This window comes from Chenopodium quinoa, unplaced genomic scaffold, assembly GCF_001683475.1.
Source record: "Chenopodium quinoa cultivar QQ74 unplaced genomic scaffold, ASM168347v1, whole genome shotgun sequence".
Lineage (NCBI taxonomy): Eukaryota > Viridiplantae > Streptophyta > Magnoliopsida > Caryophyllales > Amaranthaceae > Chenopodium > Chenopodium quinoa.
This window is the reverse complement of record NW_018743014.1, coordinates 852,255-955,980: the sequence shown is the minus strand read 5'-3', so window position 1 is coordinate 955,980 and position 103,726 is coordinate 852,255. Positions and strand designations below refer to the sequence as shown.

General features: G+C 39.6%; 8 protein-coding genes and 1 long non-coding RNA gene across 12 annotated transcripts; 4 read left to right on the top strand and 5 right to left on the bottom strand.

The window, feature by feature from the left end:
- Positions 1-12,136: 12,136 nt before the first annotated feature.
- Positions 12,137-12,803, bottom strand: LOC110729814. Its single transcript, XM_021909590.1, has 2 exons — positions 12,444-12,803; positions 12,137-12,296 (listed from the first exon to the last, which is right to left on the bottom strand). Exons 1-2 carry the CDS (start codon positions 12,772-12,774, stop codon positions 12,151-12,153), a joined length of 477 nt encoding a protein of 158 aa, XP_021765282.1. The 5' UTR covers positions 12,775-12,803; the 3' UTR covers positions 12,137-12,150.
- A 5,491-nt stretch (positions 12,804-18,294) lies between these two features.
- LOC110729934 (disease resistance protein RGA2-like) lies at positions 18,295-21,679 on the top strand. The gene is made up of 2 exons (XM_021909726.1): positions 18,295-21,036; positions 21,122-21,679. The coding sequence occupies exons 1-2, from the start codon at positions 18,295-18,297 to the stop codon at positions 21,677-21,679; spliced, it is 3,300 nt and encodes a 1,099-aa protein (XP_021765418.1).
- Positions 21,680-33,511: 11,832 nt separating this feature from the next.
- LOC110729858 (protein SAWADEE HOMEODOMAIN HOMOLOG 1-like) lies at positions 33,512-41,458 on the top strand. The gene is made up of 9 exons (XM_021909646.1): positions 33,512-33,705; positions 35,644-35,729; positions 35,858-35,903; positions 36,019-36,124; positions 36,263-36,326; positions 38,141-38,192; positions 40,218-40,361; positions 40,962-41,081; positions 41,179-41,458. The coding sequence occupies exons 1-9, from the start codon at positions 33,640-33,642 to the stop codon at positions 41,218-41,220; spliced, it is 726 nt and encodes a 241-aa protein (XP_021765338.1). The 5' UTR covers positions 33,512-33,639; the 3' UTR covers positions 41,221-41,458.
- A 1,798-nt stretch (positions 41,459-43,256) lies between these two features.
- Positions 43,257-50,886, bottom strand: LOC110729857 (casein kinase 1-like protein HD16). Of its 3 annotated transcripts, none has more exons than XM_021909643.1 (16): positions 49,629-50,886; positions 48,868-48,996; positions 48,714-48,787; positions 48,551-48,620; positions 48,390-48,445; positions 48,232-48,303; positions 47,652-47,746; positions 47,457-47,520; positions 46,041-46,170; positions 45,749-45,967; positions 45,499-45,656; positions 44,932-45,106; positions 44,332-44,422; positions 44,087-44,244; positions 43,809-43,997; positions 43,257-43,704 (listed from the first exon to the last, which is right to left on the bottom strand). In XM_021909643.1, the coding sequence occupies exons 1-16, from the start codon at positions 49,692-49,694 to the stop codon at positions 43,645-43,647; spliced, it is 1,806 nt and encodes a 601-aa protein (XP_021765335.1). In that variant the 5' UTR covers positions 49,695-50,886; the 3' UTR covers positions 43,257-43,644. The 3 variants fall into 3 exon arrangements, with proteins under 3 accessions (XP_021765335.1, XP_021765336.1, XP_021765337.1); XM_021909644.1 differs by having other exon boundaries at positions 44,120-44,244; XM_021909645.1 differs by lacking the exon at positions 49,629-50,886 and having other exon boundaries at positions 48,722-48,787; positions 48,868-48,982.
- Positions 50,887-51,994: 1,108 nt separating this feature from the next.
- Positions 51,995-53,360, top strand: LOC110729933 (protein FAR-RED ELONGATED HYPOCOTYL 3-like). The gene is made up of 4 exons (XM_021909725.1): positions 51,995-52,015; positions 52,131-52,328; positions 52,567-52,887; positions 52,953-53,360. Exons 1-4 carry the CDS (start codon positions 51,995-51,997, stop codon positions 53,358-53,360), a joined length of 948 nt encoding a protein of 315 aa, XP_021765417.1.
- Positions 53,361-70,694: 17,334 nt separating this feature from the next.
- Positions 70,695-74,554, top strand: LOC110729856. Of its 2 annotated transcripts, none has more exons than XR_002512964.1 (3): positions 70,695-71,171; positions 72,128-72,650; positions 73,718-74,554. It is a non-coding gene; the product is annotated as an uncharacterized LOC110729856 (long non-coding RNA). The 2 variants fall into 2 exon arrangements; XR_002512963.1 differs by having other exon boundaries at positions 73,707-74,554.
- A 9,768-nt stretch (positions 74,555-84,322) lies between these two features.
- Positions 84,323-84,794, bottom strand: LOC110729932. Its single transcript, XM_021909724.1, has 2 exons — positions 84,565-84,794; positions 84,323-84,476 (listed from the first exon to the last, which is right to left on the bottom strand). The coding sequence occupies exons 1-2, from the start codon at positions 84,792-84,794 to the stop codon at positions 84,323-84,325; spliced, it is 384 nt and encodes a 127-aa protein (XP_021765416.1).
- Positions 84,795-84,980: 186 nt separating this feature from the next.
- On the bottom strand, positions 84,981-85,849 carry LOC110729931. Its single transcript, XM_021909723.1, has 3 exons — positions 85,519-85,849; positions 85,189-85,368; positions 84,981-85,093 (listed from the first exon to the last, which is right to left on the bottom strand). The coding sequence occupies exons 1-3, from the start codon at positions 85,847-85,849 to the stop codon at positions 84,981-84,983; spliced, it is 624 nt and encodes a 207-aa protein (XP_021765415.1).
- Positions 85,850-86,397: 548 nt separating this feature from the next.
- Positions 86,398-87,438, bottom strand: LOC110729930. Its single transcript, XM_021909722.1, has one exon. It carries the CDS (start codon positions 87,436-87,438, stop codon positions 86,398-86,400), a length of 1,041 nt encoding a protein of 346 aa, XP_021765414.1.
- Positions 87,439-103,726: the final 16,288 nt, after the last annotated feature.

Here is a 103,726-nt window from a genome sequence, read left to right as displayed (position 1 = left end):
CTTACCATAGCTTAAAAAAAAAGTTAATATTTCTTTTTGAAATTGGGGGACAGCTGTCCCCCTTGTTCCTTTGGTTAAGAATTAGGTACTTCGTATATAAGGTTTTAATTATGTTATTCCATCAAATAAATTAGAACAATTATTCATCTTCTCTACCAAAATCAAATTAAACGGTGGAAAATCATCATATTCCTCTGTTTTTATTCGTTCTATTATGACTTTTATACTATTGACATATATTAACTTGACCAATATTTATGCTTTATAAGAGTAAACATATTCATTTTGTTACTAGTTAGAATCATCTCAATCTATATTTTTCAAATAACAACTTTTTATAATTTATATACATTGATAATTAAAGATATATCTGTTGAATTTAGCTTTTGCAAATGTGCCAGCCAAATATTTAAATAAAAATAGAGGGTACTAATTATTATGTCTTTCTCTTTCACACGCCACTAAATAGTTACAAAACTGTTCTTCAATTTTAGTGGATTTATATGAGACAGGATGATAAGAACTACTAAGAAGGACATCAATGAAAAACCAAATGGATTAAAGAAATTGAATTAGGGGGACAGATGTTCCCCTTGTTCCTTAGTGGCTCTGCCAGCTCTTAATTATGTTATTTTATCAAATAAATTTGAACAATTATTCATCTTCTCTACCAAAAGCAAATAAAATGGTGGAAAATCATCATATTCCTCTGTTTTTGTCCCATTTTGACTTTTACACTATTTACATACACTAATTTGACCGACATTTGTGCTTTATAAAAGTAAACGTATTCATTTTTGTTACTGGTTAGAATCATCTCAGTACATATATTTTTTCGTATATCAACTTTTTATAATTTATATACATTAATAATTAAAGATATCATCTGTCAAAGTTTAACTTTTGCAAATATACCGGCCAAAATTTTAAATAAAACTAGAGGGTACTAATTATTTTGTTATTCTCTTTCACACGCCACTATATATGTAGTTACAAAATTGTTCTAAGGACATCAATGAAAAACCAAATGGATGTAGTGGAAGTGAAGATGAAATATTAAGTAACACGTTATTCAATAATACATTCTTTTTACTTTTTAATTGTAATTTTATTTTACTACTTTACCTAGTCAACTAAATAAGTGGCCTAAAGTTAACATTAAACTAGTTTTTAGGCATGAGTGATGCCTGAGGCTATATATCTCTTAAATGTTAATTATTAATATTTTACTTTAACAAAATAACATCAATTACTAAATAGTCTAGTTGATAAAACTTTTTTTATGGTATCCATTAGGGATGGCAACGGGTCGGATCCGGAACGAATCCGACTGAATCCGGATCTAGATTCGTTCAGACCCTGGATCCAAATCTAGACCTGCCGGATCCTAAAAATCACAGATTTTCCAGATTTTTCAATAAACAAATTTCAGCAAAACATAGAGTCAATAACCGAAACTTAATATCACACCTACATTGACCAACGTTACTGTCTCGCTGATACAACTTACAATCATAAAAAAAAAAAAAGCTTAGACTAGTTTCCCAATACTGAAATACAGCGTTGCCAAAGCAATATTGGATGCAATTGAAACATTTTAAACAGAAGTTGCTTCAACTTAAGTAACAAAACATCTGAAGAGTTCCTAAGAGATAATCCCGAAATCTGTGAAAACTTCTCATTACAATTTACAAATTACAAAACTTCTCATTACACCCAAGATTACTGTTTTACTTGTTTCAAATTACAAAACTTCTCATTACACCCAAGAATACTGTTTTACTTGTTTCAAATTACAACTTGTAATACTAATGATGTCTTGACATAGTTGTTACAGTTGAGACATTGTACACCATAGGTCACAATTTTCACAATTTCAAATCCTCCCTCCCCCATTTGTAATTTATATTGCTCAATTACACTTTTTTTTAAGTTTTGTAATTTCTTTAAATAATCAAATTATTGTTATTATTTTGATTTTTTTTTTTTGCATAGTAGGTAAAAAGAAGGCATCCTATTATTAAAGTCTTTCACAACTTGATTGACTCGAATCAAAAACTCCTTTTACAACTACCAAAAAAAAAAAAAACATAAGGAAATTCCATCTCACCAAGTTGCTCCTAAGGGATTGATGCCACAATTTAGAAGATTACTACCTCACTTTCATAATAATCTTAGCATTTTTTGTGCCATGTTTTTAAAATTTCTTAAAACTTTTACTTCGGTCTCTTGATAGTATAAAATTAATGTTATGGTTTAAATCATCAGTCAATTTAATTTTATTTTTAAAGAATTTAAACCATCAATCTTGGTTAAATTTTATGATATGACATCATCAAGTGTGAGAGTGACAAGAAGCAAAAATTCATCTAGGTTGAAAAGAGCTCTTCAATTATATGGTTGTACTCCCCCCCCCTCCCTTTTTAAATGCTTCGTTTGCTATTTTTAGGTTTTTTTTAAATACAACACTTCTATATTTGGTAAATTTATATAATAATTCCTCCATTCTTTTTTAAATGTAATACTTTGACTTTTACATTATTCATATATTCCACTTTGTCTAAGTTTGTTAATTTATAGTTAAGGAAATATAGTCATGTGAGATCTTGTTAGATTTGTCTCGGTTTATAGTTTAAAAATATCAAATTTTTATAATTTTGCCATATTAGTAATAAATCATAGGTATTAATGATTGAAATGACACATTGGTAAGCGTGTAATGAGAAGTAGCATTTAGGTGTCTACAAATATACAAAATGCCTTTACACGAGGATCTTAATGAGGAGGTGTACATAAAATATCCGCCTGGCTTTGAATCATGTCACCCAAATAAGGTATGTCGCCTCCGTAAATTCTTTTATGGCCTAAAACAAGCACCTAGATGTTGGTTTGCCAAACTTGTGTCTGCTTTGAAAGAGTATTGTTTTTTGCAACCGTATTCCAATAGATTATGCTCTATTCACTTTTACTAGTAGAGCTATACAGATAAATGTACTTGTTTATATTAATGATCTCATTATTTCTGGAAATAATTCCGCTGCATTAAGGGTATTTAAAGCATATCTTAGTTTTTCTTATGAAAGATTTTGGGTCTCTGAAATATTTTTTGAAGTTGCTCGTAGCTTTGCTAGTTTATTTTTGTGTTAATGGAAGTACACTCTTGATATTATTTCTGAAGTTGGATTGCTAGGCGCTAAACTTGTTGGTTATCCTATCGAACAAAACCACAAGCTTGGGTTAGCTAGTTGTGATGTTATTCCTGATCCCAAAATCAATCGAAGGCTTGTTGGTAGGCTCATTTAACTCGCAGTCACTCAACTGGATCTTGCTTATTTGGTTCATATCTTATCTCAATTTATGAAAGAACCCCGAACTAAACACTAGGAAGCGGTGCTAAGGGTCGTACGATATTAGAGGGATTTCCCGAACAAGGAATTCTTTTACGAGTTGATAGTGGTTTAACCCTGCAAAGTTGGTGTGATTCTAATTCGGTCGTGTGCCCCATTACGCGCAGATCATTAACTGGTTGGCTTGTGTTTCTTGATTGGTCATTCCCCCATCTCATGGAAGACTAAGAAACAAAACATTGTTTCTCGCTCTTCAGTAGAGGCAAAATATCGCTCTATGGCTGCAGTCACTTGTGAATTAAAGTGGTCGAAGGGTCTTTTATCAAGTTTGGGTGTGCATCATCCAAAGGCTCTTACTGTTTTGTGGCAGTCAATCAGCTATCCATATTGCTAAGAATCCTGTTTTCAGGAACGAACAAAACATATACAAGTTGACTGTTGATTAGGGTAAAAAATACCCTAGCCACGTGGCCCAATCAGGGAGTGCCACGTGTCATTCCCAGAAAGGGCAAGTGGGAGCCAATCCCAGGATGACACGTGGCAGGCTCCCATTGGTAGGGACACAGTTCCCCTGCTCTATAAATAGAGGAACATACCTCATTAATGGGGCATCCTGAAAATTAAACACAAAAAACACAAAAGCAAACAAAATTTATTCTCTCTAAATCAGAGAGAAACCATCTACTTTTCCGCACTATTCACTTCGAATGTATTCTAATTAGATCGTCGAAGGTGGAACTCCACCCAACCGGAGTTTCGTTATTTTGCAGGTACAGCCGGTCAGCAAGCCAGTCTCGGAATTGTAGCTCTCCCGCAGGACACAGAAAAAACCCCGAAACATTTGGCGCTGTCTGTGGGGAGAGTACTTCCAAGATGACTTCTGACTACGTACCGCCTGCTGAAGGCAAACGGCCTATGGTCAAAGCCGAGGTCCACACGGACCCTGGCAGTGGTGACGATAACGAGGTCGACACCTATATGGCCCCAGACGGGTCATTTAGGTCGCGACGCACCCGTTCCCGAGAAATAAGGGAACGGGGATTGGATGCAGTCCATGACCCCCAGCCGGCCAGCCTGCTGGGGTACCCCAGGCGGCGGAGGGCTCAGCCCCCGTCACCCGAGACGAGCTCATGAAATTCATGACTAGTTTCAAGGGGGAAATCACGGATATCATCAAGAAGTCTACTGGCTCTAATAGGGGTCAGGCGGCTAAGAAGCCTTCTCCCTCAAAGAGGGGGCAGGCAGCGAAGAAGGCTTCTCCTTCCGGGAAGAAGCAAGTAAAGGATCGGGTGCCTACTCCACACCCTAAGCCAAAGGGGGCGGATGGGCCCCTGATCGACCTTTCAAGGCTTTGTTTCCCTGAATCAGGGCAACGAAAAGCCATCCGGCAACTACAGCCGGATGGGTCCAAGAAGACTTACTCCGACGCCCGGATGTTACTCCAGGAAAGGAGAAGTCAGCAGATGTCTGAGTCGGTTTCCACGTCGACCATCCCAGACAGTTTCCGCAATACTTCAATGAAGCATTCGGAGACAAATCGAGGAAGTCAGTCGCTCGGCGTGTCCGCGCGTACTAGCCCTCAAATGATCCAGCCGGCACCGTATGCGCCCCAGCCGCCATACATGCCCTATGGATCCCCTTACATGCAGTCGGGTCTCTTCGAAGGTCAGGCGGCACCCATCCAGCCAGCCAACTGGCAGCTACGGCTGCTCAACCTTGGTGAGCAGCCGTCAGCCTTCTCAAGAGAGATAGCCGAGGCGGCCCAGCCGACCAAGGTTAAAAATGTGTTGGTTGGTACCTTCGATGGTACCACCAACCCAGAAGATCACCTCATGGCGTACACCAACCTCATGTACCTTCAGGGGTTGGATGACGCCATTTGGTGCAAGTGCTTCCCGGCTACCCTCAAGGGTATAGCCCAGAGGTGGTTTGGCAACCTCCTAGCCGGGTGCATCAACAATTTCAGAACGTTGGCGTATCTCTTTACGTCCAACTTCTCCATGAATATCCCTGCCAAAAAGACAAGCCTCGATCTAGGGGCAATACAACAGGGGGAAAAGGAAGGACTTCGGTCCTACGTCAGGCGGTTTAATCTGACAAGAATTCAGATAGCCGGTCTGACGGATGAGGTTGCCTATACAGACTTCTTCAAGGGTCTGAAGGACGGGTCAGTTTTCAAGTTTGACCTCGTAAGGAAGAGGGTTGCTACCCTTCAAGAAGCCCTGATGGAGGCTGAAGCCTATATACAGGCGACAGAGCTGTGCTCCATCAGGCAGCCATCGGACTTTAAAAAGTCCGACAGAAAAGACAGCCGGCCTGCCCAGCTGGTTGCTGCAAAAGACAAGGGCAAAAGAAAAGAAGTATGGGCAGCCGACCGTTCTGGTCAGCCGTCCCAGAAGAAAGCAAGAGAGTTGAAGACGTACGTCCCAAAGTACGAGTTCAACAAGGACCCATCCTCCATCCTCGTGGAGATTAGGAACCGGATGACCCTTGAGAGGCCGGCTCCAATGAAAATTCCCGTCAGCAGCCGGGACAAGAGCAAGTATTGCCAATTCCATGAGGACATTGGCCATGACACCAGTGACTGATATACCCTTAGGCGGCAACTGGACCGTCTGGCTGATAAGGGGGCCCTGAGGTCCTATGTAGTGAAGCCCAAGGGCGGAGCCAAGCAAAGCAAAGGGCATCCGTCCAAGAAGCCGGCTGCCATCTCTGATACGGATGAAGAGCACATCTTCACCATAGCAGGCGGCTTCGCCGAAGGGGGTCCAATCATCCGCGGGGCTAAAGACAACATCCAGCGTCTGGTCAACTCAGTGGATGAGGGCCAGGCGTTGCCGGATACCTTCCCCGAAGTCCTCGTTTCTGAGAGGGACCGGGGCAAGGTCAGGCGGCCACATGACGATCCTCTGGTCGTAGAATGCAAGGTCGCCAATCAGCGAGTGGGCCATATTCTTATAGATACCGGGAGCTCGTCTGATCTCATCAGCTACCAGTGCCTAGCAAAGCTGAAATACAAGCCTGGTAGCATGCAGCCGGCTCCTCACCCCTTGATTGGCTTTGGGGGAGGAGTTGTGCATCCGGTGGTGAGGATTGACCTACCCATCCGGATGGGCGAGAAGGGGGAAGGACGACATTTGGTGGTCAGGTTCCTTGTTGTCGAGGAACTGACCGCCTACAACATAATCTTGGGTCGTCCAACCCTCAACGAGACCAAGGCAGTCATCATCCCCTCCCTCATGTTGATCAAATTTGAGAGGGATGATGGCACGGTGGGTTCCATGAGCGGTGACCAAAAGACGGCGAGGGTGTGCTACCTCACAGCCGTCAAGCCGACTGTGCACTCAGCCGGCATTAATGAGGAACCCACCCTCGTTGGTGACAGCATGGAAGCCGGGCTTGCTCCTTTGGCAGCCGGCCAGAAAAGAAAGGCGGACCATCCTTTGGCCGCCAAAAAAGGCAAAAAATAGCAATCACTGATTGGGGAGTGATCAGATGAGTTCCGTCCCCAGCTGGCTGGTGAAAACACTGATCTCATCCTGGATGACAGCCGTCCAGAGAGAACCGTCAAGATGGGGACGGTTGCCTTAGGGAAGTTGGGCATAGAGCTGCACCAACTTCTCAGAGAATTCAAAGACATCTTTGCCTTTGAAGTGGACGAGATGCCAGGTATACATCCGGATCTATCTTGCTGTTCACAAGCTCGCCGTGGATCCAAAGAAAAAGCCGGTTAGGCAAAAGAAGAGGAACCACGGCGAGGGAAGATCTCAAGCGGCAGTCGCCGAGGTCAAGAAGCTCCTGGATGCCCGGTTCATTCGGCAATGCTACTACCCGGATTGGGTAGCAAACGTTGTCCTTGTCAAAAAGCCGAATGGTACCTGGGGGATGTGTGTAGATTACACAGATCTGAACAAGGCATGTCCGAAGGATAGCTATCCGCTTCCTAAGATTGTTAGTCTGGTTGACTCTACAGCCGGCCATGCCTTGATGAGCTTCATGGATGCCTACTCCGGCTTCCATCAGATACCCTTGTGGAAAAAAGATCAAGAAAAGACGGCTTTCGTCACTGATCAAGGGTTGTTCTGTTATACGGTGATGTCGTTTGGGTTGAAGAATACGCCTGCTACCTTCCAACGGATGATTAATACGGTCTTCGTTAATCAGATTGGGAGGAGCGTAGAAGCGTACATTGATGACATGATAGTCAAATCCAAGCAGCAGGCGGATCACCTTGCTGACCTCCGAGAGACTTTCTCAACACTCAGGCGGCACAAAGTAATGCTTAATCCCAAAAAATGCGTCTTTGGTGTTGACTCTAGAAAGTTTTCGGCTTCTTGATTGATCAAAGGGAAATAGAGGCTAATCCGGTCAAGGTACAGGCGGTGATTGACATGAAGTCTCCCCGTACTGTCAAAGAGGTCCAAAAGCTCACCGGTTGCCTGGCCGCCTTGGGTAGATTTCTAAGCCGGTCAGGTGACAAGTGCCTCTACTTCTTCCAAGCAATCAAGAAGAAGACCAGATTCGAATGGGGGGAAAACGCTGAAGCGGCATTCCAGAAGTTAAAAGAGCACCTTCACTCGTTACCGCGGCTGGTTAGCCCCTTAACCGGTGAAGTGTTGTATATGTACTTAGCCGCCTCGGATCATGCCCTCAGTGCCGTTCTTCTTGCTGAGCGAGATTGCACGCAGCTCCCGGTCTACTTCATAAGCTACGTTCTCCGGAATGCAGAGCTCCGGTACCCAATGGTTGAGAAATTTGGTCTTGCTCTATTCATGGCCGTCAAGAAGCTAAAACCATACTTCTTGGCGCATCCGGTGGTGGTCTATACCGACCAACCCCTCAAGCAGCCAATGACAACCTTGGACTCATCCGACATGCTTCTAAAATGGGCTATTGCCCTTCAAAGCTTAGAAATCACCTTCGAGCCTAGAAAGGCAGTGAAGGGTCAGGCGTTCGCCGACTTCATTGTCGAAATGACCAGGCCACCCCAGCCGGATAATATAGATCAGGTCTGGAAGGTGCATGTAGACGGGAGCTCTACAATGAACGGCTGTGGTGCAGGCGTAATCCTGAAATCCCCGGAAGGGGACACTTATGAATATGCACTACGGTTCAAATTTCAGGCCTCGAATAACGAGGCAGAGTACGAGGCCCTGCTAGCCGGTATCCGCATGTGTAAGGCAGCAGGGGCAAGAAAGGTTGATGCCTGCTCAGACTCTCAGCTGATCGTTAGCCAATACAATGGTGACTATGAGGCCACCCATCCGGCAATGATCAAATACTTGCAGGCAGTCAAAGAGGAGGCCGGGACTCTTGATGAATTTAATTTAAGTCAAGTGCCCCAGTCAGAAAACAATCAGGCGGATGTATTGTCCAAACTGGCATCTTCCGCCACCTGTGATGCGCCTAGGTCAGTCTTCTGGGAAGTCATGGAAAAAAGAAGCATTGGGCATGATCCCATTGGAGTTCTTGACCGAAGCTCTACCTGGATGGATGCCATCCGGGATTATCTTGCACACGACACTCTGCCAGGTGCCCCTGCTGAGGCGGCTGCGCTGAAAAAACGGGCCGCTAGTTTTGAAATATTCCAAGGGGAACTCTTCCGGAAAGGTTATCTCCAGCCGCTCTTGAAATGTGTGACTCCTGAAAAGGGGAAAGAAGTCTTGGAAGATCTGCACTCAGGCTTCTGTGCATCGCACATAGGCAGCAGATCCTTAGCCAAGAGAGCCAGGCGGCAGGGATATTTCTAGCCGACTCTTGAGTCAGACGCCATGGAATTGGTGAAGAGGTGTGACAAGTGCCAGAAATTTGGCCGGCTCATACACCGTCCGGCAACAGACCTGACGGCTATCTACAGCCCGGTTCCATTTGCAAAATGGGGCATGGACATCTTAGGTCCATATACGCCTGCTACAGGCGGCCGGAGATACATTCTAGTGGCTGTAGGCTACTTCACCAAATGGGTAGAAGCAGAGGCGTTCAAGGGCATTAAGACAAAGGATGTTATCTCCTTTATCTGGAGAAACATCATCACCCGGTTTGGGGTGCCTCTGTCCATGGTCTTTGACAACGGTCCTCAGTTCGAAACTCCTATGCTCAAGAGCTGGCTAGGGGATCAAGGGATCACCCACTGTTTTGCATCCGTAGGCCGTCCCCAAGCAAACGGCCAAGTTGAAGCTTTCAACAAGCTCATCTCAGACGGTATAAAGAAGAAAATAGAAAGGGCTGGTGGTCTTTGGGCAGACGAATTACCTCACGTCCTATGGTCCATCAGAACAACTGCAAAGGGGTCAACCGGTGAAACCCCATTTCTCATGACATACGGCACTGAAGCCGTCCTGCCAATTGAATTATATGAACCAACACTCAGAATCATGCTCTATGATGAAGAGGCAAATTGGGAGGCCATGCGGCTAGCATTGGACTCACTCCCGGAGCGCAGGGGCAATGCTGCCTTGCGTCATGAGATATACCGTTTGAGAATGACGAGAGCCTACAACAAGCGAGTGCACAAGCGGCCTCTAAAAGTAGGTGACTTTGTTTTGAGAAAAATGGAGGCAACCGGTAGGGCAAATGAACAAGGGAAACTAACCCCAAATTGGGAAGGCCCCTACCGGATTACCGAGGAAGTCAGAGGCGGCACCTACCGGCTGGAAACTCCAGACGGTAGGCAGTTAGCCAGAACTTGGAACGTAGACAACTTGAAAAAGTACTACTTCTAAGGTTTTGTAATAGAGTATATTAATAAAGATGCTTAATTTTCAGATATTTTTGTTAAGAACCAGCCGTGCAATGCTCAGCCGGCGCTTATTTGTCTTATTTTATTGTATTTATCCCGTGTGATACACACATCCGGATCCTTGTCTGAAATTGTGCAATGCACGAGGACATAAATCCCTTTCACAATATAGTCCCATGCGTAATACGCATCCGAGCACCCATCTAAGTACAACTTAGGTTTATAAAATTCAGTCGTCTGTCCAAAAAGGCAGACATCCGACGATTTGAATTTAGCTTCAGTCGTCGAAGAGAACATCTCCCTTCCGGGTGGTACATTGTTCTAGGGATCACAACTCAACGCCAGTTGAATGATCTCTTGAATTCAAGATACAGGCGCCTATTACCCAAAGGTAATACAGCCGACGTTTAAAATCTTGAAGCCCCAATAGTAGTCGGTTCTACGAGGGCAAGCGCATAATTTGCCCAAACTATTTCAAACTGTCTGCCCAAAAAGGCAGACATCCGGCGATTTGAATTTAGCTTCAGTCGCCGAAGAGAGCATCTCCCTCCCGGGTGGCACATTGTTCTAACAATCAACTTAACAGTTGCACGATCCTTCGAATTTAAGATACAGGCGCCTATTACCCAAAAGTGGTACAGGCGGCCTCCAAAATCTTTGCGGCTATCAATGAAAGCCCTAAGTGCAATAAATCATTACAACTGAGATAGACATCCGGCTCTCAAAGAGGCCTAAAATTTGTACACCTAATTGGTGCCCAAAGGCACCACAATCGGTGGTTTATTTCAAGCCCAAGTAGCCGGTCTTTATTTACAGACCCTACAAGCGGCGCTTTATTTCAAGCCCAAGTAGCCGGTCTTTATTTAAAGACCCTACAAGCGGCGCTTTACTTTAAGCCTATATAGCCGGTCTTTATCTAAAGACCCTACAGGCGGTTTCTAGCTAAGGCCTACGTAGCCGGTCTTTATTTAAAGACCCTACAGACGGTCTTTTGCTATGTTCAAATGGCACCTCATCCGGCTCAAGCTATGTGATAGTCGGATGGCAGTATGGACGGCTGCTTACTTCAAGTTAGATTTAACTTGAAGCAAGCACCCGTCCAGGGGCAGACGTACCCAACACTTGTAAAATTATTGCAAAAATTGAAACAATTGAAAGCAAAAATATTGCAATGATCTTGAGAAAATCGGTACAAACCGGTTAATATATATATATATAATGTTACCCGGACCCACGTCCGGTAAAAAAGATGAAAGAATTTAGTACACGGCACGCAGGCCGGAAGATGAAACAAAATAAGCAAAAAAAAAAACTAATGCTGCTGCTGCGGAGGTTGAGGTTGTGGCTGATCAAGAGACGGCTGGCCCTCGCCGGCTCGAGGAGTTTCATTAGCTTGGCCTTGGGTTTCAACACCCTCAGCCGGCACTTCTTCTTCCTGCTCCATTTCAGCTAGCGCCCACTCTTCAAAGGGCGCCGGCTTGTCCAGCCCGAGAATTTGAGCGTCGTATACTTCACTTGCGTACCTATAACGCAGGTCGAAGCACGCGTACTCTGTCTCCAGGTGGAGCAAAGCCCACGCCATCTTCATCCGGGCTTCACAGCCCCGCTCATTTTCGTTGATCAGGCGGGTCTGCTCAGCCGTCATCTTGCCCTTGAAGTCCTTTTGAGCTTGAGCAAGCTCACCCTTCACTCTAGCAACCTCCGCCTTGAGCTCATCATTCTCCTTCTGAGCATCCGTCAATTTTTGGACGTCTGCCTGAAGGGACTGTACTTTCTGCTCAAACTCAGCTGCTTTCTTGTTAGCAGCCTCAGCAGCAGCCGTAGTTTTCCGGAGAAGTTCCTCCTATTTCATCTCCCGGGCTTTAGTTTCAATCTCATACATAAGCGAATTATACTGATGGACGTCAACTAAGTCGACTGCCCTTCTTTGGGCATCCCTTACCTCCTCCTGCTTTCTACGGAGAGAGCCCCGGAGTCCATCCACCCGTAACATCACCTGCAATGCAGCCGGCAAAAGAGAAGTTAGAAGGCATCCGTTGAAATTAAAATTTGCATCAAAGTAACTCAGCCGGTACATACCTCAGCAAGAAGTGATTGTACTCGGTCAATATTGACTTGCCCAACACCCGGGACCGCTTCCCTTTCAGAACGGGTAAGGGTCCGGACCATTCTATTGGCATAATTTTGTAAATCTGGCCAACAAGAAGTTTCTGCATCAACAGATTGACCGGTTAAGTACATGGCATAAGCACCGCCTATATTTTTCCGGTTGGCTGCAGAATCGCCCGACTGAGAAGCCTAGGACTTGACTCTGGCAGGTCCAAGCGGCCAGGGGTGTTCAAAGGGGGAAGCCATACCTTGAGCTTGTGGCTGAGGGGTTGAGCCACCCCCAGCCGCATTTGAGCCGGATGCTACAGCAAGCACCCGGCCAGAAGGAGCCTCCGGCTCCTCAGTTTCAGTTTCTCCCGTCTGGGAGCTAGGAATGAAGCCTCGAAGGCTCTTTCCACCAGAGGTCGACCACTCTTGTTGAGCAGGCGGCCTGGCACCTGAGACGGGAGGAGGAAGAGGAATGGTTCTTTGGCGTGTAGAGGTCGGCTGGGAAAGTTCCTCGTCGGGTCTCTTTGTCATTTGCCGAATGGAGCGAGGCATAGTCCTGCTCCCCGACTGCAAAGAAAAAGTTAAAAGCATCAGTATAAGTTAATAGGCATCCGGTGTAAAGAGTATGAGCTACAACTCATACACTCGGTATCAAGTGTATGAGCTACAACTCATACATCCGCGTTTTAGAGTATTAGTTGCAACTCATACATCCGGTAAAAACTAGAGAGAGGCATCCATTTCTTACCCCTTCATTCCGGGCCGCAACTTGAGCTCGCTTCTTCTCAAGCTGCTCTTTGCGGATCTCAGCCGCTGATTTTGCCGGGGTCATATCCGGTGAAACCATTTCTTTCCCTTTCTCTGCAAAACAAAAGAAAACAATTAGATATTGTCCAAGCACAATACAGGCGGATAGAAAGGCCGGTTAACTTGGACGTACGTTTGGAGAACATTGTACTCAAACCACAGGCGGAAAGGAACGCCTCGTCTCTAAACCAATCCGGATGCGGGACCCAAAATTTGGGGACAATAATGTGTGTCCCGTCATCCAGGGGCATGGTTATCTTTTTAAAGAGCCCCGACTCCATAATTTGATCCCAGGCCTCTCCAGGTATCTTTGGAAGGGCACATTATTTGCCAAGGAGCAACGGCTGCGTGTTGTAGTTACGCAGCCTCCGGTTCAGTTGGAGAGATGGTGATGACAGCATGTAAAACTTACTCTTCCAACTTGACCACTTGGACGGCTTGTCCAGGGTCATCATGAACTCCGGATGCGTGGTTAGGGTGTACCACGCATTCCAACCGCCTGGGGCACGGCTTAGATAATGTATGTGCGCAAACGCCTCCCAGCTTGGGGTCACGTCCTGCATCTCACAGGCGGCAATATATCCTAGAATGTTCACCCAAGAGTTGGGTGTAAGTTGCCAGATGTCAAGGTCATACCCCCTTAGTATGGCCCTGATTGTTCGATGTAGGGGGAACCGGAGACCTGCTTTAAAGGCCGCCTCGTAGCAGCCAAAATAGTTGTCTGCATGGTCCTGGTTGTCGTCCCAAACAACCGTTGCGTCAGCCGACGGCACCGCTAAGTCCCAGCCGTCCCCTACCGGCTTCTTTGCCAAAAAAGCTGGCAAAGTGGCGTTGAGGGTCACAATGTCCCGAGCGCTCATTGACGCCTCGGTGGGGTTGTTTACTGCCGGCCAGTTATATGCTTCCTGGTCCGTTTCAGGGGCAACCGGCTCCCTAGTAGTTGTGGCAGAAGAGGAGGAGGCGGATCCTTGAATGCTCTCGCCTCCTGATTCGGACGCCTCGTCCAAAATTCTATCGCTAGGTGTACTGGGTACACCTGGTTGGTCATAAAGGGCATCTTCAACCGGAGGTCCGGCTGAGCCCTCGAACTCGTAGTCAGGATCAACCGCCGTCCATCTTGTACGGGCCATTCTGTCCTGCACATGAGCATAGACGGTCAGATTTATGGCATAAGAGTGGACCAAACACTCCCAGGCGGCATCCCCAGTCCTAGATTCAGCCGTCCTTGGTGACCGGTTGACATCAGTTTTAGGTTGTGCCAAGTGTGTGTTGGGTGAGTCCATTTCTAACTACCTATTCAGCCGGAAAATTGATAAAGAGTTGTAAGAAGTAAAGGCGGTACCTTAGTACTGAAAGCTGAAAGTTGAAGTTGATTGGTACAAGTGCAGACGGTCACTACAAATATCTGCAAAAATAAACATCAATTAATCAGAAATCAGAAACTTACCCAAAAACACCCCACCCGGTATTGGTCAAACTTACCCAAAAACACCCCATCCGATATTAGTCAAAGTTTTTGGTCAAACTTACCCAAAAACACCCCATCCGGTATTAGTCAAAGTTTTTGGTCAAACTTACCCAAAAACACCCCATCCGGTATTAGTCAAAGTTTTTGGTCAAACTTACCCAAAAACACCTCATCTGGTATTGGTCAAAGTTTTTGGTCAAACTTATCCAAAAACACCCCATCCGGTATTAGTCAAAGTTTTTGGTCAAACTTACCCAAAAACACCCCATCCGGTATTGGTCAAAGTTTTTGGTCAAACTTACCCAAAAACACCCCATCCGGTATTGGTCAAAGTTTTTTGTCAAACTTACCCAAAAACACCCCACCGGTATTGGTCAAAGTTTTTGGTCAAACTTACCCAAAAACACCTCATCCGGTATTGGTCAAAGTTTTTGGTCAAACTTACCCAAAAACACCCCATCCGATATTGGTCAAAGCTTTTGGTCAAAGTGACTCAAAAGCCCCCCAGACGGTTAAAACCGGATGGGGGTCTATTGAAAGCTTTTGGGAAAAATTATAAAGTTTACCCAAAAGTTCACCCAAAAGCACCCAGACGGTAAAACCGGATCACTACACGAATTAAGCTCATTTCCGACGGAAAATTCCCGTCGGAAAATTGTGAAATCGTCATTTCTGTCGGAAATCCGTCGGAACATGTCTGTCGGAAAACCTGTTGTTGGAAAAAAGGTAGTTTCCGACGGATTTCCGACGGAAATGTTGATTTTGTCGGAATGATTTCCGTCATAGCAGGATCTAACTTTCAAAGGTATAGTCCGTCGGAATTTTCCGACGGAATATTCCGTCGGAAAATTTATTAAAAAAAAAATAAAAAAAAAAGCCCCACCCAGCCAGCCACCCAGCCCCACCCACCCAGACAACCCAGCCCCCACCCACCCAGCCCCACCCAGACACCCAGCCCCACCCACCACCCACCCAGCCCCACCCAGACACCCACCCACCAAACGCACCCCACCCTTACCCAAACGCCCCCCACCCAGCCAACCCCTGACCAAACGCCCCCCACCCAACCCCTGACCAGACCCAGGCCACCCAACCCCACCACCAACACGACCCACCCAGCCACCCCCTTACCCAACAAAAATCGAAATTAAAAACAAAATTAAAAAATCAACAAAAAAATCAGAAATTAAGGAAAAAATCAACAAAAACAAAGTTAAGGAAAAAAAATCAGAAAATCAATCCATCAACAAATATTACAAATTCAACAAAAATTAAAAAGTTAAGGAAATCAACAAAAAATCAGAAAATCAATCCAACAATTACAAAAATTTACAAAATCTACAAAAATTACAAATGTTGTTGTTGTTGTTGCGTTGTTGTTGATGTTGCTATGCGTTTGTTGATGTTGTTATGGTTGTTGACGTTGTTATGCGTTGTTGATGTTGTTGCCTTCGTTGTTGTTGTTGTTGAGGTCGTCGAAGGAGAGGAAGGAGGAAGGAAGGAGAGGAAGGAGGAAGGAAGGAGAGGAGGACGTACAGGAGAAAGAGGGGAAAGAGGAGATAGAAAGAGAAGGGGAAAAAGGAGAGAGAAAGAGGCGGAGGCAGTGAGGGAGAGAAGGGGAATTAGGGTTAGGTTTTTATAAAAATAAAGTTTCCGACGGAATATTCCGTCAGAAAATTCCGACGGATTAAGTTCTGTCGGAATATACCGACGGAATATTCCGTCGGAAACTCTATTTTTTTTTATAAAAAAAAATTCTCTTAAATTTTTATATAAAGATTTTCTGAGGGAATTTCCGACGGACCGACATCCTTTAATAATTTTTTTTTGTTTTTCCTGTTTTATTTACAGGTTCCGACGGAATTTTCCGTCGGAAATTTTTTTTTTTTGTTTTTCCTGTTTTATTCACAGCTTTCGACGGAATTTTCCGTCGGAAGCTGTAATTTCCGAGGGAATAAATTCCGTCGGAAAATTTCCGACGGATTTTCCGACGGAAATTTCCTTTTGCCGACGGAATTTTCCGACAGGTCGTAATTCCGTCGGAAATGTCGAATTTTCCGACGGAATATACGTCCGTCGGAACGTTTTCGTCGGAATTTGGCCTATTCAAAATTTGGCGGGAGAAAGACGAACCATCACCTCTCCTTCACCAAAAAAAAAATGGAGGGAAGGAGACCAACCGTCCCCTTCCCAGAATTGTGACAACTGTCACATTGCATGTTACGTGGCATGCCATGTCACAGATGCCACATGGCACGCCACGTGTCATCTGTGAGGGGCAAATGATTAGGGTAAAAAATACCCTAGCCACGTGGCCTAATCAGGGAGTGCCACGTGTCAGTCCCAGAGAGGGCAAGTGGGAGCCAATCCCAGGCTGACACGTGGCAGGCCCCCCATTGGTAGGGATACAGTTCCCCTGCCCTATAAATAGAGGAACAGACCTCATTAATGGGGCATCTAGAAAATTAAACACAAAAAACACAAAGGCAAACAGCATTTATTCTCTCTGAATTAGAAAGAAACCATCTACTTTTCCGCACTATTCACTTCGAACGTATTCTAATTAGATCGTTGGCGGCGGAACTCCACCCAACCGGAGTTTCGTTATTTTGCAGGTACAGCCGGTCAGCAAGCCAGTCTCGGAATTGTAACTCTCCCGCAGGACACAGAAAAAAACCCCGAAACAACTGTCATTTGGTTCGTGATACTATAACTGATGGTTTGATTGATCCCTCCTATGTTCCTACAAATGCACAATTGGCCGATGTATTCACCAAAGCTCTCGACATGTCGCAGTTTGACCATTTACTTCACAAGTTGGGCATTTTCACTCCTCATTCTCCAACTTGAGGGGGGTGTTAGGATTATTACGAAGAGTTAGAGAATATTTGGGAAGATACATCTTTGAGATTAATTACTTAATTATAGGAGTTTAATAAGTTGTGAGATTATTGTGTAAATCCTTTGATTCTATCATATTTTTAGATATTATCTTGTGTTATATATTGACTCAATCAATGAAAGAAGGCAAGCTTGTATGCCCTTTTATCAATACTTTACCGTTCCTCTGTCTCCAACTTGGAGTACTTTAGTATATTAATTTCATTAAATTAAGACCAAGTTTTACAGATTAGTATGTCATTAACTTTTATTCTACCAACTCCAACTTGGAGTACTATAGTATATTAATTTCATTAAATCAAGACCAAGACTTACAGATTAGTATGTCATTAACTTTTATTCTACCAACTCCAACTTGGAGTACTTTAGTATATTAATTTCATTAAATCAAGACCAAGACTTACAGATTAGTATGTCATTAGCTTTTATACTATCAATAAGATGTACCCATTTAATTATAGTATTCATTAGATTGTGACTTATGTAGTACTCTATACTCCATACTTTGTTGAATATAAAATCAAATTTAGAGAAGAAAGTGGTGATTGATTGGTAGGAGAAAGAGAAAGGGTACATGAGACCAACGGATAATTTTGAAAACATTAAAATAATGACAAATGTAGCCGAGAATAATAATTGAGATTTTTTTTTTTTTCTTTTTTGAGACAGATGAATATTTGAAAATGAACCAAAATTAATAAAGTAATACGCAATAAACAAAGGTAGATTTACTAACAGTAGCTGGTTGAGCTCATTATATATACACTGGTAGATCTGAGTTGTAGTTTTACCAAAAACTGAAAGTTTAAACTTCATTCTCTGCTTTTTCTTCAAAGCTTTACTAAAAATTGAAAGTTTAAACCTCATTCTCTGCTTCAGACATGTCAACTTTACGTAACGTAGCAGAAACTCTGTTAACTGCAGTGGGAAGTTCCATGGTGAAAGAGGTGTTCTCCAAATGGGGATTTGAATCTGAACTGAATGACCTGATTAACACTGTCTCGGAAGTAGGGAGTGTGTTTCGTGATGTGGGTGCTAAGCACGAGCTTTCTGTCGAAACACGAGAGTGGGTTCAGAAGCTCAAGGATGCTGTTTGTGATGCTGATGATTTGTTTGATGAAATACTTACAGTGGCTGCTCAGACTAAGGGCCGCTTCCAACGTAACAATAAACTTCCTGATAAGGTACGCGATTTCTTTTCTGATAGCAGAATGTCTCAGTGTGTTAAGAGTATAAGGAATCAGTTGGGTAACAGTAGTTGTACTTGTATTTGTCATGGTAATACTGGGTTTGAAGTTGATTATCAGCTTATTATGGGGGGTGAGTGTGACATTCGTTCTCGTATAAATGTCAGAAATAATGAGATTGTTGGGAGGAAGGATGACATGAATGCTGTAATAGATTTGCTGTTGTTGGATACTAATAATTTGAAAGATGATGTTTCTTTCATTACAATTGAGGGAGTTCGGGGAATGGGGAAAACCGCTCTTGCTCAACTTGTATATAATGATCAAAGGGTAAGAGATGAGTTTTCGTTGAGATTGTGGGTTCAAGTCTCAAATGGAGATGGAGGTAAACTCAACGCGAATGAGATTCTTGGGAAAATTTTAGAGGCTGCAGGACGGTTTTATACAGATACTGATGATTTATTGAGCATAGAACTTACAGAAGAGCTTAGAGGGAAGAAATACTTGATTGTTCTAGATGATGTTAGTGGTAAGGATCAAGAAGAGTGGGTTGCTTTAAGAAAGTTTTTAATGTTCAGTGTAGGGGGGAGTCGGATTATAGTTACTACATGCTCGAATGATACTACGAGGGCTATAAGGAGCGAACATACATATGAGTTGAAAGGTTTGTCCAAGGAGAATTCATGGCTTTTGTTAGAGATGACTTCTTTTGGGAAAGGGCAAAAACATGTAATCCACCCTGAATTAGCTGAAATAGTTGAAAAGTGTGAGGGGTTTCCTCCTGCTATAAAAGAGCTAGGTATTGTTATATTTAGTCAGGATATTAACAAATTGGGTTTGTCTGAAGAGCACGCATTAGCCACAAATGATGAAGATAATAGGACTCCATTGACACATAATCTTATCCCTAATAATCTAGAAACTCGATTGAAGAGTTGCTTGAGTTATTGTGCAATGTTCCCTAAGGATTTTATCATTGATAAAAAGATGTTGCTCGAGCTGTGGATGGCGCAAGGATATGTTGTGCCACTTGATGGTCAGAGCATGGTGGATGCTGCTGAAGAATACTTCTCAATATTGTTAATCAGATGTTTGCTGCAACCTGTGAAATTGGATGAATATGGCGAGGTTGTGTCTTGTAAAGTCCATAGTCTTTTAGATGTTGGAGCACAGGAGATATGTGTAGTGGATTCTACTGCAGATAATAACATGGTCGAGAATAATGTCCTACATTTACATCATATTGGAAGTGAATGTCGTGAAAGCTCTTTTCCTAAGAGTAGAATTCGTTCTTTTATTCATGGCATTTTTGATCGCTCATTTCCACCACTAGAAAATCTTGTATCAAGTTGGATGTGTCTAAGGGCAGTAGACTTGCATGAGTTAAACATTGATAGTTTGCCAGAATCGATAAGTAAATTATTGCATTTAAGGTATCTTGATCTCTCTCATAATCATCTTAGAAGACTTCCAAATTCAATCACTAAACTACACAACCTGCAAACTCTGAATCTAGATGGTTGCACTAATTTAGAACAGCTGCCATGGGATATATATAAACTGGTGAACCTTAGGAGCTTAAATATTAATTCCTGTGCGGTGTGGTCTATGCCTTTAGGCATGGATAAATTGACATGTCTTCATGTTCTCACTCACTTTCAAGTAGCAGAAGAGAGCGTAAGTGATGAGGAGGAAAGTTCGAGTGAAGATGACAGTTCAAATAGCGGTGAGCAAAATGTGGGCACGTTAAGAGATCTGAAAGCTCTCTCAAATCTAAGAGGCTCGATTAGCATCTCGATCCCTGCAGAGTATAAAGATGTCAACGACAATCAAATCCTTAAAGGAAGAGGAGGATATTTAGCGAGCATGGAACATCTTAAGGAAGTATCTATAAAGTTTCGAGGCCATGAGTATGGTGATGAACAAGCAATCAATCATGAAGATTTGCTAGAAAAATTACAGCCACATTCTAATCTCAAAGGGGTAGGATTGTGGTATTATCAAGGTACGAGTTTTACAAGGTGGATATCCAGTCTCCCAAACCTTATCAAGATAGAGATCGAATCTGCCATGGGGTTGCAACATCTCTCGTTGCTCAGCAAGCTGCAGTACCTGAAGTTGCTGAGAGTATCAAGTATGTACAATTTAGTTTATATGGAGGAAACAAATGGCAGAAGCAGCAGCAGTGATTTCACTTTCTTTCCCTCCCTCGAAGAGCTCAGCATAAGCTATAGTTCCATGCTGAAAGGGTGGTGGGAAGGTGATCAACATCAACAGCTTATTGCTGCGGATGGTAGCTGTTGGCAACCATCATTTAAGCGCCTTTTCAAATTGTCAATCTTGGAGTGCTCTAAACTAGAGTCATTTCCTCCATGTCCGGGGGTGAAAACACTGAGCTTGGGCAATCTTGATGAAAACTTCAAAATAATGGAGTTTAGGGATGTCGTCGATGATTACAATAATCATAATCGCCCTTCAGCACTGAGAAAGGTAAATGTTTTCGAGAATATTGGCTATCCTAAAGTCACTGTCAATGAGCTCTGTCACAAGCCTCAGCATAACATGGGATCATAAGGTGGAGAGATTATCCCAAGCTAAGGAGGCATTTAGAAGCTGCTCCTCTTCTTTGCGTAGGCTTACAATCCAAGGTTGTGAGAACTTGAGGAGTGTTTCTCAAGGGTTAGAGTACCTCACTGTCCTAGAGTCTCTTTCAGTAATTCAATGTCCAGTTTTAACCTTCTCCGAGGAGGATGACAGCAATGAAGACGATGGCATGCCTTGGAGAGCCCTTCATCAGAGCCTCCGTTCCTTAGAGCTTTGGGGAGTTGAAAGCATGAGCCTTCTTCCTAGTGGGATGCAGTACTTGTCCGCCCTTCAGGACCTCACCATTGAACGTTCTCAGGAATTTAAGGCTTTACCAGAATGGATAGGCTGTTTATCATCTCTCAAGTCCCTTCGGGTTAAGTGTTGTTTGGAGTTCGATTCATTGCCAGAAACAATGAGGAGCCTCACCAATCTGAAGCTACTTGATCTGAGTTATTGTAAGCAAGGCTTGAAGGAAAAATGTCAAAATCCAACTGGAAATGATTGGCCGAAGATTCAACACATATCCTCCATTATCATTTCTGAATGATCACCAAGAAAATAAATTCTCATTAGATTACATTCCTTGAGCACTAAACTGCAAATATATGGACTATGTCACATAGTAATGTTTCATTTTAAATTATTGCTTATTGTAATATTTCATATTCTAATTTGAAATAGCTCATGCTGTATTTGTCAATGTTGATGGTGCTCTTTCATGTACACAAAATTAATGGTTTTTATTGTATCTGTCTTCTGTAATGGCAATTAAGAGTGGCTTACTGACACTTTTATTACATAAAGTAGTTAAAATATCATACGTCCTAGATTTTTAGTAAAAAAAAAAAAACAGAATGTGTTTCTGTTTCATGATAATACAGGGGTTTGGTCAATTGATATCAAAACAAAGTAAATTTACTACTATATATTAGGCAGAACTTCTATACGGTATTTACCTTAATCCCAGGCCCGAGGCTACTTGGTGTAAGTACTTCCCAACTACTCTCAAAGGTGTTGCACAAGCGTAGATCACCAAGGGAATAAAATAAGGCTCAATAACTGGTTGGAAAGATCTTTCAAACAAATTCAAGAGCAAGTTTTCTACGGCAAATCGCCGAGAGAAAACAACTGCAAAACTGATGGGTCTGCAGCAAGGGGAGGACGAAAGCCTCCGAGACTATCTGACTCGCTTCAACAACGAGTCGTCCAGAATCACAAGTCTATACCAAGGGCTAGCCGTTTTTGCATTACGGAATGGCCTACAAGCTGGAAGGTTCCTGGACTTCATGGTCATACATCCACCGCAGACCTTGGAAGAAGCTATAGATGCCTCGGATAAATATATCCGGGCCGAGGAATGGAACAAAACAAAGTCTCAGTCCCAATTCGGGGCTGAGAAGGCAAAAGGACAATTGTCCGAAGGCCAGGGTCGGAGGAAAGGGAAGGCGAAAGCCTCAGAACCATCCTCGGCACCCGAGCAAAAGACAGAAAAGACCCCCCATATGGGGAGATATGATTCTTACACTCCTCTCGCTGTTCCCCGTGCTAAAATTTATAACATAACTAAGGATGAGGGGAGGTGTAAGAAGCCAAGACCACTCCCACCGTGGCATCAACAAAAAGGCAAGGATCGATGGTGTGAGTTTTATGAATCACTTGGACATCACACCGAAGACTGCCTTCAGCTGAAGGATCAAGTCGAGGACATGGTCCGAAAGGGCTACTTGAAAAAATATCTCACGGATCGCCGCGAAGAGAAAAGAGCCGAAAAGGATCCTCGGCAAGATCTAGATTTCCTCCGAAAAAAGGACAAGCCGCAAGGCAAAGAAACTCTTGATATCCTTGTCATTTCCGGAGGAACCTCTCGGAATGCATTAAAACGCCACTTGAGGGGCCTGACCCATCAAGTGAATCATGCTGACATCCGAGCACCCTGGTCTCCGGTGCCGAACATTCTCTTCACAACCAAAAACTGCCGGGGGGTGGTGTACCCCATGATGACCCATTGGTAATTGTGACGGGCATTTCAAACCACAACATCTGGCAAACTCTCGTCGACGGTGGTAGTGGTGCGAATATCCTCTTTCGGGGAGCGTTCGACCAGCTGAAGTTGGAGACCAAGCATCTGACCCCAGTACCCTTCCCGGTATCTGGATTCAATGGTTCTTCATTATATCCTGACGGGAAGATCTCTCTTCCTGTCACCATCGGCAAGGGTCGAGCAGCCTGGAACATCATGGCCAAGTTCTTGGTCGTGGACGTTCTGTCTGTGTACAACGTGATCATGGGGAGACCCCTCATTCACGAAATTCAACGAGTTGTCTCAACGTACCATCAGACAATGATCTATGTTTCGGATGAGGGACACTCCGAAAAAATTCAGGGCAGCCAAAAGGAGGCCCGAAGATGCAACCACCTCAAACCATCCAAAAGTTGTTGCGACGACCGGGATGGCGAGGAGGAAAAAGAAAAGGACCGAGGCAAAAAAGGCCTAAAGGCTTAAGTGCTTCGGCCCAGGGAACCCCAACAAAAGAAAAATCTTTGGGGAAGGAAAAGGCTGGTTCATCATCTGAGCTAAAAGACTCAGAATATCAGCCAAAGTCTGGGAAGCCTACTGATACTGACAGTAGGCCCGATCGAGAAGAGTCCAATGCCAAAGCTATGAAACTGGACAATCAGACTGAATTAATAGAGTAGGCCGAAGGGGATTCTGAAAGATGTGTCAGCATTGTGCTAGGACTTAATCCGAGCGTCCGTGTTGAACATATCCAACTTCTTCAGGATAACAAAGATGTGTTCGCTTTCTTGGCAGCAGACATGCCCGGGATTGACCCGAACCTCATCTCTCACAAGCTTAATGTCGACCCCACGTGTCGACCAGTTAAGCAAAAGAGGCGGTATTACTCCGCCCAAAAGAATCAAGAGATTGCAGCCAAGGTCAAAAAGATTCTGGATGTAGGTTTCATTGAACCTTGTCAGTATCCAAAATGGTTGGCCAATGTGGTAATGGTTCAAAAGGCAAATGGCAGCTGGAGAATGTGCGTTGACATCACAAATCTAAATAAGGCCTATCCGAAGGACTTTTATCCCTTGCCAAGGATCGATCAATTAGTCAACTCGACAAGTGGGCATGCCCTGCTTAGTTTTATGAACGCATTCTCGGGGTATCATCAGATCTTTATGCATCCCGATGACCGAGCAAAAACGGCCTTCGTTACAAGCGCCGGGGTGTAACTATAAAATGATGCCCTTTCGGATTGAAGAATGCGGGGGCAACATATCAAAGGCTGGTTGATCAGGTTTCCGCCGAGCAAAAAGGTCGTAACATGGAAGTCTATGTTGATGATTCTATCGTCAAAAGCAAAGAAGACAAACGACCATGTTATGAACCTGATCGAAACCTTCACCACCCTTAAAAAGCATCAAATGAAGCTGAGAATCCGAAGAAGTGTGTCTTCGGCGTGAAGTCAGGTAAGTTCCTCGGCTTCATGGTCAGCAAAAGGGGGATTGATGCCTATCCCGCCAAAGTTCAGGTAGCTCTGGATCTTCCCGAGCCAAAAACAAAGAGGGACGTTCAGCGCCTCACTAGCAGAATGGTTACCCTATCCAGGTTCATCTCTAGAGCCTCGGACAAAGGGTTACCCTTCTTCAAAGCACTAAAACTCCCGAAAATCAAAAGAGCTCATCTGGGAAGACGAGCAAAAAGAAGACTTCAAGCAACTCCGTGAGCATCTGTCTCAACTCCCAACATAGGCACGCCCGATTAAAGGAGAATCTCTGTACTTATACGTGGCGGTTAGCCTAGCCATTATAAGCGCGGTGTTGCTAAGGGAAGAAGAAAAAGTTCAGCAGCCGATGTACTTCGTCAGTCACACTCTGACGGATGTCGAGATGCACTACCCCCTACTCAAAAAAGTTGTATACGCAGTAGTGGTAGCTGCTCGGAAGTTGAGGCCTTATTTTGATTGCCATCAAATAGTGGTCTTAATTGATCAGCCGCTAGAAAATATTCTCGGCAAAGTAGAGAAATCTGGTAGACTAGCAAAGTGGGCCTTCGAGCTCACTGAGTTCAGTATCAGCTACCAACCGAGAGCAGCAATCCAGGCTCAGGCCTTAGCAGACTTCCTTGCCGAGTGTTCTTATCAAGAGACACTTGACGAGGAAAAGAAAATGTAGACCGTTTTCACGGATGGATCCTCCACGTGAATGGTTCGGGGGCAGGGGTAGTCATAACCTCGCCTGAAGGCAAGTCTTTTGAATATGCACTGAATTTCTCATTCAGAGCTTCGAGCGAATATGAAGCAACAGTCTGCATTGGAAGCTGAACATGTCTGTTTAAAGACAGACTCTCAGATTGTCGCAAATCAGATCTGAGGTGAATATAAGGCCAAAGAGCCCTCAATGATAGTTTACCTCGCAAAGATCAAAACAGTCATTGCGAAGCTAAGATCTTTTTGAAGTCGAGCTGATCCCAAGGGGTCAGAACGCACAAGCCGACGCACTCTCCAAGCTTGCAAGTTCAACTCTAACTGGGCTGAACCGATCTGTATATGTGGAAGTGCGCCGAGAAAGAAGTGTGGACCAAGAACCTGGGGTTTGCTGCGTCACATACAAGCCGAGTTGGATGGACCCCATCCTAGCTTACAAACTTCGGGGAGAGATTCCGAAGACAAGAGCTTAGCCTCTAAGATGAAGAGAATATGCTCAAGGTTCATCGTCTTTAGAGGAGAGCTTCTGAAAAAGTCCTTTTCAACCCCACTACTGAAATGCGTGGGTCCAACAGATGCTGACAACATCCTTCGGGAGATCCATCTCGGTATCTGCAGAAATCACATACGGGGAAGAGCCTTAGCCCATAGGGCATTAAGAGCTGGGTACTATTGGCCCACCATGATCCTAGATGCTAAGGAGTTGGTCAGAAAATGCGAAAAATATGTCAAAAATTCGCACTAGTCATCCATCAGCCATCGCGAGATCTTCAGCCAATCCTGAATCCTCTTCCATTTGCTCAATGGGGACTGGATATTTTGGGACTGTTTCCTGATGCTCCGTACCAAAAAAAGACGGCTAATAATCAGCATAGACTATTTCAGCAAGTGGATCAAAGCCGAAGCAGCTTCGAACATTACAGAGCAAACAGTTAGGAAATTCATCTGGCAAAACATTATCACTCGCTTCGGGATTCCGAAGGTCTTTGTCTTAAATCATGGGAAGCAGTTTGATAATTTGCCGCTAAAGCGGTACACTGATCAGTTCGGCATTAAATTGGCATATTCTGCAGTTTGTCACCCGTAGAGTAATGGTTAAGCCAAAGCTGCAAATAAGCAGATCCTCAACGCTCTCAAGAAGAGAGTTGAAGATCAAAAGTCCAGTGGATAAAGGAACTTCCAGTAACTCTCTAGTCACTTCGGACAACAGAAAAAGAGGCAACGGGGCATTCACCTTTTGAGTTGGTGTATGGATTCGAAACCGTTATTCTAGTGGAAATTGGCTTTAGAAAGTCTACGAGTGAATCTCTTCTCAGCCGAAGAAAATGAACAGCTCATGAAAGTGTCCCTTGACTTCTTAGACGAGAACAGAGATTCTGTTTGAGAAAAATGGCTGCATACAAGCAAAGAATCAGCAAATTTTACAACTGAAAAGTCCTTGCAAGATTTCTCAAAATTGGGGATCTTGTTCTTCGGAATGCTGCTGTTGTGCAAAAATGCCGCATTCATGGGAAACTCTCGGCCACTTGGTAGGGACCTTATGAAATATATGACGAGCTTCAGTCAGGAACATACGGACTTCGGCAGTTGGATGGTACTGAGTTGAAAAATCACTGGAATGCCGATGTACTTAAGAAATATCATGTGTAAAGCCCTTCGGGAAAGAACAATCTATGTAAGTACATCTTTCTTATTAATGAAAGGCCTTTGAGCCACCATTTATTCAAATTCAGCAAGTTTCTATTTTTTCTGTCTTCAGTGGTTTTTGAAAAAGTTCAAGGTTTCCTGCGGTGCTGCCCAAAGTATTGCCTAATGAGGCATCGTACTTCGGCAAGCCGTAGAACCTGACGACAAAATAAATGATAAATACCTGAAGTATTGCCTAATAAAGCATTGTACTTCGGATGAATCAGTTCCTTCGGGCAAAGAGGCCATTGCGCGCATCCGAAACATTCCCTAAAAAATAGGAACTGATAAACCCCCGAAGTATTGCCTAATGAAGCATTGTACTTCGGATAGATCATTGCCCTAGCATTGTGTTTCGGATAGTCGTTCCCTCGGATGATTTGCAAGGATCAAGATATATTGTTCTCGAAGCCTAAGGCTTCTAAACAACGAAATCAGATCTCTCAAAACAAAATAGAAGAGAAAAGAAAAATGAGCAGAAACTTCAAAGTCTAAATTATTACATAAATTTTGCCAAGGCAAAAGCCTCGGCTGTACCAAAAAGTCGAAGCAATCACCTCAAAAACCTGAAGATTTCATCTTCAGATTTCTAAGAGGGGCAAGAGGCACTCAACTAACCAGCTAGCCAGTTCCGAGCCGAAGCTTAGTACTTAGAAATTTTTTGAAAAAATTTAAAGAAAAATCTAAGTAGAAGGAGCAAGGAAAAAGGAATGAAAGAAAAACAGTTCAGTCATAGCAAATCAAGAAGTTCTCAGCTAAGAATATCTCCAAGCCGAGGCTCAACACTTAGTAAAATTTTGAAGAAATTCAAAGAAAGCAACTAAGTAAGGAAAACGAGGTAATGGAAGAGGAAAACTGAGAAAAACTTCATATATATTCAAATTGAGGATTTCAAAGTCAAGTACTATGAAATCTTAAATCGGTAGCTGCCCACAAGCGGAAAACACAGCTGCCGAACCTAGTACAAAGACTTAAAGCAAACAAAATTAAGTTTGTACAATTCATGGCAAGCTGAAGCAAAAGAAAGGCAAAAAGCAGATGCGGCGATAATATCACTTAAGCACATGTTGATCTGCAAGATTTTGCAGACGACTGCCCAAGTTCCTATGCTTCGGCATTGGCTGAATCAGCACTAGGAGCCTTGGAGGTCTCGGCACCAGCAGAGGATGAGGCAGGCTGAGTAGCATCTTTTTCCTTCATTGCAGCCTCTTCCTCTTCTCGCGCTTCAGCCTCGGCCATCCGAGCAAGAAAAGCAACTTCAGCTGGGTGAGAATTGAGCGGATTCGGATGGTCAGGATCCATTGACCATTCTTCGGCTGCATCCTAGTTGATGCTCAGATCAGCATGGAAAGCGAGGCGCCGAGCCACTTTAAAGCCATTAACGAAACCCTCATCATACTGATCTTAGGTGTAGATTCTGACTTGCAGCAACTTTTGGGCAGCCTCGAGATCAGCCTTACCCTTAGTAGCTTCATCAGTTTGGACTTCAAGCTGGGTCTGGATTCCCTTTACCTTAGTTTTGGCATTATAGAGCTTTGAATCCTTGGCTTCCAGCTGATCGCCTTGCCGCTGAATCTCAGCCTCAAGCTTAGATTGCTTTTTCTTCGCTTCAGCCTCGGCTTGGGCAGCCTTCACATTGAACTCCTTGGCCATCATCTGCCGAACTTCAGCTTCCTACTTCATTTTTTTATCAATCCGAGCCTTGAAGCTGGGAATATCAGTAGCCCCATACTCTTATATCAAGGCTTGACCTTCGTCAATCCAGGGAAAAATGGACTGCTCGATTTCACGGCAGAAGTTGCGAAAGCTGTCCGCCATTTCGCCCATTTGAGTTCGGCTCGCATTAGATTCTTCTTCAGCCTTTTTGCTCTTAAGTTCTGCAAGCCGAGCTCAGCACTCTGCTTCTTCAGCCTTACTCTTCAACTCCTCGTTCATTCTCACAACCATGACGTGGTTATGAATGGCCTACAAGTTTCAAGAGTGAATTAGCCGAAAAAAATGACTTAAGCGAAAAACTTGAGTAAAATAACTAAAGTAAAAAAGCTTAAATGAAAAAGAAGCAAGGTACTTATTAAGGAAAAAAGTTTAAGTCAAAGCAAGCTACCTGCATTAGCAGCTTGTGATTCTCAACAAAAGGGTCTGGTACTCTAACAAAGGGCTTAGAAACCCCAGCAGCAGCTCGAAGGGCCCAGACCTTCGCCTTTTCCAATTCGGAAAGGCCAGACAGATCACCAAAGAACTTGATAGGCGAGGTTCGGTGAGATAGAATATTGTTCCTGACAGCTTCCGGAACAATTGATAGCGGGGCAGTCTCAAACCCTATCTCTGAAGACCGGAAGGTCCGGAAAGAGTTTCCAGCAGAAGTCGAAGGAACATCAAAATTCTTCGGCTCTTTAACTCTTTCCTCGGCCTCCTTGAAATCTTCAGGCCTCCCATCAAGAATCTGAACGTCATAGTCCTCGGGCTGCACGATCAGCGCATCAGCCTCTCTCCGAACCTCATCGGCAAAAGGTTCGGTAGTGTGCCGAGGAGATTAAAGGGAACTTTGGATGGGAGGAGTCCTCTGCTGAACTTCCTCATCCGAATCTCGGGAGGAGGAAAAGGAGGGGTCTTCTCTTTTGCCGCCTCAGCTTGGTCCTCATCCAGCCGAGGTCTCTTCGCGAGGGGCTCAACGTCGGGGAATTGCCCCGGATTTATTATAGCTCTTCTTCTTCCTTGTCCAGCCATTTCCTCGGCTAAAGACTCATCTGAAGAGGATGGTTTGTTAGATGGTTATCCTCTGTCCTCTCCTTCTTCGTCAGACTGCAGCATAAGAGACGGGGGGCAAAGAGCAATGTCAGCAAAAAAAAAAAACAAAAACAAAAACAAAACTCTCCAAGCCGAAGCATACTAGTGATATATAATACCTCATCAAACAAATTTTCAGCAAGCATCCATCATAAAGAGGAAAAACATAACACAGGAATTCATTTAAGTGGCTGAAAAAGATAAGGATGCAACTTGGAAGACAAGAGTAGGTGAAGTGCAAACCTAGGAATCACTAAGCAAGGAAGGAAGCGAAAGTAGTAGGCTGCAGTCTCATTATTTACCAGTGTGGTGAGTTGAGAAAACAGCTACGTTATGTTTGGATGATGTTTGATTTGATTTTATCAACAGAACCAACAAATGAAAAAAAGAGTTCAAAGGGAACCAAATGAACACAAGATACTTACATGGTTCAATCAGCAAATGTAACTTACACTAGGAAAGAAGGTCAAGAGCTATTATATTAGTTTCAATTAGCACTAGATCTTAAATAATCTCAAGATTCTCAACTAAAATTTTCTGAATGCTTATCAATTATCACACTGCAAGAATCCCCAAGTCTCCACCACCACTCAAATGAGCAAAGTTTCCAGCTTAAAAAGGCTACAGGGACAGATTTATAGGAGCCCACACCCTCCCCCCTCTCTTTGTGGTGCGAGGCATCCTCAAAGCAGAGTTGAAATAAATCTTTACATGGAGGTGCACAACCCCCCGCCCCCAGGGCAGTAGGAGGCCAGGCTTTGTAATCAACTCTCCAAATCAATACTTCATTTCATATTCTAACATGTTATGTCCTTTATTTAGGAATGGTACCAATAGTTGCAAAGTCCTAGAGCCCACCGCTAGTCGTAACATGACCAAGATGGACAGAACAACACATCAAATGCCCCTTGAACAAACTGTTGGACACAAGCTAGGAGTCCTGGGACATGTCCATTAGAGTGAGCAAGATACTAGCAAATCTCAGGTGGAATGACAGAGTCATACGAGTTCAGAATTAACCAAGAAAAAAACTTTTTGGTTGCACTATTGACATGATTAGAATCAGATTCGTTTTACCCCAGAAATACTTTGTATAAACAGATTAGAACCTGTCTAAACCCAATTTTACAATAGAAAATCTAAACACTACTGAAAATGGGATTGTGGATTTGATGGATTGTCATATGGATCAGACTGAATCACATATTGTAAAATTTCATAACTTTGAATCAAGAATGGCATAACATAAAAAAAGGTCACGACTTCAAATCTCAGACACCTCTTATTTAAAGTAACACCAAAAGGATAATATATCTAAAGAAAGTTCATATAGTCTTGTCCAAAATATTAATTGCTCGTTTGGTACAATTTCTTGAAGTTAACATAAAAGAAGGGGTAATAAATTCGTGTTTGATTCTACATTTCTACATGTAAATGCCCATGACTTCCATAAGAGTGTTCAGAGTACTGCATTTTCATTCACTAACAAAGATGACTTATTCCATGATTTTCACTGCCACTCGTTGTAAATCTACAAAACCTTGTTGCAAACCAGTTGAAAAACCAGTGTAACTGTTGCTAAATGACCAATAAACCAATGCATATATAGAAACACCTGATTAAACTCAGCCTAATCTCACAACAGAAAACATGATTTCCTCCTAAGTTCACAACCCGGTCAACGCCAATAATACTTACATAATCAATACTAACAGTTGCAAAATCAATACAATTTACAATCATCACTAAACAAAAGCATTAATCAACCATGAAAAAAAAGTCAACCCAATGTTAATCATCAATTAAAAGCCATAAAACCTAACCAAAATCCATCAAAGAAATAGCCATAACAAAGTTGAAAATGTAGAAAATTACCTTCCAAGTCAAAGAATAGCCAAGATAATTAGCAGAAGCAGAAGCTCCAAGCCAACAAAGGAAGCAGAGAAGAGCAGCCAAAGAGCCAGCTTTTTTATCCAAACCCACATAAAATACAGCATATATTATAGTGAAAAATGATGCAAAATTGGGTAAATAAAAAATGGGTACATAGTAAAATAGCATTAGGGCTGTGAAGAATAGTGGCCAAACAAATAACATATGAATCAAAATATTAATTGGGTTGCTGTGATATGCGCCATAAAATGCAAAGTTTTTCTCAAGATCAAACAACCCCATTTTTCTATGCTAGAATTTTGCCCTGATTTTGGGATTTTTTATCTTTCAAAGATGGAAACTTTAGGATGAAAACTTGAAGTTTCGTGAGATAGAAAGCAGTTGGATAGAAATGGGAAATGGAAAATTAGAAAGAGGTTTACAAATTAATCTCCTTGATTAACGATCAAAAGATATGTAAAATTTTGTTTATCAATTTTGAATGGATATTTAACACTTTCAAATTGAATTTAATCAAGTTTTTAGTAAAATATACAGTACGATGCAGTATAGTCAAAGCATATTCAATCCCTTTGACCATTTTTTTTTTAAGATTTAATTACATAATTGATTTTTTTTTTTCGTGTTTATTAAGGAGATAAACTAGAAATTCCGCAGGTAATGGTTTTTAACAAATGAACTTATTTTCGGTTCATTACTCAACTAGAAATTAAAACACGAAAACAAGTGAATTTGGTTATCCAAACCTCCAAAATTCATTAGATTATGATCAATTTAAGTTCGACGAGACTAGCATTAATCGAAGGAAACTCACCCAACAATTGATGTTAAAGTTGACCACCTAACTCGATTGAAAAAAAAAATTGGTGACCCAAAACCGACTCGAAAAAACTTAAAATCAACTACCCTCTAAGTGATTGAACATGAATTTAACCTATTAAATGCATGATAAACATATGGCAAGATACATGGTGTTGTTGACAGCTATTAAACGACCTTGTAAATTGAATATCTTGTAGTTTGAAAATCCGATCCACATGATGGGGAATGTCCAAATTCATCCCAATATATTTACAAGGCGTTTGTTACGAAAGATAAAGATAAGAGGGATAAGGAGGGAAGATAAAAACAGGAAATTAGAGAAGGATTAATAATTGTTAATTTGTCATTTCATGTTTGGTATATACAGAGTACAAGAAATAAGTTAGGGAAAAGTGATAGAATTATTAAATTACTCTGATTACTTCCTTCTCTCCTTAGTCCCCACTCTTCAATTTTCATTTAGGATAATTTGATTTTTTTCAACCCATTTTCTATCCCTTTTCCTTTTACAGTAATACTAACCCTAGTTATAGAGATGAAGGGATAAGGAGGGTGTTTAATCTTTATCCCTAACCTCTTTCTAATCCCATTCTCTTAAACAAACACTACTTACATTTCTTTTATTCCTAACATCTTATTCTTATCTCTACGTTTCCCCCTAACCAAACCCGCACAAAATCATGATAAAATTAATTTTCACATACTATATATGTTATGTTTTGCATTGTAAAGGATACACCAAACAAAAAATATATATTATTCTGTCTAAGCTAATTAGCATATGCAAATTAATCAGTATTTTCATTCTCTCTCCAAATTTTACAACATTATGATAATTTTGACAAATCAATCTACAATTTTTACAATACCAAGTTATATATGTTGATTTGTAAAAAAAAAAATGTCCTCCCTCATATTACTCTTAAATCCCCAAAACACCCTCATTATTACTAGTAATGTGAAATTGGGCATTTGATTCCATAATAAAGAGTTATTCTTTCTCTCTCAAGTCCCAAAGAAATACAAGAATAAAACAGTAGTGGACTACTGGTGTTTCAATTCTCCAGTCCACTACTGAGAGACTGAAATTGGAAGAAGCTTATTGTTGATTATGGCTATGGAGGCACCTTGGCTGCAGGAATTATTGGCGACTACTTCTGTTTTCTCTGAATCTGAGGTTTATTTCTCCCTAACGCTCTCTTTATTCCATCATTAGCAATTCTCTTTCACTCCTGTTTGTTTTTCATCAATTTTTGTCTATTTTCATCATCTTGGTTAATTTGTCGAATTACTTTCTGGGTTGATCAAACCCATTTCATGTTGCTACTTTTGGGATGATTTCATGTTTAATCTGTGAAGTTAGCATGTTTTTTTGTAACTTTTTTGCTAATTTGCTATCTGTTAATAGCTATTTTTTTTGTGGGTATTGACTGTTGAGAGTCATTTGATGCAATGATGAATTATGTTAATAAATGCCGTGAAAAAAAATATTTCTGCCTTAATTTTCTTTTTGGATGAAACTTTGGAAATTCCCATATTTTTGCTTGTTTGTAAGGAATACCACATATAATGAAGTAATGAACTGATTAGGAAGGTAAGACAAATATGGTGTAGCAACTTAAACTTCCTCTGTTTCAATTTAATTGCAACATAGGGAAAGGCACGAGATTTTAGGACATTATGTGATGAGGAGAAAGATAAAAACTTCCTTATAAAGGGAATGTTGCAATTAATATGGAATGGCAGAAGTATGTTATAGCTAGGGTGTTGCCTATTATTACTTTGAGCATCTTCTCTAATTCACTCTTATGCAAAATTTGGCATTTGCATGGCAAGATTTCAAACAGAAACAGAAAACGCCTACCTATTGCAACTGTTAGCCTTAGAGTTTGGCATATGTGATGTGTACATGAGAGAATGATGGATATTTAAGTATGATTTGGTGGCACGTAGAGTTATGATGTGGGAACTTTCGCAAAACTCCAGCGTCATGATTATGATAATTATAGTATTACACGAGTTTATAAAGAAAATGTAAAGAAACCAGAGTAATTCCTGTAGTGTTGGCCTTTCTACAGCCAGCCATTGAGCTAAGAAGTGGAATAAACTTGCATTATTGAACTTTAGCAGTATCTTGCTGGTGCTAGAAGCCTAAATCTGTTGTATGGATCTCTAATCATCTTGGCTATCCCATCTATTGCATAATAGTTGTCTTTCTGTAGATATGACGAAAAGTTGGCTAATAGGTTCAATAACATAGGCAAAATTAGATCTAGATAAAGGTCAAATTCATTAGGTAAAACCCAACATGGAAAGTGAGACCATTAAACATATCATGTTTTAGCTTTAATTAATTAGGGTGGTTTAAGATTTTCTCTCTGTCCACTGCCTGCAGTTTTTTGCATCCGTTGCTCATGTGTCTATAGCACTTCTGCAACTGTAGGCCAATGTGCTTTATCGGTAAGACTGTAATTTATTTGGTTTTCTAATCAGTCTGCCTTGTTGCGTGGAAATTTGATATGATTTTAGTCTTGAAATCCCACTATAATTATTGTTTTTACATCACCTTCAACGTAACCTGCTAATCACTGCATGAACTGCTTCACAAAATTGAACCTGGAAAATCAGCACAGGACTCTCACTGGATCATTACATGAAACCTTTTATGGTGAATTACTCAGCATTTTGTTACAAAAGATACCGATGCATTCAATGTCTTTGAGCTCTCTTGGATCCTTTGACAACAAGTTGTATATCGTCAATAAAATGAATAGGTAAAAACAGCATGAAAATGGGTCAAATCAGCATTGAGCTGTTCATGCAAATTGATTTTGCATATTTTTTGTTATTCAATATTCAACTACTGCCTCCATCCCAAGGTGTTGTCCATGATTTCACAAGTACTTGGAGTGTATAAGATTAATCAATAATGTTTAAGTATAAGAAATGATGAAAGTTGATTAGATGATATATATTTGTTAACCAGAGGTTGTGATCACTAATTTGGTGCCGATAGTAATATTTGTCTGTTTGGCCTCCTGTAATGCATCTCTCCTTGCGTTTCAATGTTTGTGGAAGCTTAGGGGCTGAACAGATCATTGCTATCACTTTGCAGATTGCAGAGATGGAGAATTTATTCAGGCAAGTAAGAAAAGAGGCGTTGACTCAAGAATTTTATCAAGACCTTGCAACAAGTTTCAGGTAATTGGGCAAAAGCTTCAATCTTGTATTGCGCTTTCAACTCAGCATAGAAGCTGTAATAAAACTTTTCCTTATAGGGGCTATTAATATGAATTGATTATCTTCTTGTTTGTTCTTTACATCTGCAGTTCCTCTACTTGTCGCATCGGAAAACCATCCATAAGTTGGCAACAGGCAGAATTCCAACTAATTTTCTTATTTTCTTTATTCCTTTATTAACTTAATGCATATTTCAATCTTATGAATTTGCCTTGTTCTATGCTAAACCGCTACCATGACACTTTTGCAGGTGCATAATTGGTTCCAAGATAAACAGAAGGGTACATTTTCGGTTATAAATACACCTATGTCAACATTGTCAAGTAAAGCACCTGAGACTTCAATGGTACTTAAAGGTAAAATAACTGTATTTAACATAAAACAGGATAATAGATGTAAATAACTATAAGTACTATAAATTGTGTGCAATCAATATCTAGGCTTAGTATTGTCAATTCATTAATATCTTTCAAATAATCATGAATTTCACACAGGTGGAACAGCATCAGAACTTGCAGACTTGGCTTTTGAGGCTAAATCTTCAAGAGATAATGCATGGTGAGCAGCGAACATTCACATAACCCTTAAAAATATTTTTATTTTTCTTTTATGTTAGACTCAATACATTTGACTTCTTTAGTCTTTACTTGAGCACCTTAGGTTTGGTTTAACTAAACTCTGCAAAATACATGTTGATGCTTGCTTTCTGAGCACTTAAATGATCTCAGGGTCTACTAAAGTTTGCAGATTACCTGTATAGTGTGTCTTTATGACATCCTTACAAATATTCTTACTAAATACTACTCTCTCCGTTCCTGAAAAACGGTTACGTTGGCCATTTTGGGTGTTTTTTTTTTTTTTGTAAAGATTTTCCCTCATAACTACCTACTCCCAAAGCAACTATTACCATTTACTAAAATATTTACCTACTCCTAAAGCAACTATTCTTATTTACAAAAATATTTACCTACTCCCAATGTAAATATTCTTATTTCCAACGTTGACTTAATGCCTTAATACTTTATTTATGTGACATCTAATCATTGTTTTTCACTATCTTATTTTCCTTAATAACCGCGTAAAATCACCTACGTAACAATCTTTTAGGAATAGAGGGAGTATTGCTAATTCATGGCGGAACCCTAATGCTGTTTTGCCGAGTAAAAACCTGTTTGAAATCCATTAATTGTAACATTATCTTATTAATTGATTAAGTTTTTCATTTATTTGAGAATGTTTACTTTTTACTGTTTCCTGGTGATTTGAGATTGAATGAGCATAGTGGTGGGATGATATTGGAAAAATGTTTATTTTCTAGTTCCAGATATAGTGTATGTCTACTTATAGAAGCTGTTCAAGTGTCAATATCAAAATATGAAATATTTCTTGATTATATGCATAGCTGAAGCTTTCATTGTTGGTTGATTGTAATTGTTGAATTTGAATGAACTGAGCATGCAAAATTTTGCGGTAGCCAAACACTGTTATTGATGCATCATCTCCTCAAGCCTGATCAAGTTTTATTACAATGCAATCCTTCTTCTTTGTAGACAAAGCTATCGAGCATTTACCATAAGTTAATAGATACATAACAAAAAGGCACAATACAGAAACCCAAAAAACAAAAACAAAAACAAAAAAAAACAAAAAAAAAAAAAAAAAGGGAAAAAAAGGAAAAGAAATTTAACATAAGTTAATGAATTTAATCAATTTATCACAAATCTAATTGTGCAATTTTCATGTCCTGCTCACAGGCACTATCTCTATTCTCCTAATTTCCAAATGCTTCAAACCTTCTCTCTCTTCCCTGTTCTCTAACAGGCCCTTAAGTAGTTAGCCTGGGTTCCTGTTTTAAAATTCAAAGTAAGAATTGAAAGACCTATGTACTCATAAATTCATATAAGGAGTACAAATTTTGACTTTTGAAGTTATTTTTGGTTAATTGCTCTTTTTCATTATTTTATTTTCTGTCCCTTCTTTCCTGTTTAACAATTTCAGCGTCTAAGCAGCTACGCGCTGCTTGTAAATAAATCAAATATTTCTTGTTAGAGCTTCACAGCCAACTTTATCTGATACTGCACAACTTAGATCTTCAAAAATATTTTTAGAGAGAGAGGGGGAAAGAGCCAACATACTAATCAGTTATCACCCTTCACTATATTGTTTCTAAGCCTTAGTTTTATTTATTTTATGTGAGAATAAAATTGTATTTTTGGCTATCCTTTAAAGGTTTTTTCAAATTAGCTTTTTGGGTAAAAAAGCTTGTCATTCTTTTGTTATATGATGATTAACCAAACTGGTAAAATCTGTTATGGAAAAAAGAAAGAAATAAAAACACATGCTAATCAGTTCATTACATGCCACTATGCCAGGTATGATGTTGGTACATTTCTCAACTACAGAGTTCTATGTTCTGGCGAACTTGTAAGCTCCTAGTGTACTGCTTCTCTCATTTGGATTATAAACATGCCCTTTGCATGGATTTTTTTTATTATTGTTTTTTTCCCTCTCTTCCCCTCTTCATTTATTTTTCGCTTTTTTCCTTTAAATTTGGCTCAATGTGTTTCTTTTGCTAAGATATGCTCTACGTCATTAGAGGGAAACACAAGACCATCTGGATGATGTTTACATATCATAGGAGAAACATGGGATAAAGTGAAAGCTTTTTCATGAACCTTTAAATCTTTAATGGAAAAATGTGAATTAATTGCTCTGTTCTAATGCTTTTACATTTTATACCATATAGGTATACAATGTTCATTGTCTCTCTTTAATTGTTTCTTCATAAAGGAGCTTCAAACTTTAAGTCTTTTTAACTTCCAAAACATAGTAACCAGTGTATGCGTCCATGGTCCATCTACTGGTATAAGATTGAGAGACTGCCTATGCTTATTCTTTTCTTCCTGGCTGATTCTTTTTTCGTTTGTTTTTTAAAATTTTAAATGCAAAAAAAGAAAGATACCAGGTAGGTATTCCCTACTCTCAAGGGTTGATCCTAATGCATCCTGGCTCATCTTATATAGCCTGCCTAAACTTCTTTTCTTTTTCCACACTGGCTCTTCTTTTTTATCAATTTGGATGCATACTTGTGCAGTGCTATTTGTTATTGGCTTCTGAAATGAAGTGTCTGATTTACAGTATGCTGATTGTCTGATGTATCTTTCTCATCTTGGCCCTGGCCCCTGGGTGCTATTGAATGTGAGATGCGATAGCTTGTATGTCAACTTGTCAAGAAATAAGGAATAAATGAAACTGTCTGATTAGCCTTTAATTGCGGAATGGAAATTTGTACTCTATTTCTTAAGACTCTTTAGCTTTTCAACATTGCCCATCGAGAACAGTTTTTTCATTTCTTCCTTAATTGTCCCTTCCTTGAGAGGTCAGGTATTATTCCCAGTTACTGTTTCAAGTGTTAAAACTGTCTGTGTGAGGTTGCTGTAAGAGTTTCCTTCTGACCTTTTATTATCGTCACCATGAAAAAATATTAATATGCTTTATATGATTGCAGTAACTCTTATTACTGCGAAACATAACAAACATATTAATAGTTGCGCCAAAACATAGTATTACTACTTGCTCTATGTGAGTTGAAGCTTCATATGTAAATTCCTGAAGAGCTGTATAGACGTATAGTAATATCAATATTAGGTAGAAAATAAAATGAACATGGTCTTTTTGTTTATGTAGCAGAGGATATGGTATCTTAATTAATGTTTTGTTTATATGAATAATCAACTGATGCTGATGGATGCATAGATTGTGTTCATCATACAAAAGATTAGATGCAGGCCACAGGGTAGTTTGACCAAATGTAAAGATATGATATTGTTTGTTTGGTGCTGATGATACAATTGTGGCTGGTAAATCGAATGAACTTCAGTCAATTTTCCCTTGTTAACTAGCAGATTAATTTTGGAGGACAACTCATGAAATGTAGGTTATAGTGTAGTAGGGAACATTTGATTGATGAGGTGCTGAAACCAAACTCTGTTTTGTTTGTTCTATGTTCTATCCATTTTACATTTTAGTGCGTTAATATTTAATCTATTCACTTTGCTTTTTTCTATTGGCCTTCCCTCTCTACCAAGTTAACCCTTGAACCTCACAATAATTACACCTTTTCCATACATTCTGTCTTGCTTTATTCGCCTTTTTTTCTTACACCCAAATTTTTTACATTCTCTCTCTTACTTTATCCTACTTTATCTAACACCCACTCCCTTCTTCAATATTTTCTTCAAATTTGTACCTACAATAATTGAGGAGAACATAAAATAATGGAGGGAGTAAATTGCTGATATTTCTTCTATTTGGAATGAATTGAAAATGTGACTTGTACTTCGTATTATGTTTATTTTCCCTGCCCATCTCTTGTTTACTCATTATTCATCTATGCAAGTGAAATTTTTTTCAGCAGCACAGACACTAATGTTTTATCATCTAAAACAGGAGGCTCGTGTCAGATTCGCTGGTTTTGGGGTCTCCCATGATGAATGGGTGAATGTAAAAATTGGAGTGCGTGAACGTTCAATCCCTCTAGAACCTTCAGAGTGCCATAAAATTAAGGTTGGCGACCTTGTGCTGTGCTATCAGGTATTAGGGTTGTCCCTACTTTCTCATCCCCTTGACAGAGGAAATTTTTAACCATTTTTACATGTTTGGAAATAATTCTTTATAAGATATTTGAGGATCATCTGCTGTAGTATAGTCCTTCCATTATAAGATAAGTTATTCACAAAGTAATATTGCATTAGTTACTTGAAACTAACAAAAGATTGTGAGTGATAATTAATTATAGAGGGTATTCATTTAAGAGTTTATTTTATTCATTAGATCTTCTTTAGAGTGATAGAGGTTCTTTGTCAACGACCACTGGAGATTAAACCATTGGTTCATGCAGTCAATCCAATCACATTGGTTTAAGGTTTTGACGTTATTGTATTAGATGCTCATAGTGCGGCTTAATCAACCAGTAATTCTTAGGATTTAAAATTATTTTCATAGTAATTACAAATGTGGACTTGGTTAGAATCTTAGCTTACAACTGTAATTTCAAACTTGAAAGTCAAACTTTTTTTTGATAAATAATACTCCATTTCTGCGCACTAAGATCGCGTGAGGACTTCAAGTACTCTGCAATGTGTTCATTTATCAATAACTTTTTTCATCTTTTATCCTAATAATTTCTTCCAGGAAAGACTGGATTATGCTGTATATGTTGATGCACATGTCATGGAAATCCAAAGGATGCTGCATGACATAAAGGGATGTCGATGCATCTTTGTGGTTCGATTTGATGATGATAAGACTGAGGTAAGAGAATGCCTCAACAGCATAATATTGAATTCTTTCTGTGGCAAACATAATACTCGGATGTATTAAGTATTAAGTTCCGTCTCTCTTATGGCAGGAAAAAGTCCAGCTGAGCAAGATATGTTGCAGGCCAAAGTAAATGTCTGCATTGAAATTAGCTGTGCCAGAACTAGAAATTACAAGTGAGACATCAACATTTCTCATGTAACAATAGGGGCAGGTTGCTATTTGGTGCATCAACCGGTAACATTAATCAAACTGGAAAACAAGCGTAATGCTTTTAATCTTATGGAGAATGCTTACTGTTTAAAATCAATCAGGTGGTTCAATTAATGGCTATTTGGAAGGAATTGGAACGCCTATACTTGAACGCTTTAGCACCATCAAAAATTATAATTTATTATTTAGTCCTTTCATGGGGCATCCATGAAGTTATTAAAGGCGAGGATCAAGGAGCGGAGGGACAGGGACGGTTTGTCCCTCTATCTCCCCTAGGAGTGACCTGGGTTTAGGGGTGGTCATTTCTGATATCCGATCCGAAATTTCGAATCGGAAAAATTACGATCCGAATTCAATCCGAAAAAAATCGGATATCCGAAATTTCAGATCGGATCAACGGATATCCGATCTGCATACTAATATTGAAATTTTGGTATTTTTTTTTTGGTAAAATGCCCTTAATTTGAGTTGTTTAAAATCTTATATTTTATGAACTTTCGTAATAATATAAAAAATTTAAATAAACGCAACAAATTCAAGTACAATGATGCAATAAGGTTCACTTGATTATTAAGGCAACTAAAAAATACTTGTAAAAATAAAAAAAATATCACTTCCTTAAAATCCAAGATACAAATACTCTATTATATTATAATTAGAGCTAACATTCTAAGTGGAAGTTTGTTGCAAATTAGTTAATTTTTTTTTTATAATTTTATTTTATATTGAAAAATCGGATCGGATCGGATATTTGATTTTTCTAGATTCATGATCCGAATCCGATCCGAAAATTTTCAAATATCCGATCCGAAATATTCAAAATTGAAAAAACCAGATCGGATATACAATTTTTTGGATTGTATCAACCGGATTACGGATCCAATTGTTCGGATCGGATTTTTTGCCCACCCCTATTTGGGTTCGATTCTCACCCCACTCCTCCTGTGACAAAAGGCCCCCCTCCCCCCGGTATCTTAGCGTGTTAAAAAAAAAAAAAAAAAAAAAAAACCGAAGCTGAATTCCACAAAGACACTCCTAATTCGTCACTCCTTTCCTTCTTTTTCTCATGAATTATGGCTGCCTCTAATCCACAGCATTATGGCAGCCACCATCAAAGCGTGAGGTCAAACAGAAGCCCATGAAAACATAACGGTGTAAGAGTAGAATTTATTTGCAATTCCAGATGAAGATTTTATTTACGGTGGTAATTGGATTGCGTTAACAAGGACAACCGGTAGAGTGGTTTATGAAGAATCCCTAAATAGAAGTACTCTTATTCATTTTCTTTTTTCCTTTTGGAAATTAGTTCGAAATTCTAGGGATATCAAAAGGTACTTTTCAAACTGTATGAAACCTTTCATGGATGCTTTGTCTCCATTGATCCTTTAACGATCCATTGGTAGCTATCAATAATTGTTGTAATATAAATGAATTTTAAGAATAATTCAGTACGAAGTATGAAAAACAACCTATAGGCTATAAACTCCATGGAAACACAATCTCATCTCCCAAGCTTGTGTTTTCTTCATGTTTTTCCCTCAAGATGGTATTAGGTAAGAATGAAAAGTATACAGAAAAATAGACAATTTGAGGATCATCTTTAGTAATAATAAGAAATAAATGAACATTAGTTTTTTCCCTCAAGTTGACATACAAATTCATTTTAATTACCACTGCTTACACCCAATTACTAAATAGGCCGTAAGGATAGATATTGGATTGGACTTGGTCACTTGGTGGATGCAATGTACAAAACTACAAGTGTGAATTACCATGCACCAAAATATACAGAAGGCCTGAAAACTGTGACTCAAGACTCGAGAGAACAAGCAATAGCCACTGGATATACCATCACCTTTTGCAAAAAGACAGAACAGCCCACGACAACTTCACCAATTTGCTCTATGGTACAAATGTACAATGTAGTCTTACAGATAACTAGCTACTGCGAGGCCGTACAAAATGAGAACCCTTTCAAGGGCTCACAAGCATTTATATACTCTTGAATAACACTTGATTGAAGTGCATAATAAGCAATTAAGCATGTCATGAACAATTTTAGGGACCAATAGAACATGCAATGGATACTAATATACAATCACCTTTTGCAAAAAGATGGAGAACGGCCTACAAAAGGATAGCTTTACCAATTTGCTGTTTCATACATACAGATAAATAGCTACTTGGAGAACCTGTACAAAATGAGAACCCTTCCAAGGGCTCGCGAGAATCTCTATATTCTTGAATTAACTTGATTGTGACTGTGTTACCCATCAAAATGTCTACTCTTAATTGATTAGTTAGGCGGTTAGCATCAATTTAGTAAGGATCCTTTTACTGCAGCTCACGAAACTGTCCTACCATAACAAATGGAAGAGATGTACATGTTTTTATCCCACTTTTCCTGCCAAAATCCGAAGAAAAAAAGAGGATTCAATTTTCCATGGCCTGAATAAGTTGACGAGGTCAAAGGTGTCGGAAAATTGTTAGAAATTCAAATAACCTTACCTTAACATGTGTGGAAGGGAAAGTGGATGTTCGAAGAGTCTCTTGAGATTGATCCCTCCTTATTTTTCTAGGAATACTAAGAGCAAAAGCAGACTGGTCTGGAGTTCCTGCAGCAGCCGTGATACGATACCCTTCTTCCCATCTCTTGTGTATACCTTCACTAGGATAGAGAAAATCTAATTCGACAACCTGGATAAAATACAAAGTCTAAGGATAACACCACAAGAGATGGTACTCAAACTACTAACACATAAAGAACATAGCTGAAATACGAAAACCTGTCTTGAATATAATGAACAACGAGACATTACAATTCCCGATTTACTTCCAGCTGTTGCCATGGAGGTAATATAGAAGCCTTCCCTCCACTTCTTAGAAATCCACTTGTATGGAAATGAGTCGCTGACTTTATAAGATTGCTGTGAGTATTGGGTTCCTAGATTCCGCAATTACCCACAGATAACATCAGAGGCACAAACAAACAAACAAGCATATTCTAGATATAAGAGAAGTACGCCTAAACCTTTTGACATAACAATCAATGACTGTCCAGTTCTCGTTCCTGCAGCTGCAGAAATATAATAATTCTTCTCCCACATTTCCATTATCCAATCCTTTGAAGGGGGTAAAAACAGATCCATCAGCAACACAGAAGTCGCAAAATATTAAAGAGTAGCTAGAAGATACCAATATAAGTTAATGCGAGCCATATCTTCTATGGCAGATTCAGATAAATTACTTTAATAACTATGCAGATACCCTACAAGGTAAATACCAAAATGAAATGCATTCAAATAGGTTCAATGACTGAGTAAAAGGTACATAGCATGATGCAGGAATATGAATACATGGAGATATGTTCTTGCACCATGAAGTATCAATGTATTCATAGTAGAAATTTGTCCACAGTCAAGGTTCATATAAAGGATTTTTTTTCCCAGGGGAAATAAAGAAGTAGAGTTGGTACATAATAAAGCACCACTATACTATACAATGTAATGTCACAACCAATTTTATACATCCTTTCAATGATATAGCAACAGCAATTCAGTTATAGATCCTTCCATCTAGCATTCTAGTAGGTCCTTTTAAAGATCAGCACAGGCAATAATTATGCACGTACCTTGTTGAAGAAATATGGAGAGCGTGAATAAACTTGAGCGCTAAATCCACTACCAGAATCCATGATAATGGCCCACAGATTATCACTTGATGCTAAACTAGTGATAAACATACCATCATTATATCCTTTCTCAATATGTGAGTCGACCCTCACATCTGCAACATTATAGTGATACCTACAATATAATATGACAATGAAAAGCTCACCCTTTAAAAAGACACATAAATAAACATGCACAAGAGAAGGGACAAACAAAAATTATGAGAGTGTATGTGTCCAAGTTAGCATGTGTGCACGAATTAGATTCATATTGTATACAAAAATGACAAAACATAAAAATAGCTACAGAAAATTGCAGTAGTCACAGAAAACAAAATGCTATTGTACGTGAAATAAATAAGGTCCAATGAAGACAAACAAAATATCAGTCTTCTAAAATAACATCTGAATCCATGTAAACAAACTGATAGTGTCAATTCAATGACTGAGGCAGAAAAGCAATAATAGCGTATGATTTCAACATTCTTCAAATGAAAAGAACAACACATGGAAAGTGCTACACCATACCTTTGCTTCAGAGGGCGTCGAGCATCATAAACGCTGATCCACTGCACTGCATGCACCCCCAACCGAACTTTCTTTTTGACCTGTTCATCTTCATCTTTATCCTCATCTTTATCCTCATTGTCAATAGTAAGCCGACCTCTTTTTTGACCAGCCAGACACTGAAACCACAAAATAAAAATTACAATATAACTTAAACAATGTGATCACGCCGTTGGATGCCAAACTCAAAGCCAAGGGTAAAAAAAGATACCTTTTGTGCACCATCAATATTTATTGGCCTCGCATCAGGATTTGAATCAACAATCTTGTCAAAGAGAGATATATATTTTGCATAATTGGGGTCCTCATCAAACTTCAAATTCACTACATGCTCAAGAAATTCTTGGAATGGCTTTGGACATGAAGAACAAATCCCATCTAGAGATGTTGCCATTTTCTTCTTGCAGACAAGAAACCCCTTATTGTCTCCCTGAGATGAAATTAACTGATTAAGTACTGCCTAGGAATAACTAAATATATCATATTCCTCTGACAATCCAGACCTGGAAACCTTGCCATGGGAGAGAACCGCGGATGAGGAAAATGAGGGTATAAGCCAGAGATTCTAGATCATCTCTTCTGCTGCTAGTTCTCCCCAAATGAGCATGGACACTAGCATATCGGACAGTTCCCCTGTAAGAATTTAAACAGGACAATGAAATTGCAGAGAGTGGAAATTGAGTGAGCTATTAACTTGGATACAGAAATTAAAAAAAAAATTTAAAAAAATAAAAGGGTTTTTCTACATAGTAACCTCGTTTTTTTCACTTTTCTACGTTGTGCCCTAACATATATGACTTTCTACGCTGTAACCCTAAAACACGAAAAGTGACTATATTGTGCCCTCTCCGTTAACTTGCCGTTAGTGCTTCCGTTAAAACCCAAAAATTAAACTATTTTTTTTTTTTTCATTTCCCCTTCCTCTTCATCTTCTTCCTCCCTTTCAATTCCACACCTCCATGAATGGCATTTCCGGCCAGACCTCCGCCCACCACACCTCCACCTCCGGCAACAAGGAACTTTAAAGTAACAAAGATCTGATTCTAAAAATGGAAAAAAGCAAAAACCAACAAATTCAATGAGCTAATAAATTCATTAAACAAGCAATTCAACAAAAACAGCATCATAAATCATAAAATCAATAACAAAAATCAAAAAAAGGCATCAAAATACAAGAGTAAAGAAAAAATACAGGATCTAAAGAAGATGGATAAGAAGGAGAAGTGAAGAGAAGCTTAAGAGCAGCAAGGAAGAGGAGAGAGAAAATGACGGAAACGAAGATCGGGTATGACATTATGCTTCGTATACCCATCAAACCCGACCCGGACCCACCTCTTCCTCCTCTCCCGGCAACCGCCATTGTTGTACTTCTTCAGAGATCTCAATATACCCTATTCAATGGATGATCCGAACCCGAAATTCAGAATCTGGGTTTTTGCAATTGATCAGAGAAAAGGTGTATTTGAGTGTAAAATGAGAGTGAGAGTGAAGAAGATGATGAAGATTTTGGGTTTGGGTCGGTGGTTTTACAGAGGATTTTTCTTTTATATTTTTTAGGGAATTTTCTTTTATATTTTTTAGGGAATTTTAGAGAAAGGGTGGGGGAAAGGGATGGGGTTCCTTGTTGCCGGAGGTGGAGGTGTGGTGGGCGGAGGTCTGGCCGGAAATGCCATTCATGGAGGTGTGGAATTGAAAGGGAGGAAGAAGATGAAGAGGAAGAGGAAATGAAAAAAAAAAAAAAAAAAGTTTAATTTTTGGGTTTTAACGGAAGCACTAACGGCAAGGGCACAATATAGTCACTTTTCGTGTTTTAGGGTTACAGCGTAGAAAGTCATATATGTTAGGGCACAACGTAGAAAAGTGAAAAAAACGAGGTTACTACGTAGAAAAACCCAAAATAAAAAATCAAGTTTTCCAACCTAAATGCATCTGGCCTCTGGTCATACCCAACATGTAGACCTCTAGAATCTTGCCATTTTGTTGCTACAACAGATAGAACTCCCAAGTGTCAACATAAGCAAAATGAAAAAAAAAAAAAAAAAAAAAAAAAAAAAAAAAAAAAAAAAAGAAAGAAGATGAACATTGATCCACATGATTCATAACTAATAGCAAACCTAATCCAAGATCTGCAAGAAATAACTTCTTCTCATCAGGTGTCCCTGGAGGACCCAGCAGAAAATTCTCAGGCTTCACATCTCCATGGACATAACTGCCAGTCAAAGAAGATGAAAGCTTAGAACAAAGCACCATGGTCACCTTGAAAATCATTACTTAATCAAGCCGCCAAGGAATATCATTAAGACGATTTCCAAGACTGAAATATGACGCAGCCTGTATACTGTAATGAAGAACCACATACTTAAATCCAATTTGAACTTTCACCATTTATGGTGCATATTAGAGTATGCAAAAGAAATAGGCTTCCACAAATTCTTATTAGTTTAATACCCATAAAATCAAAATCAATGCGTGGAAAAAACACAGAAACAAATAAGAAAGAGGGGGTATTTATGAGCAAGAAACATATGCAAGATTGAGAAAAAGAAGGTATATATAAATAACAAATTAGAATGATCGAACTTCATCCACTATATTGAGAAATAAAACTCTTATCATACCACGGTTTAACAGAGAAGTAAAAACATTGTCTATGAAGCACATAAACCCAAATAAATAAGTTGCTAAAATTCTCACCCTTTACTGTGGATGTTTTTCAATATAGAAATTGCTTCAACTGCAATGCATGCAGCCATAGAAGTTGACACTCTGATCCAACACAGCTAGTCAACATATATTTTAACAAACACAAGTTATTACGTAGTATAAATGAAACAACGATAGTAAGGTCTCACGTTTGGCTCTTATTCTTCCAAGTATCCCATAGATTAGGTCCAAGCATATCCATGACCTGATAATACCATAAAAAATAAAAAATAAAATGAAACCATCACTAACCTTGAAAGTACAATGCAAACACAAGATGTAACCTTGCAAGTAGAAGTAAAATACACACCATGATGTAGTAGTCACCTTGAGATCCCTTGTAATGTACTCGTGGTACACCATGGCTTCCACTCAGTTTACTGTTAAACAAATAAATCATAATAAATTCAGATGCTAAAAAAAGAACAAATATTAAACTACAAAAGAAAACAACAGGAAGATACAATGCATACTTGTACACCTGCCACTCAAACGGAGGACCATTAATACATCCTTTGCTGTATTTGCGTTCAAACTTCAAGGCTACCTACAACCCAACTTTAGTATTACTGTAACAAGTTGATGACACATAAAGAAGAACATAATGTAACAAAATAGACAGCATACCTCCACAGCATCAGAGCCTTTCTTCATATTTGCAACAGAAGACACCCGGCAACCAACATAAACTTGACCAAATCCCCCCTTTCCCAGCTTTTTTGCAACCTTGTATAACGGGGAGCCACCAACCTGAACCTGTACAGAATGCAGAAACCACATCAAGATAATTTAAATTTCGAAACCAACAGTTATAATCTTTTCAACATAGGGCAACCCTCAAAATCAACTGAAAATAGTCTTATACTCCTGTACTTGCAGTAGTTTACATATATTGCCAAAATCCACAAACTAAATATGGCCTATCAAACCAGAATATGCTGCCTGAAATTCCAATTAGTGATAAGAAACCTACTTCAATTACCAAGCACCTATATGTCACTAAAATAATAATTTTCGCCTTTAATTACTTCGAATTCTTACTAAAATCATAACAGATACTCCATATATCATTATCATCCATGCTTTAAAACACACAAAATGTTAATCATACCCCCGTAATCATTTGCAACATTCTAAACTCCATTCAACCACCCCTCCTTCAATCTAAGAAGTATCAATCGACCAAACCATTTCATAGATATACACAAAACAAATTTAGCTTCAAATTACGCCACAACAACAACAAGCCTTAAACAAAAAATGACTTGAGGTCGGCTAACATGAATAATCATATGGAACCGTCCAAAAATAATAATCGCCAATTAGAAAAATACTAAAAAATAAAAAAATAAATAAAAAAAAAGAACAAGAAGACGGGAAATTTATACCTCTTTAGGCACAATATCCATACAATCATCATATTCAAAAGCATCACTTCCCTCACTATCAAACATTCTCTCTCCTAAGTCCTAACCCTGAACTACCACCAACTAGAACAACGATAACCACCGCAACTGACACCTGTCCTTCAACCACCGCCGCAACTGAAACCTGTACTTCGACCACCGCCGCAACTACCTCCGGCGATGGAATCACCGCCGCAGATAGCACCGGTGCTTCAATCACCGCCGGGTTTCTTCCACAAATTGTCGCCGGAAAAACTTCAACTTACAAGTTAAGTTGAAATATGACAACCAAAACCCGCCGGAAAACAAAAAACTCCGATGATCCGCCGTCGTGACGCCGGCGAAACAATCGGTAAAATGAAATGCCGGCGAAAAATCCGACGTTACTAGCCGAAATCACCGTTAATTAGGAATTTGAGTAGCAAGTTGGCGAATTTAGAAGCTGAAATTGAAGAAAAAAGTTAGGGTTTTAGAAAAAATTGGGGATTTTTTTTAGAGAAGTATAAGAGAGAATAAAGGTTGGTGCAGATAATAAATAAAAAAGTAGCGGTAAATTATAAAGACGAATTATTTGGTAAAATGTAGCGGTGAATATGGACCGTTGATGAAGAGCGGGATTTAGATTAAGGCGGGAAAAATAAAATGTTTGGAGGAAAGTGTATAAAGGAAGGAATATAAAAGTGTTCCGGGGAGGGAAATGCAAAGTAATTGTGGAGGATTGGAGGGAAGATGGTAAGTTTTCAATTCTTGTGTTGTGCTTGTGACTGATGGTTGGACTTGTTTTGATTTGTCATTTTTTTTTTTTTTCGGAAAATTCTCCCACCTTATCACATAAATAGGGATTACGGGGAATCAAACCCCTACACTTAGGGGGAAATGGAGGGACTAACCATCCCTCCATCCCCTCATTCATCTTCTAGATTTTTTTTATGGAGTACAAAAAAAAGGTTACAAATAGTCAAATACTTTGTAGGTTTGAAAGTTCTTTTTTTTATTTTTTTATTTTTTTATTTTACACTATTTATTTTTAATTTTTATGATGATTTGGACTTTTAGATTCTCCTATCTTAAATGAATATTCTTGAATAAGGGTCGTCATAAGCGATTTGAAGGACCTATCCTAAGTTCTGAACTTAGCTAATAAAATTTTTTTTATTAAGAATCATTTTGAACATGAGAAAATTATTACGTTATGACTATATTGTATTAATTGTAGAGTTGATACTTCTATTTAATACAATAGAACATAATCTCAATGAAACATTAAACATTAACTTTCATTTTTTAATATAATCTCAATGGAACATTAAACATTGACTTTCATTTAAGAAAAAAAAAATGTGTCTTCCTAACATTATTTGAAGCAAAATAACAAAATGACAAGCTCATAAATCATAATCCAAATTAAAAGTAAGATGGAAATAATTTAATTGGTGAATTATCATATTGAATAGTCATCACTAGAAAAAAGGAGAACTCCTGTCGCATAGAGCCTATTTACGAGCAACGTAAATAGGATGGCACTGTTGTAATATGGTTGAAGTTGTGGTGGGGACGTAGTGGGGTCAACATGCCAGGTGGTACAAAGAAATAACGGGCAATGAAAGTGAAAACGGGGAAACGAAAATGTAAGGGGGAATACTAATCTTTTTTTCAGAAAGCTACTTTCCTCTTTTATCCCAAAGTAGTAAGTACTTTTGTGGAGGTACTCTTCAATGGCGAATAGGGAAAACTAATATTCAAGGCATTGAATTCCTTTCAATTGATGCACGAGTGGTTGACATAAAGCAATTAAATTACGTAAATTTTAGCTTGGAATTTGAGGATGAGAACGAGGTTAGCTAAGATTCTTGGCGTGGATTTAGCTGAAGCACTAAGTGGAGAAGACGGGCATGGCTGCGCTAGGGAGTTGCGATTCGATTGTGAAAATGTAAGATTCGTACATGCCTTACAGTAATTATACATTTTGAAGTTTGATTTGGATATAATTTTTAGGGTTTAAACGTTTAATTGGAATTAATTTAGGTAATTGAAAAGAGTGATGTAGTTGTTTAGGGATGTTAAGTTTGATGTTGATGAATAAATACTTGGTTTGGCCTAGATTTCTCGTCAAATTGAAAGAACGGTGGTTAAATTTTGGAGATGTTGGGGGTAATTGGGGGATTTTGAAGTAAGTTGAATTGTACAATGTTGCTATTTGCTGAGCTTGTTTGATGTTGAAAGTTGTTGGTGGTATTCTGCAATTTGGTGCTATAATGTAATTTGTTGGCATGACTAGGTTATTATGATGTAATTCTTAGTATAAGTTTGCTTGTATTGTTGTATAATGTTGCTATGACTTTGTGATAATGTTGATGTTGTTCTATGACGTAATTTGAGGTTGTTTGTAATGGGTTGATTTTATCATGAACTTGTTAACTGATGGTGTTAGGTGTTAATAGATTGTACTTGGTTTGTTATAAATGATATGTATATTCTGTGTAGGATGGTCTGATTGATGATAATGTAAATGATAGTGAGGATGATGTATGTATGTATGAGGAACCAGGTATAGGAGAGGATGTGAATGAAAATGTAGAAGTGGAAGAAGAGGAGGGATTAGAAGTTGATACAAAAGGATATGGGTCAGATGGTGAGGAAGTACAAGAAGTAGCAAGAGATGATGTTGTTAGGGATGTGGAGGTGGGGGGGGTCTAGGGTAACGACGACCCCAAGGAAAAAGGTTATTGTGAACACTGTTTTTAGTGAGGAAGAGGAAGTACCACCCCCTGTTGTGGGAATAGTTTTTGGCAGTTGGGATGATGTTGATAGTTATTTTTGGAGGTATGGTAGGCAGAGGGGATTTGGTATTGTTCGTGCTGCGTCTGGGTGGATAAAGGCGAAGACAGAATTATGAGATGGAAAGTGTTGTAAACAAAAGAGGAATGCGACATGGATTTGTGAATGCCATAGACAACCATCTAGGAAGCGTAAAGTTGATCCTCTCAGGGAAGGATTGGAGCAAGATGAGGACATGGTTGTGAAAAGGAAAACAAAAAAGTGTGGATGTGGTGTAGAGTTGTATGCTAGTGTTAACGAGCAAGGGAATTGGGTGGTTCGGAGGGTGAAGTTGGAACATCATGGACACATTGTGACACCAAGAAAGTCCAAGGATGTGTCTATGCATTGCAAACATGAGTTGATGGTTAAAAATAAACACTTGGTTAATCAGACATGTGCTGCCAGGAAGTCTAGGGTGAAGGTATCCCAAATGGATAACTCATTACACGAGAATGTAATGGAGTTGAGGAATTGACATTAACCCAGAAAGACTTGGAGAATGCAGTTGTTGACCATAAGAAGCTCGAGCTGACAGAGAGTGATGCAAATGGTATGATCGAATATTTTAACAAAATGAGTGCGGAAAACCAGAACTTTTTCCACCTCTGTAGGTTTGGGAAGGATGGTGCATTACAGGATGTTGTGTGGGTTGATACTAGGAGTAGAGCTGCGTATAAGGAGTTTGGTGATGTTGTTTATTTCAACAGCACGTACCTTACAAATAAATTTCACCTCCCCTTTGCTGTATTCATTGGGGTCAATCATCATGGCCAGAGTATATTGCTTGGATATGCATTGATCTCTCCGAAGACTGCTGAGACTTATGAGTGGGTCATGTGGACATGGCTGCATTATATGGGTGGTAAAGCTCCCATATCGATCCTTACCGATTAAGATGCTTTGATTAGGAAAGCTATGTATGTGACTATGCAAGGCACGTGCCACAGGTGGTGCATATGGCACATTCTTCAGAAGTTTGGCAAGTACCTCGGTAAGATGAAGTTGTACGATGCTATAAAGGATGAGTTTGAAAATATCATATACGGTATTTTAGAGGCGGAGGAATTTGATGCTCGGTGGTTAGAAGCTATAAGGTTTTATAATCTGGAAGAGAATATTTGGCTGGAAGGTATGGTTACTTCAATTTATAATTTTGATATTCAATGTTTTTCATAGATTAAATTAAAAATCGGGAAATTATTAAGTATGTATATGTACCTGTTTTGGGATATGCCGGTGTTTGGTTTTAAATAATCATTAATTCACCTGGGGCTGTAGTATCGGTTGGTTACATGGTTTGATATGCTATGTCATGTGTGGTCTGGTTGTTTATTTCTGAAGTTTTGAGCTGTACTGCTAGTTTGTTGTGAGCTTGTGCCCTGGTGGTTATTAATTTTGTTACAAGTTTGGTTTGATTTTTGTTACAGTACCCCTTGCAAACTGTCCTATTACTTAATATGTTTGATAATTGAAAGTTTGAGTGATACACACTAATACAAAGTGTGTAGCTTTGTTGTTGTTTGACTGTTGTGATGTTGTTAATTGGTAAAAATAGGGCTTTATGCTGAGAGACACATGTGGATCCTAGCATATTTAAAGCACTTGTTCTAGGCGGGAATGAAAATCACACAACGCTCGGAGAGTTTTCAATCATCTCTTTAAAGGCTATGTTGACAAGAACACAACTTTGTTGGAGTTAGTGCTTCATTACTGCGATGCTATGCAGATATGGGCTGAAGCTGAAAGAATTGCAAATGTGAATACACTCTAGTATGTCAGACATTTGGCAACTGACTTTCCTGCAAAAGAGTTATTCTAAAAGTTCTACACCGATTCGAAATTCAAAGAAGTGCAACGTGAATGTACCAAGTCTTTATATGTGCATTGCTTGGATCAAATAGAACATTGTGAGAAGAATATTGAGTTCATTCTTGAAGATCGTGTATGGATCAAGCCTAAAGGAGCAAGGAACTTTGCAACGTGAATGTACCAAGTCTTTAATAGCAAGGAGATGCTATAGGGTTCTTTACAATGCTCAATCTTATGAGGCGTGTTGTGATTGTAAACATTTTGAGTGTCATGGCATCATTTACCGACATATGATCCACGTGTACGACCTTCAAGGTGTAGGTATTGTTCCGGAGAAATATGTTCTTAGACGTTGGAGGAAGGATGTTCAAAGGAAACATACAAGAGTCAAAGTTGCTTACCATGACCCTTTAAAGACAAATGAAGTGCGACAGTACCAGAAGCTTATGGTGTCATATGAACCAATATGATCAAAGGCTTCTGTTTGCCAAGAGAGTGTTGAAACTGTGATCGAGATGCTGCAATTGATGGATATAAGAGTTGATGAGGTACTAGCAATGGTGGAGAAAAAACGGCATGAGAAACTGACAAACAATGATAATGAACAGGAAAATGTCGACGAAGGTCTGGTTCGAATGCCTTCGTCTGTGGAACAAAACAAGGGACCTGTTGGTATTACTACTCCAGCTGCTCATGGTCCTGTCCAAGGCATCCCAAACACATCTACTACTCCTAGTTATGCTTTTCAAGGGAGCTGTGATGGTTGTGCCCCAGGGATCATTAGAGATCCACCCTTGCCAAAGAAGAAGGCACATAGGACTACCAATGTTAGACACCCATCATGCATAGAAAAAAAAAGGAAAAGAGAAAGTCACAAGAGCAAAAAACGCTGCAAAGAACGTAGCTGCTGTGAAAAACACCTTTGTGTCACTGTCGACTAATGAATATATCCGTTTTGCTGGGGGATTCAATTGAGGGATCTTGATGGTTCCATAGCATATTTTACTTCTTTAGGTACAAGACCATCTTCTAATGTGGCAACTAATTTAAGTTGCATGACTCCTATGTTGTGACTGTAGAAAACATTTTGCTCCTATGTTGTGACTCCTATATCCGTTTTGTCAGATCTGATTTTTATGCAGTATAGCCGCCTGATATGACAGCCACGAACCCTGAGTCTGTGCTATTTCCATAATCACCTTTTTCTTTTTATTTTTTCTTCTCGGATTTGTTGTCTGTCCGAGAGTAGGTGAACTTGGATTCTGAACATATGAGTTGAGCATGCTCTTCTCGGCAAGTTTATCAAGCAACCTCTTCAAGTTGTTGCAATCATTCATGTCATGCCCCACATCCTTGTAGTAATGATAGTACTTGTTCTTGTTTCTATACAGGGTCAGCCCTTTCAAAGGATGAGGCTTCTCGAACTTGAACTTATCTTTGATTTCCATCAAATTTGAATAACAATCTTTGTTGTACTCATACTGCGGCTCATACGTCTTGGCTTTCTTTGACTTTATCTATTGGCAGTCGGTAACCCAGACCTCTTTTCATTTGTTATTTCCTTTCTTATTTTTGTCGGCCGAGTCTTGCTGAGAAGATGGTTTCTTCTTAGCCGGCTCCTTTGACTTTGTCAGCGAACAATAATCAACTGCCTCAATATATGATTTGGCCTCCCGCAGAACGCTTATGTATGTCCGAATCTTTTCCTGATTAAATCTAACTTGAAACCATTGTGCCTTAAACCTCGAAGGAACTACGAGTAGGCCATTTGATCCGGCAGATTCTGAATTTGAGCTTTCACCAAGTTGAACCTTTGGACGTACGAGCGCAACCCCTCTTTCTTTCCTTGGACGATGGTCGCCAAGTTAATACTAGTCTTCCGGGGTGGAATATTGTAGGAGAAGTTTACAAAAAACAATAAGTTGAGAGTTGTGAAGCAATTGATGCATCTGACCGGCAGACTATTGAACCAGTCTTGTGCCACACCCTTGAGGGTGGGCAGGAAGCATTTAAATCAGGTGGCATCATCCACACTTTACAAGTACATTAAATTTTTGTACGAGGTAACATGCTCTTCCGGGTTGCCCGTACCATCATAAGCACCCATGAGTACGCTCTTCACTTTAGCTGGATGAGGAGAGTTGAGAATTTCTTGAGAAAATGGAGGCGGCTTGTCACCAAGATTCAACAAGAGCATTTGCCAATCAATAGGCTGAGGTTATGCGGCCAGTCTGCCCAGGTATGGGGCCTAGTTATACGGCGGGCCATATTGCCCATACTACCTGTACGCTGGGGGAATAGGCAACAAAACTACACCATAGTCATGGGGAATTTGAAGCTGAAGTGGTTGAGTTAATGGAACTGGAGTTGGAGTACGGTGAGCTTGACTCCTGCTGGTCCTTGCTGAGCTGGAATGCTTGGAGAGGGTGTGGTTAAAGAAATCATCCGGCATGGTGGGAGTGGAGGCAGTGTCCGAGTAGTGTTCCTGCTCCTGCCGCTTGTACCAAAGATAATCTCTAGCATCCTTCCAGCGTTGGGACGACTTGTTCGGTTGCCTCAGAGGCTGCTTGGCCTGCCCCCCAGTCGACTGTGTTTTCTTAAATAGCTTGGACCAATTCATTCGGGGCTCCCTTGGTAACCTTGCCCTAGGGTTTCTTTCGGACACCCTCTCCTTCTCTTCTAGACGGTTGTCTAGAAGAAGAGGGGATCTTACCCTCAAGCTCCTTTTGGAGCTTTTCCAAGGCGACCTTTAAGGAAGCAGTCGTGATAGGTGGATCCTCTGCCTCGTGAAATGAAGTGGTCAAAGGATCGCTAGAGTTGATTGTTGCAATGAGATTCTCTACGTGCTCATCCTCACCAGGACTAGGTGTCTTGCCATCTTTAGACAATTCAGACGTGTATCCCCACAGACGGCGCCAAATGTTTTGGGGTTTTTGGGAATCCCTCGGGATACAGGACTTGAATACAGCCGAACGGTCTTGGACACCTGCAAAATAACAAATATTTCGTTTGACAGAATATTCGCCTCCGACAATCAAGTTAGTGATCGGAAAACGAAGTAATTTTAGTGAAAGAAAGTAGAGAGAAGTTGGAGCAATTTAATACTCTTGGATGATATGTCACAATCCACCCCTCCCATAATAAATGATTGGGGTATTTATATATAGGGGTGGGAATGTGTGTCATATAAGGTTTGATGACCTAGAATGGTGTGCTCTGATTGGCGAGCAATCAGGTGAGGACATGTGTCCTTTGGGGGCGTCGTTTTGTGCCATTGTCAGGATTTGGGCCTCCTGATGTAAGGAAGCCTTTTCTCTCATTTAGGTGCTCTTATGTTTGACACATGTCAGATTCCTATTGTAACACGTGTCGCCCATTTATTGGGCCACGTGTCACTGTAGGATTGGGCCACGTGTCAGGGGTATTTTTACCCTGAACAAACGACATGTGTCATTCTTATGTCATCATAAAATTTATGACATAGCGGCACATAGTTGATAACATGACAACACATATTAATATTACCGCTGTTATATCAAGTAGACAATTATCAATAGGTATTATTATTAAAACTCAAAGGCAAGAAGTATCATTTCGCAATGTGTAACTTTTTCTGTTTCATTTCGCCACATCATTTTTCTTCAAGTTATAAACTTGCCACATAAGTGATTACATGTTAATGATGTACGAAGTATCAATTATTAGTAAAAATGTTTGTAGCAAGATTTGAACCCAATAAAAAAAAGAAAGTTTTTCCTCCCATAAAGTTCGTAACCTGCATTATTAATGCCACCACAATTGTCAATTATAGTGATTTATGTATTCAGCATTAAAGTATTTAGCAGTTATAAAATGAGGCATTTTAAAGTGTTTTTTATAATTATTATTTTAATGATTTGGACTCAATTGAAGTATTCAAATCATCAAAATAATAATCACAAAAACTGTTCAATTGCCTCATTTTATAACTGCTAAATATTTTATGGCTTAATTATGTAATTAATGGCTGAATTAAAACTTTAATTTTTTTGACAATCAAATTAAAACTTTGATATTAGTGCTTTATTGACACTTAACCTATCATTACAAAATAAAACACTATGTTGTTGTGGTTGTGTGGTCGGAAATCCCAAGGTTTGTTACAATAATCGCTCAATCGTTCTTAGTAAAATAGTAATGTATAATTTTCTATAATATTATTCGAGTAAAGATGGGTAATTCTGAAGTGGTCTGACTTTCTTCAGCATCTTTTTTGTAGGAACATCAGTTTTTATATATCATTAGTTTGTTACAGTATTTGTTTAAATCTATATGCTATAGATACATGTTTATCTCCTTTCAAAAAAATAAAAAAAATAAAAAAATAAAATAAAGATACATGCTTATTTATAGGTTTACAACTATTATATAAGTTCTACTAAGAATATTGTAATCTACCTGCCACAATCAATTAGTTTTTATATACTACTAAGAAGGTTTGTTACCGTTTAATTTTCTATCATATCAATCAAAGGTGTGTAGTGTAAATCTATATTCTTACACAAGTTGATCATTTGTTGGTAGCTTACATTCTCTAATTAGATGTCATTTCTCTCAGTTTTCAATTGATTATATGATTTTTATCTTTATCATTTTTTTATTTGTAATGTTGTTCAACAAGCTAATTATAGTGGTTGACACTTTACGAAGAAGTATGACAAGAAAAAAAAATGAAACATACTGTAATGCCTCGTATTTTTGAAACGTATTTTCTAATTAATTAATTAATATTTCCTAAAAAGGGTATTTTAGTAATTTATTTTGCTATTTGAATTTTGGAGCCAAAATGATATTTGAATTTTGGCGCCAAAAACATTTTAAAACTCAATTATTATTTTGGATTTTTGGATAAGATTTATTATCCATTTATTTTATTTTAAAAACCGGATTATATATATTTCGGATATTTTAATTAAGAAAATTTACATTTTCTTATTTAATTTAAAAGGGCCGAATTTCCCTAATTAATTAGCTAGGATTTTCGATTTTTCTAAGTGTAGAAAATATGATTTTCTTAGTTAAATTAATTAGTGAATATGGTATTTTTCTAATTAATTATTTTATACAAAATATATTATTTACACAAAAAATTTTATTCCTTTAAAACTAGCAAAATAATTGCCTAAATATTTAAAGGGAGGTCCAAAAATATGAGCTTAGGAAAGCTCAAATTTTCGGCCACTATATTGTATTTTGAGCAAAATTATTTTGGTAATTTTTGTATTTTAATTATCTTTCTCAATTCTATTATTTTCCTTAATTCTTAATTTCCATCTCCTAAATATTTGATCATCTTATTTCCCTACCTTAAATCATTCTTGATTATTCCCCAAGCAAAGCCATTTACCATTTAATATTTCATGACTACATACTTATCTTATTTATTCATTACTTAATCACCATAACCTAGACTTTCCATATTATTTAGCTCTCTTCTCCAAGTAATTTCCTTAAACCAATTTACCATAATTCTTCCTACATTCTCCTACCATAATTCTTGCATGAGTTATCCTATAAATACCCCCTCATACCTCTCATATTCTTCACACCAAAACTCAATTCTCTTCTTCTTCTTCTCTCTTATTCTTCTTTTCCCTAAACCTTTTCATACTTTTCTTTCTACTCTTTTCATACATAATCAGCCCGTATATCTTTGGATCCAATTTTTAGGCACTTATGGTCAGTTTTGGGGTTTTTCTATTTCACAAAAAATTGTTCCTCTCAAAACATTATTGAGGTTAGGCTCAAGAATCACCCAATTCGGAGTTATGATGAAGGAGTTATGGCCTCTGCAAGTTCCGCCTATTCTTTCCAACGCAAATCCAATTCTCTTTAATCCTCTTCCCTTATTTTCTTCATGGTTAGTTTTCTAAAATATAAATACTTATTTCAAAGCTATAATTTTATATTGAGTATTGTTTTTAAAAGAGTTTTATAATCCATGCACATTAGATTTGGGTTTATGTCTAAAGATGTTGTGATAACCTTATGGTTATGTTAATTGCAAGGTGTATTCGTGATTGAACTTTGAAAGTGCGAAGTGTTGATTGATATTCGGAATTAAGGTACGTTTAGGTGGCTAGATACCTTTGAAATTGATTGGGTTGAATAAGCATGTTTTCCATGATTTTTATGATGATTGAATTAAATTGAATTGAATTATGATTTTCGAAATAAAGCATGTTTTAAAAAAATTGGTTTTGATAAATGAATTGAAGGATTGATTTTATATCATTTTCTGAATGGTTTGCAATCATTATGTTTAAAGGAGTTTGGTTTTTTTTTTTAAAAGTATGTTGGATTGTTTTAAAATAGTTTTTGAAAAAAAAAGGTTTGATTTTAAAAGCTTGTTGAATTAAATACAAAAGGAGTTTTTGAAAAGTTTGATTTTATTCAAAGAGGAATTTAAAGAGGATTTTATTAAAAAGCTTTACAAGCATGATTATTATATTAATCCCACTATGCGGATTCATTGAAGAATATGGACTTTGTATGACCTAGTTTTTTCTCAAGAATAGCCTTGAAATAATAGGAGACTAGCTCGCTTGGGGTGTGTGCACACTTAGAGAGGAGATTGAGTTTTCGAAAATAATTGATTTTACTAATTATTATTATTGAGTTATTGAGTTATTGGAATTGTTTTGAGAATATTTGAAAATTGGTTTTCAAAAGAGGAATTGGTTTTCAAAAGAAGAATTGGTTTTTTTAAAAGAGGAATTGGTTTTATAAATTGTTTTATCGAATTATTGAATTATTGGAATTGGTTTTGAATCATGAGTTTTGGAGTTATTGTATTAACATTGGAATTGGTTTTAAAAGCATGTTTGCTAATAAATTGAATTTACTTATCTTGCACTTATCGTACTTAGCATATTTTGCTAATCCGTATTTCCTATTTGTTTTGGTTCGCCCTATTTACTTTAATGGTAAACAGTGTTGACTATTTTCACCTAGTTTAGGAATGTTGGTTTTGTCTTTGTTTTGAGTACTCATAACAATGTTACTATTTTTTATAAGCATTAATAAAAGAAATTTGAGTTTCCACTGCAAGTTTTGTTATTGAGTTTAGTATTTTTGAGTAGCCTTGCTTAATCATGCGGGGGTAATACGCCTAAATCTATCTCTACGGTATAATTCTACGTGTTATACTAGTATTTTCGTAGAGAGAGATTTGAGGGTGTTACACATACTACGTACATTGGACTCTTTATATGATTTACTTGATAAACAATACAAGTACATCCCAATGAATGTGTGTATTAGTAGGGTAGGGAAAGCATGAGACAATCGGATAAGGACTAAGGAGGGAGTAAAATAAAAGATGGTGTAGCAGGATAAGATTCGAAACGGTATTGTTATTTACTCCCTCTAATAACTATTAGTTTTGCATTTTTAGGAATATAATGTTCTCCTACGATTTACAAAAAAATATGGTTCTTTAAATTATCAAATAATCTCGAGAAGAACATTGTGAAATTGATTTTTATGGTCGTTTTCAATTATTGATTCTTTTAATTTGTGTAATACGGAATAATGATATTAAAATTCATAACTTTCAATAACTATATCCACAATCATCTAAAAAAACACAGCCCGGGGCATCACCCGGGTCAATAACTAGTTTCACTTTTATTTACCATGGATAAATTCATATTTACTCGATTGTATTTGTTGTTTCTATTCCAAAAATAATGTCACTTTATTACTTAATTAACATTCATGATTCATGAATTGTAACTTTTGATTAAATATTCTAAAAGATTTTAAGCATTATATGCAATTCCCTACTTAATTGTAAAACAAATACTACAACTCTTTCTATCCCCAACTAATTTTACCATTTTTATTTTATTGTTTAAACTTAAGGTAAGTTTAAATTTTTTTTATTTTGTATTTAAACATAACGCGAGACATCGCTCGGACCACAAACTAGTTGGACTTCCAAATTTCAATTGCATAAACACATAGAAAAAACCGGTTTAACTTTAAAGTTATTGTTTACTGTAACATTCATGCTAAGCTCTTAAACGTGATTTATGGCTGATACTTAATCCGATAAACTAGACATGGTTTGAGTTTGATTTCATCATTACTCTTGTATTTAATATTACATCCCTTTTCAATTGTTTTTCTCTGTTTTGTCAAATTCCCCAACAAATTTCAACACCTACTCAACCACATTCTTAATCATATTCATTCCTTTATTATTTCCGGGTCATGTTCCACCCTGTTTCGTGCCTATTTTTAAGCATGTATGTTACAACTCTACTCTTGAGTATTCGCTTGCTTTAGTCACATTTTAGCACCACCTCCCTTGCGATCATAACCTTAATCCTTCCATAGATCTATGTGCCAAATCCACTTTCATGAAGGAACTTATTGTATCATGTCTGTATCATAGAAATAGCATGATTAATAAAATTTAGTGAGAAATTTCCCAAAGTGAGTCTATAAGGGAAACAATTTCCCAAAGTAGACGTGTGGCAAAACTATTTACCAAACTAAGCTTCCAAGGTAAAACGCCAACCAGGCTGGCATTTTTATCCCGGGCATTTTTTTTTTAATTTTCAGTCAAGGCAAAAACACCATCCAAGGTGGCGTTTTTACCTTGACTGAATTATTTTTTAAAATAATTAGCCAAGGTAAAAACGCCACCATGGTTGGCGTTTTTGTATCGGGCATAATCCCCACAGAACCTCTATTTTTTCATTGATCTTCAAAACACAAAAACCCCCCCAATTTCGCAAACCCTAACCCGCGACTATTTGCTTGGCCAATCCTCCATATTTGCAGCAAATTCAATACTTCCCCTTGCTTAGATCTTCATCATACTCACTAAAAAATATTCCTCCTTCGTTGTTTAACACTTTTACACAGAAAATTGATTGTATTTGAGGTATGTATTTAGTTTAACTATTTTACTTGTTTATGATGTTTTTTGGGAATTTATGTTTGAAATTTACAATATATGTACAATATTGTTGTAATCTATAATTTGTTGTGGTTTCTATTCATGTATTAGCCCATTTGATTTGATGTTGCTTTCTTAAGTGTTATTGGTTGCTTTTGTGTTTGTCTGAGCACTATGACTGTAATGACAAAAACTGAATACAGTAATTTTGTGACAATATTTATCTTCGCACTGTTGTACACAAATTTGTTGAATTAGGTACATTTAAATGTATACTACATTGCTGATGAAGTAGGTAAATAAGTACGTTGTTGAACACTACGTTGTACATACTCTTTGCTTGAGGATTTAATAGAATCATTGTGGTTTTAGTTGTGTTCTTTATTTGTGTCATCTAATATGTGTTCCGATTGTTATGTAGAACATGGGTTCACAATTGATTGTTTTGTTATGCCGTTGGGGGGGGTGAAATTTTGTGTGTTGGATCGAACGTCGAGTATAGAGGAGGAAAAATGGAACTGTTGGCATTGAAACCTTGTATGACTTACAAATGATTTGTTGAAGAAGGTTTATACTATATCTGGTTCAAACCCAACGAGTGTTGAACTGGACATTAAAATGTGGTTTTAAAGTGTCAGTGGGATTCAAATCTTACCTGTATTGAATGACGACCATTTGGAGGTTTTGAGGGGTGTCGTTGCAATGAGGCCTCTTCCCACTGATTTGTATGTGGAAATGGTGCCTATATGTACTCAATAGACTATTCGCTTGACAAAGCAACAACCTACATTTCTTTCCTCATACAATGCAAGCTCGTTACAAATGCCCTCATACAACATTCCGTCATCTGAATATGGAATGGGATCTTTCAGTAGAATGTTACACGACGATCAATTTGACATTTCATTCAATTCACATTTTACTGCACCTGTACATGAAGGGGCGTCGGTGTCAATGTTGCAGCAACCTGGTCCATCTATCTCAAACAATGACATTTCATCACCGATGCAGTTGCAAAGTTACTCTCCTACGCAAGAACATGTTCAAGCAACACCGTTTCAAACTTTGGTGAATGCTGAACCTGTTGTAAACAACGAATTGTCTGTTTTTGATATGTATGATGATACAAACGACGAGGGTGAAGGCGGAGATGAGGAAGATGTTATAAACAACAATTTGTCTGTTCATGATGTTGTTGCTAGATTTCCATTGCCTTGGTTCACTCAAATAAACGAGAACTATGAGGTGGACATGTATTAGGCTGATTCGGGGAGCCAGACTTCATTTGTTGTCGGGGGAGGATTTGAGAAGGGCATGATTTTCGAGAGTAAGAAAGTGCTATACGAAATGGTGAAATTGTATTCCATAGAACGGAATCAGTTCTACACCATGGTGACGTCGAATGAGAATGTCCTTCATCTTAATTGCAAGAGGGAGTGTGGTTGGTCGCTACTTGGTACAAAAACAAATCTGACCGTACCACACATGCCTTTAAGATCGTATCTTATAAGGGCCCACATCGTGAGAACTGCGTAATTGAAGTTCCGCCTAGCGATCACCGACACTTGGACTCCTCCACAATCTGTGACTATGTGAAGTCGTTTGTGTAGAAAGATCCATGTTTGTGAGTTGAATTCATACAACATCTCATCTCCAACAAATTTCAATTCGATGTTCCTTATTGAAGAGCGTGGTATGCTAAACAGAAAGCTATTGCGGAAATTTTTGGGGATTGGGAGAGTTCGTACAATAGACTTCCTTCATTCATGCAAGCCCTCCAAGAGTCAAACCCGGGCACCGTAGTTTTGTGGAAATACAAAGCTATTGCTGAAGGCGTTTATTACAGCAACATGGAGGTGTTTGAACGAGTGTTTTGGGCCTTCAAGCCCTTGCATCGATGGGTTCAAACATTGCATACCTGTTTTGTCTATCGATGGGACACACTTGTATGGGAAATAGAAAGGCACACTTTTGGTTGCTACAAGTGTTGATGCTAATTCTCAGGTATTTCCTCTAGAATTTGCAATAGTTGAAGGGGAAAACACCTCCAGTAGGTCTTGGTTTCTAAGCTGCATTCGGGTTCATGTTACTGATCGAGAGGGCTTATGTGTTATATCTGACCGACATGCTGCGATTATTGCTGCAATGACTGACCCGGATGTTGGATTTCATGAGCCACAGGCCTTTCACAGGTTTTGCGTTCGACACATGGCCTCTAACTTGAGGACTCATGTGAAGAACAACAACATGAGAGATAGGTTCAAGGTTGCTGCTTACCAACGCCGAGAAATTTTTTTGATGAAGATATGCACTCTATAGGCGAATCTTGTGTCAAGTCCTTAGAGTACATTATGGATGTGTCGTTTCATAGGTGGTCCTTGTTTCATGACGCTGGTCGTAGGTATGGTATATGTACTACAAATTTCTCAGAAACATTTAACAATGTGTTGAAGGGAGCATGGTCCGAGGACATGGTCGGCCAAAGTCGAAGCGTATACGAAATTAAATGGATGAGACTAACCGTCCACCAAGCAAATGTAGTTGTTGTTGTCAGGAAGGACACAATAAGAGATCTTGTCCGTTTCGAACGGGCAGTGACTGGTAGTGGTCTTAGTTTATGTCTTATTTTAATACCATGTTGTGTGTATGTTTTCAATTAGGATATAGCTGACTTCTTGTTTTACATTGTGCAATGAACAGAGATCATGGAGAAACAGAGGGACCGCCACGAGCTGACCCTTCTGTCCTGACACTTCAGGACACCCATCGGAGCCATGACATATGGGAGCGAACAGTAAGTTTTCATCTACCAAATATTTAATGTTTTTTGGCATCTTTTTTGTTAACTGATCCAATAATGTATTTTTTTGTTGTTGTACAGGTTGATCCAGCACAGTGCTTACTTTGCAGGAACCACATTAGCAGGGGTGGTGGAAGATTGGGTCGTCGACCCGCGTGTGCTACATTACATCAATTTTGCGGGTTTTGGCGGATTTCATAGGATGGCCTTCACACCTATAGATCGAGCTCTAATTACTACGCTCGTTGAGAGATGGAGACGGGAGACTTACTCTTTTCGTCTACCAGTTGGGGAGGCCACCGTCACGCTCCGAGATGTGGCGATACTTACACGGCTCCCAGTTGGTGGTAGGGCAGTTACAGGACCCATTATACAGGACCCTCGTGGCCTTGTTGAGAGGGAGTTATGGGAGAGGCCTGAGGTCACCGATATTAGAGGCACAGGGTTGAGACACATATGGTTATGAGAGACATTTGGGGAGTTGCCTCCTGATGCTGATGATGGGGTCGTCCAGAGATACGCTCGAGCGTACCTGTTATAGGATCGTTATTTAGTAACAAGAGTGGTAGTCACATACAGTTGATCTACCTACAGCTATTAAAGAACAACTAGGAGGGTATACGTGACTACAGCTGGGGTAGTGCGTGTTTGGCGACCTTGTATTGGCATCTTTGCAGAGCATCCCAGAAAGATAGATGGGAGATCGGCGATCCCTTGATTGTGCTTCAGGTAGCCCTTTACTTTCATACCATTTTCTATCTATTACGTACTTAACGGTGGCTAGACTTAACTTGTGTTTTTTATTACAGTTATGGGCTTGGGAGCACATCCACGTTAGTAGGCCAGCTAGGCCTGCTAGCCGTCGACACAAGGAGGAGGAAGACGATCAGGAGCATGCATATGAGGCGCCGCCACTCCCTCCACCAGACTTGGCATACGGTTGCAGGTAAGTATGACTTATTGTTAAGTTTTCCACATATGGTTTTAATTTGCTATTAATTTCTCATGAACACTGTTATTATATACATAATTAGGTGGTTGGAGCGGAGACTTACTCGTGTGCATGCAGCGAGGGGTCTGCCGTATTACAAAGACGCATTCGACAGACTGAGCAAGTCTCAGGTGATAGTTCACTTTAAAAACTAATTTAACACCCCGTTCATTGTTTCAATAAGTTAATTATGATATTAACGACGGCGTGTTAATGCAGGTGACGTGGGATCCGTACGTCCCTGACCTAGTCAATGTCATGCCCCCATATCTTCATGATCATCAGATGGAGTGGCGTGCCATGACATTCCTCATCTGTTTTGAGGTAGTGGAGGCTCACCTCCCCGATAGAGTCATGCGACAGTTCGGCCTTTGTCAAGCCGTCCCTGCCACGTGTGACACGAGTGTCCAGTTGCACAGGACAGACCGACGAGGAAAGGGGGACGTGAACTGGGCAGTTCAGCATGCCCCTTTCATTGACATGTGGGATCAGCGGTTGCAGCACGTCGCGGATGGTGCGCCTTTTCAAGGCCTGATGGAGTATCACGATCCATACATGATATGGTTCAGGAACATTACCTGACGCTTCATCAACTCTTACTACACCCCACCCTCAACGCATTACCAGCCAGCTTTTGGAGACATTAGTGGATATGTGAGTTTTTGGTGAACATTTTTTTTTTTTCAATTTATAATTTTTGGTATTATTAAATTGACTTATTAATGACTAATGTAGGGCGTTTGATATGCTTTCTATACATGATGCACTGGAAGTCTTGAGCATATCATATCCCACCATATCGCAGATGGATGAAATTCGGGCAATGATTGTGAGTAGCTTACAAAGACATGGTCATGGCCATCTTATCCAGGGGCGGGACCAATCACACCGCCGTTCACACCGTGAGGTAGGCGACAGTAGTAGGGGACAGACTCACACGTCCCCTACATCGTCCCCGTAGTTTTTTGACAATTAGGAGGATATCGCCATACCCATGTCTGCGCCATACTCATCACAGGAAGGACCATCATCCAACCAACAGACTCCTCCCCAGACTTCTGCCCAATATCCTTTCACAACGGTATTAGGAGACCGCGAGTTGATAGACAACAATTACATAGAATAGATGAATCAGGATCTTAGAACTTCTTTTGTTAGTTTGTTGTAATTGGATTCTCTATTAAATTGTATCCAAACAAATATTATCAATTTTACTGACCTTTTTAATTGATTTTTCATTATCAACTTCACCATACGCATTCATTCTTTTCATTATACTGGTTGTTGCTGTTGTTGTTTTTGCTGATGTTGCTATTGTTGTGGTTGTTGTTGTGGTTGTTGCTGTTATTGTTGTGGTTGTTGTTGTTGTGGTTGTAGTTGTTGTTGTAGTTGTTTATGTTGCTATTGTTGCTGTTGTTGTGGTTGTCGCTGTTGTTGTTGTTGTTGTTGTTGTGGTTGTTACTGTTGTTGTTGTTGTTGTTGTTGTTGTTGTTGTTTTTGTTGTTGTTGTTTTTGTTGTTGCTGTTGTTGTTGCTGTGTTTGTGTGCAGGCTTGCTGTTGTTGTTGCTGCTGTTGATGTGTTTGTGTGCAGGCCAGGCTGAGTGTTGCAGATAAAAACCCCATTTAAGCTGGCGCTTTATGGCTGAGTGTAAAATGCCAACCATGGTGGCGTTTTTACCTTGGCTAATTTTTTAGAAAGTTCAGTTTGGGTAAAAACGCCACCCAAAATTGTTTCCCTTAGAGACTTACTTTGAGAAATTTTCCAAATTTAGCAGAACCATCAATAATTCAATATTATCATCCTTAATATATTAGTCAAGTAATTGTCTTGTAATGATTTAACATAATTTATGTCAAAAATTAAACTATGGATCATTTAAAAGCTGCTGAGTTATGTAATTAAACTTCACTTATCGATCACTTAGTTCCAAAATTAACAATCTGAAAAATGTTCCAACATACATTAGGTTGAACTTATTGATGGGCTTTAGCTTTAAGTTTGGACTTTCATAGGGCCCAATCAGAAGCTAAAATGATTGAGAGTGTGTCTATGTGGCCCAAACTCCAATGGCCCAATATAGGAAAACTCGTGATAAGCATGTATTCTTACACTCAAAACACTCACTAATTAAAAATAAATCAATTATAATTTTTCATTTATGTGATTGTACTTTTACTTACACAAAATTTTACTTATGATTTTAAGGGCATTTAAATTAATCTTATATGGAGTAGTTGTTAGGTGACTAGGGCTCTGTTTTTTGGATTAAATGAAACTAAACTAAGTTTAACCAAAAAAACAAATTATAATAATGAAATGAATGTTTTTGAACATAACTAATTTGAATATAATATGTCGAACTAAACTAAATTGAATATAATAGAGCTGCACTGAACTGAAATTCTAAAAAAAAAAAAAGTCCAAAAGAGTAGGGTCTGACAAGGTTGCTATTTAGAGTTTATAACATGCATGTAAGTTTTGTACAATACTCCCTCCGCATTTAAATAAGGAAAAATTGCATTAAATAATACCACATTTCACCCGTCCGCTAAAAACAAGTCGACCTTTTGATTATCTCTAAATAATATCACCTTTGGGGGGTGTCCACTTTAAACAAGTTGTAACCTGTTGGTAACCTGATTAATAGATTATATGGACACGTGTCATCATTTTATTGGTCTAAAAATATATATTTTTTAATGTTTTTAACTTTTTAAAATTATTATTATTATTTTTTTTAAAAAAAACCACCCATCCCATCCTCCTCCCCCTCCCCATGACCCAGCCACCACATCTCCCACCTTCCAGCCACCTCCCCTTCCCCTCCCCCACACGCAACGACTCCACCGACGACGGTACGGCCGGCGCCGAGCTCCACCACCATTGGTCGTACCACCCCTTTCCCCTTACCCCGACTTCGCTTGCCTCTGTATTCGAGCCGTACTGACAACCCACCCACCACCATTGAGACTGAAAAATTTTAAAAGCTTGAAGAGACAACAATGGAGGAAACTCCATTAAAGCTCAAGTATAAGCTTGAGGACAAAATGGAAACATGCCCATTTCTTCACCAAAACGCATAAAATTGGTATCAAAACGCTCACATTACAATATACAATAGTTTGGTACCAAGAATTATGCAAGTAACATCACCAAATGAAAACCCCCACTTCGATTTTACTTAGGGTTCTTCACAAAAAAATTGCCCAATTCCTCCCCATCGGAATCGGCCCCCTTCCCCTTCCCCCACCCTGAATCGATCCCCCTCCCCTTCCCCCACCCAAAACAGCCACCCCTAACCCTTAAACACCAGCCCGACACCACCATAAACGAAACCCTAAATCTCGTTTAGGTTGGTTTCGGGCTGGTGGTTTAGGGTTAGAGGTACCGGTTTTTGGTGTTGTTGATGTGGGTGGCGGTGATGAGGGGTGGCTGGTTCAATCGATGGTGGGTGGGATTGGCGAAGGGACTGAATGTGGTGGTGTTGCTAATGGTGCTGCATGAGGCTGAATTGGTGGTGTTGAGTGTGTTTTTGGTGCTGACACTAGTAGAAAAAATGAAATAGGCACCGCACTTTTCGCACCGGTTCCTGAAAACCGGTGGTAAAAGAAATGGGCGGGATTGGGAAAAAGACTTTTCGCACCGGTTCTTATTAAACTGGTGCAAAAGTATCTTTTTCGCACCGGTTCAAACCAAACCGGTGCGAACTTAGTGTTTTAGCACCGGTGCGAAATTTTAAAAAAAATCGGCCTACTTCTCTTCTTCTTTCCCTATTTTACTCTCTTTCCCGTTCTTTTTTCATTTCCATTCTCTCTCTTCTCTCTCCTCATATGCTCTCCTCTCTCTCCTCAACCAAACCTTCAGCCGCAGCTGCAACCACAACTGCCGCCGTTCACAGATTCTTTCTCCCCTTTTCTTTTCGTGCTCTCTCCTCTAGCCTCCTTTTACCCTACCAATCGTTTTCTAGGGTTTATCGCCCTTGTTATACCTCTAAATCTCAATCTCATATCCAATCACCTCTCTCTAATTTCTAGGGTTTCGAATTACACTGATGCTGCAATAATTGGAGGCTGGAGTTGGTGGTGATTAAATTGATGTTGTTGAACACAAAGAGGCAAACTAATATCAGCAGGCTACACTTCTTCTTTCTCGAGGTTTCTTCATCTTGCTCGATGTTTCTTCATCTTGCTCGATCTTTCACTCTATGTTACTCTCCTAAGTAAAGTACTTATCGATTTTTTAATTTCTGTAATTTTGATCAATTTTTGTCGTTTACTAAAATATTAGGGTTTATTACTCTTATCTGGGTTTTCATTTCATTTTTTATCGGCCAATTTCTGAAGCATGCATGTCATTTTCTTTGTTATTCATATCATTTTTGATAATCTTGAAGCTGATTGATGGAAATGATTGATCTGGGTGTTTGTAATTCTTGTTAATTTTGTGATTTTCTAGTGTTACTTTGATAATTATGTGTTTCTTTGTGAAAATAGTTGGTAGAATTGCTTATTCTCTTTAGATATATGAAGATCTGTCGTGATCAGTTTTGTGGGTCTTTTTTATTGAATTAGTTTTGTGACCGATTTGAATTAGAGATCTATTCAATTAGTTATTTTATTTAAGTTCAGTGATTAGTGGGGCTCTTTATTTGTGCTTATGAATGTGTTAATTTTTCCTATTTTTGGTGTTTGGTATCAAGAAATCTGATTTAAATATGCTGGCTAGAGTCTTGTTTTAAATTGTTTATGAAATTGTCAGTTTTATTTATGGTTTGAATCAAATGAATTCTGATGTTTGATGTTCCGGTGAGTTGCATACATTTATGCTTAACCTAATGAATGCCGAAAGACTAATTTTTAAATTTAGGCTTTTATACGATGTCTTCTCTTTGTATATTGTTAGTGTATGAATGAATATATGTCATTATAATTGGAATTCGGAGCTATTATAGGTAATAAGTTGATATTGGATTGTGCAGCTTGCTAGAAATGAAGTTAATACCTGATCAAAGTTAAATTAAATTTGTGGAATGGATTTTTATTGCAATTCAATAAGCAAATAATTTTAATTGAAAAGGCTTAATTGAATCTAATTTGTTCAATGGGTGCAGATTGAAGGACTAGCTAAATTTTTGGCAAATCCAGATTCTGAAACCTAAGGATCCCCTAAAAGATCAGCGATTAACTCATCTGGTGAGTCAAAATTATGAGCAACTTACCCCTTGGATCTCTTGATAGCAGTTACAGTAGTATGTCACATGCTAAGCTTGAGCATAGTTTTGGCTCTATTAAGAAGTTGATTTATGTTGAATTTCAAAAATTTCAGTTCTACTCTAGCATTAATGACATTAGAAAACGGTTCTTCTCTAATCTCAGGGAACTTCCTTGGGAATCACAGTGTACAGCTATTCAAGATGTTTATACTTATTTAATTGACTATAATCCTTCTTATGCTTTTGTCTCTTCCGAGAATTTTCTGGATCCATTGGTTTTGTTCTTGGAAGATGCTCTTGTCAAGTGTGATAATGAAGCTCAAAAGGCTGGAATTAAAGTGCTTTCAACATATCTCCAAGCGAAGAGGTGATTTTCCTCATATTGATCTACACGTGTATCCTCCATTTTCTTCAAGAAGAGGTGATGCTCTTGTAGTTGTAGATACCTTTTCTATGTATTTAACTTGATTGTTACAAATGTACCTTTTTAGATGTTTTTCAGATGAAATTAAAATAATGATATTTTTACTATCTTGAAGCTATTATTATAGAATAAATGTGCAATGTTCTGATATATCGTAATAGTTGGTACATGACCTTCAACTGTTTGCTCATATTATGGTGCTAAGAACTCATGCAACTGAAAAGCCTCACAGTAGTAACATCTATAATTTTAAGATACTGGAAAATTAAGCTTGCCTTTGCTTTCAATTTATATTTAATTTAAGATGTAATTTCTAGTGCTGCTGATGGTGATCTAAAAAACTACGTTACCTGATAGAAATTTCAACTCATGGCATGTGTTTATGGTTTAGATTTTTGGGGTTATTTCTTTGGCTATCTTGTCATTATTCGTGTCTAAACTTCTATTGCTGAACTTATTCCTTTGCTCTTTCAATTCCGTACTTCTAGTTTAAAGGATACCTCAAGGACTCGAGTAACATATTCTTCAGTCTGGGATTTGTTTTTAATCACAATTAAAGTGCCATTCATCTGTTCTTGACTTATAGAAGTTCAATAACAACCAGGTTTTCTTCTTTAGGCATGTGTTATTGCAGAGTTATCTCAAATTACAAAAATCTCTTGGCTAATTTATTGTCTTGATCCAATGTTTTTAATTTATTTTCCCTTTAAAAGGAACTGGATAAAATAAGTTGTGGATTTGGAGACCTTAGCTTAGCTTTGACGTAAATTACACAAAGGCTAAGCTAACTTAACCTCTTGGGTTGTTGACTGCCCAACTTAGTGGTTTTATAGTAATGTTCATTTATCTTGCCTTTGTATGTGGACTAGTGGGTTTATGATGTGCTTGACGTTTATTTTGTGACCAAATGATGCTTCATACTGGTTCTAGTAGAATGTAAGGACTATAACTTTTATTAATTATCTATCTTTAAACTCATATTCCCCATTTATTGGTTTTGAGATGTATTTTGTTATGTTTCACATAAATACTTGAAATTTGAAGAGTCTGCAGGTTTATTTCAGGTTGGAAATGTTGTAAATAATGTTATCAGTAGAGCCACAAGTAATTGCCCCTGGATTGGGGAACTCTGGGTGAGGCAGTTGCTTTGCTTGGAACGAGCTCACGCTTCAGAGGATGAAATTTCCCTGGTATGGATGTAAGATATGGTGTAATTCTCATTTGAACGGTTTTGGTTGAGAAATTTGCTAGCTTGTTTGTTGTCAAATGCTTGTAAAGTGTAAATAATTAATTCAGTGATGTTGGATCTGAAGAGTTATGTCAATACTAACACACTTCTTCTTGCTACAGCTTCCTACAAATCCGAAAAAAAAAAAAAAAAAAAAAGCTTAGTGGTTGTTGACTGCAGCATAGTGGGTTTATAGTAATGTTCATTTATCAAGATATGTTTCATCTTTCAGTAGATTTGACTAAATTGGCCTGCCTACCCATATTTATTTTAGATTTATAGCCTACATTCTATTATTTAGAATGCTTAAAAAGCTTCATGATGATCTGTACCTGGGATGATTATTCTTAGACTTTCTTCTCCATGGAAAACTGAATTATCCTAGTCACAATTTTTCCCACTTTCTTGGTTGCTAGCCTTATCTGTGTCAACTTATTGAAGAATAATGAAGGTATTATCTTGACTTTAATATATGAAATATATAAGTTTAATCGTAGAGCAATTGGAAATGTGGAAATTATGCTCATCAAAAGTCATCTGCTGGTTCACAGTGCTGACATGGGTCGAGGTGTAATTGGTGTCATAAAAGTTACTAAAAGACCTTGTATTTTATTTTATTTTATTTTATTTGTGTGTAACCTTGTATTTTATTTTTTTGACGAAAATTGTAATATTACAGCCTATTTTAATGAAAATATGTAACTTTATATACATGTTAGTGTTTATATATCAATTTAAGTGAAAAATGCAAAAATATTTTTTTTTTATTTTTTATTTTTTTGGGGCATTTTTAGCACCAGTTTTGAAACAGAACCGGTGCTAAAAGTTTTTTTTTAAATATTTTTTGTCCACTTTAGGCACCGGTTCACAGCAAGAACTGGTGCTAAAAGTTTTTTTTTTTAATATTTTTGGGGTTTTTTTCGCGCCGGTTCACATTAAGAACCGGTGCGAAAAGTCTTGGGATTTGGCATCCCTCAAATCAGAACCGGTTCAAAACCGGTGCGAAATGGGGGTTTTGAACCGGTGCTGATTAGCAATTTTCGCCTAGTGTGAGGCTATTGGGATTGGTGGCGGTTTGGTACAACGGTGGAGATAGCAGATGTTGCTGGTAGTGGATGATTGTGAAGGAGGATGCTAGGTTTGGTTGTTGCTGTTGAGACAAGGTGGGTGGAGGTTAATAAATCATAAGAATTTTTTTAAAATATATTAATTTGTTAATAAATCATAATTAAAGTTGTTATTAAGAGTTAATTACATTGTTAAATGAATTTATTAAAAAGAAAAAAAAAATTTAACCGGTTATTCAGGTTGTAGGTAAAATAACTTGGTTAAAGCAGACACCCCCCAAAGGTGGCATTATTTAGAGATAATCAAAAGATCGACTTATTTTTAGCAGACGGGTGAAAGGTGGTATTATTTAATGCAATTTTTCCTTTAAATAAATGAAACGTTTTCCATTTACAACCGTGTTTTAATAAATAAAACATTTACTTTTTTTAGTAACTTCTCTCTATTTTTTAATAATATTCTCTCTATTTTTTTAATAATATTTTTATAAATGATAGTCCCTAAAAAAATCCACTACTTTTTTTTTTCTTTCTTCAAACTTATACCACACTACATATTATTTTAACAAATTCAACCAACCTTCCTAACTCCATGAAATCAAAACGTTTCATTTATTTAAATATTGAGTATTATTTTGGAACACCAATCTCTCTCTAACCTATCTTTTTTTTTTTTTTTTTTTTCATCTCATTAGATACATATACAGAATTGATATGATATATTATCTGGAAAAAAAAATAATAAATAAAAAAAATTCATGTGATACATAGAATTGTTATAACTTTGTCTACCTTTAGTAGATTACATATATATATAATAAGAAAGAAAAAATTGTCATGTAGGGTTATTTTTGAGTTGTACTAATGTGCATTTTCATTTTATATATACATTTTATAAAATTAGCTAGCTAGTATAAAACTAAACATATTAATTGACAAATATACATTGAAGGCCAAACAAAATACCGGCTGGAACATAGATCTTTAAGGATCATAAGGGTATCACTTCTATGGTTGAAATTTTAGGAAGTCTGTTAGGTGCAAATGTGAGTAGGGTTTGTCCCACATTGAAAAAGAAAGCAAAAGACTTTCAGTTTATAATCCAAGCGGATTACTCCTCTAATTGTTATTGGTTTTAGGATGGAACCTTGCTGTGGTTTCTGATTTGTGGGCTTCTAAGCTTTCCCCCATCTGTTATAGCAAACTATATACTCATACAATCATACCATATCCCCTCATTAGCTTTCGCTCTATCTTTTTTTTTTCTTCTCTTCTTGATTGTGCAATATCTCCTTCATCATTAGTACAATAGCACAATAAATATAAGGGTTTTTCTAGAAAGGTTAACCCATCTTCGAGAGGACTTTACAAAAATTCAATGATACATCCATCGTTCATATGTATTTCTGGATAAATTTCTTTTTCATCATATCGACTTATACTTCCATTAAAAAAATCAAGATACATGTATATCAACCCTCAAATCTTACAAAGTAGATCGTCAACCTAAGTTTCACTCATGATATAGGTTTATAGAGCACACACCACCGCACCCCAATCTAAAAACTTATTTACACTTACACCATACATCAAAACAAATACAAACTATTTAAAAATCTTATAATCTCTACTTTTATACACCTATTCAATCCACAAACATAATCTAATGACTACATTATTAGACGTCTTTCAGATTGTTGCAACCTTTGTTAAAAGCCACTAATAAATTCCAATAATTCCAATTTAGTTATGAATGTGCGATTACCACCTTAACACACAAAATTGTTGCAATAATATACATAGTTGTCATAGGGTGTTACTATTCATTTCATAGGCCCCTTACTACAATTATTTTCAAGTTCTTTGGCTAAGATACTGACAGATTAAGAGGAGAGAGAGAATTGAATGGCTTGTTCATTATTGATCAATAGGTAGAGTATTATATCACTAATATATAAAGCCGGTCTCTCATTCAGGCTACGAGACAGCGGCACTTGGTATTCCAGTTTTTCGCCAAGTGTCGCGCTATGTAGGCGATAAATAGTCATTAATGATACGTGTGATGCTAAGTAAGAGATTTTGGATAGATCTTTTAAGATAAAATTGTTGTATAGAGTTTTATTATCGATAGAATTCTAATATTTCACATATACAAAATTAATCTTAACATTTTATAAGTATCCTATAACCCAATTCTATTTCCATCATCAAACTTGTTTTAAAAAATTCTTTAAAATAAGATCCATTTATAATATATTTAATCACAAACTTTTATATATAGCTGATCAAACCGTGTCACCAACTATTTTAAGAGTTACTTCGTTGGTGCTATAAGGGTTACTTGGTTAGTGTTCTAGTGGTTGTTACTCAATCAGTGTTATAGATAGGGGTTACTTAGTCAGTGTTAGAGGTTACTCAGTTAGTATTACAGGGTTACTCAGTCAGTTTTATAGGAGTTACTTTGTCCGGCAAGATGGTGTGGCTAGCCGCATACAAAATGCATTGTTATTTAATTTACTTTTCCTTTCTTTTTTTATTGCACCATGAGGGATTTCACATTTGTCAATGCATTAATTTAACTATTAATATCTCCAATTATACTTTTGTAAAAATTGTAAAAAAAAATTGATATTTGAAAAGTAGATTTCGAGACGAATCTAACTAGATCCCACTTGATTATGTTTTTCCTAATGAACAAATCACAAATGATGGTAAAAAAAGATTAAGTGAATAGTGTAAAAGTCCTTATGGTGCAAGGGACTTGTTATTCATCGCCCACGTTTTTATACATAAAGCCCACATTTTCTAAAAATTTTGACATTCTTGCCCTTGTTTTAATTTTTACCGAAAACGAAATTTTCACTCACCAAAAATGTGGAGCAGCACTGGATCGCCGAGGGACACCGAAGAGCACTCATCGTCGGCTAGATGCACCAGAGAGCCGCCGTCGACACGGAAAAACGAGGTACGAAGCCGTTTAAAATCACGAAGTGGCGGCTGGCGTCCTACCAGGAAGCCACTGCCGTGGGTGGGGCGCCTGGCCAGGACGCCGCCACCATGGCGGTGGCGCCTGGCAGGGAAGCCAGTGCCATGGCAGTGGCGCCTTGCCAGGACGCCGCCACCGTGGCGGTGACGCCTAGCCAGGCGCCACTACCACGTTTTAATTTTATTTTTTTTATTCAATTTAAACTTTTGTTTATGTTTTTGATTTTTGTGTTTTACAATTTTTTTGTTTTGTTTTGTTTTTTTAATTTAATGTAAACTTTTGTTTATGTTTTTGATTTTTGTGTTTTGTGTTTTTTTTTTTTTGGTTTTTTTTTTAGTTTTTTTTTAATTTAATTTAAACTTTTGTTTATGTTTTTGATTTTTGTTTTTTTTTTTGGTTTTTTTTTTAATTTAATTTTAAGTTTTGTTTATGTTTTTTATTTTTGTTTTTTTTTTTATTTTATTTTTGTTTTTTTTTTTTTAATTTTGATAAATTTGGAATTAAATGTGGATAATAATTTATTTTTTTTAAAAAATAATATTTAATTTGAAATTATGTTTGAAAAATGTGTGAATAATTTAAAAAAAAAAAACAAAAATATGGTTTAGTTTGACATTTTGTTTTAATATGTGTTAATTATTTCTAAACATAAACAAATTTATGTTTTTATTTGTATGTGTGTGAATACTTTTTGTTTATGTTTTTCATTTCTTTGTTTGTTGTTTATATTTTATTATTGTTTTTGGTTATATTTTTTGCACTTTATATATTGTTTTGTTTATGTATATATTTTTTTGTCAAATTGGTTAATTTTTTTTATGTTTATATTTTTTTTCCGTTATTAGTATATTCTTTTATTTATTTATTTTGTATTTAATTTTTTGAAGTTCATATTGCACGTTTTAATAACCAAATGTATGTTTTAAATTGTATGTGTGTGAATACTTTTATATATAATTACGTGTTAGTTTTGTGTTAATTATGTGTAAATTTAGACGTTAAATGTATTATGCGTTAAGAGTGGAAATGATATTTAGAAATTTAAAGTTTAGAAATTACTTTTGTGCTAATTTTGTGTCAAATGTATTAATTTAATCTAATCTTATGTGATTATATTTATATGTTATTGTTGCAGGATTATTGTGGAGACGAAAATGATTATAGTGGGATTTTTGTACACGATGGTCTGTTCGAAGATGCTCAACAAGCGGTTGATTGGGCGAAATAAGTTGCAATTAGATCAGGTTTTTGTTTAGTAGTAGCAAGTCATAAATCTCAACGGGATGGTAGAATGGATCGCATTTTGAGATGCGACCGTTATCGCAAAAGGGAGGAACGAGATTTCAGTCAAGCGATTCGGTTTGATACAAAGCGGAAAGGTTGTGGGTGTCAGTTCAGAGTAAAGGTTCGACAACAGCAAAGGTGTGACGGTTGGGAAGTGAAGGGTTACGGTAAATGGGGGTATCACAACCATGAGATGATAGTATATGAAGTGGGTCATCGATAGTTAAGCGGTTAAGTCCTGCTGCGAAACTAGTTGTAAAAGAAATGAGTGATGCTCAAGTGAAGCCTGCTAAAATATTAGAATCTGTGTTGGAGAAATTTCCTGAAGACCAGCCAAACCGAAGACACATCTACAACGTCAGACAGAAATTAAGGTTTGAACGGTCAGAGGGAAGGAACCCTATACAGCAGCTTCTACACCAGGCACAAGCACGTGGTTACCTGTACTGGTTTGAATCTGATGAAGACACATCGGAGGTGACTCATTTGTTCCTTGTGCATCCTGATTGTGCTGATATGATTTTGTCTTGGCCATCTGTGATTCTGATCGATTCAACGTACAAGACAAACAAGTACAAGTTCCCACTGGTTGAGATGGTTGGGATGACTCCAACGAACCAGAACTTTTTGATTGGTTATGCAGTCATGAAGGATGAGACGGCTGCGAGTTACCGTTGGGTGTTGGAGAAGTTGAGAAATTACATCGGCCCAAATGTTCAGCCATCGGCCATCGTCAGCGATTGTGAGGGAGGTCTCTTTGCCCCTATAGCGGAGCTGTTTCCGGAGTCGAGCCATTTACTGTGCACATGGCACATCAACAACTGCGTGAAAGTCAAAGCCTACAACCTTTTCAACAAGAACTTAGATTCAGCAGAGAGATTGGTAAATGGTAAGTGGCGGAAGATCCTGCAAGCTACCACAGAGGCAGAGTACCACCGAGCCTTGGATAACTTTAAGGATGCGTACCAATGGTGCCCGACAATTGTAGACTATGTGATGCAGCAGTGGGTGCCTCAGAGGGAAAAGCTTGTCAAATATTGGACAAACCAAGTTCTTCATTTTGGAAACACTACCACATGTAGAGTTGAGAGCGCTCATAGAGCTCTGAAGGACTGGATTGGTTCTTCCACCTCTGCTCTGGATACACTGTTCGAGAGAATAAACAAGGCTATTGATACTCAGAAGAACGACATCAAGAACTCTCTCGAGGACTCCAGACGGCAACATGGCACGATGTATAGCCATTTCATATTTAAGATTCTCCATGGTCGTGTGTCACACTACTGCTTGGGGTTGATTCTGAGCGAGCACAACAGGATGAGGGAGTTGGGTGATGAAGTGGCTATTCGGTGCGGATGTGCTATATCGGTGACTCATGGACTACCTTGTGCATGCACCATTCACCGCGTAATTACGCAAGATAGGGCGTCGTTACATGTTGATCAGGTTCATCCATTCTGGCGGACGCTCGTTAACAAAACATTACAAAAAATTAACAACCTAATAAATAAAAAAATTAATAACCTAATAAATAAAAAAAACAAAAAATTTTGACAAAAAAAATGAAAAATACCCAAAAAAAAAAATACTAACAAATTGACATTAAAAAGAAAAGTACACAATATCGAAAAAAATAAATTAAAAGAATTGAAAATACACACAAAAACAAAAAAAAATAAAAAAAACATGCAATATAAACATATAATGATGCAATATAAACATGCAAAAAGTAATTAAAAATAAATAACAAAACATGCAATATAAACATACAAAAAAATAACAAAACATGCAATATAAATATACAATATAAACATAAAAAAAGTAATTAAAAAATAAATAAATAAAACTATATACAAATGATGGAAAATAAATTAAAAACATTACAAAAAATTAACACCCTAAAAATAAAAAAATTAATAACTTAATAAATAAAAAAAAAATTAAAAATACCCAAAAAAAAATTTGGAAAAAAAAATTAAAAAAAAACCGGAAAAACAAAAAAATAAAAATAAAAATAAAAAAAATAAAAAAATAAAAAAATTGGAAAAAAAAATTCAAAAAAAAATAAAAAAAAATAAAAGGAGGGTGGCGCCTGTCCCAGACGCCAGTGCCACGGTGGTGGCGCCTTACGTGGACGCCGCCACCGTGGCACCGGCGTCCTGCCCAGGCGCCGCCACCGTGGTGGTGGCGTCTGGGCTAGGCGCCGCCACCGTTCAACCACCTTTTCCGTTTTTTTTTTAATTAACAAAAAAAAAACATACCTTTCCACCTCGAAACCCCCTTGCTCCGGCCACCGGTGCCGCCTTGACATTTTTAAAAAATATTTTAGAGAGAGAAAGTGAGACTACAAAGTTAAGAGAAGATGAGAGTGTGTTTTTTACTAGAGTAGAGAGAAGATAAAGGTGTGTTTTTTAGTTTGAGGGCAAAAGGGTCATTTTACTTTTAATTTGTGGGCTTTATGTGAAGATTTGCGGGCGATATTTAGCAGTTCACAAAGAAAAACGGAGGAAGTATTTAAAAAATAATGGAGAATCAGTAAAAAATAATTTTTAATTTATAAAAATAATTTTATTTTGGTAAAAATACTTTAAGTTCAGTGAAAATAATTTAAGCTCAATATAAGTAATTTGAAGTCAATAATAACATATATATCTATTATTTACAAACAAAGCTACAAAAGTACACTATTATATAAATATAAGCCATATGATATCGTATGTCTAAATATCCTACATATCATAACGGATTATATGACCATATTTAACATTCAAGTAAAAATGTTATCTTAAAATTTTATTAACCATCTAAAAACTACTCTCATAACATAGGAAACAATCTCCCTAAAAGATATACTAGCCTAACCTTAAATCTTAAAGATATATTCTCTAAATAATATCTTAACATAAAATAAATCTAAGTATATTATTCTCTTAATGAAATCTACGGAAAATATATCACACATATTTTCCGATATTTCATATCTCTAGTAGATACCTAAAGTTCTTCTCCTTTTTATATTATATTTATTTTTTCCGTTTGATATAAACGTTACATGAAATAAATTAGTTTCGTCTAAAAGTATGAAAACGATTAAAGCATCTTTTTTCATGGAAAAAAAAGCTTTAGGTCCTCTCAATACTTTAATAATGCTTAAACTCTGTTTGGCTGCATTTGTGAGATTTTTTAAATTTTTTTATTTGATTTTTTATTTTTTGGTGCGAAATTGTGGTTTATTTTTGGACACGATGCAACTTCTTTTATCTTGCTAGGTTTTATTAGAGAGCAAAAGCCTAAATATATGTTATTTACTACTGTTACTATGTCACATTCTCTATTTCTCTTTTTATTACTTGCAGTAGAAATGTTGACTTTAATAAAAGTTTTGTCATGGTACTTTGGTAGGTTACTAATTTAAACTTTTTCTCTTTCAATTATTTCAATAAAAAAATATTTCATCATGTGTTTCTCAACAATCATATATGTCGGTTATTAATAGAGCTCGAGGTTAATCAATAATGCACTGTCTACTTATTTATTTTTTGGGTAAAAAGAGATCAGAGTTCTTAAGAACGAATGATTTACACAGAATTTAATTCCAAGTATTCAATATTAACCCGGCCCTCAAGACTTGAACCAACTAATTTTTATTTAGGAAATCAAACCAACTATAATACTTGATTATACACCTACATGCTTACTTTAATGGTCATGCATGTAGCTCAAGCTACACAATTTTTGATCATGTTACATGAAAATATATTTAGTCCGAACCTTAATTATTATTGCTAGCCCAATTCATCTTACAAAGTACCTACTCCGGCTGTATATAAATGTTTTGTATTTCTATACCATTTTAAGTAATATATAGATGGTTATAGAAATTAATGGTCAAAGTTATCGTTTTTATTACGTGTGAGATTTTATAATTAATAAAGAAAAACAATTGGCTAGATTTTTCAGGCAGACTGTTAAATTTGAGCAGTAAGTTCAATTCAGATGAATTATCTTAAATAACATAATTTTAGCTAAGCTATGTACAAGTAGTTTTCTATTTCTTTGTAAAAAAAAAAAAATAAAAAAAAAAATTAGTTTTCTATTTCAAATTTATTGACGGGAAATCAAACAGACAAACAAGAGAAATCTTTAAAAAAAAAATCTTGGTAGTAGTACGGTTTGTGCTTTAGAATCTTTCTAGGTCTATTGTAGATGTTGTACTAGTCTATTGGCCCAAAGGAACCCATCTTTTGGTAAAGTTGCATTTGAAGTTTGAAAGTTATGTATTCATATTTTCACTTTGGCTCCCCACTTATATGTTCCAAGTAGTAATAGAAGTCTTCTAAGTAACTAAGGCCCTGTTCTTAGGCCCTGTTCTTTTGAGTTGTTCTGCTTTACTCTGTTAACCTGCTCTACTCTGCTGAAATCTGCTCTACTCTGCTCTATTCTGCTTAGATCTGCTAAACTCTACTCTACTCTGCTTAAAAATAATAATTAATAATAATAATAATAATTAACATTTAAAGATAATAATAATAATAATAATAATAATTAATATTTAATAATAATAGTTAATAATAATAAAACAAATATTATTTATTATTAATAATAATAATTAGTATTTAATAATAATAATAATAATAATTATATATATATATATATATATATATATATATATATTTTTTTTGTGTTGGTTTTTTGTGTTGGTAAGTAAGAAATTTCATTACCAACAAGGAGGAGGGCAAACCCTCATACAACACACCAACAAGGCAAAGCCAAAAACACAGCTAGCCAAACAACACCTACAAACTACAACACCCCAAACAAAACGGGATAAACAAACACCTAAACAACACTACATTGTACACTTAAGGTTTTGTAACCATTTACATTCTTTCCTAGACCATATATGAGAGATTAGCTGTTGTAATCTACCACAAATTTCCTGCTTGATAGTTCGCGCCACTATACTAGGCAACATAATAGCTCTCTGCCAAAGCGCATGATTCCTAGTCACCCAAATGTGGTAAGTTACAGCAGCAAGCACTGCAAGGATTGCTTGTTGCTGCACTTTAGAAGTCATAACCCTTCTCCAATTTTCCAAGCCACCTCAATTCCAACCTAAGCCATCTAAACATACATCCAGCCAAGCACATATCTCTTTTATACATTTTAAATTGTAAGGGCAAGTATAGAACAAGTGGTCTTTAGTTTCAGGCTCCTCCCCACACAGTAAGCACAAATCACTGTCACAGACACCATAGCTGCACAGTTTAGTCCAGGTTCTTAGTCGTTTTTGAATTACTAACCAACATATCAGGAATGCTTTGGAATATTAAACCTATTCCATACCCAGCTAGTCCAAGGCTGCTTATCACCAGATCCCTGAAGCTACTTATAACAGGTAGCAATTTTATCTTGCTATTCATCCACCTATTATCAGTAAACCCTTGCTTTAGATCATCCCTTACTTTACAGAGCATTTTCCAGCCCCAACTATCCCTCATTTTAGGAACCAGATCCCAGAAATCTTGCTCCTTAATGTATACACTATGAACCCACTTGACCCAAAGTGAGTCCATTTTCCTTACAATTTTCCAAACATATCCACCAAGAGCAGCCTTATTCCACTTAATGTAGTCTCAAATGCCTAAGCCTCCCTGATTCTTAGGTTTGCAGACCCAATCCCAAGCAATGTGGGGGGGGGGGGGATTTATCAGCTGCACCATCCCAAAGAAAGGCTCTGCAAACTTGCACAATTCATTGCATCACATTAAGTGTGCAGAACCTAGGCCCAATATGTGTGCAGGCTCATAAGAATTGAATTCACCAACAAATCTCTTGTAGTATAATAAAGATGCCTGCTGCTCCAGCAATGAATCTTATGAAGAATTTTATCAATCAAAACATCATAATCTGAAAATTTGAGCTTTCTAGTATCCAATGGAATACCAAGATATCTAAACGGAGTAATACCTTGCACAAACCAAGAAAACTCCAGGATTCCTTGCTGAATAGTCTTTGGAACACAGCCAAAGTAAACATCTGTCTTTTTAGAATTTGCTTGTAAACCTGAACAATGTTCAAAGGCTTTGAGAGCTTGGATTAAAAGAGAAATATACTTCTTATTCCCATAGGCAAATAGCATTAAATCATCTGCATACATTAAGTGATTCAAAGAAAGCCCAAAACATCTATGATGAAATCTGAACTGCCTCTTTTTACCCACTTTTTTGTGCAATCTTGAAAGGTACTCCTTAACAATTACAAAAAGCAGTGGGGATAAGGGGTCTCCCTACCTAATACCTATCTTCCCTTTAAAGTATCCATGCAGCCCACCATTCAATATTAAAGAAAATGAAGGAGTCATCACACATTGCATCACCCACCCAATAAAAACCTCAGGAAAGTTTAGAGCTCTTAGCATTTCAGCAATGAAATCCCAACTTATAGAGTCATAAGCCTTTCTAAGGTCCACCTTTATAGTACACCTTGGTGGCCTCCCCTTACAGTTATACTCCTTAAGCATATCTTGGAAGATCAAGATATTATCAATGATAGATCTTCCACTCACAAACAGACCTTGATTTTCACTGATCAATCCAGGTAACTCTTCTTTTAACCTAGCACAGAGCATCTTTGAAATGATTTTGTATAGGACATTGCAACAAGCTATAGGTCAAAATTGGGTAACTTTGTCAGCATTTTCAACTTGGGGAACAAGAGACAAAGTAGTATTGTTGACTTGCTTAAGCATACTCCCACTTCTGAAAAAATCAAGCACAACAGCAGCAACATCGTTCCTAACCACACCCCAGCAAGCTTTGTAGAACTTGCTCGAAAAACCATCCGGTGTTGGGGCTTTGTCATCCTGAACACTCCAAATAGCATTCTTTACATCATCACTAGAGATGGTCTAGAAATATCCAACCCAGCTTCACCAAATAACACTTGCCCTTCTTAAATAACTTCTAGATGCACCTTGCTAGTAGCTGCAGAATGAGACCCCAGCAGATTAGTATAAAAATCAATAAAAGCAAAGTTTATAACATCTGGATCACTATGCAACACCCCTGCATTGTCCATAATTGAATACACATTATTTTGAACTCTTCTCTTTTTTAAACTTGCATGAAAGAAAGCAGTATTAAAATCTCCATCCTTAAGCCAATGCAACTTTGCCTTCTACTTCAGGAATTCGAATCCAGCAGTGTCATCAGCTTTTCTTGCCTCTATTTCCAACTTTATCAAATCGAGACTTCCAGGCTCATCATTTACCTGACCCTGTATTTCCACCAATTTTTTATGAGCTTCAGCATCATCCACCTCTACATCTGTAAAATGAGTCAGGTTTAAATCCTTTAAAGCTTGCTTGACACTCTTTAGCTTCTTCACCACTTTAAATATCTCTGTACCATGAACATCACTCGACTTAGCTTCTTGCACAGAGCTAAAAAACTCAGGAGAGTCAATCCACATATTATAAAACCTAAAAGGCTTTCTGGAACTTCTCACCATTGAAGCAAAATTAATGACACATGGAGAATGATCCATGTCTCCTTCTGCATAAAATTTGGCTTGTACATCTAGGAATGAGTCCTGCCATACACTATTCACAGCCACCCTATCAATCCGAGAACACACTCTACTAACACCATCTTGCTTATTATTCCAAGTGAAAAAAAGCCCTTCAGTCTTCCAATCCATCAGGTTACAATCCTTAAGACATTCTCTGAACTGCTCCAGCTCCACCAAAGTCACTGGTGAACCAACCCTATCACCAAGATTTAACACATTATTGAAATCTCCTCCTATCATCCAAGGCCCATGAATATTTCTACTGATACTTATGAGGTCATCCCATAACTCCATTCTTTGACTAGCCTCATTTAAACCATACACAATTGTATAATCAAAAGAGCACCCAGAAGCAATATGCCTTGCTACCAAGTGGATCAATTGACCTTCCACTCTTCTAACATCAACATGAAACACCCCAGGCATCCATATAACCCAAATTCTCCCTCCCCTATGCTTCGAGTAATTAGTGATAACACTCCAATCACCCCCAAACTTGGGAAAAACACCAGCAAATTTTCTAGCCTTCACTCTAGTTTCAAGAAGCCCAAAAAGACCAATGTTATGTTGTTTGATGAAGCAAAGTACATCACACACCCTACTAGTCTTATTTAGGCCTCTAACATTCCAAAATCCCCACTTATTCATGAGAAGTAACAAATTCCCTCCCCACCCTCATCCATCCCATTACCATCCCCACCCAAACCAGGATCAACATCTTCAGAGCTTATCCCAACCTTTTGAACCCCCACATTACTCCTTCTCTTCTCAATTACAGCTCCCTCTTTCCTTGAGTTCCCTTGACCAGTATCCACCCCTAAAATCTGCTGGCAATCATTAACCTTCTTCTAAATAGGTCTCCATACCTTTATCTGACCATGGTAACTCTTTTTTCCTTGTTCTCTAGCCAACACTTTATGATTAGGACACTGTTCATGCTTATGACCCATACTCTTGCACATGGTACAAATCACAAGCCTCCACTCATACACCACCTTTTGAACAATAATTAATATTTAATAATAATAACTAATATTTAAAGATAATAATAATAATAATAATTAATATTAAATAATAATAATAATAATAATAATAATAATAATAATAATAATAGTCTCCTGTTTAGGCATTAGGTTTGGGGTGCGGGGGTCGTTGGTTTCTTGTGTCAGTTTCCGACAGGGAGTTTGTTCTCCGGTATTCCGCACGATTTCGGCAGAGGTTTCGTTTTGCAGCAGCAGCTAGTCCAAGCGGTGCAAGGGTGGGTTCAGTCTCAAGTTCAGGTTAAGGCTCTGTTTCACGGGTTCCTCAATATCGCGGGTAGGAGGGGGTTGGCCGGCGGTAAGGCAGGGTGTTTCAAGAGGCGATCAGGCAGCGTTCAGGCGGTATTTTCCGGTGTCTTTTCCGGTTGTTTGGTTCCTGGTTTCCTATCTCACGTCCGGCTGGATTCCAGCGATCAGGTTTCTCTTTTTCGCGTTGCTCTGTTTTTTCTGTATTGATCAGTCTTCGGTGCTTTGTTCTTTTTTTGCGTCTGTTTTGCTGCGTTGCTTTATATTAGTGTGTTCCTCTGTGTTCCTGCATTCTGGGTTTCTACGTTGTTTTGGTTGTCTTGTTTTTTCCGGTGCGGCTCGTTCTTGGCTAGTGGTGGGTGTTTGTGCTCTTTGTTTGTGGTAGTTTGTGTCATTAGATTGTTGGTGTTTGTTGGAGTACTTGTTTTCAGCTTTGTGGTTGGTTGTGTATAGCTATTTCAGCTGTCGTTATGAAGTTTCATTGTCCCTTTTGTGGGTCTTAGTGGTTGTCAAGATGGAAGTGGCAATGGCCTTACTAGAAGTTCTCTTATCAAGCATCTTTGTGATCGTCATTGTTGTATTGGTGCACGGGATATCACTCGGCATTCTCTTACTTCTAATTTGGCTGTTTATAGTAAGGCTGAAGTTGCTTTTTCGCGTATGGGGATTTGGTTATGTGGAGTTTGCTACAAAACGCATATGCATCATAGTAAGTGTTGTCATAATACGGGTGAGATTGTGTCACCCCCGGATGAAGGAGATGGTATTGTTCATTTTGTGCTTCATGGTTTCTCCAAACCGCAAACTACCTCTTCTCCAGCTCGGCTTGGACACATGGGTGGTTGGTGCAAGGTCAACATTGTGGTTTTGATGTGGCTCTTCTTGATTGTTTGTTCTCTAACGGGTTTCGTACTATGCAGTCTATCCCTACCAAGTGTCGTTTGGGGTTTTCTCGGGTTCTGAAAGGTGCTCTTGATAAGGTGATCTCTAAACCTGATGACATTTTTAGTTGGGTCTCTTTGTTGGTGTTACCTCTTTGCACCCTTAAAACCTTTCGCCCTCGGAGCAGCTCTGATTCTAGGTTTCCGGTGAACATCGGCATCAAGAAGAGAGTATTTTTCATGCTATTTGTTCTTGGAGTGCACCAGGTGATAATTTGCAGCTTATGAGGGATACTTTAGTAGAGGTTTCTCCTACTTTGTCAGTGGTTGATGATGAGGACCTTGATTTGGAGGAGTGTAATATTAAGCAGTGTCGTAGGAAGATTTGTGATGGTCATTACACTGCTGCAGTCCGGGTTCTTTCTTCTTCAAGCGTTACTCCTTATAATGAGGCCACTCTCACGGATTTACGATCTAAATACCCTACTTCTCCAGCTCCATCCTTGCCTGATATACTTGTTGATCACCTTCATCTCGTTACTACTTTTGTTATTATTTTGGATCGGGGATTAAGAGTTTTCCACGTGGCACATCATGTGGTAGGGACGGTTTACGTGCTCGGCACCTTATGGATTGCTTGAGTGGTGCTTCTGTGGCTGTATCAGATGAGCTAGTTGACTCTATTTTCGGGGTGGTTAATCTCTTTCTAGCTAGAAGATGTCCTATGGAACTAGGAGAGTATATTGCTAGTGCTTCTCTTACACCATTTGTTAAGCCTGGTGGTGGTATTCGTCCTATAGCTGTGGGTACTGTTTCGCGGGCGTCTGGTTTCGAAGGTGGGTGCTATTATGGTTGGTCAATCTTTAGGAAGTTACTTTGATGGTCTTCAATTTGGTGTTGGGGTTTCTTCAGGTGGTGAGGTAATTCTTCATGCTGTGAATCGATTGATTGAGGACTGTGGTTCTGATGTTGGTCTTTCTATGTTGTTGCTCGATTTTCAAAATGCCTTCAATCTAGTTTATCGTACATTCATGTTAGGTGAAGTTCGTCATCATCGTCCGGGCATTTCGTGATGGGTTGAATTCTGCTGTTCTAATCCAACCAGATTGTATTATGGGGACCACACCTTATGGTCGTCTCAGGGGGTGTAGTAGGGTGATCCCCTTGGTCCTCTATTTTTTGCTTTGGTTTTACAACCCCTGGTATGTAAAATCAGATACACTATTGATGTATGTCTTCAGGCTTGATATTTGGATGACGACACTGTTATTGGTGACACGTTGGTGGTGGGGAAGATTCTACAGTTGATTATGGAGGAAGGGCCTCGTTTTGGGTCACATCTTAACGTGGAAAAAACTAAAATTTTCTGGCCGCAGAATACCCTCGAAGCAAGCTTGTGGATGTCTTTTCACCTAATATTGCTCGACCATTGCGTGGTGTTAAGTTGCTTGGTGGTCTCGCTAGTTCCGATTCCGATTTTAGTGGTGAGCATGTGATGCAGAGGGTGACCAAGACCATTGCGCTTATGGATAAGGTTGCTATGCTTGATCACTACTAGAAAATAGGCTAATTCCGACGGACTGGTTTCGACGGACACAAAATTCCGTCGGAAAAAGAGAAATTTTCGACGAATTTATGTTCCGTCTGAATTTTCCGACGAATTCAGCAAATCCGTCGGAAAATTCCGACGGAATTTTACTCCGTCGGAATATATGTGCTTTCCGATGGAAATTTCCGTCGGACTTTACAATTTCCGACGGAAATATTGTCCGTCGGAAAATTCCGACAGAAATTTTCTATCGGAATTTAATTAAAAAAAAATCTTTTAAAACCCTAAGATCTGGACTCTATTTCTTCTCTCCGCCTCTTTCCTTCTCTTTCTCTCTCCTTTTTCCCCTTTCTCTTTCTCTCTCCACTTCTCTTTCCCTCACCGCCTCTTCCCTCTTCTTTCTCTCTCCTTTTTCCCCTTACTTTTTCCCTCACTGCCTCTTCTCTTTCCCTTTTCACTTTATCTCTCCTCTTCTCTTTCCCCCCTCTCCTCTCAACAACATCAACAACCACAACCGCAACAACCACCACGCTTCGCATCACCTCTTTCCACCAGCCACGCGTCACCTCCAGCCACGCGTCACCTTCAACACCAGCCGCTACTCAACAACAACTTCAACAACCAGCCGCCGCGTCAAGCACCGTAGAAGGCCGAAAATATAGGTTAAATATTGGTTAGTTTGTAGATCTAGATTTATTTTTCACAAAATTTATGATTATAATTATTTTTTTGATGAAATTGTAATGTAAGTTTATAAATTTTGTAATGTAAGTTTGTACATCTGGTTTTTTGGATTTTTGGACTATGTAATGTATAAATTGTTTTTTTCGATTTTTTTGGTTTTTGTTTTGATTTGGTTTTTACGATTTAAGTGTTCTGGATTTTTTCGTTTTTTTCGATTTGGTTTATTGTGGTGGTGGTGGGAAGGGGTAGGTAGATCTGGGTTGTGGGGGTGGCGAGGTGAAAATACGGGTTAGGGGGCGAGGTGAATCTGGGTGATTTGGGTTAGTTTCGGTTAGGGTTCGGTGGTTGTGGTTGGTGAATCTGAGCTAGGTGGCTAGTTTGGCTGATTTGGGTTAGTTTTTGTTAGGGTTTGGTGGTGGTGGTGGTGTTCTGAGGTGGTGATACGCCGCGCCAGTGGTGGCATGGCGTTTTTTTTTTTTTAATTTCTAAAAATCAATTTCCGACGGAACAGTATCCGTCGGAAATTTCCGACGGATTTTTCCGGTGCCGGAATTTCTCTTTAGACGAAACAATTCCGACGGAATTTCCACCGGAAAAGTGTTTCCGACGGAATTTCCGTCGAAAAGGTCATTTTTCCTACGAACGATTTTCCGACAACCAGTTCCGACGGAATTTTCGTCGGAAACGTTTTTTCCGACGGAATTCCGGTGTGATTCCGACAGAGTTTTTCCGTCGAAAATGACCTGTTTTCTAGTAGTGGATGATTCTCAATGTGAGCTGTTGTTACTTAGGGCATGTACCGGAGTTTCCAAACTCTACTTTGCATTGCGTACTTGTCCTCCTAGTACTTTTGAGGCGGCTCAGCGCACATTCGACGAGGCTCTTCGATCTTCCTTGGAGCGTATTGTTACTGCTCCGGGGGCCTAGGTTTGGCGATTAGCAGTGGCGGCTTGCCACCTTACCACTTGCGTTTGGAGTGCTTAGTGTTTATTCCGCAGGTGATGTTCGTCATTATGTATTTTCTTGCTTCTCGGTTACAGTCTGTTGAGTTGTAGACAAAGCTTTTACGGCATGCTTGCATTGTTGGTATTGGACGAGCCTTTGAAGATGCATTGAGTCTGTTTAATGGAACGGTGGAGTCTGACATTATGAGTAATCCTAGTAAGGTCGCTATCCCTAAACTCATGAAGAAATTGGCAGATATATATTTCACAAAGGTTACTACTTCTGCAGAATCTGCTTATTCGTTATCTCCTCGGCAATCTGCATCGTGGAAATCACAGCAGGGAGATCACACCTCTGCTTGGCTTAGGCGATCCCTACTTAGGGGTTGGGTCAGACGATGAACGCTAAGACATACCGATGTGTATTGTGCTACCGGTCGGGTGTTCCATTGTTCTCTGTCTTGACGCCCTGTTTTGCTTGTTCAAGGGTTTTTCCCGGCGATATTTTCGGTGATCATGCGGTGTCGTGTGCTGGTATTGGGTATTAAACATCGGCATAATGTTGTTCGGGATACCCTTATTGATGTTTGCTATAGATCTGGGATTTTAGCTAGAAAGGAGGTGGACATTGTGTTGTGTGGAGGGAACGACGAGGCCCTCAAACCTGCAATTGTGTTACTTTATTCCTGGGATTGAGGAAGGGATGTATGTGTTGATTTGACAGGGTCTTCTCCTTTGACACAGACTGGACTATTTGAATTTGTTCCTGAATAGGTTGTGGCTGATGCGGCTCATCGAAAGCAGGTCAAGTACGAATCCAGTTGTTGGACAATTGGATATGGTTCTCCCCCCCTCCCCTTCTCCTTTTCTTCACTTGGAGAATTAGAGAAGGAGATTGTTGCGTTGCTGAAGAGGGTTCAGAAAATCTCGGCGACTCAAGACATTGGGGCACGTGTTGCTGCTCATATTTTCACTAGGATAGACTTTGCTATATCTAGGGGAGTGGGGCCCACATTGTATCTCGGCTTCCCAGTAATTTTCTATAGGCTGTATGACTTTGTCTGTTTTTGAGATATAATAATAATAATAATAATAATTGATTTGGGAATTTCCCCCCGCCACGTGGACCTATTAAATGTTGCCACGTGTCCTCCGCGTGGACCAATCAGAGTCGGCCACGTGTCACTTCGTAAGAGGTCCAAAGTAGACCTATCAGGCCGCGACACGTAGAAGACTGAAAGACCTGTCAGGAAAAGAGCCTGCAAACTGCCCAACTTCCCAGGCAAGCCCAATCAGTCCTAGGTTTTCCAGAAACCTAGTATTGGGCTCAGTCTCCCAGACTATAAATAAGGTGTTTCCTCCAAGGGAACACCTATTCAGAAATTTCTAAACACATTTAGAGAGCTTCATATCATATCTGATAGGCGCTCTCACCTACTCTCACTCTCAAAGTAGAGAACTTGTCAGTTACCTGACATCCCAAACTGAGCAATCATACATTGCAGATCCTCTCTTGAAACCCAAGGGAGACTCTTACTTTCCGCATTTAACTCCTCAAGCACGTTCTAACTTGACCGTTGGAGGCGGAGCTCCCATCAACAGGAGTCTCCGTTATTTTGCAGGTACAGGCGTCCGGAGGTCAGTCTTGGATTTGTAACTCTCCCGCAGGACATCAAAAAACCCCGAAACATTTGGCGCCGTCTGTGGGGAAAGTACATTTAAGATGACTTCACAAGACCCTGTACCGAGTCTAAGTGAGAAGCGGCCTCTGGCCGACGTCCTGGTCACCTCAGACCAGGACACCGATGACGACTATGATGTCGTCACTAACACGGCACCTGACGGGACTCTAAGGACTCGGCGTGTCCGCCCCACCGAAAGGAGGGAACGGACCGTCGGCCAGGCCGGGCCCAGTGGAACAGTCGTCCCGTCGACTGTCACCAGGAGGCCGAGGGATCCACCCCTATTACCAGAAACGAGCTCATGAGTCTCATGACAAGTTTCAAAGGGGAGATCAAGGATCTCATTGCTGAGCAAACGGCTGCTCCTGCCAAGGAACAGTCGGCCAAAAAGGCCTCCCATTCAGGGAGAAGCAAACTGGTCAAGGATCGAGAGCCGACTCCTTACCCAAAACCAAGGGTAGGGCCGAAGCCCTCCACAATCTTGGTCGGACTCAACTTTCTTGCGCCAGGAAACAGAAAAGATATCCGACATATTCAGCCGGATGGTTCCAAGAAAACATATTCCGATCCTCGGATGATAATCCAGCAAAGGAAGAATATGCAGCTATCAGAGTCGGCCTCCACGACAAACTTCAATGATAGTTTCCAGAATACCTCAATGAGGTACTCCAATCTACCCCAGGAGGGTCAGACAGGCGGCACGTCCGCCCAATCTACTCCTCAAATATACCAGACGGCCCCGTATGTCCCTCACCAGCCATACGGGCCGTATGGACAATTTTACGTGCAGCCTACTCCTTTTGGGGGACAGGCGGCACCTGCAGTCCAACCTCTAGACTGGCAGCTTCGGCTGCAGAGACTTGGGGGACAGCCTACGGCTTTCTCCAAGGAAATAACAGAGGCCGCACAGCTGGCCAAAGTTAAAAATGTATTGGTAGGCACCTACGGCGGTACCACCAATCCTGAAGACCACCTAATGGCTTACACTAACCTTATGTATTTACAAGGGTTGGACGACGCCACGTGGTGTAAATGCTTCCCGGCCACATTGAAGGGAGTTGCCCAGCAGCGGTTCGGCAACCTGCCAGCCGGTTGCATTAACAATTTTAGGACGCTTGCATATCTGTTTGCGTCCAATTTCTCAATGAACATCCCGGCTAAGAAAACGAGCCTTGATCTGGGCACCATACAGCAGGAAGAAAAAGAAGGGTTGCGCTCATATATCAGGCGCTTCAATCTGATGAGAATTCAGATTCAAGGGTTGTCTGATGAGGTAGCCTATACAGACTTTTTCAAGGGTCTGAAGGATGGGTCGGCCTTCAAGTTCGACCTTGTTAGGAAGAGGGTTGCCACCCTTCAAGAAGCATTGATGGAGGCGGACGCTTATATACAGGCGACCAAGCTCTGCAATTTTGGAAAACAGTCGGACTCAAAGAGGTCCGACAAGAAAGAGAGTCGGCCTCAGCAACCGGCTAAAAAAGAAGAGTTGGAAAGAAAACAAGTCTGGGTGGCCGAGCCTACTGAACAACCATCCCGGAAGAAAAAGGAGGGGCAGACGTACTCCCCCAAGTACGAATTTAATAAGGACTGCTACTCCATCCTCATGGAGATTAAGGACCGAGTTCCCCTGGAAAAGCCGGCTCCTATGAAGGGTCCTGCTAAAAGCCGAAACCGGAATAAATATTGTCATTATCATGAGGATGTTGGTCACGACACCAACGAATGCTATACTCTCAAGCGTTTGTTGGACCGACTGGCCGATAAAGGGATACTCAAGTCCTATGTACTCAGGTCCAAGGTTACCCTGCAAACAAACTCTAGAGAGCCTCCTAAGAAGAAGCCCAGCTCTACTAATAGTTCGGATACAGATGAAACTCCGATCTACACTATAGCAGGCGGATTCGCTGGAGGTGGTCCGACCATTCGGGGTAACAAGGACTATATCCGAGGCCTCGACATTAATTCAGTAGACGAGGGACAGGTGTCCAAGGACCCCTTCCCCGAAGTCATAATTACTGAAGAGGATCGAGGACAGGTCAAAAGACCGCATGATGACCCCGTGGTCATCGAATGTAAAGTGGCCAACCAAAGAGTCGACCGCATTCTCATAGATACTGGGAGTTCTTCAGACCTCATCAGTCTCAAGTGCCTGACAAAGCTCAGGTATAAATCTGAGAGTATGCACCAGGTCTCGCACCCCTTGGTGGGATTCGGAGGTGGTGTAGTACACCCGATAGGACAGGTAGACTTACCCGTCCGCTTGGGCGAAAAGGGAAAGGGACGACACATGGTGGTTCGGTTCTTAGTTGTTGAAGAACTGACGGCCTACAACATGATCTTGGGGCGTCCTACCCTAAATCAGTCCAAGGCTGTGATCATTCCACCTCTTATGCTTCTCAAGTTTGAGAGGGATGACGGAACAGTCGGCTCCTTACGGGGAGACCAAAAAATGGCCAGGGAATGTTATCTCTCTGATGTCAGGAGCACTGCGGCCGTCGGTCCCAGTGAAGAGGCAGCGCCTGCTGCAACAACAGCTGGCAAAAAGAGGAAGTTCAGCCAACAGGTGGCCGAGAAAAAAGACAAATAGCAGTCACTGCCCGGACAGAGGCCGGATGAACTTCGTCCCAGTCGGCTGGAGAACACATGGACATTATCCTAGATGACTCTCGTCCTGACCAGAATGTTAAGGTTGGGACGACTGCTTTTGCTGAACTTGGTGCAAATTTTCACCAACTCTTGCAGGACTTCAAAGACATTTTTGCCTTTGAAGTAGACGAGATGCCAGGCATCAGCCCGGATCTTGCCGTACATAAACTCGCTGTGGATCCCAAAAAGAAGCCGGTAAGGCAAAAGAAAATGAACCATGGTGAGGAAAGAAGCCAGGCGGCTGCCGCCGAGGTTAAAAAGCTGTTAGAATCTAAGTTCATCCGGCCATGCTACTTCCCGGACTGGGTTTCCAATGTCGTCCTAGTAAAGAAGCCGAACGGAACTTGGCGCATGTGTGTGGGCTACACGGACTTGAACAACGCATGTCCAAAAGATAGCTATCCTCTCCCAAAGATGGATAGCCTGGTCGACTTTACAGCCGGCCATGCCTTGATGAGTTTTATGGACGCCTATTCAGGGTTCCATCAAATACCCCTATGGAAGAAGGATCAAGAGAAGACGGCCTTTGTAACTGATCAGGGGCTATTTTGTTATACGGTGATGCCGTTTGGTCTGAAGAATGCGCCTGCCACCTTCCAAAGAATGATCAATACTGTCTTTTTTAACCAAATTGGAAGAAATGTGGAGGCATATATCGATGATATAATAGTTAAGTCCAAGCTTCAGTCGGATCACCTGGCAGACCTCCGAGAAACATTTTCCACACTCAGGCGGCACCATGTCATGATCAATCCTAAAAAATGTGTTTTCGGCGTCGAGTCTGGAAAGTTCCTCGGATTTCTGATTGACCAAAGGGGGATAGAGGCGAACCCTGAAAAAATACAGGCGGTCATAGACATGCAGTCGCCCCGTACTGTAAAGGAAGTCCAGAAGTTAACAGGTTGCCTGGCGGCCTTGGGAATATTTCTCAGCCGATCGGGCGACAAATACCTTTATTTCTTCCAGGCAATAAAAAAGAAAGCTATGTTCGAATGGGGGCCGGATGCAGAGGCGGCCTTCCAAAGACTGAAAGAACATTTGCATTCTTTGCCAAGGCTTTTCAGCCCTTTGACCAAGGAAGTGTTGTACATGTACCTGGCCGTCTCTGATCATGCGGTCAGTGCTGTTCTCCTTGCTGAAAGAGACGGCTGCCAGATTCCTGTCTACTTCATCAGTCATGTGTTGAAAAATGCCGAGTTACGGTATCCCATGGTTGAGAAATTTGGCCTGGCCCTCTACATGGCAGTCAAAAAGCTAAAACCTTATTTCTTGGCACATTCGGTTGTAGTATACACTGACCAGCCTATCAAGCGGCCCTTAACGACCATGGAGTCGTCCGGCCGAATGATAAAATGGGCGATTGAAATTCAAAGCTTGGATATTACTTTTGAGCAAAGAAAAGCGGTGAAGGGTCAGGCCCTAGCCGACTTTATTGTTGAAATGACCAGACCACTTGCTCCTGATAATATAGACCAAGTCTGGAAGGTCTATGTGGACGGAAGTTCCACAACAACCGGTTGCGGTGCAGGCGTCATATGCCAGTCCCCTAAAGGGGACAAGTTCGAGTATGCATTGCGCTTCAAATTCCAAGCCTCAAACAATGAGGCCGAGTATGAAGCCTTATTGGCCGGCATCCGCATGTGCAAGGCGGCCGGGGCAAGGAAGGTGGACGCCTGTTCTGACTCACAGCTGATTGTAAGCCAGTACCACGGTGATTATGAAGCCACCCATCCGGCTATGATCAAGTATTTGCAGCCCGTGAAAGAAGAGGCTGGGACACTTGAAGAATTTAATCTAAGCCAAGTGCCAAGATCTGAAAATAACCAGGCGGATGCCCTCTCCAAACTTGCATCATCCGCCTCCTGTGATGCACCGAGAGCTGTCTTCTGGGAGACAATTGAAAAAAGAAGCATTGAGGAGGATCCTATTGGAATCCTTGATCGCAGCTCAACCTGGATGGATCCCATCCGGGCATACTTAACCGACGACACTTTGCCGGACGACTACTCAGAAAAGATTGCACTGAAAAAGCGTGCAGCTAACTTTGAAATTCATCAAGGGAAACTCTTAAAAAAGGGCTATCTACAACCACTCTTGAAATGTGTTACCCCAGAAAAAGGCCGAGAAGTCCTGGAGGACCTGCATTATGGTTTCTGCGCCTTTCGTATAGGCGGACGGGCGCTTGCAAGAAAAGCCAGGCGGCAAGGCTACTTCTGGCCTACCCTAGAAACAGACGCCATGGAGATGGTTAAAAAATGTGACAAGTGCCAAATGTTTGGCAAGCTCATCCATCGTCCGGCTACTGATCTGACGGCTATTCATAGTCCAAAACCATTCGCCAAATGGGGCATGGACATACTAGGTCCCTATACGCCTGCTACAGGCGGCCGAAGATATATACTGGTAGCAGTCGACTACTTTACTAAATGGGTAGAGGCTGAAGCCGTCAAAGGCATCAAAACCAAAGATGTCATCTCCTTCATATGGAGAAATGTAATCACTCGGTATGGAGTTCCCATGTCAATGGTCTTTGACAATGGGCCTCAATTTGAGACGCCTACTCTCACAAATTGGTTGGGGGACCAAGGAATCTCTTATTGCTTTTCATAAGTCGGCCGTCCCCAAGCAAACGGCCAGGTAGAGGCCTTCAACAAGTTGATCTCTGATGGTATAAAAAAGAAAGTTGAAAAAGCAGGCGGCCTATGGGCTGACGAGCTACCACATGTTTTGTGGTCCATCAGGACGACTGAAAAAGGGGCGACTGGTGAAACACCGTTTCTCATGGTCTATGGAGCAGAAGCAGTGTTACCAATAGAGCACTATGAACCGACTCTCCGAGTCATGCTTTATGACGAGGAGGCCAACTGGGAAGCCATGCGCCTAGCATTGGATGAACTTCCAGAGCGCAGGGGCAATGCAGCCTTGCGCCATGAGATCTACCGTCTGAAAATGACGAGGGCCTATAACAGGCGGGTGCACAAGCGACCCCTAAAAGTAGGGGACTTTGTACTTAGAAATATGGAAGCAGTCGGCAGGGCCAACGAGCAGGGGAAATTGACCCCTAACTGGGATGGACCCTACCGAATCTATGAAGAAATAAGAGGCGGCACCAACCGTCTGGAAACACCAGACGACAGGCAGGTAGCCAGAACTTGGAATGTAGACAACTTGAAAAAGTACTACTTCTAAGATTTGTAAATTTTGTAATTCTACTTACATCAATAAAGTTTGCAATTATATTACTAATTTTTTCCAAGTCTCCTTGGTAGAACAAACCGCCTGCAAACAGTCGGCCCATGAAGTCCCTTCTAAGGGACAGCCGCCTGTTTTCATTCGGATTTTTCAAGACCCTTATATGGAACAAGCGCCTGCTAACAGCCGGATCTTACTCTTCCCTATGGGACAAGACGCCTGCTAGCAAGCAAACTTGTTAGTCAAACTCAAAAGAGTAAAAACCCCGAGACTAGATGATCAATCTAGCAACACTTTGAGGCCACAGGCCAGATGATCAATGTAAGGCTCATAGCCGAATGATCCCCTAATATTTAATAAATACGTCTGTCCCAAAACAAAGCAGGCGTCCGGCGACATCCATACGGATGAAATTCGTCGCAGAGAGCATCTCCCATTTGGGTGGCACATTGCTCTATAAACTAAAACAAACGGCCTTACCGAGTGTCCTCCAAGACATCTCGCACTCGTTTGCTATGAGACTATGACGAACCGCCTGCTACATAAAACAAGCAGAAGGGAGGTCTTAGGTCAGAAACCGACTCGTAATTGCTTGGGACAATACAGTCGGAAGGAGTTGAGTAAATCGCCAAGCAGCACTTGGCAAATAAAGAAAAGCACGCGGCCTACGCTGACTGCTTTTCCTACTCAACAAAATTTTACCAACTCTTACACGAACCCTTCTAGTTCATTAGCCGACTATCTTTCGGAACAGGCGGCTTTGGAAGGTAGCTTCACAAAGAGTTGGCTCGGTCCCCCGCGACAACAATTAAGTTTTTGTTTCTATTCAAGAGGACACTAACCCGCCTAACGTTTGCAAACTAGAAATAGGCGGCACAAACCGACTTGTTCTCTTGTTTTGAGCAGAACGTTGGCAAAAATTGGCCAAGTCTCTTATGACTGATTCAAACCCGTATGCAACATAAAAGGCCCAAAACTACCGCCTGTTCATCAGAACGGGCGGAAGCCGGCCACTGTTCCTATTCAAACGTCCTTGCTTAAGATGGTTATAAACTTGAAAGTTCAAACAAGAATAAGTACATGGTTTTGAGCGAAATCAAACGATAGTTTTAAGCCGCCTAATTGCCTGGTTTGGGGCAAGCATCAGGGAATAGCTTTGACTCAGAATAATAACATCAAAAAATTCCCAGTCAACCTATCTCCTTTTCAAAAACCAGGCGTCAGCTACTCAGGGGACAAAACAATCGGCATACAAAACAATCGGCATACAAAACAATCGGATGCTAAACATTCATGAAAGGGCGGAAAATACTTGGCAAAAACAAGAATTAAAGCATGCGACGAAGTTTAAAACAAACCGACTGTTTATAGTCGGGTATATATATGATCAGACGGCCAATGGCCGACTGAAGAGTTAAAATTGTCAATACACCCCGACCGCTCGGTCGGGTAAATAATCAAGCGGCACACAGGCCGGAGAAAAGTTATATTAAAAAAGCTTAAATTTAAGCAGGAGGCTGCGCATCATTAGCCGCCTGGTTCTGTCCTTCGGACCTTGACCGGGACGGCTCCCTTCCAGCATTTACTCCCTCCTTCTCCTGTGCCTCCTCGCCGGCCGCCTCTTCGTGGTCCGACTCCCCTGAAGTGGAGTCGGACTCCTCGCCCTCCGCCTCCTCTTCGCCACCTGCTTCCCCCATCATCTGCTTATTAAAATCATCACAGCAGACGGCGAATTGGCGGTGCCACTTCTCATAGTCGGCGTCAGGAAAAAGAGCCGCCCAAGTCATCTTCATAATGGCGACACTGTCCTCCATCATGTCTTGGACGAGAGCCGACTTCTCTTCCTTGGCTTTCTCAGTTAATTGCTGAGTAAGCACCGTCTTTTGAGAGGACAGGCGGCCCTTCAGCTTGTCAACTCGCTCTCGGAGATCTTTGGCGTCTTGCTCCGCCTGCTTGAGAGTCGCCATCTCTTCGTTAAGATCAGAGACGGTCTTCTCAAGATCCTAGATCTTCTTCCTGGCCGCCTCTAAGTCATGCTTGATCTGCAAAGTGGCTGACGCCTGATAATACAGAATGTCAGTGGTCAGGACTTCATTTTGTGCTATTTGAAACATAGCCTTATCAAAATCAGAGGCGACCATGGCCTTCGCAGCTTTTACCTCTTTAGTCTTGTCGTTCAAAGGCTTGCGCAGGCCTTATACTCGCAGCATGGACTGCACTCGGTCAAAAGAACAGTCGTCAATAAACAAACGGATGGGAGTCAAACAAGGGTAAATTGTTTCAAGTATTACCTCTGCGAGTAGAGCGAGGATAGCCTCAAGGTTCAGGGTGACGACTCCCTTGACGACGTCTTTCTCCTCGGCAGGGATGGCTCGCAGCATGGCTCTGGCCATTTGAACCAAGTCTGGTTCTTCAGAAGCGCCTGTCAAGAACCAAAAAGTCAGACGACTATTCTCAAAAGGAGGCGGCACACTTAAGAAAGGCACAAGTTTAATCTTACCTCTGGTACCCTCCCTGAGAGGACGACTGCCCCCTGGAGTAGACAGCGTCCGTCCCCCAATTAAGGGAGCTCGCCCTTGCCTTTCACCAGCCTGCCGCCTGGAACCGCCGGGAGAGGCCTCGTCTCCAGCCGCCTGTTTTCTGACCTTGGCGGCTGGTTGGGATGAGGAAGAAGGAAAAGGACCGGCTCCCTATAAATTACATTGAGCATAATTAGCTTCCATACAGGCGGTAACCAATAAAAGAGCTAACTGTGATTAATGCTCACCTTAGACGCCTGTTTAGCAGGCGACTCCTCAGTAGGCCGCTTACCCAGCACAGCGGCGCGAAGGAGGGCGACGGCTTTCTTGGATGCCGAAATTTTGTCCATTTCTTGGTCTACAAGAAAAAAGATCATAGTTAAGAATTGTATAAAAATTTACAAGTATAGCAAGGTACATAAAGGAAACGGCCGGCTACCTCTCGGCATCTCAGCACTCAGGCCGCAGGCGGCCAGGTAAACCCCGTCGTACAACCATTTGTACCTGGGGATGTAATGTTTAGGGACAAACTCCCTAACCCCTGTATCAGAGTTTGCTTGGATAAAAACCTGGAAGAGTCCTCGGTCTAGGATCTCTTCCCTGGCTCGCTGAGGAACAGGCGGCAGGTCCGAACCACCGCCTGTTAAGTAAGGTGGGTTCCGGTTCCACCTGTTGTATTTTTTATTTTGGATTTTGTTGGGACTTGAGACTATGAAGAAGGTGTTGCACCAGTCTTTCCATTTGTTCTCCTTCCCCATAGTCATCATATAGCCTTTGTGGCTATTTATTTGGTACCATCCGGTACCGCTTGCCTTGGGGTCCGGCTCAAATAATTCATATGGGCGAACGCCTCAAAATTGGCGTCCACCCCCTGCATTTCACAGGCGGCCACGTACCCCAAAATGTTGAACCATGAATTAGGGGCAAGCTGCCAAAGGCCCAGCTGGTAGCCGTCTAAAATCCTCTCTACCGCCGGATGTAGAGGAAACCTTAGGCCAGCTTTGATGGCCGCTTCATAGCAGCCAAAGCATTCGTCCCCGTAACTTGCCGCCTCTGGCCAGACGACTGTATCTTCTGGGTCCGGTACTGATAAAATGTAGTCGCCGCCCATAAAGTAGTCGGCCCTGGTGCTTGCCAGCTTGTCAAGCATGGTCTTGCGCCTGCTAGAAGGAACGTGGCAGTAATAGGGGGTGTGCGACTCCCTTCGAGAGGCAGCCGGATCTGCTCAGTCGTCCCCCTTCTCGGTCGCATGAATAGCTCTCGCCTCATGCAGGCGAGAGTGTTTTTCTTCTAAGTCGGCAGAATGCCGACTGGAGGTGCTCGTTTCCGAGTCACTCGAGCTCTCGGCCAGATCAGCCGCCTGCCCAGATATGTCTATAGATAGGGGTTCATTCCCAACCTCATCCCCTAATTCTCTTAAAATAGAATCGCTGGGGGTACTTGGGGTTCCATGCGGCCGTTCCGAGAGCTCCTCCCGAGAGAAAAAGGAGTCGTCCGAGTTTGAATATCTTGCAGTCTTTTTCGTCCTGGCCATAGTGTCCTGCACAGACACA

What these genes read in the sequence shown, in the direction of transcription:
- LOC110729932 (XM_021909724.1), bottom strand. Translation starts at nt 84,794, where the DNA reads ATGGACTCACTTTGGGTCAAGTGGGTTCATAGTGTATACATTAAGGAG. An exon ending in AGCAGCCTTGGACTAGCTGG is followed by an intron (nt 84,477 to 84,564) that starts GTATGGAATAGG and finishes TAAACTGTGCAG; the next exon opens with CTATGGTGTCTGTGACAGTG.
- LOC110729931 (XM_021909723.1), bottom strand. Translation starts at nt 85,849, where the DNA reads ATGCTCTGTGCTAGGTTAAAAGAAGAGTTACCTGGATTGATCAGTGAA. An exon ending in ATACTTTAAAGGGAAGATAG is followed by an intron (nt 85,369 to 85,518) that starts GTATTAGGTAGG and finishes TAATGTATGCAG; the next exon opens with ATGATTTAATGCTATTTGCC. An exon ending in GTTTTCTTGGTTTGTGCAAG is followed by an intron (nt 85,094 to 85,188) that starts GTATTACTCCGT and finishes ATTCTTCATAAG; the next exon opens with ATTCATTGCTGGAGCAGCAG.
- LOC110729814 (XM_021909590.1), bottom strand. Translation starts at nt 12,774, where the DNA reads ATGCTTTTAACTTTTTCTTTGCAGTCGGGGAGCAGGACTATGCCTCGC. An exon ending in CCCTCAGCCACAAGCTCAAG is followed by an intron (nt 12,297 to 12,443) that starts GTATGGCTTCCC and finishes CTGTTGATGCAG; the next exon opens with AAACTTCTTGTTGGCCAGAT.
- LOC110729930 (XM_021909722.1), bottom strand. Translation starts at nt 87,438, where the DNA reads ATGAATAAGTGGGGATTTTGGAATGTTAGAGGCCTAAATAAGACTAGT.
- LOC110729934 (XM_021909726.1), top strand. Translation starts at nt 18,295, where the DNA reads ATGGTGAAAGAGGTGTTCTCCAAATGGGGATTTGAATCTGAACTGAAT. An exon ending in GCCCTTCAGCACTGAGAAAG is followed by an intron (nt 21,037 to 21,121) that starts GTAAATGTTTTC and finishes TGGGATCATAAG; the next exon opens with GTGGAGAGATTATCCCAAGC.
- LOC110729933 (XM_021909725.1), top strand. Translation starts at nt 51,995, where the DNA reads ATGTTGATGTTGTTCTATGAC. An exon ending in ATGTTGTTAGGGATGTGGAG is followed by an intron (nt 52,329 to 52,566) that starts GTGGGGGGGGTC and finishes TGTAAACAAAAG; the next exon opens with AGGAATGCGACATGGATTTG. An exon ending in CCAGGAAGTCTAGGGTGAAG is followed by an intron (nt 52,888 to 52,952) that starts GTATCCCAAATG and finishes ACATTAACCCAG; the next exon opens with AAAGACTTGGAGAATGCAGT.
- LOC110729858 (XM_021909646.1), top strand. Translation starts at nt 33,640, where the DNA reads ATGGCTATGGAGGCACCTTGGCTGCAGGAATTATTGGCGACTACTTCT. An exon ending in GACCTTGCAACAAGTTTCAG is followed by an intron (nt 35,730 to 35,857) that starts GTAATTGGGCAA and finishes TTACATCTGCAG; the next exon opens with TTCCTCTACTTGTCGCATCG. An exon ending in ACCTTGTGCTGTGCTATCAG is followed by an intron (nt 40,362 to 40,961) that starts GTATTAGGGTTG and finishes AATTTCTTCCAG; the next exon opens with GAAAGACTGGATTATGCTGT.
- LOC110729857 (XM_021909643.1), bottom strand. Translation starts at nt 49,694, where the DNA reads ATGTTTGATAGTGAGGGAAGTGATGCTTTTGAATATGATGATTGTATG. An exon ending in TTTGAGTGGCAGGTGTACAA is followed by an intron (nt 48,621 to 48,713) that starts GTATGCATTGTA and finishes TTTGTTTAACAG; the next exon opens with TAAACTGAGTGGAAGCCATG. An exon ending in CAGAGGCCAGATGCATTTAG is followed by an intron (nt 46,171 to 47,456) that starts GTTGGAAAACTT and finishes AAATTCTTACAG; the next exon opens with GGGAACTGTCCGATATGCTA.